General features: G+C 37.2%; 1 pseudogene; it reads left to right on the forward strand.

The window, feature by feature from the left end:
• The first annotated feature begins 46,049 nt into the window (after positions 1 to 46,049).
• LOC134367751 (DDB1- and CUL4-associated factor 5-like) lies at positions 46,050 to 48,827 on the forward strand (annotated as a pseudogene).
• Positions 48,828 to 144,179: the final 95,352 nt, after the last annotated feature.

Here is a 144,179-nt window from a genome sequence, read left to right on the forward strand (position 1 = left end):
GGGAGGATGGAAGATCACATCAGTCCCATACTGCAGTAAGGTCTGTGCATTATTGTCATTGGTGTATACATGTAAACTGCATAGTAAATGCCATAATTCATTTTATACTAATTTGTTTGCTTAACTAATTCTGAACAAAATATAGTTAACCAATGACTGAAGCCACTCCCCCGAGTGGGTGTATGACATTGACAGAATGTTCACAGAGTAGAAGCTTTTGAGATGGGCCACCCTTCAAATCCTATTATATGTGCCCTCACAGTTAAAGCCCTACCCAAAGCTCACAGAAACTGGCAATAGCTGACTTTTGTTTATGAGTCTATAATCGGAGTTCTTGTATCACTCAAAAGGTTTTGAAAATGCTGTTTGACATAAACACAAATGTGCTGGAAAACTATCAGAGTTTTCTCAGCAATGAGTATTCTCCCAGATATAGGGAAAAAAATGGCATAGCTTCTTTATTTATGAATCTTAAACTGCTTTTCTCTACCTGAGCAGCAATTCTGAAAAGTGAAATAAAGAGTTGGTGAACATTTAATTTATCTGGAGCTCTGAGTTTTCCAATTTGGTCATGTACCATGAGCAAAGAAAAACTAACAGTAGTGTGCTATGTTGGCAAGACAGCCTCAGCGTCCCAGATTTTACTCCCAGTGTAAGATGTACACTGCTCAGTAGCCACTGCAATGCACCTCTTTTTGCATTTCTGTTTAAACAAGTGTTTGGATAAATGGTCTGATGTCACTGCTGAAAATAAAGACTGCCACAAGACTGAATGCAAGGATTTGTTTAACATTCTGTGCACATACCCTTGTACAGTCAGCACGTTTCCAGAGTTATTTCATAGCATAAACCTTTCATCACAAAAGAATACTGAGGTCCCCCACAAAAACTGGCTGTCTCTGGAGCATTTATCCATGCAATTTATCATGTTACAGAGTTAGATCCCTATACATGTCTTTACTTCCTAAGTTAATCTGCTCATCTGTTCTAAGGATGTCTGCTTTTCTAGTAATCAGTGTTTTTGTTTTGTGAGAGAATATCCTTACCTTCTACCAATAAATCTTTAAGCAAAGATAGAGATTAGCTTTTCATTAATCTACACTTACTCACACACTGCAATGCACAGTTATAAAAATAGCTATTCTTTTTGGGCTCGTAGTCTATGTTAGGAACAAGAGCTGTTGACATAATTCATGGGGCCCAGTGCACAATGAAAATAGGGGACCTGTTCACAATTATTAAAAAATTCACGATGGTGACAGTGAGCATTAAATCAAATACCTGACCCTTCTAAATGTAGGGTCCTATGTATTTGCACAGATAGCATGCACCCATAAACTAGTCCTGCTAAGATCTAATTTATTTTTTTAATTGCCCCTTGAAGAAATAATAATTATTTCTATTTTCAAGAAAGGAAACCAAAGCTCAGTGAAGTAAAGTAACACATCAAAAATTACACAGCTAGGAAACAGTAGTATCAGGTCAATTTTGGCCAAAAAAATATTTTTCCATACCCTAGAGGTTAGCAAACTATGACTTTCAAGGCAAATCTGACCCACAAGCCAAAAATGGTTTTTACATTATTAATTGGTTGAAAAAAACATAAAAGAATAATATTTCATTAAACTTGAAAACTAAAATTGAAAGTTCAAATTTCAATGTCTATAAATAAAGTTTTATTGGTACATGGCCATGCCTATTCATTGCTTATTGCCTATGACTACTTTTGCACTACAGTAGCAGAGTTGAGTAGTTGTGACTGAGACCGGGTGGCCAAGAAAGCTTAACATATTTACCTTTCACAGGAAGTTTTCCAATGCCATTCAGCCAGTAAGTATAGACTCATTTGAAAGAAAAATAAAATGTACATACATGTATTTAATCAGACATTCCCCTATCTTTAGTGTACTAGGTTGCTAAAGTTGCCATAACAAAGTACCACAAACTGGGTGACTTAAAACAGCAGAAATGTATTGTTTCACAGTTTTGGAGGCTAGAAGTCTGAAAATCAGAGTGTTGGCAGGGTTGGTTTCTTCTGAGAACTCTGAGGAAGAATCAGTTCCATGCCTCTCTCCTAGCTTTTGGTAGTTTGCTGGCAATCTTTGGCATTCCTTGGCTTGTGGAATCATCACCCTGATCTGTGCCTACATGTTCACATGGTGTTCTCCTTGTGTGTGTGTCTGTCTCTGGGTCCAAATTCCCCCTTTTATAAGGACACTAATCAATTGGATTAGGGCCCACCTTAATGACCTTAACTTAACTAGATCATCTGCAAAAATCTTATTTTCAAATGAGGTCACATTCCAGGTACTGGGGGTTAGGAATTCAACATACGTTTTGTTGGTTTTTCTTTTTGGAAGGGGGTGTTACACAATTCTACCCATAACACTTAGTAACATCCATAAATAGTAAAGAAAGCAAGTAAACAAATGAGCAAATAAAGTACAGTCTTATATGATTCCTCAATCCATTTTTTCCATCACTGGCCAGACTGCAAATCATACAGAAAACATTTATAGCACTTCTGCGAATCAGTGATCTTAGCCTTTCAACCTTCATCCTACTTCCTCACATTCTGGGAACATTGTTGATGTCTAATGAACACTACCTCCAAACTCCTTTATTCTAGTATTTCTAACTCAAGACCAAGCAATGCAGTAGACGATTTTTGCCTCACCCACATTTTGAACATTGGGATGTACAGCATGATGGAGTTTCTTACTTAATTAATTTTGTCCACTTAAATCCTGTTTTTATCCTGATATTGTGTTTTTGCATTTTTCTGTTAGATGCCATATACTTGATTATAGAATGATACTTTATCGGAAATTCATGGCTATCAAGCAGTTCATTGTGTCACTTGAATTTTCAAGTTTTAAATCTAAAGCATTATGGTGCGCCTTCAATTTCTGGCACATTACTGCGGACCGCATATTCCCCGTAACTGTGGATACTTACCTAGCATTTATCTAGCATTTTAACACTCAGCAATTACTTTCATCTTCAAAGAACTGCCTCCCGATTTAATTAGTCTTTCTAATCTTCTATGAAGTAAGTGTGCTATCCTTCTTCTTACTTTCTATTAAGAGAAAGTGATGCAACAAGAGGAAGTCATTTATAAAGAATTGCACATATTCCTTGATGAGTCAGGAGCTGATTAAGGTGGCCTGAGTTTTGAGAAAGCAAGTAGAGTCTTGGTCTGAGGGGCATAGTATTCCTAATTATTCTTACATGGAGCCTCTATTCATCCCATACCACTACCCAGCACAGTAGCTGCTTAATAAATATCAAGTGAATTAATTAAAGAAGGAAACAAACCACATTTTAACATCTAGGATGCATCAAGCACTGTCACGTATATACTCAGGTTGTTTTCCTTTTTTCAGCTTTATTGAGGTACAATTAACAAATAATAATTGCATATAGTACGTATATGTATAATATATAAATGTTCGTATATATTAACAGTTTGTTTTTGTGTGTTTTGTTCTATTGAGATGACAGGACACCTGTGCTAGGAATTTGCAAAATGACTTCTCTATACGACCCACTTCTTCTTTGCTGTTTCACTACCTCAGTCTCTGGCACAACCATGTTATAGAGAGATTTTGATCATTGTGTGTCTTGTATAAAGTGCTTTCAAAGCTTTAGGATATAAGAGAAACCACCCAATCCAATTTTTTCTGAAGGTATAATCCCGGGTAGTCATAATCACTTTATCCCTGCTCTATTATTCTTTATGCCTTCTCTGGCTACAGTTAATCAAAACAGAGGTAGGTACATGACCAAAGGGTAAATTATGATGTGTCCTGACACACAGAAAAAAATGACTACCCAAACAGGAATAGGCTGAGCCAATCTGCTCCTTGTTCTTAGTAATTTGAACTGAAAACAATGCAAGAAATGAGACCATCAATATGAGCTAAATCTGAAAGTCTATACAAAGAACCCATGAATAGGTGAGAGTAATGAGAGCTATGAGAAAGCAAAGTGTAAATATGTGGGACCAGAAGTTCCCCCCTTATTCATTTAATTTTTAGATTTTTGGCACCTGACTCCCTATGTTGCTCTCCAGACATATGCTTGTCATCTATTTGTCAATTTCAAAATCTACACAGATGATGCTTTTATACCCTGGCCTCTTACTTACTTGACTTTCTCACTTCCAATGGTCTTGGACTCTGTATTAGTCTGTTTTGTGTTACTTATAACAAAATACATGGAACTGGGTAATTATAAGAAAAACAACATTTATTGCTTACAGTTTCTAAGGCTGAGAAGTCCAAAGTCCATCTGGTGGTGGTGACAGCAACCCAGGGGTCTCATATTACAAGATGGTGGAAGAAGAGAGAGCAGAGAGGGAGCAAGACAGACTCTCATCTTCTTTTAAAGCCCTCAGAACCACACCCCTGACCACGATTTTTAATCCATTCACTACTGCGTGGTCCTATAATCCAATCACCTCTTCAGGGCTCCACCTTTCAATTACCATAATATGATTTCCCACCCTCTTAACAGTCACAGTGGGAGCTAAGTTTCTAATACATAATGCTTGGGGGACATAATTCAAGCTTCAGTGAATTTGGGGGTACATAATTCAATCTACTACAGACTCCATTCCAACTTAGGCACAGATTTCACAGTACTACCCTTAAAGTGCTCAGCCCTATTAGTGCTTGACTCCAAAAACTGAACTAACACAAATAAAGTGCCCAGTGTGGATTATTATAATAGTTAAGGCAAAATATGAGGGTGGCTCCAGCTAGTGTACTAACAGTAGAAATGGTTGTAAGAGTGATAAATTTAAGTCTGCAGTCTTGGGAAACTTAATATAATTTGGAATATAATTTTATGGTAGAGCCAACAGGATTTGCTGATGCTCTGAATGGGGGTATGATGAAGAGAATAATGAAGGATGGCAACATATTTGTCCTGAGAAACTGGATACCATTTACTGAGATGATGAAGTAGTTCTAGGGGAAAAGTCTCAAAGTCCAGTTTCGAATGAGAAAATGTCAAGTATGGTAGGAAGCTGCACATATGATGGGTATGGACTTCAAAAGAGACATCAACTTTGGATGGCAGTAGAATATGAAGTATAGCTAAATCTGTGAATCTTGAAATCATGTAGGTTGCAAGTGTAGAGAGCAAAGAGAAGAGAAAAAAACACTAAGTTCTGAGGCATTCAAATCTTGAACATTTGGGAAAAGAAGGAAGAACCAGGTAGAAATATTAAGTGTCTAATGAATTAAGAAGGTCATAAAGTGTGAGCCAAAGGATAATGTAAGAAAAATACAAGCAATTAAAGGAAAATAGTGTTAGTGTGAAAAAGTGAGTCATTCTATGTTTTCTGGCTGGAAAGTTATAGGGGTCAGCTCACCAATGAGTATATTAATCAGTATGTATTGGTATATTAATAACATCAACATAATTGGATAATTGAATGGGTTGGGGTCAACAGTGGTTACAAAAACAAATAAAAAATACACACACACCAAACAACTACAGCAACAATACACACTTGTCATCTTTGGTTTAATAAAGATAATATTTAGTAGTAAACTAAGTTTAACAGTAATATAATTCATATCTTCAGTTTGATTTCACATTTCTTATTTTCAGCCTTTACCAAAAGAGAGATTATTTATAACTAGATGATTGTAAAGAAAATATTAAATTTATAATATCTACTTTAATTTTTTTTTTTAGAAACCACTCCCCTTTCTGTTCAAATCAAGATCCAGTATTTTTCCTCTATGCTGTTACTGTATGTGTTTATCAAGGCATTAGAAATTTCGTTACAATTATCCACTTATGTGTCTCTCTCTTCCATCATAATGTAAACTTTTCACGAATATGTATTAACTATGCTATATACATCTCCGTACTCACAGCTCTTAGTCCAGTGCCTAGAGCAGTGCATTCATTTATCACATAAAGATGTATTGAGCACTTGCTAACCCCATCTTTAGAAAACTCCTTTGTTCACAGATTTTTCTTCATAAAATGCTCAGGGGAAAAAAAAAAGTAAATTATTTCTTCACTGACATTCTGTACTAGTTTTTCTAGTTAAAAAGAAATCAAATTTAAAAGACATGGAAAAAGGGTCAGGAGTCTTGGCTTTTGTTTCTTCATGTCTTTAAAAGTTGTTATGACCCAGGGCTAAATAATTCTCTAAATTGAAGAGTTTAGACTCAAATGCTATGATTATTTTAGCAACCTACTTATTCTGCATGATAATTGTGACTTCCAATACTTCATGCCTCTATTTAAAAAAAAATGCATAAGAGTTTTTATTCGACACTAGCATTAAATCTGAGAAAATCAACTGGCGTACAAATATATGCAGGATGCATACCCAGGCGTTGCGTTTTCCTTTGGCAGACTATAGGAGGCAAAGTGTTCCACAGCAGTCCTCCGATGTTACAACTCTTCACTTATGGGCTAGTTTTTCAGGGAATCAGTCTCTTTCATCTTCAGTTCTCCAGCTGCAATTTTTTCTATTGCTATAGTAAGATAAAAAGCAGAAGCAGCAAGCCATTAATGTTAAGGGAACCTCTTTGATATTTCCTTCATATGTGTTTAAAAGGAAATTTTGTGTGTCAGCTTTCTTCCATATGTTCTGCTTTATTTAAATAGTTAGTTAGATTAAAATATTGCATTATGAGACACATATCAGTAAATGATACTACAAATAGTCTTAATTTTTACCAAAGAAATTCTTATATATAAGAGCAATTAGATTATCTTGCAGAGATGTTATTTTTTTCTTTAAATGAGGTAGAAAATAGCTAAAATCCACATACTGTACCTGATTTTAGCCAATCATTTAGCTAGTCAAATATTTTAATCTCTTCTTCTGTCAATACTAATAAAACTATCAGTACCGACTGCTTTGAATTTTACTCTCTTTCTTGTAGAAAGGGGGATGAGAAAATGGTGATGGAGAATTTTTAGTGTAGTATTGCTAATTCTGAAAACACTACAAAGAAAAAAGAAGGGCTAGGTGGGGACCATGACTCCATCATTAAAAAAAAAATTCAAAACCAGCATGAAAAGAATTATTCACTCCTCGGTCCTTTTTGCTATAGAGTACTTCACTGATATTACAATGAGAACCAAAGATAAAATCCTATTTGTTTCACATATACTTATTTTAAAAGCATATTTCTCAATATGTAGATACTCCACAACAAATAGGTTAACCATAGGTACTATATGTCTTACACCAGTTCTCAGGGCCAAATAGGTTTCTTTCTACTGTGTCCATACATCAGTACTCAGTTAAATCATTTAAAAAATATTTTTGCATATGAGATTCTGCAAATTTTAAGCCCTGTAGTAAAAGTGAAAAGGAGGCGTGTAATACATTATCTGGATAAACAATTTATGATTAATTTCTACTTGCATTTATTCACCTACTCGAACTTCTAACAACTATGTAGTACTGAATCTTCTGAAGTTACACATGGCTAGTTGTTATGCTACTTGTTTGCCAAGTAAATGCATGAATTACATATGCACTAAGTTCTTCTGAGTTTGTTCTTAATTGAGTTCTTGTAAGAGTCACCTTAAATTTATAATGATGGCTGACCTCCAGGGAATGCAACTGTCAAGACACAAAGAAGGCTATCCCGCAACTGAAAGAAAGACAAACCTTAATTTTGTGAATATTGTGTATTCCAGATACGGATGTTCAGTTATTCCTTTATTGCTCTAAAAATACATAAATATTCTAATTGCAGCTTTTATACAGAAGACATCCAAGAGCTTGATTCCTGGCTGCTAAAAAGACGCTGAAGAATACTAAGTAGACAGATACATGAGAAGAATAATACATATTTTTTAAAAACCGCTGCATTAGGCAAGGGTTTTCCAGACTTCTGTCCTCTCCCTCAGTGTTCTAGCAAGGTTCTTAGTGTAGTGTTTAAGACCAAGAAAGCTTAGAATATTATCTGAGAACTTCAGGAAACTCAGAGCCTGAGCCCACATTCCTGTTTTTTCTAACAGGGTCTTTTAGACCTTTGTGAAGAAGGCAACCTATTCCAAATCCCCAAAGCAGATGCGGGTCGTTTGTACCAGTCTTAGACCTGTTTGGAATTGGAAACATTCCTGAGGAACCACTTTGACTTTACCAAAATTCTTGAGGTCATACTAGAATGGAATTCACATTCAGCTGTAATGGTGAGGTACAAGGAAATCTACCGCAAACTAAAATAACACATAATGGTGGCAAAAAATAAAATAAAATAAAATAAAATAGGGAACTGGGGAAGAATGAAAGTGGGTGGGAAGAGTTATAGTTCCCCCACTATACCCCCACCTCCAACTGATTACTATACCATCTGTAGAAGCCAGACTGGGTTTGAAATCCCAGCCTCAACATTTACTACTTTGAGTAAGTTACTAAACTTCTTTGAGCCCCAGATTTTATCTAAAAAAATACTGTCCACCTGTGGTATATAAAATCATGCCCCCTACTGTATACCAGAGTACTTCACAAAGTATGTGGGAAAATGGAATTAATAGATTGCATGAATCTTTCCATGAATTTTTTGAAAATTCTTCGTATGTCTATGCCTTAGTCCCCAAAGCCCTTGCATATGTTATTTTACGTGGCAGAAAGGACATTGCAGATGTGATTAAATTAAGGACTTTAAGAGATGGAGAGATTATCCTGGATTATCCGAGTGGGCCTCTCATAATTCCATAGGTCCTTAAAAGTGCAATATCTTTCCTGGCTGTGGTCAAAGAGAGAACAAGAAAGATGGTATCATGAGAAAGACTTGGCCCACCAACACTGGCTTTGAGGACAGAAGGCACCCACAAGCCAAGGAATGTGGGCAGTCTCTAGAACCTGGAAAAGGCAAAATAAAAATAAGCAAAAATCCACATTTTTCCCTAAAGCCTCCAGTAAGGAACATAGTCCTCACACCTTGATTTAAATCTAATGAGATCCATTTCAGACATCTGACTTTCAGAATTGTAAGCTAATAAATCGGTGTTGTTTTATTTTGTCGTAATTTAGTTTGTGACTTTTTTGTTACAGCTGCAATAAGAACCTTCAAGAGGGTTCTTGTGAGGATTAATTTAGTAATTATATGTAAAATGCTTAGAATGGTATCTGGCACATAGTATGTATCTTTTAAGAGTTAATTATCATTACTATTATTATCCTGAGAAGAGTAAGACATTAATTTATGGAGAAGTAGGGGAAATGGATATGACCACAACTAATGACAACAGATCAAACAAGATTAAGAGTTGTATTAAAGTGCTGTTGAAGATCAGAGGTATTAATGGCTAACTCACAAATACAACACTGGAAGAAAACCTAAGACAAAGAGTGGAACTTGATCAGAGAAAGAGGAAAGAGCTCAGGCAGTGTGAGCAACAGTATCCAACACACATGAAATTAGAACAGCCAGGAAACTGGTATGGCTTCCCTTTCATGCCCCATGACTTCTTTGTACCTCATCCTGTCCAGAACCATATGAAACAGACAATATACTACATAGGCAATATCATACAGTTGAAATTTGGTAATATTTGAGGGGATACTTGGAAGCTTGTGCCTGGTTTCTCCTGAACTTTGTCCTAGGCATGATCCTCACTCTCAACTAGCCACCATCACTTGTTGGAATTATTATTTGTGACTACTAGTCAGCTAGTACCTAGTTGTGATCACCAGTTGCATCCACTAAGTACTTGTGATTGCTAGTTATAATGACTAAGCAGCAATGCCAAATAGTTATGACTATTAACTAGTTATGGTTACTAGTTGTGAATACTGGTTGGGATTGCTAACTACCAGTGCTGAGTAGTTATGGCCACAAACTATCTGTGATTACTAGTTATGGCAAATAACTAGTTGTGTTAGCTGGTTATAACTTTTGATTGACCTGTGGGTACTGGTTGTGTAAGCTAATGACTCATAAGAACTAGTTATAGCTACTAACTACTTGTGGCTACTAGCTGTGGGTATTAACTATGACTATTAAACTAGTCATGAATACTGGCTGTGGCTGCTGGTCATGAGTACTAACTAGTCATGCTGACCAGCCACAACTACTGACTGGTGTACCTATAAGTTATGGTTGCTAACTAGTTGCTTTTAATTTTGGTTGACAACTAGTTGTAGTTACTAGTTATCACTACTTGATACTGTGGTCACTAGCTATGATTAGTTATAGATATGGTTGTGGTTGGTAGTGATTCTTATCTAGTGTGGTTACTATTTATGGCTGCTAACCAGTTGTAATTACTTGTGACTATGAAATGGCTTTTATTATTACTTACTGCTAGTTATAGTCATAGTTAGCTATAAATTTGATTAATTATAGTTGACTATGGGTGCATTTATTCACAGATGTATTAAATTATATAGGTAGCTATATATACAGTTACTTATAGGCCAACCATTTGTGCAATATTCATTCCTGGAAAGAGCACGTGCCCAGAATCTCTGGTCTTTGTCCGATCCCAAGGAGAACTGAGCTGGAAAATCTGCATGGAGACCTGATTATGTCATTTCCAGTCTCTCTTCAGCCAGCCCTTCCTCAGCTCCCAGTCCAGTGCTTTCTCAGTGAAAGATGTTTCCATTGCACTCAAATTTACAGGTGCCTTTATTCTAACCCAGAGAGCAAGCCAGGTACGTAGGGAGGCAGATCACATTGTTCACCACCCTTTCAAGTTCTTACTTGTTTATCAAGTCCAAATCTCCAAGTTAAAATTCTATCTTCTCCAACAAGCCTCTCCAGATACTTAGTTCAGAATCATCTCTTCTTGTCCCCCAAGGTTTTGTTTGTAGATATAGTGTGGCAATGAATACATTCTAGCTAATATTGGTCTTAGTGTCAATGTATTTCTTTGTTTCCCTCAGAGGATATAGTCACATGCTTAATTCATTTCTCTGTGCACTAGAGCAGGGAAGAGGTTCTAAAATTTGGTAGTGTGTCATACTTGTGAAATCAGTCGTGATTAACATTACTGATAGTAGGATATCAAAGTTTAAGATGGCTTATTTTGCTTTGATACACACACACACACACAAGTGCCTTTACATATACATATGTACTTATATATACATATTCATTCCAGATTATACCAAAAGCAATGTCATCCTTGGTTCTATTCTGATATGCCTTCATTCAGTCATTCATCAAATATTTATTCAGCACCTCCTTTGAACCACACACTATTTTGAAAGACATGTGAAACATACCAGTGAACAAAACAGACAAAGATCCATGTCCTCATTTGGCTTACTTTCTAGCAGCATGAGACAGACTATAGACTACAGATACAATAAATAAGTTAACTATATAGTAGATTAGAAAGTGATAAGTGTTACATAATAAAGAAAACAGAGTAAGGTATGACAAACTGAATGTGCCTTGGGGTGAGGGAGGGACAGTTTGCAATTTTAAAAAGGGTGGCCAATGTAGGCCTCAATGCAAAGGTGGCATTTGACTTGAAAGGTAGAAGAGGATCAGCCATATGAATCTGTAGGGGAAAGATATCCTAGGACAAAGGAACAGCCAGTGCAAGGGCCTTAATAAGGGAATGAGCCTAGCACGATCCAGGGACAGCAAGGAGGCCAGGGTGGCTGAAGTGGAATGAAGTGAGTACATCCTGGCCCCCGTTGTTCATGCACCAGACACATCCTGTACCCCAGTGCACTGCTACCCTCCCTCTATGCTCCCCACTCCTACGTTGGCCATGTTATCTCCTCACACACTCTGGCACTTCTCACTCACAGGAGCTGGACAACTAACTTCCCCTTCTCGAGACAGATCATGTCTCTCCTTCCACACTTGTTTCTCTGGACTCTAGCTAATTCAAGTCCTTCATTTCAGTGCATGTGTAAGGTCATTCTTCCATGCAGAGGCCACCCAGAACTGCTGCATGGTCACCTGACTAGCTGTGAAACAAGAAGGAGGGCCTCAACCTGGGCCCAGGAAGGAAGCTAGGGAGGTGTTCATGACTCCTGGAGACGAAGAAACAAAGACTTGGGAACTCCTGGATGCAGCCCTTTGCTGAGGCACAAGGCTACAAGAGCAACAGTAGGCCCCTGTCACTGGGAGCCCAACGATCGTGCCTGCCGGCCACTACATCAGGCAACTTAGCCCATTTTACCTACCTGAGAGATAAGGGTGAAGGATCTCTGGGGACTTTCCCAGGCTTAAACAGCTTGTGAGGCTTGGAACTGGTATTTGTATGTGGCTTCTGGGTCCATGCTCTTAACTGCTGTGCTGTGCTCACTCAAGCCCCAAGTCATCTGTAGGTAGAATAAGACAATGGAAGTAGATATTCTTTAACCTCCCATCTACCTCTGAAGGGTCACTAATCTAGTTAAAAGACAAAGTCTACAGGAAGAGCTGCTCTGCTACTCTTTTCTAGCTTGCTTTTTTGACAGCTCAGGTTACTTTCAGGAACTATAAAGTAGAAATGGTAACTTTTCTTGGCATGTGAGGTTTCAAGTCTGCCATCCAAAGTGCAGACAGACATCAAGTATGCTTATTTGTGAATCTACTAACTCAATACATTCACCCCTCTCTACATAAGACCTCCTAGTAATACGTTGAACTCTTTTTCAAACACAAATGCTTACATTTTCCCAAGGCTGCTTACTGTCATTTGCTGTCATTCATCCTTCTTAGGCAGTGTATGCTGTACCCAGCAGTGAGAAGACCAACACCCAAAAAGAAGTCTGAAGTTAGTTTCTTTGTAATTTATTTCCCTGATCTTCAACCTTTACAGCAGCAGCCCCTACTGAAGAACATAATTGGAATACTCCTTCCAAGTTAATAAATCTATCTACCACCCAAGGAAGAGTGAGTCCTTGTTAAAATAACAAGCACTGGCTGTCAAGCATCCTCTCCAAGCTTCATACATTACCAGACACTTCAAATGAAAAACTCAGCATCAGCCAGAAGCCTGGGGTTGGCTACTTTGTTCTTGGATTATCCTGTAAACAGCACACATAACAGCTTCTTCACACTAAGTACACATTTGAAAGAGCTCAATCCAATGCCTGTAATACTTTCTTCATAGGATATTTCAATAGAGAATATTCCATCAACTGCTTTTCCATCAGACATGTGCTCATCCCTCTGCCCCACCCCTGCCAAATTATCCTGCGGATGTTAGTTTTCTTCCTCTATCTCCTATACCTGTACATATGATTCAGCTAAGGGCCTATTTTTCAACTTTCTTTTGGTCCTGACTTAGTCAATCACCCTCTCCACAATTCCTGTTACTAGGCAGTTGGAAGTCACTTTTCCAAGTGAATAAGTGAGTGACTTTATGATACCTACTATGACCATAGTTTACGTAGCCTTCAGGGAAGTCTCAAAGGAGGTGCCCAAACCCAGGAGCTAAGGTTCAGGGGGAAGGGCTTAGTCTCCTCTCATTCTCACCTTGCCTTCCAGTGGCTCCAGTCAGCCTTTACCTCTAAGACTGAGACTGCTCACTTTGAAAATGTATCTGAGACTAGAAGAATTCATGATATGTCACTCCTTAATGAGATGTTAACCCCACTTAACAATACATCCCATATGGAATTTCTATCCCCCCCTTTTCTCTATCTTCCCATTGAATACTTAGGCCAGTGCTTCCCAAACATTAAGTAACGATCATAATCTAATCCCTCAAAAAACATTAGCTATTGTCATTATTATGAAGTCATGCATTGAATTCAATAACTTAACCCTCACTGAATATAATATAAAGTAGGTAGATACTTTAAAGATTTTTGTTTAATGAGTTCTAGTGAAGATAAGTAAACTTCTCATGGGTATTCCTTCTGCAGAGCTAAAATTTTAACCCACCTCTGAGTGACTACAAAATTGTGTTCCCTACCACTACACTATTCTCTCCCTGTAAACGTCTGAACACAGAGCCAATGATCAAATCTCACCCTGAGATGTAATCACATGCTTATAAGATTACACAGCAAGTCAGCATAAGAAAACATTGGATATGTATCCTATATATACTACTAAATTTGAAATGGCCATTTTTAGATGGAGACATTCACTATATTACCAAACACATTATAGGAAAAAAAATCCCAGTATGCCTCAGTCATGAAACTAAAAAAAATAAACACTTGTACACAAACTAGAAGTCATAGGTGTGATGTGGGGCTAGATATTGTCTCACTTGCCTCCAGAAACTTTACCTTTGAAAAATGAAGGAAAATAACTCCTGAAGCAACTCTCCTCTGATGTAGGAACTACTTTAATTATTGGAAAAAAATTCTCCAAGAGAATAATCAAGAACTGATGTGTCTTGAAGTTTTACCAGCCACAAGGGGAGATGGGAAGCTGAGATGGAAGTAGATCAATGTCAACCAATCCTCTAGGCTCATTAATCTTCCAGTGCACTCCATCAGATTAAAAATTTGTAGTCTACTTCCACTAGACTTCCTGAGAAATATACTTCTTTTTCTCTTTATGGCCCTTATCACTGTCTTTTATGTGTGTCCGTTACATAATGAGGACTCACTAAAAGTCTGACAAAAGGACAAATACATGAGGAACACAAGAATAAATGTATTTTGGTAAATAGAAGAAAACATATTTTTAATCTAAAAAAGGTAAAACAGCCAGGAAAATGTATGGCTAGGTAGAAAGAATTCAGGACTGATGAGTGTCTTGTAAACTTAATTGAAATAAAAATATTTCCACTGAAAAGAACTCCTAACATAGACAATTTTCTACCTACTCAGTCAAAAATCTTTTTATGTTTAGTATTAAGGTAGAGAAGCCAAGGAATCAAACATTTTGGTTCAATTGTTTTTGAGACATCACATTACATTTCATCTAGAGATAATTTGCCCAGGGTCCTACAGTTAGTAAGCAGCCATCTCTGGACACAGGTCCAACTCCTGTGATTTGAAAGACTGTAGGCTTTGCAAAGCCTACTCTCATTCTACTATACTCTGCAAGAAGAAAACTGGCAGATACTTTATAAACACATGAGAGGAAGAGTCTTATTTTGCCTGAAGAGGTTAGGGTAATCTTCAGGGAGAAGTTACCATCTGAGTTGACTTTTAAAGAATGAAAAGTCATTTTCTAAGAGGTCAGGGCAGGAAAAGATATTTAAAATTCATGTATTTGAAATACGCATCCATGTGTAAAGGCAAGAGGAGTGATAATCAGGTGTGTGCATTTAAGGATCTGCAAATAACTGGCATGGCTGACGTCCATGTCACACATGAGAGATCAGTGTCACGTGGGGATCCAGAGGTTGTGCTATAGTCTTAATGTTTGTGTTTCTCCAAATTTATATGAGACTTTTCGGAGGTGATTATGTCATGAGGGTGAAGGCCTCATGAATGAGATTAGTGCCCTTATAAAAGAGGTCCCAGAGAGCTCTCTCAACCTTTCCAGCATGTGAAGACAGAGTTAGAAGATGCTGTTTGTGAACCAGGTAGCAAGCTCTCACCAAGCACCAAATCTGCTGGCACCATGATCTAGCACTTCCCAGTTTCCAGAACTATAAGAAGTAAATTTTTATTGTTTATTAGTTATCAAGTATATGGTATTTTGTTACAGCAGCCAGAACAGACTAAGACAGGTTGACAGGGGACAGACCACAAAGGGTCTTATGTGCCAGGCTAATGAGTTTAAATTTCCTTTGTAATAGGGGTCCATTGAAGAGTTTTGATCAGAAAAGTGAAAAAATAAGATTTATAGTTTGGAGATATCTGGCTTCAGTGGGAATGAAAAGGTGGAGGAAGGTAAGATCACCTCCAAGGCTATTGGAACAGTCCAAACAGGAGCACAGAATTGATTAAACTCAGCAGCAGAAGAAATGGAAGCAATGGAGAGAAGCAAATAGAACAGAGATTTGGAAAATCTCAGTACAATTAGTATCTGGTGACTGCTTACATTTGGAGGATGAGATGTAGGAGGGAGAGGGAATTGAGAGTGAGTAAAGTTTAGACTGCCTTGGTTGTCAGGCTGAATGTTGGCATCATTTGTCAAGAGAGAAAATATGTAAATGGTAGCAGGTTCAGAGGTGTGAGAGTGCAATTTTGAGAGCAGAATGGAATCAGAGTGGGGACCCAACTGGGTTGGGTTTGAATCCCAGTTTTGACACTTAACAAATTAGGCAAGTTATTTAACCACCTTGAGCCTCAGCTTTTCATTTGTTTATCATCTGTAACATGTATAATTAGAGCAATAACTTCAGAGAATTGATGGAAGGTTAAAGTGAGAAAATGTCTATCATGTTTTACACAAAAACTAGTTCATTTAGTTGAAGCTAAAAAACAAATACGTTGGACTTATTGAGAGTTTGGGATTCTGGTAACCCACGCACACGGAGAAGTCTTTGAAGGTTGAAATCACTCTGCTCCACGCATGTGCATCCTTCCTCGGGATGCTGGAACAACATAAAGATCAAGACTCTTTGATTTGTTCCTAAATGTTTTTTCTTTCTTTAATGTAACATATTTTTCCTCACTACAAATACAAAATACAAAAATACAAAATATTCACCAAAATATTGACAACCGAGAAAAGTACAAAAAATTGATTGAAATTACACAAATCCTCACCATATACATGCATTGCTAACATCATCATACCAAAGAAAGACCTGCACTCCCATGTTCATCGCAGCTCTGTTTACAATAGCCCAGACATGGAACCAACCTAAATGTCCATTGATGGGTGATATGGAATACTACTCTGCCATAAAAAAGAATGAGATTCTCCCATTTGCAACAATACGGATGAACTTGGAAAAACTTATGTTGAGTAAAATAAGCAAAGCACAGAGGGATAAAGACCACATGTATTTACTCATAAGTGGGAGCTAAGAGAGAAAGAAGGAAGGAAAGAAAGACCACAGTGGTGCACTGGACTTGCAGAGGAAGAGAACATACCTTGGGCTACAAAGTGGAGTGGGGGGGGTATAAGGGGGAGGGGGAGGGAGGTTGGCGATAATTGGGTGGGGGACACAGGGTACAAACGCAATTTGTGGTAATGGGCATGCTGCCAGTACGAATCTGGCCTCCACATCTTGGGCACGAGGGTTGATAATCAGCTCTGTATCTCATGAATATTCATAACTAATAATAAAAAAAAGATTGGAGCTTGGATTTATTTTCAGTTATTTCATAGGTTTCCTGTTGTTTGGGATCTGGTATTGGAGAATTATTGTATTCCTTTGGGGGTTCATAGTTTCTTCATTTTTGTGTGTGTTTCGAGTACCCTCTGTTGTTGTCTGAGCATCTAGTTGAGTAGTTGCTTCTAATACTCAGGAATGTGTCTTATATTGACCACTGGGTGGGGTGTTTTAGTTTTGGTTCCGAGTAGATGCAGTAGTGTAGTTTCATTGTGGCTACCTTGAGTGTATTCATTGGTCAAGTTGTCTGTGGGTGCCTCCATGTCTAAGCACTGGGGCACTCAGTAGTTCCTTGCTGAAGTGAGTGACATTGGGTTGGGTTGTTGAGGCTGTGGGCAAGATCTCACGCTCTTGGGCAAAGCCCCTGTATGCCCTATTGTTCCTTCTCTGAGGTGGGTGGCCAGGAGCATACTCACTGGCACCCTGGCTAGTGTCCCATGACCCTGATAAGTGCTCTGGGGGTGATCTGAAGGTCTTCAGCTTAAATGGACGACCCTGGGAGGAATTTCTCAGGGTCAGAATTAGGACCTTAGGCTTTTTTAGGGGGATAATGGAGTGCTCAGAAGCCCTTCAGCTAGAGTTGGTGACTCAATGATGTCACTGGGGCTCCAGGCAGATTTCTATACCACTAGGGGAGGTGTTGGGGTATGCTGTAACTTCACTGTTGAAGTGGGTGGTACTGAGTGGAGTCACTGGATTAGTGTGTAGGGCCCTGTTCTGTCAGGAGGAACACTGGGATGGTCTGCAGCACCACTGTTGAAATGGGGCACTCTGGGAGAAGTGTTAGTAGTTTTAGGTAGGACCCTTTGCTCCCAAGAGGGATGTTGGGGCCCTCTATAGCTGTTCAATTGGAACGACCACTCTGGGTGAGGCTGTTGAGGTTGTGGACAGGCCCTTGTGACCCAAGTAGTGCTGCTGGGATACTCTGGATCTCCTCAGCTGGGGTGAGCTGCCCTGACCAGGGTTTCTGGGGCTGTGGATGTGCTTCTCTGCCCTCAGGGAGATGTCTGATCCCTCTGAAGCTCCCTTGCTGGGGTGGGCAGCCCTGGGCATGCTCACTGGTGCTGCAGGTGTGTGTCTGTGCCTGAAAGAGGCATACAAGTCCTCCACCACCTCTTTGTGGCTGCACAAATTGCAGGGTGTCTCACCAAAGGAGGTGGGGTTACCAGCTGTGGCTAGAAGCCCCAATTAGGCAGCTTTCTGACTCTGTAAAGGGTGCCTATCAACCCCCTCTATCCTGAGGGTGGCACCCTCACTGCACTGGACTACCTGTTTCAGGTCACAGGGTGTCACAAGGACACAGGTATCGGCAACACAGCGCAATGATGTGGCCTCTTGGGAGTGGAACCACTGCCAGGACCAGAGCGAAATGTTCTTGGGTGTTGGGGCTGATCTCAAATCTGCAATGTCTGCAATAGCCTGGGGCCCAGTAGGTGGGAGCAGTTTTGTGTGTGTTCCTCCCAGGGTCAATTAAGTCATGTGCAGCCCCAGGAGTTCCCAGCACCTGGTATTTCCAGAGGCCACCTCTGAGAGAGACATATGGGTTCTACTGCCCCTTCTCATGGCTATAATTATTGTAAGGGCATCCTGCCAATGAGGCAGGGTCACTGGTCATGTGAATAGGACCTGAATAGGCGGCTTTCTGGGTCTGGAGGGCGTGTGCACTGAATCCTTCCATCCTGAAGGTGGCACCCTTACTGTACTGGAGCATATGTTCCCAGGGCACAGGGATGAAGCCAGATCAAGGGTGTTTGGACCAATCCTAGTTCCAAGCTTGATGCAGCTGTCTGGGACCCAAGGGTGGGGGAGGATCTGCATGTGTCCCTCCCCAGGCCAACACAGCCCGCTGAATCCTTGCCACTCCAGGTTGGAAGATAGGGTGGGGGAATGCCAGGACTTTTCTTTCATTCTCTTTGTGACTATCCTGAGTTTCTGTACTTACCAACATCTCCGCTGTTGCTCAGTGTTTTCCAGCTCTCTCCTTTTGTTTGTCTCATCCAAGCGTAGCTGTACATTTGACGTTATTCTCCATCTTTGTGGGAGAGATGAGCAAGGTATCCTTTTAGTTAGCCATCTTGCTCCACCTCTCTTCAGAATGATTAATTTTTAAAATACCTTATCCTGGTTTTATAAAAAGTTCAATGTCCTTTAATATTTGTCAGTATGGTCATATTTTTATTCATTGTCCTATTTATGGATCATATTATATAAATTAGTTTCTAATATTAAATCAACTTTATATTCTCAGGTTATATAGTTATATTCATGGCTATAATTATGTTAATACGCTGCTAAATTTTATGTGCTTATAATTTAATTAGCATTTTAATGCAATATTTGAACTAGTTTTTTTAAAGTCATGGTTATTAACGTGAACCCTGGGCACGTTATTCCATCTCTCAAAGCCTCAGTTTCAGCATCTGTCAAATGGGAAAAATAATAGCTCCTAAGAGAGTTGCTATAACAATCAGATGAGGTGACACAATAATGTTTTTAACAAACACTTATGTGTGCTTACTATGGGCCAGACACAGCTATAATCTTTTTGTGTACATTAACCTCATTGTATCACTTTAGCTCTTAGCCACATTCTTAACACAGCGGCTAGTAAATTATTTCAGCTCAATAAAAAGAGTTATTATTATCATCAACATCACATGGGAAAAAAGTGACAATTTGGGTACTAGGCTTACTGTCTACTAGAGTAGGCAAGTATTGATCTAATAATCATATACACATATATGCACCACCTCCCACCCCCAAACACAAATGGCAAATTACAATTGCCCCTATTGCTATATTGTCAGGGGGGCCTAATATGCAGTGGAATGGTCAGAGATACTATTCCCGAAGAAATAATGCAGAAGCCGAGAGCTGAAGGATGAATTTGTGAAGGGGTATAGTGAGAGAATTTCAGAGAGAAGGAAGATTAAGTGCGAAGTGCTGTTGAAAGAGGAAATACTGGAATTATGGATGAATGAAAGAAGGTTAAAGTGACTAAAAAACAGAGAGAGTAAGGGGAAGGGGAGAGGTGATGTGAAAAGACTCTGGGGAAGTGTTCATAGTCCAAATCACCAAAGACCTCTAGGACCATGCTTGGGACTGTGTGATTGTGGGCAAATCACTTACATCCCTGAGTCTTTGTTTCTTTAACTGTCAAATGGATATAATAATAACTGGGCCAGATAATCTTACCTATTCCTATCACTTGTACTACTCTTGCTAATTTCCAATATTTATGAACCTGTTAGAATGAAATTCTCCAGTGTTGGGACTCAGGAAACACCACCTCCAAATATGATTATAGAAGACCAGAATATGTCTTTTCAAAACATACTTCGTTGACATATTTCAAACTGATTATTCTGAGAAAATGCAGACACAGGAATAGCTCTGAAAAGTGACCCTTTTGTAAAGAGATTTACATCTATAAAATAAATCTACATTAGTAAAAGTATCTGTATGAGGAAGAAGGCTGCTCTGAGACTTTTATTACCTGAAAGAATTTATCTGCATAACAAGACAACCTATATTTACCATAGAGTTCCTCCCCTCACCCTCCACTTGTTTCTACCACCTCCCAGAAGTCCCAAGCCCCTGTTTCTTTCTGTAGTTTAGGATGATATATAAGCTTCAATTATCTGGCCCTTCTTCGAGGTTCATGTTTTGTGGGACTTCCATGTACATACACATAATTAAATATTTTTTTCTCCTGTTAATCTGTCTTATGTGAATTTAACTTGTAGCTCAGCCAAAACACTTAGAAGGGTAGAGGTTAGCCATTTTTCTCTCCTCTACATCAGAAACTAAGCATATGAAGGGGTGGTGGTGTATGTGGATGTTGTTTCTATTTATAGAGACTAAACATAGGAAGGGTGGTGTGTGTGTGTATGTGGGAAGGGTTGTTGCTATTTGTAGGGGCCAAGGAAAGAATTTCACTTTTTGCCCCCTGAAGGTTCACTGAAAAGGAATTGATGAGTCAGATTAATAGGAGAAAAAGATACAAATTTTATGTTAACATGCTAGGAGGGGACAATGCACACGGGAATCACAGAATGATTTCCCAATAACCCAATGGGGTACAGATGCTTATATACCCATTTTCATAGGGAAAGGAGAGATGAGGAGTGTAAGAGTAAATGGTTATTAGGGGGTTCCAATGGCCTTGGAGAACATACAATGATCTGGGGCAAAGCCTGTTGGGTCTCCAGAGCAGACAATAGCTGGGAAATGATTCTCTTCAAAATAATGCATGGTACTAAAATAGAAGACAAGTGTGTCCAGGTGTCTTGACAGACTTCAGTCTTTCTTCCTGTGATATAAGTTAATGAAGACCCAGGGAAGGGATACGAAGTGATTGTCATTTAGCAGGTCTGGATTTTAGGCAGATGAGGGAACAGCTTTATCTTGTTCTTTAGAGAGTCAAAGAGGATTGGGAAACAGGAGGGTGCAGGGGAGGTCAGTGAGAACTCAAAGCTGCTTCTTCATTCCAGTGTGTTAAAGCACCATATTTGGGGATAATAGTTTCTGAGCCCCAACATATTACGAAGGTACTTCAAAAAGTTCATGGAAAAGTTTATACTACCTTTCAAGTCTATTTTTCTATGAGTTTTTTGAAGTATCCACATATTTATAGAGCAATGAGAACATGCCAGGTGCTAGTCTAAGTGCTGAAAGAGTTCAGAAAATGCCACCTCAAAATATGCTGCTTTGGACTTCAAATTGAGGTCACTTGTGGAACAGTAAACGGGGGGCTTTCTCTGAGCTCCCTTTATCTGCCTAAACACAAATCCTACAACAGGAACTATATTATGATGAATCCCCTCCCTGGGAAACTCACCAATCAGGGAAGATTAACCTGTATCACAGGAGAGAAAACTGGAAGTCAACAACATGCCCAGATAGACTTTGTCACAGGCTACTATCTATTCTTCTGAGCACCCATTCATTTTTCCTCAGAATCATTTACTCTTCCTTATGAAGAGTATATGCAAGCTTCTAGATCTCACTGGATTTTGGGGTATTCACTTTTCTTTCCTGTGATGCCCCGGTGTACATAATAAATTTGTATATTTTTTCTTCTGTTATTTTGACTACTGTCAGCTATTTCATACACTTAATATTATCAAAGTTTCAAAGGGTAGAGAAATTTTCTTTTTCCATCCATACAGTGCTTACCATATAATAACTCATTTATTCTTTAAAACATCTCTACATTCCCATTTCGCAAATGAGAAAACTGAAGTAAGGTGAAGTTAAATGACTTGTCCAAGGTCACAAAGCTATTAAATGACAGAGGCATGATTTGAACCCAGAAGTCTCACTCTTAACCTCAATGTTAACTATGTTGCTTTCCCCCAAATCTCAAATATTAATGTTTCAAAATAAAGAAATATATATAACAATATTTCTGAACATGAAATAAGTATTTGGAAAATATTATTTAAAGTGAATATTTTTCTAATATACGATGCTAAAGGAGTAGTGACTTCAACTTACTACAAGTTTAGCACAGTCAATCAAGTGGTTTAAGTATTCTTAGGGATCCAAGTGATATTTAAAGTGGTTTTATCTTGTGATTATAAAATGAGATAGAATCATCAAAACATTAATGATGTCTCTTGCTTATGTTCATAAACCCACTTTAAATTCACATGCTGTCATATGCAGAATTACACTGGCTATTATAAGAGGCCTGTGAAATATATACTAGGCATATTTTTTGTGAATTTCAGTACACATACCTATTCAACATTTATGGAGAATATTCTAAGTGCCATGCAATAGGCAAGGCACAATATTCTGGTATTTTAAAGATATAATCTAGCAATAATTATTATTAGTATATTTTAAAGGATGTTATATTTTAAGGATAGTTGGTTACCTGTAACTCAGAAATGAAAAATACATAACCTTAATCACACACACATGCACATATCTAACTGTAATAGACATCACTAATCAATCATGGCTATCTTTTCCAGTGAGCCTTGACAAAGTCTCAGAATCTTTCTCGATCCTGTGCACTTGGCAGCTACTATCAATTGAAGTTAGCAGAATAGATGAAACTTATTTGCCATTCTTAATACTACTAAAAATGATCCTCTATACCTATTTTTAAAATATCAAGTTTTTGTGGACCAGAACGAAAGGAGTCATACAATTAAAAACTAGCATATTCAAAACTAAAAGCTAACATTAAAAAGTTCAATTAACATGTTAAATGTTAATTAACATATAAAAATGCTAATTAAAAATTAAAAACTAACATAAAAAAGTTATGTAATGAATCTTGCCAATGTTTAAGTAGGCAAGATTCATTACATAACATTTTAAAGCCATAAAGCAAAATAAATGGAATCCAAGATAATAAGGTCACTTTTATCATGTAAATTCTGTATGCTTTTCAAAAACTCAGTGAAAAATGATATGCAGTGATCAGTGGCTACTAAAGTTCAAGCAGTAATGGAAGTCTATGTAGATACTCCAAATAGTCTATAACTAGGAAGGGCAAGCGACTGTTTTCACCAATTCCTTGAAATTAGGACGGAGTTCTGATAGGAGGTTTAAAAATCTTAAAGACTTGTGAGTGAGTGGCCAAAGCAAACAAGGATATCAGATCTCTTTAGAAATATACCAATACATGGAAAAACAGGAGAGGAAAAAATGATCAATCAGAGCATAAGTAATGGGTCTCTTCAGTCACCTTTTAAATATGGAGATGTCTAGGAACCTACTGCAAGAAGAGCCCATAGGCAAGGACACAGGTCTAATAATTACAAAGAAAGGGTTCACTTAATTTATAATAAAGAAATTCAAATGAAAACAGCAATATGAAATCATTGTTAGTAATAAAAATAGCAAGGATTATTTTGAGGATGATAGTAAGCCCAATTAACATACAGGCTTGCATAACAGGTGAGACTATAAATTAGTAAAATGTTTATGGGAAGCAATATGACACTGTATATCAAGAAAATTGAAAATATTTTTACCATTTAATGTAGTTTGGCCCCTTCTAGGAATCTTTTCAAGAGAAATAATTATACATGAAGAGAAAAACTTATAGGCAAATTTGGATATTATAACATTATGTATGGAAAAAATAATCAGGCAACAACAGCATACTAAACATAAGAAAGTGGTTACTATATTAAACTACATCATACAGTAGAATGTTATTCAGCGTTAACATAGGATTTCCAAAAATAGGGTAATGATAAAAAAAATTTATGTTGCTATATTGTCTAAAAAATACAAGATACAATGGTATGCACAGCATGATCTTGACTATGATAAAATGTTTAAAACTATGAAAATATATTACTAGGATATTCACAGCAGTTACCTCTGGGTAGTGAATTTGTGCATTTATGCTTTTCTTCTTGTTTATAACTTTTATCACATAAAAAATAATTCAGACTTTTTTCAAGATGGCAGAATTCAGAGTAAGTAGAACATCAAAAGAAATCAGCTTCAAAGAAACATCACTCAGACTGATAGAAGGCTTCTCATTAGCAAAAATAATCGTGAGAAGACATAATGCCTTCAAATTCTTGACAGGAAATATCGCACAAAATAGAATTCTATATTCAGGTAAACAGTCATTCAACAGTAAAGGATTAACAAAGAAAATTTCAGCTGACATACAAAGACTGATAGGTTCTCACTGGAAAAAAGTACAAAATAAAAACAAAAACAAACCAAAAGTAACACTTTTACTCCAACATCAGAAAAATGCACTCCTAAAGGAGAAATGAGATATAAGAAACACAGGCGAGGAAAGAAATCATAAACACAACAAAATAAAAACACACAAGAAATTTAAAAAATTTGATAAAAGTGATAAAAGTAAAACAACTAAAATAGTATAGATATTCTCTTTTAGTTATTCAACTCCTTGGTTTAATGGATATTTCTCATGACCCCCGTAGATTGATGCCCATTAACACATATCTGTTTTAGTTCCCTACTTTCATCTGCATGCTGCCAATAGTAGTTATGCTTGATCTTAAACCTATTTGAGTTGCTCTTATTGTAATTACATAAATCAATGGATTACTATATTAGCTTCATGAAAACAAAGGGACTGTTTCTACGGAAACAATAGAATGTTTTGGAAACACTTTATAGAAGCAAGTTATTTTAGAAAAAAAAATACTATCAAATTAGATATGGTTTAGATGAGTGTAAAATTTTGGTAAAAATAGTGTTAACACCAGAAGGATTGACATTGTTTTACTTAAATTCTTGCTTCAATTAAAAGGAACACACACTAAAACTCATGAGATGCACTATTGTTGTGGTTTATACAGAGAAGAGAAGGTGGGCCACACTCAAAGGAACCATACAATGGAGATATTGGACTTTGTCAAGTTTTTCCCCCCCTACATGTACTGAGCTTTTTCCCTTTAGTTTGTTAATATGGTGAGTTACAATGATTGACTTTCAGATATTAAACCAACCTTGTATTCCTGGAGTAAACTCTACTTGATGGTGATTTATTGTTCTTTTCATATATATTCTGATTTGATTTGCTACAATTATGATAATAATCGCATTGGTATGTAGTTTCCTTTTCTTATAATATCTTTGACTGGTTTGATATATTAGCCTCACAAGTCTCAATGAGAGAGCTGTGAAGTGTTTATATTTATGTTGCAATATTACTTCTTTTTTAGTGTTTGATAGACTTTCCCACTGATAATGTCTGCATCTGGAATTTTTTTTGGAAGGTTTTTAACCATAAATGTCATTTATTTAATAGATACAGGGTTATGTGATTTATCTGTTTCTTCTGAAGTAAGTTTTGGTAGTTTGTGTCTTTGATGAAATTTGCCCATCTAAGTTGTCAAATTTATGGTCATAAAGGTCTTCTTAATTCCTTTATTATCCTTTTAATATCTATTGAATCTATAGTTATATAATTTTTCTCATTCCTGACATTGGTAATTTGTGTCTTCTTTTTTTTCCCCAAGCTCTCTATTGGTTTGTCAATTTTATTGACCTTTAAGATTCAGTTTTTGGTATTATTCATTTTATCAACTGTTTTACTGTTTTCTATTTCATTGATTTTTTTCCTCTGATCATTACTATTTCCTTTCTGCTGCTTAATTTATTTACTTATTTATTTATTTTTTACTGGAAATTTCTTTTTTTATCTTAATAACTTTTATTTGTTTATTTTTTATTGGAACATAGTTGATTGTACATATCTGTGGGGTACAGCATTGAATATCAATACCTGTGTGCAATATGTGATGTTCAAATCAGGATAATTAGCATATTCAACATTATACAGTATAATCAATTTTCATGGACCTTCATTTCTCTTCTTTTTGTAGATTATTAAAGTGGAAGCATAGGTGATTTATTTGAGACCCTTCTAACATAGGCATTTAGTGTTATGCATTTCCCTCTATATACTTTATCTTAATATAGACAATAAAGCTTTCTATTGATATCACAAGCTGTGTATATATGTTCCATCTTTTTATTTTTAACCTATTAGTGTCTTTATATTTAAAGTGCGCTTTTTATAGGTAGCATAGAATGAGGTCCTGTTTTTTCATCCAATCTGATAATTTCTGCTTCTTTTTTTAAAAACAAATTATTTATTATTAGCATATTCATTTTTACAAATCATGGTATTTCTTTATGCCCTTTGCCAGACCTTTCACTTCCCAAACCCCCTCCCTCCCAACTCCCATCTCTAGTATCCTTACGTTTGTTCTCTACTTCTGAAAGTCCAATGTATTGTTGTGGTCTTTTCTTTCTTTCCTTCATTGCTTCCTTCTTCCCTCCTTCCCTCACCCATCCCTCTATCCCTCCTTCCCTTTCTTCCTTCCTAGAAGCCAGTTATGAGTGAGAACATGTGGTATTTCTGTTTCTTTGTCTGGCTTATTTCACTTAACATAATTTTCCCCAGACTCATCCATGTTGCTGCAAATGGCAGAATTTCATTCTTTTTTATGGCTGAGTAGTATTCCATTGTGGATATATACCACATTTTCTTTATCCAGTCATCCATCAATGCACACTTAGGCTGGTTCCATATTTTGGCTATTGTAAATAGAGCTACAACGAAAATGGGAGTGCAGGTATCCCTTTGACATGATGATTTCCATTCCTTTGGATATATAGTCAGTAGTGGGATTACTGGATCGTATGGTAGCTCTATGGGTAGTTGTTTGAGAAACCTCCTTACTGTTTTCCATAATGGTTGTGCTAATTTACAGTGCCACCCACAGTGTAGAAGAGTTCCCCTTTCCACAAATGCTTAACAACATTCTTTATTTTCGGTCTTTTTAATATTGGCCAGTATAACTGAGGTGAGATGATATCTCATTGTGGTTTTGATTTGCATTTCTCTGATGACTAGTGATGTTGAGCATCTTTTCATATACCTGTTGGACATTTGTATGCCCTCCTTTGAAAAATATCTCTGCATCTCCTTTGCCCATTTTTTAATTGGATTATTTGTTTTTTTATTGTACAGTTGTTTGGGTTCTTTGTGTATTCTGGATGTTAATCCCTTGTCAGATGTGTAGCTTGTGAATATTTTCTCCCATTCTGTAGGTTGTCTTTTCACTGTGTTGATTGTTTCCTTTCCTGTGCAGAAGCATTTTAGTTTGATATAATCCCATTTATTTATTTTTCTTTTTCTGTTTGTGTTTTTGGGGTCTTATTCATAAGGCTTTGCCCAGTCCTATTAACTAGAGTGTTTGCCCTATATTTTCCTTTAGTAATTTTATGGTTTCAGGTCTTATATTTAAGTCTTTAATCCATTTTGGGTTGATTTTGGTATATGGTGAGAGGTACAGGTTCGGATTCATTTTTCTGCATAAGTATGTCCAATTTTCCCAGCATGATTTATTGAAGAGTCAGTCTTTTCCCCAGTGTATGTTCTTGTTGCCTTTGTCAAAGGTCAGTTGGCTATAAATATGTGAGTTGATTCCTGCATTTTCTATTCTATTGCATTCATCCAAGTGTCTGTTTTTATGCCAGTACCATGCTGTTTTGGTTACAATAGCTTTTTAATATAATTTGAAGTTGGGTAATGTTATGCCTCTGAGTTTATTTTTTAATCAGGCAGGAGAAAGAAATAAAGGGCATCACTAATTTGACAAACATTCTATCTGAATTTTTCTCACCAGTGTCTGATTGGATATACTCCAGTCATAAAATGTACATGACTCCAGACCCTGAAGGAAACTTCTCTCCTTAAAGAATTTTGAGTCAGATGGCTGCTTTGAAATCTTAGCTTACTATTGTGTTTGAAACTGAACATCAATTTAAAGTCAGCTTGCTTATACTCTGGTTTCTCTTCAGATACTAAAGTCAGCTTGCTGCTTTTTCATTGTAAGTTCTGGAGTGATGCTCTTTCCAGCTCTCTATGTCTCATAAAAGAATCTGGAAATCCTTTGGTATATATCTTACCTGACACAAACTACTCTGAAGTAATATTATACTAGTCCAAATATAGTTTAAGAACCATATGATAGTATACTATCATTCCTTCTCTCTTATTCTTGTGCTTTTGCTATATTTACTTCTAAGTATGAATATGTTATATACTTCACACAACATTGCATTAGAGTTTGATACATTCTATGGTGGGGAAATTTAAGCACCTATGGAAGTAAACATAAGGGGCATCTCCCCCAGATATGGGAGAGGAATATCACAAAAGCATCCTCATGAAGAGATATCCAGGCTGAGAAGTGAAAGATGAGTAAGAGTTATCTGGATAAAGCAGAATGGAGAGGATGGAGGTAATGCTAGGGCAAGAAGACAGTGGCTTGCTGGGGAGGTAGGCGAGAGTCAGAATGTGCTGTACTGGGTAGGTCATAGTAAGAAGTTTAAACTTTATTCTAAGCACAGTAGAAATCTATAGAAAGATTTTAAGTGGAGAAGTCACATGACACAATTTTTATTTTTCATAGATTACTCTAGCTGCTGGGTGGACAACAGGTTATTGGATTGGTGAGGAAGGGGTCAAATTAGGAAAAGGCAGCTATATGAAAGACAGGAGTGGGAACAGCCTAGTATGAAGGGATAGAAAGAACAAAGGCCCCATATAGTAATGAGCTTGGTGGAAGAAGAGAAAGGGGCCATTATGACTCAAGTGAGGAACCAGATTATATGGGGTCCAGTAGAACAAGTTTAGATTTTTTTGTTTTTATTTTAAAGCAATGGGAAATGGCTGAAAAGTATTAATCCAATGGTCATAATCTGACTTTAACTTTTATATTTTACATACATTTTTAACTTATTATTTTTTTAAATAAACGAGTTGCAAAATAGAACAAAGAGTTCTTGCACACCCTTCACCCAGCTTCCTCTAAAGTTAGCATCACACATAATTATAGTAAAGCTAAAAAACAAGAAATTAACCTTGATAGCAATACTATTAACTATAATACAGACGTTATTTGAATTTCACCAATTGCACTACTAAAGTCTTTCTTCTTCTGGTGTAAGATCTCACCCTGCATTTTGTTTGCATGTCCACTTTAATCTTTTGCATTCTGTGAGAGTCCCTCAGTGTTTTTTGTTTTGTGTGAGCTTGACACCTTTAAAAAGTACTGGCCAATTATTTTGTAGATTATTTTTCATTTCGCATTTGTCTGATGTTTTGTCATGATTACACTGAGGTTAAAATTTTTAAAAAGAATACTACAAACTACTGTTGTGTCCATCTGAGTACATCAAATCAGCAGGTGCATGATGTCTATCCGTTTTACCACAGATGATGCTAACCTTGATTACTTGGTTAAGGTGGTGTCTGCTAGGTTTTTCCATTGTAAAGTTACTATTTTTCTTTTTATAATTTGATTTATGTTTTAAAAAAGAGTAATCTGGATTTTGCCTAGAGAATGGACTGGTGAAGAGCAAAATAGGAGTTCGGCAGAATAAAAAAGCAACTATGACATTAGACCATATACGAGATAATGTGACTCAAACCAGGTGGATAGTGGTAAAAAAGGAAAAAATGTAATAGATTTGCTATACATTTTGGAGCAAAAATGAATAAGACTTGGTGACGAATTGAATAGGAATGGGCAAGGAAACATGGGATATAAAGAGAAACTCCAAGTTTTCTGCTTTGTACAACTGGTTGAATATTAGTGACATACCTTGAGATAGAAAACATTGGATGAGTTGTGTCTGCTATTTCAAGATGAAATACAGATAATGAGCTGGAGAAATAAAAGAGTGGAAGGAAAGAGATTAGTTAGAAAGCTATTGCATTGGTCCGGATGAACAATGATGGTTTCTCTGATTGGGAGAGATGATGAAGATGGAAAATAAAAAGTATCCTGACTTATGAGATACTTTAGGAATTACAATCGGTAGGTATTATGTCTTAATTGATTATGTGAAATTGGTGAGAAAGAGAGGTGACAAGGATATCTCCTAGATTTCTTGCTTGTATAACTGGATGAATTATTGTTCCATTTATTGAGAAAGAAAGCAGTGTTGGGAAACTAGGTTTAGGATAATAACTTACATTCCCCTTCACCATTAATACTGCAGGGGTGAAAGGGAGAGTGGGGGGTTGGATTTTTCCTGACAGAGCCAAATTAGACATGTTGTCTTACAATGTGACTTTCTAGCAGTATATTGTAGAGTCTGACAGGAGAACATTTTCCATCTGCTTTTAAAAGCAAGGGTCAAGAGATCTGGCCAAGAGATACTCTTTCTGCTCAGATATGTCACTCATTCTTTTATCCTCCAGTAAGATTTGTCATGCTGCTTTGACTAGCAACACTGAATCCCTGTGTCCTCTCTCTTCTTCAGCATGAGGTGCTCTCAAACGAAAGCCAAAACCCCATATAGCAAAATTTTAAAAATCAATCAATAAAACAAGCATTGTGCCATCTGCACATTATCTGGAGGTAAAATCAGGCAAGGAAATACTCCTTGTTGGACAGAACACCTTGTGCAACTACGTGAAAACTTCAACACCACCAGGAATAGAATGCAAAGGCAACAGTGAGGGGAAAGACTTGAATATACTTATCACTAGAAGTAGAGCAATATTGTCTACCATTTTCTGAGTATTCAGTGATTAACACAATTTGTGCCTTTTTAAGAATGGAAGAATGGTATTCATTTCCAGAGGATGAAACCAGAGAGAAAGGATTCAGAGCTCAGAGGAATACAAGCTATGGAAGGCATCAAACCATATTAAGAACAAGCTCATATATCCTTTTGTTTCTTGGTCACAAATGATACTAATCATTTGTTTTTTCTCTTTCCCTTTATTTCATTAATTCAGCAAATATACAGAGAATTCATAATGTGTGTTCTTTGTTTTCACTATTTATGTCTTGACAGATGGTAAGTTGCATGATTTGTCTATCTAAAATTATAACATATGAATCAGTGGAAATATCTAGGACTTTTTGCTATCAATGTGAAATAGTGTAGAACACATTGGTAAATAAGAATAGAGGGAGTCCAGGAATGCACATTTTAGTCAGCCAATTTAGAAATTATTTAGGGTATGAAGTCTATCATGTATTAAATCATTATGACAAAATGAAATAAAGCACTAATTATTAGTGGAATATCATAGAATTCCAAGCAGGGAAACATTTCATTTCTATCCAAACATACAAAGAGCTCAAAATCTTTTAGAAATCATAGACTCTTCACTTAAAGCTACTTGAAGCCAATAGACTACTCAATTTAATAAGATTTACCATCACTGCCCAACCCTTCCATCAAATATTTGATAAAATGGACTGTATTTTTATTCACAATAGTTGACCTTTTAGCATTCATTGGAATGTAGATATTGAATGGAAGCTTAAAATACAATTCAAACTAAGCAATCATTTTTGTTTCAAAGGCCTGGATATAGTAAGTGAGTATGGCCTGAATTATCTAGAATAGTACGTCTATAACTTCTCAAATTTCTCATATGTAGACACAAATTATTTTACTGTTCCAAATAGTCTTTAATAAATATTCTCTAATAATATCTACAATTAGGTGAATTGATAGGTATCTATATTACCAAATTGAAAATAAATCAGATAATTTTTTTAATAAATTTAAATAATAAAGTCTTAAGTTTTCTATTCCTTTTATTTTTTTATTTTTCAGGAGTCTTAAATTTTGCTGAGATAAAATACGGCTGCTTCCCAGAAAGTCAAATCTCTACCTGCAACAAAGACTATTAAATATGCAAGAGAAGAATGTCTCATAAATGACAAGTGAAGTGGGTTTCTGCCTACCTGTTGTGCTAACAAACCCCAGATAATCAAGATTATTTCCCCAGGCAGAGTCACTTGGTCTTTGGTAGCCATTAAAAGAAGATTGACAAAGTAGCTGATTAACTATTGAACTCTCAACCTTCATGCATACTAGTCTTATAGCAGACTAATTCTTAAATAAGACATTTGTAGAACCTAAGCTAATCCCTGTGAAATTCCACAGGATCTAGAAAAATGATCAATATAAAATACATGTACATTGGAGAATAATTTTTAAATATAATATGCTGAGTTAGGAAATATGTTAAACGTTTGCTTGCTTATATTTCCTGTTTCTGGTTCACTGAGAAATACAGTTAAAAATGATCAATATTCGCCCATAGAAATAGTGTACTTTCCTCATTTCTCTTTTAACAGCTAATCTGCTTGTTCATTTTTCTTCTCTTTTCCACATGAGACCAGTTGCAGAAAAATTACTCTAGGCTGTGTCTGTTTTTAAGTGATCTGCTTTCCAATATGTGATGCTCTCAGTGCATTTGAACTACTCAAAAAGAAAAGAGAGGGATGTCCCTTTCTTAAACATCTCTTAAGAAGCAGAAGAGTCACTAGCAGACCTAAGTGTGCCAAGAGACTGAGAAGGCGAGTATGCATAGCCTCAGAGTCAGCACAACTGTGAAGAAGGCCTGATTCCTGATTAAGAGTCTGGGGAATTGGGTACTGGAAGCCCCGCCTCTATTGTTTTTCTCTGTGAATTTTAATTTTAGTTTGGTGGAATTCCAAGAAAGGATAATGGTGAGAGTTTTTGCTCCTTTGATTGCGAGTAAGTATAGTTGTACTTGGACAAGAAATGTAGAAGTAGGAATGGAAACTAAGAGAAAATTCACAGAACAAGAAATGCAAATTATTATGGATTAAAAAATGTTCAGTCCTCAGTAATAATCAAGGAATTTAAGTTGAAATTCCAATAATATATCACTTTTCATTTATCAAATTTGCAAAAAATTAAAAATACCGGCACTCTTTTCTGGCAAGAGAGAGATGAGAAGGGCACGTTTTTATATTGCTTCTGGGAATGTCAACCAATGCATAGTTTCTGGGAAAAAAATGACAAAATGTATCAAGAGCCTTTTAAATCCTCATATTTTTTGATTTTGGCATTTAGGATTAATACAATTTTGGGGGAAAAGGATGATTATTAGTTATGCTATTCACCTTACACAGGGCCCATTCCCAGCTGGCCCACATGGTTAAGCCACTGCTCTATTGGGGCATCTGGATCACATTGCTGCTGGGTGTTTGAAAGAGTTCAATGCTACTGTGATTGCATTTGGATCTTAAGGCATTTTTAGCTTTGAAATATTATTTTAAAATTTAAAAATAGAATAGATAAAACAATGCACAGATGAAGAGTTTTTTAAGTCGACGTCCATTGAAAATGCTTACATCTGCTATTTTATCTCATGGAAAGCAATTCAATTAATTGAAGTAAAATCTCTAAAGACCAGATCAGTGAAGGGTGCTTGATTACAAGTCAGAAAGAAACTGTTTTCCCTACAAATAGCATAGGACATATTAGAATAAATTGAGTTCATTTTAATCAAGAAAGCAGCCTTGAGAAAATGGATTCTTGTAGGCAGTCGTAAAAATGTCAATAATGTAAATGCTTAGCAAGAAATGCATCCACACATTTTCCTGCCTGGCATCTGCGGTTGTTGTGAATGCTCTTCAGCTTGCTTCACTGCACACCCACAATTGAATTACACTTTTGAGTCCTGTATGAGTTATCATTTGGCTTCCTATAGGTGCTGGATTTAAAAGGATAGTCTCTAAACATAGCTAGAATGATGCTAGAAATGATAATAACCTTTTAAAAATACATAAAATGTATCATAGGTCTTAAGAGCAATGAATCACATTTGTGTAATTGATTGAAAAAACTGCAAAGCAACAATGTAAAAACTCTTGAACATAGTTCTGCATCCTTACTTCTGATTGAATACTAAACAATGGCTTTGGAAGAATAACATGAGGATAAAAAATGTCATGATGCATTGCTACAGGAAAGGATCAAGTAGCCTTGGTAATTAAGAGTCTGTCATTTTGACATGAAGAAAAAAATCACAGGCGGTAGCAGATATCTGGGAAGGACATGTGCTTGTCATTTCAATACAAAGGCAAAAAAAATCCAGTTTGATTTAGAACAAGGCACGTTGGAAAATAAGGGCACTATGTGTTTTTTGAATGATTAGACTTCTGCAAACATTTTTTTTTAAGAAGAAAAGTAAAAGCTACCCATTAACAGATCGTGTAGGAGTATTTAGACAGCAAACAGTCTTTAATAAGAGCTGTAGCTTAGGCCAATCCATGAATTTGTGGTATTGGGCCGTGTCTTAACTCTATTATACCTGACTGAAGCAATATCTGACTTTTGACTTAAATGTAATGTGTCTCCTAAAAGATGTGGTTATTTTGATGTAAGACTGTCAGATATGGAGACTTTCTAAGATAAGGGGACCACAGCAATTCATCCTGTCTGAGAGTTATATGATCACCTTATCCTGCATTTCCTTTAAAGTTTTTAAAAAGGATTTTGTCCAGGTAATTTAAATACATTGTCCAACTCAATAGTTTCCATTTTATGGATATAAAAACTGTCAGAGAGGTCAAGTAAATTTCCCAAGGTCACACAGCACATAATAGGGGAATAGGAATTTTTTCCTGAGGTTTGTTGGACATTTACAAAGCCTATGTCATTTCCTCTATGGAGTACCATGACTCTTTAAGAATACTGGTGTTAAGACAAGAGTCTAGGCCTACAGTTTGGTATCAGCTCTGTCATTGATTCAACATAAAATCTTAGGAAAACCGACTCTTGAATGTTTGCTTGTTCCCCTGTCTACCTATCATTTTACAGGGCACTTCATTTTCACCACAGCCCATGATCTTCATTGGTTTGCATTTCGCTCAATTCACCAGAATGATCTTTTAATAAACACTTTTGGAACCAATGAATAAGAGCTTGAATTAACTTCCACAGGCTTCTAGGATAATTACACAAAGAAATTCCATCACAGAGTTATATGAGGCAGGGCAAAAGGAAAAGATCAGAATTCACTGTCACCAGTCCCTCCTTCTTATGGACATTGGTTTGATTCTCTGAGTCGGTCATCATTAGTTAAGTCTCTGGAACTTAGGCAGTAGAACAGAAGTACAAAAAGCCCTAAACAGAGTACTTCATTAATTGTGTTATCTCTGCCAATGGTCTCTTGCATTAGCTAGGAATACTTGAGAGTTGACTGAAATAAAAATGAAGTTACTGATGAAAACTGGTGTGATCAATCTCACAAAGCAGATTAGGCAAGTTATCAAAGACAGCAAGTCACTTTCATCCATTTCTTCTTGTGGAAAAGGACAAAGAATTCAGGCTATCTTGCAGAATACTGAGAAATAATTTATCTCAAAGAAGGATTTGAGTAATATTCAAAATGTTGCTTAATCTCTAATAACATTCATGTAACTAGGTGACATTACCAACCACTATCAATAGTAGTAATGATGGAAAATCTAAGGTACATTCTTAAGAGGGTAGTGGATAGTATTAAATGTGAGGCAGTGCAGAAACCTAAATCTTTCAAGCATTCTCAGAAGCCAGATGTACCTCCACAAAGTTCTTCACATACTTTATCTCATTTTAATTCAGAAAACAAAGCTGCACTGTGGGTATTTTTTTTCTTTGTTTTGGGAATGAAATAACTGAAGAGCATAGAGGCTAGCAACTTCCCCAGGATCCCATGGCTAATCATGACAGAGCTGTCATGACTTAGAATCCTTTGCTCTTTCCACTACACAGTGCTAAAGTTTCTGGGCTCTCTTGGCTAGTCCTCCTTAGCCTTTGCGATTGAAGAAACATTTAACAGATGGGAAAGAGTGCAGTTTTTGGCTTTATAACTGATTGCAGTATTCCCCTATGTGCAGACAACTTGTCTTGTCCCTTATTACCACTAGGATCCAACAAACTAAAAAAATAAACCCAGATTTAGAATCAGAGAAAATGAAAGTGCTGCCTAGACACTGGCACAAGCTGGTTCAACATCTAATTAACTTCCTTACAGCCTTTTATAAAAGGGAAGGGTTACATTATCAGCTTCTTGACAGAGGAGGAAACTGAGCCAAGGAAAGTTGAAATAACTTGTCTAACATCTCTGAGAAAGTACTTACGGAGCTTCGAAGAGACCCATGGCCCTTGGACCCTTCTTTCAGCTTATTGACAAGAACATTCTACCCCCCAAAATAAGCACTGTGATATAGAGCACTAGCCACGTAGGTCAATTATTCCATGAAAGTAAGATATTAAAGAAAATATTTTTCACAAAATGGAAAATGATGGCTTACTCTTTATGGCAGCCATCCAGGTTTTAACTGATGAATTATACTTCTACAAATGATTTTATCAAGATGTTCCCAACTGTCATTCTGCAGTTGGGGAGGGGTATGTCTAGAGTAAATATTCTGTGTCTGTCAGGGTCCCAGATTTTAATAATAACTAAAGTACCATTGTAGGACCACAAGCATCAGGCCAAATTCCATCTTCTCTATGCAATTCATAACAAGAATTTCAAAACAGACCACAACTCTTATTTTATGCAACCCAGTTTTATCCCCTCACCCATTAATTAGCTGAATTTTTTTTATTCTTCATACACACAGTCAGAAAAAATTCCAATGCTGAACATTTAGAGCGCACTCAAAAACCCATAATTGACTCACAGAAGGAAGGATGGTTTTGATTTGGGATATAGTAATAACAATATTGCAACTACTGTTATAAGCTCTTATGTGTTGGGCACATGATAAATTATGCTTGATATACAATGCTTCCTTTAATCCTCAAAGGAAATTTCAGATAGGTGCTATTATTTATTATTATACGTATTTTACAGATTCGGAAATTGAGGCACAGCACGTTGGCATATTTCATGCAGTTAAATGAGTGACAGCAGGTGTTTAAACTCAAGACTCTGATTCCATTGCCTGAGCTCTTAACTAATGTTTAATGAATCCTTCTGCCAAGAAGAGGATACAGAGACACAGATCCAATGCGTCTGCTGAATAAAGCTATCCCAATTCCCAAGTGAAGATCAGACTGGGCTGTTAGCCAGTATGCCGTATCATCACTCACACTCTGCAATAAAAATTGAGAGTCATTGACTATCAGTCAACAGGCATTTATGCAGTATACACTGTGTGCAGAGTTCTACACTAGGGACTGCAAGGATAACACAGAAGACTGGAAAAGAGGGGGGAAAAATAACAAACTCCCAAAGTTCTACAATTTGACTTGCAGAAAAGAAGAATTGACAACAGTTAAGTATTCCTAAAGTGAAACTGAGACTATGTCTATACAAGGGTATTCTGGAAAATATAAACTCAGGCATTCATGTGTTCTGAAGACAGTAGTTGAATTAAAAAAAAAAAAAAAGAAAGAAAGTGTTTAGCAGTAGTTTATGATAAAAACTGTTTGCTTGACCAAATTCATCATTTTACCCCCAAATCAATATGCCTGTCTGTATGCATGTGTATGTGTGTTTGGATATACATTATCAAAACTACACAGGCTGGTTGGTAATTAATTAGCATTTATTTCTGTTGTTTACTGAGTGTTATATGTTATAATTGAATGTATCTATGCATTTGGATTAAAAATGAGTATAAAATTCTTTGAGAGATGAAATACGGTATATTAGAAGCTTCTTCTTTAGTGTTCTTGTATTTACCAGGGCACACAGAAAAATGAAATATTGTTGAAAGTAGCATATAAAATATTATTTATACAGTTGATATCATCTATAAAGAGTGATTTTTTTAATTTAATACTTCCACATTCAATTAACACTAACATAACATTACTTTGGCAAATAGAGCTTGATTCTACAGTACTAAAAGACTGAATAAATAAGTAGGTGCAATTAAGAAAAGAATTCCATTTGCAATAGCATTAAAGGAAATAAAACACCTAGGAGTAAAATTAACCAAAGAGGTGAAATATCCATACACTGAAAACTATAAAACATTGATGAAAAAATTTGAAGATGACACAAGTAAATAAAAAGACATCCCATTGTATTAGTTTTTTCTATCACTGAGAATACCTGAAACTGGGTAATTTATAAGAAAATAAAGTTAATATATTACAGTTTTGGAGGCTGGGAAGTCCAAAGTTGAGGGGCACATCTATTGAAGGCCTTTTTCTTGGTGTGAACTCTCTGCAGAGTCCCATAGCAACAAAGGGCATCACATAGTAAGAGTGGCAAGAGAGATGTTATGTGCTCACTTGCTCTCCTTATAAAGCCACCAGTCCACACCCATGATAACCCATTAAACAATTATTCCATAAATGAATTAATCCATTCATGAGAACATAGTCCTCACAAACCAGTTATACCTTAAAGGCCTCATCTTTCTACAATGCCACATTGAAAATCAAGCTCCTACATGAGCTTTGGAAAGGAAATTCAACCCATATCACCTGTGTTCATGGATTAGAAGAATTAATATTGTTAAGATGTCCGTACTCTCAAAAGTAATCTAAAGATTCAATGCAACTCCTATGAATTTCCACTATCATTCTTCAAAGAAATAGAAAAAATAAATCTAAAATTTCTATGAAATCAGAAAAGATGCCAAATAGGAATCTTGAGCAAAAAGAACAAAGTTGGAGGCATCACAGTCCCTGATTTCAAAATATATTACAAAGCTATTGTAATCAAAACAGCACAATACTGGAATAAAAAAGACACATCAACCAATGGAACAGTATAGAAAACCCAGAAATAAACCCAAGTATTTATGGCCAATTGATTTTTGACATAAGTGCACAATGGGGATAGAGGTAGTCTCTTTAATAAATGGTGTTAAGAAAATGGAATATACACATGCAGAAGAATAAAATTGGACCCTTATCTTAGACTATATACAAAAAGACAAGTGTAATACCTGAAATTGTAAAGCTACTGATGGAAACATAGAGGAAGAGCTTCAAGACATTAGTATGGGCAATGATTTCTTGGTCAGGACTCCAAAAGCACAGGCAACAAAAACAAAAATAGACAAATAAGTTTGCATCAAACTAAAAAGCTTCTGCACAGCAAAGGGAACAATTAACAGAGTGAAGAGGCAGCCCATTTGCACACCCTATTTCTGGTAAGGGCTAATACCCAAAATATATAAGGAACTTAAACAACTCAACAGCAAGAACAAAACACTCAATTAAAATAATAAAAATTGCTATTTTAACAGAAACGGTATGCAAAGGATCTGAACAGGCATTTTTCTAAAAAAGAGATATGAATGGTCAACAGATACATAAAAGATGCTCAACATCTCTAATCATCAGGGAAATGCAAATTAAAACCAAAATGAGATATCATCTCACCTCTGTTTTAATGGCTATTATCAAAAAGACAAATGATAAGTGTCAGGGAAGATGTGGAGAAAAGAAAGCCCTTGTACACTGTTGGTCGAGATTTAAATTTTGCAGCCATTTTATAAAACAGTATGGAGGTTCCTCAAAAAAATAAAATAAAATAGAATTGCCACATGATCCAGCAATTCCACCTCTGGATATATATTTAAAGGAATTGAAATTGCTATGTCAAAGAGATATCGGCTCCCCCATTATCAATCCAGCATTATTCACAATAGCCAAGATATGGAAGCAACCTAAGTACACATCAGTGGATGAATGAATAAAGAAAATATGGTATATATACACAATGGAATGCTATTCAGTCATGTTGTCATTTGTGACAACATGCTGAAACTGGAAGACACTATGCAAAGTGAAATAAACCACGGAAAGACAGACAAATACTGTGTGATCTTATTGATCTTATTTATATATAAAGTTTTAAAAAGTTGATCTCATAGAAACAGAGAAAAGAAAGGTCATTACCAGAGCCTGGGGGTGGAGGGGAGGAGAGACGGAGAAAGGAAAAATGTTGATCAAACGGTACAAAGTTTCAGTTAGACTGGAGGAATAAGTTTTGGTGATCTATTGTACTGTATGTTGACCACAGTTAGTAATAGTGTATTTTATATTTTAAAATTAATTTAAAAAGTAGATTTTTAATGTCCTCACGACAGAAAATGATAAGGTGGTGAGGTTGTTACTGATCCCAAGTCTGGCTTCCCACCACCTAAACAAACAAAAGACTCAAAAGTCAAATGCTGGTGATGAGGGAAGCCATGACGATGATAGATTAACCCATCTCAAAGCTCACTTTTACTGAGACGTTTTTAAAGAGGGGATTGAGGGAATTGAATGTGGTAAGTGAAAAGCAGGAGAGAAGGGGATGTGAGTTATGGGGGCTCCACGCAAGGAGACAGGTGCAAAATCTTGCCAAGGCTCTGTCTGGTGTCTGTTCTCACCCTTGACATTATCTTAAGGTCCTTAGGATTTTGATTTGCTTTGGGGTGGAGTCAGCTTCTTTGCAAAGTCTCCATGTAGTTCTGCAGGGCTCTGGCTGCCTTTTCTGGTGTCTAGGGTGAGTTTTGAGTTCATACCCCTATTTCTACAAGCAATATCTTTGTCTTTCAAAATATTTATTTTCTTAAAATGTAAATGATTATAGAAAAGCCACTTTATTCCTTTATTTTTTCCACTTTTCAGATGAGAGAAAAAATAAACAAGGTTTCTGCTGATATATTATGTATTATGAAAACATTATATGCTGTAAAATAATTAGCACTTAAAATTCTTTAGCTGGCACTAAAGAGTTATTGTGTAATGCAAATTAGCCTATGAAAACCTCCACCATCTCTTGTTTACATAACTTCATAACTTCATGAATGCTTACATGTGCCAGACACTGGAAGAGTGAGAGACACAGTAATAAAATTTCTGCCCCCACGGTTCTCACATTATAGTTGGGGGGTGTAAAAAACAAACAGATAAAAATATAATAATACTTCAGATGATGGTAAGTGCTATGGAGGAAATAAATTGAAGTAAACTATTAGAAAATGGAGGATTGGAGGCAATACTAGATAAAGTTTGGGGAAAAGTCACTATAGGGAAGTGACATTTGAGCTAAGAAAAATTAAATGATAATGAGTAGACAAAGCAGAGATCTGGGGAAAGGATTCTTTAGCAGAGGGAGCAGTCAGGACAAAAGCCATGAGGCAAGAACTCTAGTTCAACATGTTTGAGGAATAGAAACAAGGCCGATATGAGGCTTATAAGTAAAGAGCAAGGAGGAGAGTTATAGGAATGAGGTTGGAGAGAAGAATAAGCCAGATCATTTAGTATACTTACAGGTCATGTGTATCTATCAGGAATTACCATGTAACAAAACACCCCAAATTCAGAGGTTTATCACAACACTCATTTCCTATTGCTCACTTCTGTATGATTGAGTTTGGTCTCAGTGAGATAGATCTGCTTCTCAACAGCAGGCCTGAGGGTTGGCTAGGGAAGCTTTGCTTCAGGCTGTGGAATATATGTCATTCCACTTCACAAGGTTCTCATTCTCCACTTGAGGCCTGCAGGAGATCTAGGCATATGCTCTTGGAGATGGCAGAGGAGCAGAATGGTGAGCATAAGGAGATAAGGACTATTAAAACTGAGTGTTTAGACTGGCACACAAGCACTTCTACCCACATGGCACTGGATGAAGCAAGTCACAAGACCAAGCTTAAGAAAACAGAGATGGAGAAATAAACTCCTTCCACAATAAGACCATGACAAGGATGTGGAAGCAGAGAGAGGTGAAGAACAAATTCAATCTACCACAATATTGTAAAGAATTGGGATATCCTGGTTGTAATGGTATTAGAAGGTTTTACCAGTGAAGTGCCATTTATTAAGACAGGAGACAGCTGTGGGAGAAGCAAGTTTCAAGAGGCTGTGTTAAACATGACTTCAGCTTTGGACATGTTAAATTTGAAATGCTCATTAGACATTCAAGTGGAAATACCAAGTAGGCAGCGGAATATAGAGTATGGACTATAGCAGGGAAGTGTGGGCCAGAAGTATATATTTGGGAGTATATAAATTAGAGTGATTTCTGCTGCAACTAACAGAAGAGTCAACTGAAACTATTTCCAAAGATCAGTAAAAGTTGTTCTACCACACAGCAAGGAGTTCAGAGATGAGCAATTTCAGATTTAATTAATTTAATAAAATAAGCAACTCAGTTGCATCATCAAAGCCAAGGTTAATTTTTTTTCCTGCTATACCATATTCAATGTGGGGAATAATAGTGTCATGAATAAAAGGTGGCTACTGTAGTTCTAATTATCACATGCAGATAAACATATCAAAGGCAGAGGAAGAGAATGTTTCAGGGAGGAAGAATGGATAAACTGCACTAAATATTATTCATTATTCAAGCAAGATGCAATCTGAGGACTATTAAAATTAAACTATTGACATAGAAGTTATTGGTGGCCATGAAAACAATAATTTCAGCGGATTATGAGGAAAACCATCTAATGATAGTGGGTTTAAGAAAGTAGTGGTGGGGAGGCAGAAGACAACCCTTCTGAGTAATTCCGGGTAAAACAGTCTGAAATTCAGAGGAAATGGTTGGGCAGGACACATGAGTAAACCACTGGAAGTCAGCTATCATAAAAGCCTTGAGAGTGGATATGAGAGTGAATGCCTTGGAAATCACACAGAATATCAGACCAAAAAGGGAACTCTGTATCCTCATCTGGGAAAGAAAAAGACTTTATGAATTAATCTCTAAGCCCCTCTTCAGTACTACTATTGATAAATCCTATATTCTTGTACAAATGGCCGTGTAAGCATTTGGAGTTCCTCGAACCACATCCTGCTATGGCAGTTCTCAATAGGGCATCAGGAACTTAGTGGAGGAAGTAGAGCAGAATACCAGAAGACTATCAGCCTTTTAAATTTACTTTTAAATTTCAAATTAATATATTCTTAACTTGTCAAATTAAACTATTTGCAGATGCATAAAGAAAAAAAACCAATTTCATTCTTTATCATTATAAATACTTTCTTTATGATTGCATAAAGATATAGATAGATAGCAATATAGCTGTCCATCTGTCCATCTGCATGTCTATCTGTGTGAATGTGTGTGTGTACAGTATAATCCTTTCTTTTCTTTTACACAGGGTTCGCACTCTTAATTATATTTTAAGGAGGTGGCTGCTACTGGAACTGGTGTCTGGGCTGGTGATGTGGTTAATTCCCTTTCATAAGACTCTTACATGCATCCACCCAGCCTTGCCATCACCCTGCCATACTGCACACCAACCGCCTTCTCCTCCTCCTCGTCCTCCTCAGAAACACAGCCTGGAGAGCCCTGCCCACTGCCAGAATGGGAGCCCAGGTGAGTGCCAGTTCCACACACCCCTGCCACTGCTGTTGGCCCATGCCCAAACCCCAGAGAGACCCACCCACCACCCAAGCAGGAGCCAAGGTGAGTGTCGGTCCTGTGCACTGCTGCCACTGCTACCACCAGCCCACACCTGAGCCCCAGAGAGGCCTGCCCACCACTCAAGCAAGAGGCCAGATGAACGCCATCCTGCACACTGCCACCACTGCCGCTGGCCCACACTTGAGCCCCAGAAAGGCCCACCCACCATCTGAGCAAGAGCCCAGGTGAGCACCAATCTTGCACTCTTTTGTCGCCGCTGCTGCCAGCCCACTACTGAACCCCAGAAAGGCCTACACACTGAACAAGCAGGAGCTGAGGCAGCCCACCGTAAACTCAACTGCATTCATACAAGGAAAGTCACCAGCAAAGTCTACAAATAGATGAGAAAGTGTTTTCCCCGTAGCCCACTCCAGAATAATAGGAGGAACAAATATCTTACCAGATGACCAAAGATCAATAATAAAAAAAAAATACTAGAACTACAAATAAACAAGAAGATATGACACCACCAAAAGAATATGGTAATTCTCAAGTATCACATCCCACAAGTTAGGAAACGCATGAAACGTCTGAAAAGGAAATCTGAGCAATGATCTTAAGAAAACTCAAAGAGATAAAAGAGGAATCAATTAGAAAACACAGTGAAACAAGAATAAATATCCAGGATATGAAAGAGGAAATTTACAAAGGGATTAATAACTTAAAAAGTAATGTAGCAGAACTCCTAGAACTGAAGGATTCACTCAGTGAAATGAAAAACAGAATAGAAAGCTTGAGCAGCAGGCTAGAGCAAGCAGAAGAAAGAATTTCAGACCCGAAAGATAGCCTTTTTGAAATAACTCAGGCACAAAAAAAAGAAAAAAAGAATTTAAAAAAATGAAGAAAATCTAAGAGAGTTAGCAGACAACCACAAGCACACAAACACCTGAATCATGGGTATTCCAGAAGGGGAGGAGAAAGGAAAAGGCATTGAAAATCTATTCAAGGAAAACATAACAGAAAACTTCCCAGGTGTAAACCAGGTACAAACCAATAGCTGAAAGCATTTCCCTTAAGAACAGGAAAAAGGCAAGGATGACCAACAGTTACATGAAAAAATGTTCAGCACCACTAGTCATCAGAGAAATGCAAATCAAAACATATTGAGATATCATCTGACCCCAGTTAGACTGGTTATTATTAAAAAGACTGAGAATAACAAATGTTAGTGAGGATACAGGGAAAAGGGAACTCTTCTACACTTTTGGTGGGACTCTAAATTAGCATAGCCATCATGCAAAACAGTATGGAGATTAGTCAAATAACTACAGGTAGAACTACCATATAATCTAGCAATCCCATTACTGGGTATATATCCAAAGGAATGGAAATCATCATGTTGAAGGGATACCTGCACTTCCATGTTCATTGCAGCTCTATTTACAATAACCAAAACATGGAACTAACCTAAGTGTCCATAGACGGATGACTGGACAAAGAAAATGTGGTATACATACACAATGAAATACTACTCAGCCATAAAAAAGAATGAAATTCTGCCATTTGCAGCAACGTGGATGAGTCTGGAGAAAATTATGTTAAGTGAGATAAACCAGAAAAGGAAAGAGAAATACCACATGTTCTCACTCACAACTGGGTGCTAAGAATAAAGTAAGGAAGGAAGGAAGGAAAGAAGGCAAGAGAGAGAGAGAGAGAGAGAGAGAGAGAGAATGAAAGAAAGAAAGAATGAAAGAATGAAAGAAAGAAAGAGAAAGAAAGAAAGAAAGAAAGAAAGAAAGAAAGAAAGAAAGAAAGAAAGAAAGAAAGAAAGAAAGAAAGAAAGAAAGAAAGAGCCACAACAATACATTGAGTTTTCAGAAGGAGAGAACAAACCTAAGAATACTAGAGATGGGTGAAGGGAGGGAGGGGGTTTGGGGAGTGATAGGGTGATTAAAGGACATTAAAAAATCACAATTTTTAATAATGAATATGGTAATGATAAAGAATAAAAATTTAAAAATAAATTAAAATTCTTCTACTTAAAAAAGAAATTATAGTGTAAGGAAATTCCTTCCAGTTGATAGCTATAGATCTAACTCACTTTTTTAATGCCTGCATAATAGCACATCATATTTCCCTAATTTTAAGTTGGTAAGTTTTTTGAAAGATCTCTACAAAGAGAACTACAAATCACTGCTGAAAGAAATTAAAGAATGGGGAGGGTTAGGTGGGTGGAGAGTAGCAGCTGCACATGAGGACAAGGGAAGTGTGGCATGTCAGTTCCATCGTGAAGAGGAGAGCTGGCCGTGGAGGCAAAATGAGGTCAGTGGTGAGCTTCTTGTCCCAGCGGGGCTTGCGTGTGGACTCTTTGTTCACTCAGTATTTTCAGAGGAGACACCTGCGGGGTTGCAGAACTTCTACAAGAAGGAGCTCCTCGGCCACTTAGACTGTGTCAATGCCATTGAATTCTCCAACAATAGAGGCCAGTGTCTGGCCTCAGGAGGAGATGACCACTGGGTTCTACTACAGGACATGGAGGAAGCCATCCACTCCAGGTTCAAGCCCCCACAGCTGAAAGGAGAGCACCATTCTGACATTTTTTGCCTGGTTTTCAACAGTGGGAACACCAAAATGCTCTCTGGAGGAAGTGATAAGCAAATTATGATCCATGATGCTGAAAGCGGTGAGACATTGGATGTGTTTGCTTGTGAATATGCAGTATATAGCTTGTAGGTGAGCCCAGTGAATGACAGCATTTTTTCCAGTCTTTCAGATGATGGTTGGGTTCTCATTTGGGACATCTGAGAGTCTCCCTATGGAGAGCCCTTCTGCCTGGCAAACTATCCATCAGCTTTTCAGTGTCATGTTTAACCCTGTGGAGCCCAGATTATTGGCCACAGCTAATTGAAAGGAAGGAGTGGGACTCCAGGATATTCAAAAACCTCAGAGTTCTCTCTGTGCTATGGTGGCAAACTATCCCTCCAAAGTGGCATGAGTGTGGAATTCAACAGCAAAGGGACCACCTCCTGGCCCTGCAATGTCACCCGTCACCTGTTCTCTGTGACATGCACTCTCACCTGCCTGTGTTCCAGTTTGACAATCAGGGTTACTTCAACTTATGTACCATGAAAAGCTGCTGTTTTGCAGGAAATTGTGACCAGTATATTCTTTCAGGCTCTGATGAATTCAAACTGTACATGTGGAGAATTCCTGCATATCCAGAAGCATGAGGCGTTGATATGGTGGTTGAGGGAGCCTTCATGGTACTGAAAGGGCATCGGTCTATTGTTAACCAGGTTTGATTTAATTCCCACACCTACATGATCTGCTCTTCTCAAGTAAAAAAGATGATCAAGTTCTGGAGCCCATACAAGCAGCCAGGATGTACTGGGAGACCTTGAGGGTTGGATTGAGGATGATTCCCGCTGCCTCTTTACCCACAAAGAGTATATCAGCCTTGTGCTAAACATTAGGAGTGGCCTGTTACATGACTATGCCAACCAGTCAGTCCAGGAAGACCCCTGGATGATGGCCTTCTTTGACTCCCCAGTCCACCCAGAGATCAAGGTCTGGAGCTCTGACTCAGACAGTGACCTCTGAGAGTACTATCTTCCACCTGCATGCTGGGGTCAATAAGTGCTCACGCGATACTGACTCAGAATCCTTGGCTTCCATGCCTTGCTCCCCATCTACCACAGTAGACAAGTCTGCTGACAATGCCTTCCATCTGGGGCCCCGGCGGGTCACCACAACAAGCATGGTGGCATCGGCTCCACCAACACTCACATGTGAGAATGCAGCCTCTCACCAGCAGCGCTCTGATATGCTACCAGGACAAATGTCTCCTAGCTGTTTCCAACGAGTTTGATTCTGAAGAGAATACCTTGGCCATGGTCGATCACCTAACCCTGAGGACAAATCCAGCAGTTCTGGCAGCTCCAGCAGCCCCAGAATCTCAGAGAATGAGGAGTTGAATAAACACTGAGCCTCCACTTGGCAGCAGAATGTCATGCAGTGCAGACAGAAGACACCTTGAGAAGAGAGGCCCAGTGCCTCAATCAAGCCCACCAACACCTACATTGGAGAAGACAACTATGATTACCCCTACATAAAAGTGGACAAACTCTCCTCCTCCCCCACCTCCTCTCCTGAGCGGAGCACCTGCACTCTGGAGATTCAGCCAAATTGAGCATCACCAATTTCTGACATAGAATCAGTTGAGTGAAAGATTTATAAAGCTTACAAGTGGCTCTGCTACTCCTATTTCTCTCACTGAAATAACAAAGATGGAAAGACCTCTCTAGTGACAAGGGATGCAGATAAAGGGAGAGTAGGAACCAGCCACAAAAAAACCCTAGCCCCTTCAAGCCTGTCTAAACACAGCCATGGCCCAGAGGAACTAGGACCTGACTCTTGAAGGCTGCAGCAAGGATGCTTTTAAAGAAGGGGCCTCTCCTAGAAATCCTAGCAATGGCCTAAGCTATGAGCACAGTGGCCACTCTTGGGCAGAGGCACCAGAGGGCACTTATCAAGACACTAACAATGGTGGCTCTATGGAACACTGAAATCAAGCAGCTCAGTGGAAAGGTACTGAGCAAGGTCTTGAGCAGCTGAATGGAGGAGCAACCCTCTCATCCTGTCCCCAAGGCATCTGACTCCACTCTCAACAATGGGTCTGCTAACTGTCCCAGGACCCAGTCTGAAGACAGTGAAAAGAGGAGCCATCTGTGCCAATAGCAATAACGGACACTTACATCCCTGTCTTCCTCATACCTACAACAATGGGAAGAACTTTTGGGAGCTAGAGGTGGTGGCCTACTCTTCCCCAGGACATTCAGACACTGACCATGATAACTTGTCCCTGACAGGGACACCCCTATGCACATATTGTTGTTGATCTGAAATGGCCTGTGAGACTCCCAATGCTGGAACAAGAGAGGGTCTCACTGACCCCCCATCCACAGACAACAGCAAGGCTGTTCATGGTCACAGTGGCCTCAAAAGGCACTGGGTTGAATTGGAAGACAAAGATTCAGAAAATTCCTTCTCAGAGAAGAAATTAAAAACATGATAAATACAAAAGGAAAACAAAAATCTACAAAAAGCCTTATCAAAAAAAAAAAAATCCTGTTTACTGAACACAGAGGAAAGGAAAAACAAGTATTAAAGGCACATAAAACCAGGGCCTGAATTTTTGTGTTTGATGCTGCTCCCTTCTATTCAACATGCAGCTGTGGATCTGAATGTCTAGCTGGCCATTGGCTTGTGCTGTGTTAAGAAAGGGAAAAATGTTCAAGTTGACTCCTTTCTAGTGAGACTTGAGCATAATGTCTCTGTGCAAGGTTCTGTGAAAGTAAATCACTGCTGAGATGTTAAAAAAAAAAAGAAATTAAAGAGGACACAAAAAGATGGGAAAAATATTCCATGCTCTTGGATTAGAAGAATTTACATTGTGAAAATGTCCATACTACCCAAAGTGATCTACGGATTCAATGCAATCCCCATCAAAATACCAATGGCATTCTTCACAGACATAGAACACACAATTATAAAATTCATATGGAACAACAAAGACCCCAAATAGCCAAAGCAATCTTGAGCAAAAAACAAAACAAACAAAAAAAACCAGCTGGAGGCATAACACTCTCTGACTTCAAACTATACTACAAAGCTATAGTAACATAACAGCACAGTATTGGCATAAAAACAGACACACGGACCAGTGGACTAGAATAGAGAACCCAGAAATCAACCCACATACTTACAGCCAAATGCTGTAACAAATGCTGGCGAGGATGCAGAGAAAGGGAACCCTCGTACACTGTTGGTGGGACTGAAATTTAGTGCAGCCATTATGGAAAACAGTATGGAAGTATCTCAAGCAGCCACAGATAGAACTACCATACAATCCAGCAATCGTACTGTTGGGCATATACCCAAAGTAATGGATATGGGATTACCCTGCACTCCCAGATCCATTCACAATAATCAAGAGTTGGAACTAACCTAAATGTCTGTCATCAGATGACTGGATAAGGACAATGTGGTATATTTACATAATGGAATAGTAGTCTGCCATAAAAAATAATGAAATTCTGTTATTCACAGCAACCTGGATGAATTTAGAGAAAACCGTATTAAGTGAAATAAGCCAGGCACAGAAAAAGAAATATTGCATGACCTCACTCACAATTGGGAGCTAAAAAGAAAAATAAACAAACAAACAAAAGAAATAATAATACGCTGAACTTTCAAAAGGGGAAAGCAGAACTGAGATTACCAGAGGTGGGCAAGAGAGGGAGATGGGAGGTTAGTGAGAGATTTGTAAAGGGACACAAAAATGTCTACATTGTGTAATGTTGAATATACTAATTATTCTGATTTGAGCATTACATATTGCACACAGGTATTGATATTCAAGAAGGTACCCCACAGATATGTACAATCAATTATGTGTCAATAATTTTTTTTAAAAAGCATATGTATGTACCATTTTCTTTATGTACATGTGATTAATATCCAACAGTGGAAATGCTGTCAAAAATTATGAGCATTTTTACATTTTAATATATCCTGTCAGGTTCCTTCTATACAAATATTTGTGACAATTTACATTATCTTTAGCAATGTTAAAGGGGGCCTGTTTCCATGGTATTTTCTGGTAAGTACACCACCACCACTTCCATTCTAATATGTAACATGTTGGGGAAATGTGATCTTTATTGCTTCCCCAGCATTTTCATTACAAACCATTGTCCTAGTGAGCCATCTTTAATAGCAGTTGTGCACCAAGCCTCTAGACTGAACTGGATCTTTCTAAGGCTGGAGAATTATTGCTTTATTAGTTCCTCTGTCTTCACAGAGGCCCAGGCCCCAAGTACTGGTCAATGAACAGGTTTAGGCCAGGTCTGTGTGTCCAAATTTAACAAGTGTCTGAAATTTATACCTGGAGGATTAAATTTAATTATTTGAAGAGAGCTAGGGATCCACATAATAATACTACAACCAAGTGAAAATTCGACAAACAGAGCCAAATTAGGGACTTCCATCTTTAGAAACTAACATCTAAGAGAAAAGATATGGTGAAATTGTACTTACTGAGCAATTTAAGGAAAATACATTTACTTTCACTTCTGTAGGCAGTCTTGCATAGAACTTGAAACTTTCCCCAGATTGCCTGCATCTTGAAGTTATTCATTAAACCATAAATTTATATCTTCTCTCCCACATGTTTTGTCAATACTGTAATAACAACGTTGCCAATGACACATATTAAAGGAAAGCTTATAGATAGAAAATGACAATGTCCATTGAGATGATATTTCCATTATTTATATGTCTCACAAAGAGAAACTTAAATGCAAAGGGAAATCAATAAAATAAAAAGAAATCAATGCTCAGTTTATTATTAAGGCTACCAGACTAAAGAACAATTTCAGAAGTATAGATGTGCAATATGATTAGAAGAGTTAAGTCTGAATGTCTTGTATTCACACACTCACTGTAAACACAAAATTGATTTTTTTAAAGGTTTAATGTGTGTGTGTGTGTGATCCACATTATAAAAATTGAAAATAATGTTCCTTACATCCCATGTTTGACTTCTTTAGGTTTAAGTCAGACACAGCTGCTCTATTGGTAGACATCTTCTGGAAAGACAATTTTATAAGAAAAATTAGTTATGGGGTGAAAATTAATTGCTTCTCTCCCACTAACCTACCCCTCAAAGGTAGGGACCAGTCAGAAAATTAAAATCTTTCAGTAGCAAAAAATCCGTCAGGTGAATTTAAAGCCATTCCCTATATGTGGCTTTGTACATGCACTCAAATTCCAAGGCCCTGCCCTCCTGAATTACTCTATCCACAGCATTGTACATGGTCCTCGATATCAAACTTTCAAAGTGACTTGAAAGAAGTTTCCAGACTATGTGGATAGAAACCTTAGCTCGATTTTCCCAGGTGTGATATCTTCAGTACATACCATCACATCACACGCAGAAGCTTAGGGGCTGAAGGATTACAGTGACAAAGCAAGGGACTGTGAATTGGAATTACTCTGGTGGTTTTACATTCACTTTCTTCCCTATTGTGAATTTCCTGTGGGATTCTATTTTTGGTTATTAATGCTTCATTCTTTATTTATTTGATTGTTTTTAGATGAACTATAAAAAAAGTAGAAAAAGTTTAAGCCTCATAGGCACACAGGTAGCCTTGGGTTGAATCCTGGACTTATTTTCTAGTTGCAAAATCTTGAATAAGTTCATAATTTCTTCATGTGTAAAATATAAATACTAATAGAGCCTATCTCACAGTTATGAGGAGTAACAGAGATAACGCATGTAGCAGTGTCTGATACAATAGACAATCACACGTTAACTATTGCTACTACTGCTACTACTACTGAAAGAAAATTTGGTGAGTTGGGAGAGAAGAATTGTTTCTATTCCTTGAACTATAAAAAGATCCTTACCAACTGGAGGAAACAGTGTTTTTTTTTTTTTTTTTTTTTTTTTTTACCATAGGCAGACTCAATGAAATATGTATCAAGTATGATATTACCTTTCAAATTATTATGCTTCTAGTCAAACTAATTTTTCAATCAACATGTTTGGCTTCAGAGACAAAACAATTGGTTAGCTAACACAATTATTCTGCTAGTTGTTTTAATATAGACCAAGTCACTTGGTCAGATAGAATTCTTTATTTTTCCAGCAAGAGAGGAAAAATTTGCCAAATCATATATGTGATGCAATTGCAAAGCTCTTACTATCCTATGGTCCTTGCAAAGGGCTTCTGGGCTCTTTTGTGTAGCTGCATTGAAGAAATTCTTGTTTCTTGGAAATTACTAACATAGGTGCTTAAGAAAAACAATTTGTGATAACAGTAAAGCCCCTTACATATGGGATAAGATTTCAGTGTAGTGGCCTTTTTATTTATCTTTGATGAGAGGTTTGAAAAATGTAGGAAAAGCATAGTGAGAGAACTGAATTAGTAGACTTCCATTCTGTTTATTATCCTGTATTACAACTGGATAAACAAACATACAAAGACAAAGGTGAAGAAAGTTAGCAAGGGTTAAAGAGTCATTGGTGGAGCCAAAATACAAGCCCAGTTTCCTGATTAATTTCAACATTTTAATATTTATTTAACAGTACTTAGTTAAGTAAGCTAAACACTACTTCCCTTGTTTTATAAGGGTTTGTAATTTTTTGACAGAGAGAGAGAGAGAGAGAGAACCATTCTATTTATTAGCTTATCACTAGAAATATATACTTTAATATATTTAATAAAAATGTAAAATAAGCTTAGATGACATAGAATGCTTATAGTCTATTAAACTATTATTTACTCAAAAATATAGTATTTGGATCTGTGAAAACAATATATATTTTTTTCTTCAAAAAGTGTTCTCGGTTAAGAGAAGCACTTCCATAATCAGAGTAAAAACCTCTGGATAATCTATTTATCTAAAAAAGCAGAGTGGACACTTGCAAAAATATTTAAAATCAAAATTGGAAAATGGCCACAAAAATGATTACAGTGCATAATAATAAATATAGTAATTATCCTAAAAAACCCCTCTAGAAATTAACAAAAAGCTTTCAAAAACCCAAAGAATATTTATTCAAGAGAAATGGCTAAATCTCTGTAGAAGAGCTAGTTTTGTGATGTTTATACTTGACTTTTTCCAGATTTCCTCTCACCAGCTTTGCACTAGTCCTGAAGACCAATAACCTCAAAACTATGGTAGTTCTGAAAACAAATAGCCCAGAAGACACTGAAGGAGGCAGAGTTTGGAGCTGACCATAACTCCCCATATCCACAGAACTGTCATTATTTTACTTGTCTGCCAGCTGTTGGGAAAGCACCACTTAAAGAACTTGTCTGTTTTAGACCTGACTCAGAACATGACAAGTGCAAGTTGTCTTATTCTTAGGGCATTTGTTAAAAACAATCAGTCACACTTGTTTAACATTTTAGCAGCTTGAGTTAGTAATATGAGTAGGGGAAATAAGAATGATCGAAAAACATAAAAGAAAAAGCTAGGGAAGGAGATACTCATAGAAACCTTTGAAAAGTTCCAACATATTCCTGGGAATATAGAAAGCACGTGTAAGGCTATGTTCATACCCAATAAATTCATGGAAAACCACTCCTTAATATCACATTTCAAGCTGAACTTGAGGCTCTGCAAAAGCATGAAGTGAAGGCTAGCACAGAATTATAAATTTAGGGTCAGGACATAGAAGGTGTGCCAGAACATATACACACAATTCCTTAAGCAAAGGCTGGGAGACTCATTGTTGTCAACTTAAAATGGCCTGTTGTAAGTATAAGATGTTTTATGTAAGCCTCAGAGTAACCACAAAGCAAAAACTTATAATAGATACACATAAGATAAAAAGGATAGATCCAAAGCATACCACAACAGAAAGTCATCAAACCACAAAGGAAGAAAGCAAGAGAGGAAGAAATAAACAAATGATCTACAATGCAACCAGAAAACAATAAACAAAATGGAACTAATAATTCCTCACTTATCAATATTTACTTTGAATTTAAATGTATTAAATTCTCTAATCAAAAGGCATAGAGTGGCTGAGTGAATAAAAACATAAAAGAAGATGTAACTTTATGCTGCCCACAAGAGATTCACCTCACCTTAAAAGAACAGTCCCTTCCTAAGGGACTGTTAAAAAAAGAAAAGAAAGAAAGAAAGAAAGAAAACTCCTAATTTAGTTGAACTTTTGCATCCATTAGAAACCAAAAGTACCTTAGATTAGTAATTTATAGCGGCAGGATGTAGAGGATTCATAAAGCATATGTACTTCACAGGGCCTGGTGTTCCAAAGCCTTGCAGTTTCAAATATTGACCTTGCAAAGGACAGGAAATTTTCCCCAGGCTATTGAGTCTCTGTTGCAAGATAAGAATTGTAACATAGCAAGTTTGCTGGCTCAAAGACAGACAAGTTACTGATTGATATGTAAAGATCCTGGGAAATTGTGGTAAGAAGAGAATGTTTGCTAAAAGCAAGCCTTTGTTGCAAATTGCATTACAGAAGGTCACCTTGCTTGACTTACTAAATGTTACCAGCTTCTATTGTTAAATTTGTTAAACTGTACTTAGCAAAACCCCACCTATGTCTCTTCCTGGGACTTCTTGGTCTGGAGAATAAATGCAGGAAGAGAACCCCAATTCATGGTTAATTTCCCAAATGGAAGAAATGCTTCATGGTTGAGGGATATTAATCCCTTTCTCGGGCTTCTCACTGCTCAGGAGAGATGGGCTTTGAGTAATCTTTAGCAGCTCCATCACCAAGGGGAAAGGGGGTGACAAATCTGTGGGAGGCAAAGCAACAGCAGGAGGCAGGCAGAAATGCAGACAGACTATAAGTGCATTAAAAAAATTCTGGGGGTGATGGGAATATCTCAAATTCAGATAGTGCTGATGCTTGTAGAAATCTGTTAATATAGTAAAACCTATGGAATTTCACTCTTTAAAATGGTGAATTTAATGGTAAATGAATAATATCTCAAAGCTGTTATTTTCTAAAAAGTGTTTAAGATTGCATGGTGTTTTTCATGGGTGGCATTGATTAAAATTAGCTACTTCTCCTTATTTGTCTCATTATAGATTTTTTAAAAATTTTATTTCACAGCTATCAAGTATGTTAGATTCAGTATGACTTATTGGAAAAAACACAGGATTTGTATATATAGATATCTGATTCAAAAACCAATGTGCCTTCATGTAAGAAAATCTAAGCTTTAGTTTCTCCATTTGTGAAATACAGACATAATACATTTTATCAGGTTTGTCTGAGGTAGAAGCACCTAACACAACGTTTGGCATATAAAAGGAAGAATTCAGTAAATACTGGTTCATTTCAAATAATGGCATTTACTAAATATTTATTTAGGCTGTGCTCCCTACAGCAAGGTTCAACAAACTATGGCCAGGATCCAGCTGCCAGTTTTTGCAAATAAAGTTTTATTGCAAGAAAGGCCATATGGTATGCAAGCATAAATATTTCCTTTTTGACTATTGAAGAAAAGATTTGCTGCCACCTATCTTATGAGATGAGGATGAGGTAGGGTGGGGTAGAATGTGGCAGAATATGTAAAACAGGTTAATTTTTACTACTATTCACACATCTCTCTAAAGCAAACTAACCACGAAGGTAGAAGTCAGGGACAAAAGGACTTATATGGTCATTTTCACAGTAAATTTAATATCAGTATTTGAGTACTAATGTATAACTCAACACACAGAGATAATAGGTAATTGATATCTCATTTTGCTACCCAGAATAAACATCAGCATGTTTAAAGAAAGTGGGGTAAAGTGGCACAATGACAATGGACACTTGGAATTGGAAGAAACAAAGAGAAACAAACATGGTTGTGAAGGTTAATTCTAGGTGTCAGCTTGACTACTTGACTACATTAAGGAATGCTGAGAAACCTGGTAAAGCTGTCTTTTTAAATGTGTCCATGAGGGTGTTTCCAGAACAGATTAACGTGGGAGCCTGAGTGGACTGTGTGGGAAAGACCTGCCCTTATTGTGGGCAGGGACCAACCAATCCACTGCGGGCCCAGAGAGAACAAAAGACATAGCAAAAAGGTGAATCTCTCTCTCTCTCTATCCGCTGGAGCTGGGATACACCCTTTACTCCTGTCTGTGGACATCAGCTCGAGGCTCTTCGACTTTGGGTTCCAAGACTTACACCACGGACACCACCGGCTGTCCTGGTTTTGATGCCTTCAGACTTGGACTAAGCCATGCTATTGGCATCTAGTTTGCAGATGGCCTATCGTGGAACTTTTCTTCACAATCCTGTGAGCTAATTCCTCTAATAAATCCCATCTCATATATTTATAACATATCCTATTGATTCTGTCTCTCTGGAGAACCCTGAGTAATACAGTGGTAATTACAGATTGCAAGTGCTGTGAAAGAAGTAAACAGGTGATGAGATCACAAATAGTGGGAGAGAGAACACTTGAGTTTAGACAGTCAGAGAAAACCCTTGAAAAGTAGCATTTGATCTGAAACTGAAATTTAAAAGCTTGAGATGTTTAAAGAATGGATCAGCCAAAGTGACTAGAATGTATTGAAAGAAGAGCATAATTTTCCAAAGTGCAGTCAGTGAGGTAAGAAAGGAAGATAGCAAATTGAATCCAGCACCATAAAAACTCCCTCATGCCGAACCTTTGCAGTCTAGCCCTTCTCTACCCATTATCTCTGCAGATCTTCTTTGTTCCCTATTGTTTTCCCTGTTTCAAAATAGAATATAAATGGTATCATACAGTATTTATCCTTTTAAGGCTGGCTTCTTTCACTTAGCATAATGTTTTTAAGGTTTATCCAAGTCGTTTTATGTATCAATAACCTGTTCTCCTCTATTGCTGAGTCGTTAATCGGTCCACTAATGGATGTACTACTTTCTTGATTCATTCAAGACTGGATGGGCACGTGAGTTTTACTTTTTTTTTTTTACAGTTTTACAGTTATGAATAGAGCTGCTATATACATTTGTGCACAGGTTTTTGTGTGAACACAAGTTTTCATATTTTTAGAATGTCTATTCTCCTTACTTGTCTTTACCTTTTTATTGAATGGCCTAGATAGCAAGAAAAAGAGGTAAATGGAATAATGATAGAAAAGGAATAATTAACATTGTCTTTATTCAGTTGACATGATTGCACAAACAGAACATGTAAGGTTATCTACAAACTAAATGCTGGAATGCTAAAGTGGACTTTTATGTGCTCACTTGATACCAGGTCAATTTTAAAATATTGCTCACATACTGTATGTAAATACTGATAGTCAACTCTGTACCCCATAAATATGTATAAATAAAAAAAATAAAAAGTTTCTTTTGTATAAATTTGCAACAAAGTATTAGAAAATGCAATTTTAAAAAATACATTAAACAATCTCAAAACATAAAGTAACTAGAAATAAAATTAACAAAAATGTAACAGAACTCTACACATAAGATTAAAAAAATGTTACTTGAAGAAATTAGAGAAATATAAACTGTTCATGAATTGGAAGACAATCGTTTTAAGATGTCGATTCTCCCCAAATTAATCTATAGATTGATGTAATCCCTATCAAAACTCAAGCAGGCTAAAAAATAGAAATTGACAAGCTCACTCTAATATTCATGTGGAAATTCAAGGTCCCAAACAGCCAAAAGAATTTTGACAAAAGAAAGGACAAAGTTGGAAGATTAATCTACCTGTATTCAATATACATTATAAAGGTAATTAATCTAGACAGTGTAGTATTGATACAAGATAAATAGATTAAAGAACAGAATAGACAATCTAGAAAAAGACCCACACGTACATTCCATTGATTTCCACAAAAGGTGCTAATGAAATTCAAGAAGAAGAAAGTTTTTTCAACAAATACTGGAATGACTGGATAGCCACACTAAAATAAATAAATAATCAATGTTACATATCTTACACCTTACATTAAAAAATAATTTCAGATAGATCACAGACCTAAATGTAGAAGCTGAAATAAAAATGTCTCTGGAAGAAAATATCTCTTTGATCTTAATAATAATATAAAAATATAAAAAATAATAATATAAAAAAGATGAATGGTACATAAAAACTCTGCTAATAGAAGAACACTAAAAAAAATAAAATGGCAAATCATAGACTTGGAAAAAATATTTGCAATTCATATATCGGACAAAGCATATGTATCTGAATGTTTAAAAAACTTACTAATCAATAACAACAACTAAACAAAAACGAGAAAAAAAATTTGTACACTTTACAAAAGAAGATACAGGATTAACCAATAAGTTTATGAACAAATGCTTAAGATTATTATCATTTAGGAAAATGTAAATTGAGCCACAATGAAATACCACTATATAAATATTGGAATGGCAAACATTAAAATTAGTGAAGATACAAGGACATGAAACAACTGAAATTTCCATACAGTTGGTGGGACTGTAAAATGGTGTGTCCACTTTGGAAAAAAAGGTTAGCAATTTCAAATAAACTTAAATCTATATCTGTCACTATGACACAGCAGTTCTGGTTCCAGGAGAAATAAATATCTCCATAGATCAAAAGACTTTTACAAAAATTTCCATGGCAGTATTTTTCGTAACGGCTCCAAACTGAGAACTACTCAAATGTCCATCTGGTGCACTCATGCAATGAGATACTACTCAGCAATAAAATAACAAAGTAATGATACCTGGATGAGTCACAAAAGCTTATTCTAAGCAAAAGAAACTGGGAATAATAGAGTGCATACTCTATGATTTTATTAATATCAAGTTTAATAATAGGTGTAACTAATTTATGGTAATAAAGATAATAGCAGCATACTTTGGGTTCAAGGGTTGACTGGAAACAGACACGAAGAACTTTCTGGAGCATCAGAAAGGTTCTATATCTTGATGTTGGTCATGATTAAATATATAAATTACCAAAATTCATCCAACAGTACACTTAATATCTGTGCATTTGAATGCATGTAAATTACACCTCGATTAAAAAAACCTTGCTTTGTCATTTAATTGTTTAATAGTTATGTAAACTATTTGTATCAAAAATTTACAGCAACCAAGCACATGCTGAATCAAGAAAAAAGGCAACTTTAAAACTGTAGGAAATATTTGGCACTTTAATTTGCCCTTGTCTTACTCCTATCTCTAGCTCAGTGATGGACTTGAAGCCAGCAGCCCACATTCCCAGTATGGGACTCTTGTCTCTGGGCCAGTACAGAAAAGCAGACCTTATTTTCAAAGAATTGTGTCTGTTCTAACCCATCAGGAGGTACCTGAAGGACTGACACAAGGTGCTTGTCTTTGTTTCACAAATTATGAACTCTTCAAGGCAGAAAACTAGTGAGCATTCCTCAAAAATACTGTAAGGTGAACAAACAACCTGCAGCTGCCTGGGGCAAAAATTATGGTTGAGCACAAAAAGCCTGGGAGGGAAGTCTAGGAAGAGAGTTTCCTTGGGATATTGAGGCATTGAAAAAACACGTAGATTAGGGAATTTATAAAGCCATGCCCATGACCAGGACAGAATGCATGCTTAGAATAGATCTGAGAAGACACTATGCTTTCACCAGTGGCTGATCTCTAGGCTCAATCTAAATAGGAAGTGAAGGCAATGGCACAGTTGTAAATGTTCTGAAGGAGTTCCCCTTTTAGTTCTTTTTGAAATTGTCTCTTTCTCTCCCCCGACCCTTGTAGCATTCAATGAAATCTCTGTCAAAACACTAGTTAAACATAAGAAAAAGGGATGAAGACTTCAGAGACCATAAATAAAAAAAGAATGCAAACTTTATGAAGGTAGTTTAGAAAAGTCCCTGAACAAGCAGCTACAGCCTATAACAAGCAAAAAAGAAAAAAAAAATCTATGAGAGGAAAGAATCTGATTTCCACACATACAACATTGTAATACTCAAAATGTCCACTTTTTAACAAAAATTTATGAAGCATCCTAAAGTACAAGAAAGTGTGGCTCATTTATAGAAGAAATTAACAGAAACTATCATTGAGGAAGAACACACATTTGACTTACTTGATAAAGATTTTAAATCAGCTGGCTTAAATATGCTCAATGAGCTGAAAGAAAGCCATAGACAAAAAGCTAAAGAAAACCACTAGAAGAATGATTTGTGAACAAATAGAGAATATCAATAATGAGATAGACATTATAAAAAGGGAACTGAGCCAATATTTTGGAGCTGATAAGTACCATAACTGAGGTTAAAAACTCACTAGAAGGTTTCAGCAACAGATTTAATCAGGCAAAGTAATCAGTGAACTTGATGATTAGACAATTTGATTTGTTTAGCCTGAAGAGCACAAAGAAAATAAATGAAAAAAACTAAATACAGGCTGACAGAACTGTGGGACACCATCAAGCACACCATTATATGCAAAATGGGAATCCAATAAGAAAAGGAGAGACAAAAAGGGAAAGAAAGAATATTTGAAAATATAATGGCTCGAAACTTGCAAGTTTTGATAAAAGGCATGAATCTATACACTAAAGAAACTTAATGAACTCTGAGAAGAATAAACACAAAGAGATCTACACCAAATTACATTGTAATCAAATTTTCAGAGCCATGGACAATAAAAGAGAATTTTCACATCTGCAGAAGGAAGCAACTTATGACAAAGTATCTTTGATAACATTAATAGCAGCTTTCTCATCAGAAACAATGGAGGCCAGAAGGCAGTAGGAGTGCATTTTTAAAGTGCTGAAAGAAAAAAGAAACACACTGTAAACCAAGAATTCTGTAGTCAGCAAAATTATCCTTTAAAAATAAAAGAGAAACTATGACATTCCCATATAAACAAAAGCTGAGAGAGATAATTGTTAGTAGACACGTGCCCTACAAGAATTGCTAAAGGTAGTTTTTTTTTGTTTTTTTTTTAGGTTGAAATTAAAGGACACCAGATAGGAATTTGAAGCCATATGAAGAAATAAAAAACTGTGGCAAAAAGTAACTAACAGGTAAATATGAAAGCCAGTATTATAATTTTGGTTTGTAACTCTTCTTTTTTTCCTATGTGATTTAAAAAACAATGCATAAAGCAATAATTATAAATCTATATTAATGTGTACACAATATATAGATTTAATTTGTGAGCCACAGTATAAAGGGGGAAGAAAAATAGGGCTATATAGGAGCAGTGATAGTGTAGCTATTGAAGTTAAGATGATACCAATGCAAACTATATTATTATAAATTTAGAATGTTAGTACTAATTCTCAATGTAACCACAAATAAAACATCTAAAAATATGCTCAAAGAAATGAGAAGGGAATCAATATGGCACACTGCAAAAAATGGATTAAATACAAAATAAGGCAGTAATGAAGAAAATGGGAGAAAAAGGTATGACATACAGAAAACAAGTAGAAAAATGTTAGACATAATCACATCCTTTCCAGTACCTGCTGTCTCTGTTCCCCCTCTCTCTCTTTGATGGTATCTACTGTTTCCTTAGTCAATATAATCTCTGTTCTGCCCAATTTGGGTTCTGATTCCAGAAGTTTCTCCTCAGTGTGGAACTTTTTGTTATTGTTGTTGTTGAACATTTTGCCTGCTTACTTTTTGAGATTTCATAGAGCCCAGGTAACTCTAGCACCATAAGATCTTCCTGTGGTCCCCTTGTACACTCATCTATAAGTCAGAGCCTGCATAGCTTCTGGTGAGTATCAGCTGCTGATCTTAAAGTAATCTGTTGAGCATTATAATTACTACTCATTGGTGATTGGAGCCATTATTCTGCTTACTCCCACACAATTGCTTTAATAACACAGTTTTTCGTCAAATAATTCTCCAAACCTACTCTCGAACTTTGGGTTTCATGTTAAGCCCTGTCACATAATTTTATAATAGATTTTGTTTATGGGTTTCAAGTACTTCTGTCCATGTTACTCTACCTTGTGAGAGGATTTGTTGAAAACACACACACACACACACACACACACACACACACACACACACACACACACACTCCATTATGGCTGCCATCTTCCTAGAATCCTCTCTTCCTTCAAATTTCTTTGGACTTTGTCCATCTGGGTTTCTAGCTAAAGAAGGATCTAGATTAGTCAACCAACTGAAGTACAACTTCAGTGGCTGGGGGAAATAGTTTTAGAAGAAAAACAATTCATCATTCATGTGAAGCCGCTAGAAACTAAGGGGTCTTGAAACTGTTAACTAGATTTTTCAGAACTGAACATGCATCTCTCAAACAGTCACTTCCACTTTTCCATTCCTTAGTTTGGTGCAGATTTGCATGAAGGGCTTTTTAACTGTTGGCTAAATTTGGGAATAACACTGAAGTCTCAGTTAGGCATGCATCTGCAGCTCACTGAGATTTCCCATTGGTAGCTTAATTCATGCCCCAGTAGTTTATTTAACATTTTTTTTTTTGTTCTTGGAACAGTGTCACCTGTTTGAAACTATTGTTTTAGTTGTTCAGTGAGTTCTTGCCTGAATAATTTGACATATTCAGCAGCTCTGTTTAAAGAAAGGACTCTGTTTAAGGTCTTTTCTTCTTCAGAGGCATAATGTGTATCAGAGGGGAATTAGGAAGGCATTACCATTGTTTAATGAATACTAAAGTAAAAAAGGATTAAACAGCTCTACAAATAGCCAGATCTCATGGGCCTCTTGACTTTAAAGATTGTGGAAGGTAATTATATAGTGTAATTAAATTATTTTAATTCAATTTCAAACTTTGTTTCATGAATAGAAATTTTTCCCTGTTATGAATAGAGAATACCTTTCTTTCAGCCAAATCCTCCTTTGGAATAGAAGGGAATTTGTCCTTTAAATGTGAGCAACAGGGACAAAGTAAATTTCATAAAAACAAAAAACAAAGACATTCTGTGTTTTGATCTCTTCCATTCTGTAAATTTTTGGATTGAATTTGGCATTTGTAAGTCATGTTATTGGAATGAAACTGAATTAAGCCTTTTAAAACTTGGCTCAGTATTAACATTCAATTATTGTAGACTGAAGAATACAGAGTTACCGCTTTGTGGTTTTCTTACCAGTTACCATGAAACACTTTCATATCAGTCTTAGATATAAAATTACTATACCAGTTTCTTATTGTCATTTGAATTGTCAGTAGAGCACAGAAAATCATTGGGATATAGTAGAATGATTGAAGAAATGTGTGACTGAATCCTGAACTCATTAGCTATACACTCAGGGTAAATATGACTTACCTCTCCGAATCTCAGTTCCCTCTTTTGCAAAATGAGTGGCAGGGCTAAATGATTTCTAAGGTCCTTATCAGATCTAACATTCCATAGGCCACTGATAACACAATTATGAAAGTAATAAGGCAGGTATTCTAACTGTATTCTACACATGAGAAAATTGCCACTCAATTTTAAGTGACTTGCTCACGATGACACATGTAGGAAATAGAAAAACTAAGATTCTGACTTGCTCACAATGACTTGCTCATAATGACACATCTCGGAAATAGAAGAACCAAGATTCTGACCCAGAAGCCTGTGAAGCTCAGTACATTATTCTTTGGGCTTTATTATGCTATTCACTTCTGTGATTAACATTCTACAGCTAAGTATAGAAAAAATATAATTAATTACTGCTCTTTTCTGTGACTGACTTTCTGCTGTAGCTTTCTGTGTGCAAGTGAAAAGCCAATGACAGAGAAGAGAGCATGGTGAGCACTTGCAATAAGACTAATAACACTGAAAGCAGTGCAGGGGCAACAAAGAGCCCTTCAGTGAATAAACGTAGAGTCTATAAACCCAGTTTGTGAACAGGTCAAAACAAAATAAATAGGGGATGAAGTCATGAGTGCAGGAAGACTACTACCTTTCTGAAAGATCCTCAAGGGTTAATATGCCACCCCTCTATACTGGACAGCCTCTTCACTGAGAACAGAAACCTCTTTGAAACATTGATTTGTTTACATGTCTGTCTTTCTCCACTAGAAATAATCCCCTCGTGAAGTGTAACTATATCCATTTATTTCTGTATCTCTAGCACCTAGCCCAGTAACTAGCACTTGGTAGGCTGAATGAATAAATGTACGTTATTTAGAAATGGTGTGGTGGCAGACAATTCATTTTTTAACAGCAGTAGTAACTATTAATTACTTAATTGATATTCATCAAATATCTACTATGTGCCAGGCATTCTAGGTGATACAATGAACAAAACAGACACAAATATCTGCCCTCACGGAGGTTACACTCTAATAGAGACAAGACAATGGACAAAGAAGAAATGGAACAGACTGTGCTCAGATGTGATACATGCAATGGAAAAAAATAAAGCTGAGAGGAGGGCAGGGACTGCCAGAATATGGGAAAGCTCTCACTGAAAAAGTCACATTTAAACCGATTAGACACATTTCCCAGCACAGTGCTAAAAGCTTAATGAGCATGTATTAGTTTGCTAGGTTTGCTGGAACAAACTACCACAAACTGGGTGGCTTAAACAACAGAAATTTGCCTTACAGTATGGAGGCTAGAATTCTGAGATCAAGGTGCCAATGGTGTTGGTTCTTTCTGAGGATTGTGAGGGAAGGATCTGTTCCAGGTGTCTATCTTTGGCTTTTATTTTTTATTTTATTTTATTTTTTTTAAAAGAGGGACCAGTAAGGGGATCTTAACCCTTGACTTGGTGTTGTCAGCACCATGCTCTCCCAAGTGAGCCATGGGCTGGCCCTTCTCTTTGGCTTTTAGATAGCCATCTTCTACCTGTTTCTTTTCACATCATCTTTCCTCTGTGCATATCTTTGTTTCCGAATCTCCCATTTAATAAGGGAACCAATTATGTTGTATTAGGGCCTCATTTTAACTTGATTTCCTAGGTAAAGACCCCTTCTCTATGTAAGGTCATATTCTGAGGTACTGGGGGTTAGGACTTCAACATATTAATTTGTAGGGGAGCACAATTCAACCCATAATGGTGTGTTACGCCACTTAATCCTCATAATTTTGTTAAGTTAGTATTGCTATTCTCATTTTATATAAAGTACATCAAAAAGTTTGCAGAAAAATAGAATTAAAAGATAATACAAACCTTTTCATAAATTTTTTGAAGTATCCTCATATATAAGAATGCTAAAAATTAAAATATTTAAGAGCATAGGAGTAGTAACCTCATAGAGTTTAGACTAAAATTCAGGTATGTTTGACACCAGAAGCTTTGCTCTGTGTCAAAATACTATACTTTTCTCACTTTTACTTACTTCTGAGTGATCTTTCTAAAGCAAAATGAGGGAATTGACACGGATATTCACATTATAATGTCTGGAAAGTCACTTCTTTTCTATGGGACTTTAATTTACACAAACTATTGCATTCAGAATGGAGTTGTTTAATACCAAGACTCTCGACTAAATTTTTCTACACTTCTGTGAAAATTCCAGATGTAGGGATCATTCACCAAGATATTATAAGGTTTAGGGAGAAAATAATCCGTTTCTGGACTAGATGCCAGACTTGAAGCTACTTACCAGAGGCACAATGCTATTCATTATTTCTTCTCAGGTATCTGGAAATAATATAGTCTTACTCTAAATTAATGTAAGCCAAGGGAGGTAATCATCTCAGTTGCAATGAGTTCTTGTTAACAATAACCAGGAATAAATATGTTACAGGTGAAAGTAAAGGAATTACCACTTGCTCAGGGGAGATTAGGGTGATGGGTCTTTCTTATTTTGTCTTGCCTTTCATTTGATACACATTTATTTTCTAGGTCATATTTTCAAGGTCATCTTTGGATATTCTAACATATTTTATTTACTTATACATCACATGTTTCTTAAACACCAGAATGCAGTGCTAGGCATGCTGGATACAAGGATGAATGATACTTCATTCTTTTCATTCACCCACGAATGACAAAAAATAAACAAATATACAAGTAGAAAGAAACACATGAAGGAATACCTAATCACTACCTAGGTAAAATCAGAAGTGCTATTGAAAACTAACTGAAAGAGGATATATCTTATCTTAGCCTTGAGAAGCAGGAAAATTTAGTGATGTAAAGTTTGGAGGGGTAGCAATGGGAAGGAAGGGAACTATTTAAGTTAAGGGAGCTATTCATGGAAATGCTAGGAGGAGACACAGAGTGTGGAGTACTCTGGCAGCCACGGGTATAAATAAAACAATTTTTGCTGGGTATGTTAAATATTACCATTTATGTGAAAATATTTTGATCCATTGTATTATGACAAGATGATTTCCAACTTGCCTTTACATTTTGCAATTGTGACTACATTCAAGAAGGACCATGGGGAGGGACACAACCTGCCAGCTTAATTAAGTTTCTGAAATGCTTCTGAGCAAAATTAATATATGTAGATACAGCCCAAATAATTCGAACTGAAAAGAATTCAGCTTAAACACAAAACTCCAAGAAATGCAGGAATGTTAAAAGTTTTGAATATAGCAATATTGATAATGGTGGTTAGAGAACTGTTTATTCTTCCCCTGGTTACTTTCCCTCACTGGTCATTTCAAAGTCAATGTGATTATCCGAACCTTTGAGAGAAAAAATTTAAACCTCAAGGCTGAGTGGCCATTTGGCAAAGCCTCCTATGTAAATCCTAGTAAACCCAAGTGGATAGAAACAAAATAAACTTTCTTCCACTGTAAAGTTTGCTTACCCTTTGAAGAAGGTGATGTTAAATATTAGTACTGAGTAAACTCAAATTCTCTTGCTGATCATCTTAGATGTGGGCCAAGTGGCAAAACTAAGACTGAACTTCTCATATTTGTGTTGCCAGGATGCATTTTATCAATAAAGTAAATAAATGACGAGGCCCCACATGTACACAGTTCTTTATGATTTGCAAAGCCTTTTCACATCTGTCATTTCAAATGGCTTCTACATCTACTCTGTGAGAATGGCAGAATAGAGATTATGGTCCTCATTTTGCAGAAGGCAAAAACTGAAGATTTGGGAGTTGATTTGTTTAATGATAAAATCAGTGCCGGGGCCAGGACTAGCACTACAAAATATGCACCATTATTGCAGTGTTTGAGCATATTAAAGAATGTACAAGTGTTACAATGCTCGTTTAGCAACTCTACCCTAACACTCTGATTTTCTAAGAAGTCTCAGACCTGAGATTCTATGCAATCCTGCAGGGATGAAATTTAATAGCGTTATGTCTCACGGGCACAACTGTCAAACATACAGCATTAGATTTATAAAACTGCACTCTCAAACTGCATTCTCAGGGGCCTTAGTATTTGCTATAAGATAGTGTGTGTGTGTATGTATTTGTGTTTATTCCGGTGGTTATCTATTAAAATAAATAAAGTAAATAAGTAAGCTATGTAAATCCACTCCTTATCACCTGCATGATCACCTTATACCTAGGTACTGCCATATGATTTCAGGGTCCCTGTATCGGTTTGTGGTCATGATGCCATTGGCACCAACTTTGACATGGGCTAAATGGAAAAGCAGAGGCACAAAGTAAAATCGATGCTTTGTTGATGTGTTACTGACAAATGAAGGCCAAATGACACCATTATATGTCATCTGAACAAAGGTTTCACAGTAGTTTGAATACGGAAATTGGTGGGAGAATTGCCATTCCACACACCTGAACTTAAGCACACAAAACTCCCAGGAGTCTGTACTATAGCAATCGGCACCATATTTACATGGTGAGCTACAATTTAGTTTAGTAAGATGTCATCCATCATATTCAATTATGTTGCTACTTTAAATATCATTGGTTTTACAGTTTTGCTTTGTTTTAAATTTTCCAATTTTTTTTTATGTTTTAGCCACGTAAGAATATTAAACAACAAGTTTATGAAAATAAAACAACAAGTTTATGTCTACTGTTATGTTGGCATATATTTAAGGAACATACATTAAAATAAACATTGTTTTGATCAATAATAGAGAATAGAAATACCACAACAAAATACCATAGACTGATAGTTTATAAGCAAAATAAATTTATTTCTCACAGTTCTGTAGGCTGGGAAGTCCAAAATCCAGGTATCAGCAGGTTCAGTGTCTGGCAAAGGCTGTTTACTGCATCCAATATGGTGCCTCTTTCTGTGTCTTCACGTGGTGAAAGGAGAAAGGGGAAAAGGGATTAGGGTATTCCCTCCAACCTCTTTTTTAAGAATACTAGTCCATTCTTAATCACTTCTCAAAGGGCCCTGACTCTTAATATCAGTAATTTAAGGTTTCAGTTCCAACATATAAATTTTGGATGGGACACATACATTCAAACCATAGCACAGATGATTGTTTTTCTCTTTGTAAAGGCTCTATTTGGAGAAATACTGAATTGTGTGGCTTCACACAGTTTAGCTTTCTAAAAGTTGAAAGAAGTGTGTTCTGCCTATTCTTGTTTTATGACTATGAGAGTTTACAGAGTAATCAATGACTCAGTCCAGCACACGTCTCTTAGCTGCTACTATGTGCTTCACCATGGTTGTGTGCTAAGAAGAGTACATAGAGATAAAACAAACACAGTGTTAGTTCTCAAGAAGTTAATTGTCTAAAGAACAATTAGCTTGAGTCTACCACTGCCTGGCTCTGCTTGGGTTGACTGTCATTCTCAGCTGTAGAGCCCACAAGGACTTTGGGCATGGAAGAGAAACAACTCATTGGGGCTCTACTTTATGAAAAGTGGGATATAGCATTCACTGAGGCCTCCCTCTCTGTGGTGCTCTGAAAGAGCTAAGGCTTCAGCGTGGTCTGTTTGGGACCTTTTTCTAGGAGGAACACAACTTTAGGAATGAGTAACCTTTATAGAAAGTTTGAGAGTACTCATAGAAATATCAAAGCCAAGGTAACAATAGCAAGTCAGTAGAGATGTTCCTGAGTTGTCCTTGAATTCATATAACAAGAATAATGCAGGGTAGGATAGCAGGAGAGGGGTGCCAGACAGTCCCAGCCTACTCCAGGTATCAGGTGGTTGGAGTTGGGTTTACACTGGCACAAATTTTTTTCGGCTTTTTTTTTCTTTTTTCTTTCTTTTTGCTTTCACTGATTTCAATTAGGTGATATGATAATTGAAATTAGGATACAAGGATGTGATTGGCCTAAAAATCAGCCCCCTGGAGAGCTTCAAGTCTCAAAAGGTAGTATATCAGTAATGATAGTGACATTACTTCCAGAGACATGGAAGGGGCACCTCCTAACCTCCTCCAGGTATGTTCACTGCCTCCTCCAGCCTGTGGGAAGTACAGTACATAGGGAATGAGTATGGTCATATCAGTGCCTGATCACCAGGACCATGCCAGTAACCTCTTTAACTGCTTCTATTTTTTTCTCCTGCCTCCAGCTCCATACAATTTATTCTCTATATAGCAGGCAGAATGAACTTATGCTGATAAAATGACAGGGAGGGTTTGGGATAAAATTAAATAGGAGGCAAAAAATGAACATATGATGACCTTTTGATAAAAGGGAGATGATTAAAATATGGTCAGATATTCTTTATTCTTGTTAAGAATAGGATAAGGAAGAATGTTTTTACGTTTCAGTGAAAAGGGGCATATAAGTAAAAATAAATATTATTAACTCTAGCCACCATGTTGTACAATAAATATCTTAAACTTTCTCCTCCTAAAAAAAAGGTGCAATTAGTTCATAGCACTCCCATGTCTAACCCCTCACCCTCAAGAGGCTTCTGGTTATATTTAGAATAAATCACAAAGATGTGAAGGTGGACTATAAAATGCTGAGATTCATTCTGTTGTTACATACCCAATCTCATCCTTCACCCCTCTCTAACTTGCTCACTCTGCTCCAGCCACACTGGTCTAATCGCTCTTTCTGAAAAACACCATGTTTATTCTCCTTCTAGGACATGGGTACAAGTGCTTGTATCTCTGCCTGGAAGGTTCTTCCCTCAGAAATCCATTGAGTGACTCCTAGTCATTTAGTTCTTAGCTGAAAGTCACCTCCTTTCCTGACTGACTAAAGTGACGCAGTCAACTTAGCCCCTCTCTAGAGTCTTTGCTGGGAGGAAATGGGCACTGGTACAGAGAATATCCCAAACTGCTGAAAATTAGTAAAAGTCCAGAACATTTGCAATATATTTTTCTCATGTCTTCACCTACCTCACATACAAAGCATAATTTCATTTCTACTCTTGAAATGGATTCCTGCACTTCCTGATTTTCTTTCCTCTCATCTTTCTGTATTTATTCCAAAGAGTCTTGAGAACTGCTGAAAATGAACAATAGCAGCAATCACCATAACGATCATAATATTATAAATGGACTATTTATTTGTTGCTACAAACCATTCTAAGTACTTCATGTGCCTTAATCCACTTAACCCTCACAATAACCTTACAAGGCATCTACTTTTATTTGTCCTATTTTACAAACAAGGAAGGTGAAGAACTAGGATTTTAACAATCTACCAAACCCAGGACAATCCTTGGGCCTACAGTCTAGTTGTTGTCTTAGATTACAACGTCTGTGTTTAAATTTCAATGCCAATTTATTTCAGAGTAGCTAGATGATAGCTGTAACAACAACAAAAATGGCAGTCCCATTTAACCCTTTCTCTGTTCCATGCACTGTCCTTGATGCTTTGCTTCTATTGCATCTTATCATAATCAGAGCCTTGGGACATTTGTTTTAATTATATCCAATTTACAGAAAGGAAACTGAGGATAATCTTGCAGGAGATTACACAATTCTCAGTAATGGTAACAGGAGCATAAGTGTCTTCCTCTCAGGATGCATAAAGTTCTGCTTGGATCTAGCAGGTCTGCATCTGCCTGCTGGATCCAAGCAGAACTTTCTTTTTAATTTAACACACATCCTCTGTGTCATATTGTCTCAAGTCAGTAATCCCAAGTCTTCATTCTTAAATATTATGTTTCTGCAAAAACTCAGTAGTCAATATAGTTATCCCACAGACTGTATCTCATACCCTCACCTACCAGGTGGCTGAGTGCATCTTTTCTTCCAAAATGGCCGGCCAAGCCCAGCAACGACCACCAAGCCACTTCAATAAATGCCCCGGGCTCTCCAGAGCCAGGGTGGTGGGGGGCCTCAGGCTTTGGCCACACCCCCTGTCACCCACAACCAGCCCAGCAGTGACCACTGAACTGCCGCAGGAAGCACCCTGGGCTCTCCTGACCCAGGGAGGTGGGGGTGCTAAGGGCCTTGGCCATGCCCCTCTGAAATGCACAGCCTACCCAGTGCAGCAAGAAGGGCCCCATCAAACTGCAGCAAGAAGGGCCCTGAGTTCCCGAGCTGTGGTAGGGGGGTGAGGGCTTTTGCTACACCCCCTTGACATCTGCACTCACCCTGGCAATGACCAAGCCACTGCTGGAAGATCCCTGGTCCCTCCTGTAGGAATGAGGGGGGTGCCACAGGCCTCAATCCCACCCCTCCTCCTACCCCCTTTTTCCATCCCATTTCCTTTTCCCCTCTCCCTCTCAACTGCTCTTCAACAACATCCTAGAATATATAAACTAATATTAATAAAAATACATTTTCTTTGGAAAAAAAGGGCCAGCCAGAGCCTAAGTGCTGCCCTCCTCCTCTGCTGCAGGCTTTGGGATGGATTTCTTTGATGCTGTGGTGAGATTTAATTAGTCTTGGCTCTTCCTGTGCAACAATTATGCCCACTGATTAGAGAAAGGAAAAGGTTGAACTAACATGGATTTTATAATTCATCTTGGTTACCAACTTACAGCCTATTCCATTTATCAGGTAAATATTTCTGTTTATGCTGTTAAAGAGATGTACTGATTAGACAGTTTTCTTCTATTGTAGATTACTCATTTTCAATTCATTTGCATTTTTTGAGAACTTATTAACAATATTTAATTTTGAAAAGCTTAAAGTATACAGAAACTATAAAAACTAATATAAAAATTATTCACAAAAATACACTAGAGATACTAAGAGCACAGAGTTTGGAACTACATTATATGGGTTTCGATCCCAGCTACACAAATTCCTAGACTATGTAACTTTGAACATGTTATTAATTTATTTTCAGTTGTTTTATTTACCAAAAGGTAATGATATTACTACCTATCTCAAAGAAACATAAAGCATCTAGAACGGTGAGTGGCACCTAGTAATTGTTCAATAAATATTCACCATTTGACTATTTTTATTCATAATCAAAGTATTTTTTAATAAATATAAAACATCAGCTCACATATCTACCTTTTGTTACTTCATAGGAGCAGATATGCATTCAATGCTCTAGATACCCCACTCAAAGTTCATAGTGTACTTAAAAATCCAGAATTTCTATATGACCAATGAATGTTATGTAGTGCCAGTACTTAGTCCTTTTGATATAGAAACAAAGAGAGACCAGAAAGACTAGTACATAGAAAGGCATAGTATGAAACAATGGTAGTGTCTAAATGTCTGACAAGTGAATCCATGTGTTTTGGAATTTCAAATGAAGAATAAATCAACAACAGCTTGGGAATTAGGAAGTGTGAATTAGTAAATGTTTCATGTAAAGGAAAAGTGTGTGTCATTTCTGTTAATCCTTGAACAACCAGTAGAGTTTTAAGAGGTTAATATGGGAATGGAGTACCATCAGGGAAAATAAAACAACTTGCAAAAAGGCAAGGAGACAGGTCATTACAAATTATTAGCCATTACAAAGACAGGCCATTTTCAAAGTCATGAATAGCGAATGCTCTAGTCTGGCAAAACTCTGAGACACATTAAGAGTCACAGTGAAAGAAAATGTTGAGAGCATCAGTTGGGGCCTTGTTGTTAAGGGCCTTACATGCCTGGGGGAACATTTGTGCTTAGTTCAGTGAGCAACGCAATGGCCACAGCAGGGTTTTGGACAAAACCCTCAAGTGGAAAGTAAGCTCCCTGAAAGCACAGATTTTGTTCAGCTTACCATTGTTTCTCAGTACCTACAATAGTTTCCGCCCCATAGTAGGCCAATGTTTGCTCAGTGGTGTGGCTAATATCTGCCTTCTTTTCTTCATATGGTTTCTATTTGGTTAAATTGGTACTAGTAAATATCTTTATATTTTTAAAATTTACTCTTATTATTATTAATATTTATTTTCATTTTAACTTATCAATATAAAATGTAGTTGGTTTTCGTGTCTTTACCAGTTTCTCTTCCCACCCCACCCCCCCATCGACATCATATCCGTTCACTTTCCTTAACAAGTTCAAGGAATTGTTGTGATTGTTGTGTTTTCTTCACTGCAACCCCAATGTTTGTTTGTTTGTATATTTATTTATTTATTTTTAGCTCCCACAAATAAATGAGAAAATGTGATGCTTCTCTTTCTGTGCCTTACTTGTTTCACTTAATATATTTTTCTCTAAGTCCATCCATGTTGCTGCAAATAGTAGTATTACACTCTTTTCTATAACTGAGTAGTATTCCATTGTGTAGATATACCACATTCTCCTTATTCACTCATCTGATGATGGGCATTTGGACTGGATCCAATTCTTGGCCATTGTAAATAGTGCTGGAAGTACAGGTATCCCTTCAACATGATGATTTCCATTCCTCTGGGTATATATCCAGCAGTGAAATGGCTGGGTCATATGGTAGATCTATCTATAATTGTTTGAGGAACCTCCATATCATTTTCCATAAAGGCTGCACCTTTTTTAAGTCCCACCAACAGTATATGAGATTTCCTTTTTTTCCACAACCTTGTCAGCACTTACCATTATCATTTTGTATATTAGCCATCCTAACTAGAGTGAGATGGTATCTCAAAGTGGCTTTGATTTGCATTTCCCAAATGCTGAGTGATGTTGAGAATTTTTTCATGTGTCTGTTGGCCATTCATACATCTTCCTTTAAGAAATGCCTATTCAGCTCCTTTGTGCATTTTTTAATTGGGTTATTTGTTTTCGTGCTGCAAAGTTGTTTGAGTTCCCTGTGTATTCTGGATATTAATCCTTTGTCAGATGTATATTTTGCAAATATTTTCTCCCACTGTATTCATCGTCTTTTCAGTCTGTTAACTGTTCCTTTGCAGTGCAGAAGATTTTTAGTTTGATATAATCCCATCTGTTTATTTTTCCTTTGGATATCTGTGCTTTTGGTGCAGGATTCATGAAGTCTGTACCCACTCCTACTTCCTGAAGTGTTTCCCCTATGCTTTCTTTATGGAGTTTTATTGTTTCAGGATGTATATTTAATTCTTTAATCCATTTTGAGTTGATTTTGATGTATGGTTAGAGGAATGGGTCTAGTTTCATTCCCCGACATGTGAATATCCAGTTTCCTCAGCACCATTTGCTGAAGATGCAGTCTCTTCCCCAGTGTGTAGACTTGGTGCCTTTGTCAGAGATCTGATGGCTGTAGGTGTATGGTATGATTTCTGTATTCTCTGTTCTATTCCATTGATCTGTCTGTTTTTATGCCAGTACCATGCTGTTTTGGTTATTATAGCTTTGTAGCATAGTTTACAGTCAGGTAGTGTTATGCGTCTAGCTTTATTTTTTTTTCTCAAGATTGCTTTGGCTATTTATGGTCTTTTGTTATTGTATATAAATGTCAGTATAGTTTTTTTCCATTTCTGAGAGAGATGGCATTGGAATTTTGATGGGGATGGAATTAAATCTGTAGATCACTTTGAGTAGTATGGACATTTTTGCAATGTTAATTCTTCCATCCCAAGAGCCTGGGATATCTTTCCATCTTCTTGTGTCCTTTTTAATTTCTCTCAACAGTGGTTTGTAATTCTCATTGTAGAGATTTTTCACATCCTTGGTTAACTTTATTCCTAAGTATTTTATTTTTTTGGTGGCTATTGTAAATGGGTGGCTATTCAACATTTAGTTTTTATCATGAATGAATGCTGAATTTTGTCAAAAGCTTTTTCAGCACTAGAGACGATCATATGGTTTTTGTCTTTGATGTTATTGATATGGTATATCACATGTATTGATTTGCATATGTCAAACCAACCTTGCATCCCTGGGATGAATCCAACTTGACCATGTTGTATAATTTTTTGTGTGTGTTGCTGTATTCTTTTAGCTAGCATTTTATTGAGGATTTTTGCATCTATATTCATCAAGGATATTGGCCTGTATTTTTCTTTTTTTGTTGTATCTTTGTCTGGTTTTGGTATCAGGGTGATGTTTGCCTCATAGAGTGAGTTTGGGTAAATGGCCTTTGTTTCAATATTTTGGAATAGTTTGTAAAGAATTGTTATCAATTCCTCTTTGAAGGTTTGGTAGAATTCTTGAGTAACCAACCCATCCAGTCCTGGGCTTTTCTTTGTTGGGAGCTTTCTGATAAAAAGCTTCAATCTCTTCTTGTTATTGGACTGTTCGGATTTTGTATATGTTCTTTGCTCAGTTTTGGTAGTTTGCTAGTGTCCAGAAATTTATCCATTTCTTCCACATTTTCAAATTTGTTGGCATATAGCTGTTTATAATAGTGTCTAATGATTCCTTGTATTTCTGAGGTATCAGCTTTAATATCACTATTTTCATTGCTAATTTTTGTTATTTTGGTCTTCTTTCTTCCTTTTTTTAGTTAGCTTTGCTAATGGTTTGTCAATTTTATTTATCTTTTCAAAAAGCCAACTTTTTGATTCATTAATCTTTTGAATCATTTTTGGGTTTCTATTTCATTTAGTTCTGCTCTGATCTTAAACATTTCTTTCCATCTACAACTTTGAGTTTGCATTGTTCTTGTTTTTATAGTTCTTTAAGGTGAAGTGTTAGGTTGTTTACTTGCCATCATTCCATTCTTCTGAAGTAACCATTTATTGTGATAAATTTTCCTCTTAATACTGCTTTTGCAGTATTCTACATGTTTTGGTATGATGTGTCATTATTTTCATTAGTTTCAAGAAATTTTTTGATATCCTATTTAATTTCTTCTTGGTCCCATATATCATTAAGTAGAATGATGTTTAATTTCCATTTGTTTCTATAGTTTCCAGTGTCTCATTTGTTATTGATTTCTAATTTTAATCCATTGTGGTCTGGAATAATACATGGAATAATTTCAATTATTTTGAATTTGTTGAGACTTGATTTGTGACCTACCATATGGTCTATCCTGGAAAATGTTCCATGTGCTGATGAGAAGAATGTACATTCTAAATTACTGGATGGAATGTTCTGTAGATATCTGCCAAGTCCAACTGGTCCAAAGTGTTGTTTAGATCTTGTTTTTCTCTGCTGATATTTTGCCTAAATGATCTGTCCAATGTTGAGTGTGGGGTGTTCAGGTCCCCTGCTATTATGGTATTAGTGTCTATCTCATTCTTTAGGTCTAACAGTGTTTGCTTTATAAATCTGGCTGTTCCAATGTTGGGTGTGGATATGTGTATGATTGCTATGTCCTCTTGATGGGTAGATCTTTTCATAACTATATAGTGGCCTTCCTTATTGCTTTTTATGGTTTTTGGTTTAAGGTCTATTTTATCTGATATAAGGATGGGTACTCCAGTTTTTCATTTCTATTTGAATGGTATATCTTTTTCCATACTTTCACTCTTACTCTATGTGTGTCTTTACAGGTCAGGTGTGTCTCTTGAAGGCAGCATATTGCTGTGTCCATCTTTTTATTCTTGTCAGTCTGTCTTTTGAGTGGGAAATTAATCTTTTTACACTTAGAGTTATTATTGAAAAGTGTTCATTTACTCCTCACATTTTGCTGATTTTTGTTTGGATGTCTTAAGTATCTTGTTCCTTTTATTTTTATATTCTGTTTGTCTTCTGTGTCTGTTGCTTTCTTGTGGTGGTAGATAAACTATTTTTTTCTCTTTCTTGTTAGTATTTTTATTTTACTGGTGGGTTTTGTTCTTTATTGAGAATTTGTCACAGTGATGGTTGTTTTTCAGGTATCTAACCCAGTACTCCCTTGAGAATTTCTTGTAAGTCTGGTTATGTGGTATTGACTTCCTGCAGTTTTTGTTTCTCTGAGAAACATTCTATTTATTCTTCATTTCAGAAGGATAGCCTTGCTGGGTAAAGTATTCTTGGCTGGCAATTTTTGTCTTTTAGTATTTTGAATATATCATCTCATTATTTTCTGGCTTTTAGAGTTTCCGATGAAATGGCCAATTTTACTCTTATTGGTGTTCCCTTATAGGTAACTTGACGCTTCTTTCTAACAGCTTTTAGGATTCTCTCTTTGTCTTTGAGTTTTTCCAATTTGTCTATAACATGTCTTAGAGAGGACCTATTTGGGTTGAATATGTTTGGGAATGTTTGTGCCTCTTGAATCTGAAGAGCTGTATCTTTCCCTATACCTGGGATATTTTCTGCTATTATTTTGTTGAATATGTTTTCAATGCCATTTCCTTCTTTCTCCCCTTCTGGAATACCAAGAGTGCTTAAGGTTTTCTGTGATCTCTCTGAGATTTTCTTCAATTGTCTTCATTCTTTTTTCTTTTTCTTTTTTTTTTTTCACCTCTGTTATTCTGAACAGCCTGTTTTCAAGGTCAGAAATTCCCTCTTCTGCTTGTTCTAGCCTAAATTCTCTGCTGTGTTTTTTTATATCATTGAGTGAATTCTTCAGCTCTGCAAGCTCTGCTACATTCTTTTTCAGGGCATTGATTTCTTTGTACATTTCTTCTTTCATGTTTTGTATATTTTTTCTCATTTCATTGTGTTATCTGAGTTTTCTTGTATCTCATTTAGTTTCCTTAGAACTGTTGCTCAAAATTCCTTGTCAGTCATTACAAGGACTTCCTGTTCTATAGGATCTAGAGCTTGAGAGTTATTATTTTCCTTTGGTGGTGTTGTACTTTTATAATTTTTCATATTTCTGGTATCTCTCTTTTGGTGTTTAGTCATCGTGGCAGGTAGTATCACAGTCCACTCATTCCACCCTGGTGTCTGGCCTGGATCCTGCAGGGACTGCCAATTCTGAGTGGTGGGGACTGGGTTGGCCTGAGGGTTCTGTGGCATAGCCCCTGTCTGTTCCAGTATGGTTGGCTTGGGGCATGTGGGCCGGGTGGCTCTTGGGCCTCTCTGGGTGGTGGGACTGGCCTTGGCTGGGGGGTCCTGCAGCAAGTGGCTCCTCCCTTAGTAGTAAATATCTTTTATTAACCTTGGTTCATGGGCAAATATGTGTGACTGAAATTTCATCTGAAGGGAGAGATTATAATACATATCTACAAATAATGTTTCCCTGATGCCATTAACTATCTTTAGTATCAGTCAGTCTTCTACTGTTTAAAGACAAAAACTTAGAATAAATTAAGAACAGTATAAACCACAGTCAGTTATCAGCAGTATATCTTCATAATATTTAACCACTTCACCACTTATTGGTTTGCTATTCATTCGTTCATTCATTCATTTATTAAATATTTACTGAGAAACCTTTAGTTAGTCATGACAGACAGAAATCCTGTGTTTGTTTCTTTTTTTGTCTTCACATCTAAGTTTATTTATTTATTAATACTATTTTTTACATTCTAAGATGTTGTCGCAGAGCAGTTGGGAAGGGGAGAGGGAAAAGGGGAAGGAAATAGGGTGGGAGAAGGAGGAGGGGCATGGTTAAGGCCTGTGGCATCCCCCTCATTCTTGTAGGGGAGACCAGGGGGCTTCCAGCCATGGCTTGGCATTGCTGGGCTGGGTGCAGATATCAGGAGGTGTGGCTGAAGCCCTCAGCCCCCTAACCACCCCAGTTTGGGAACCTGGGATGCTTCCTATGGAGGCTTAGTAGTCATTGCTGGACTTGTTGTGGGTGGCAGGGGGCATGGCAGCAGTCCCCAGCCCTCCCCACTTCCTGGCTTGGGAGCACAGGGGGCTTCTGGTCTTTCTAGGTTTTATAGGTGTTCTTTGGTGATGTGAGAACTCTACTAGTTAATATCAAACTTTGTCTCTGATCTGTGGGGTTTTTGTCTTCAGTTCTGTGTTGAATTATTTGCTGTTTCTGCCACTTAAACTCTGCACTGGAACTAATTTGTTGTCCTTTGCTTAATTCTAAAACTGGGGAACTTCCTAAGGGAACTAGTACTTGAGCCCTGTAGTTGAGCTAAATTGTTGCTTTGCTGTTGATTCCCTGGGGAAGGCTTTTTGTGCAACTCAGGTTTTAATGGTTGACTTTATAGGTACTTCCAGATCTCATGAGATCCAGTGCACCTGGGTTGTGTAGAAACTCTGGTCTGGACCTGAGTCTTTTCAAGCAAACTGCACAGCCTGCAGTTCTATATTCCTGACCAGTCTCCACTGAGTGGGCCTGTGTTGATTGGAGGGCAGATCAGCTGTCCTTGCTGTGCCCCAGTGTTTCCCCAGGGGGCCTGTCTCCCCCACCGCCCATACTCCAAACACTTCCCATGGGATGGGCCATGTGCTGGTCCCTTGCAATGACTCGCCAGCCTCTGAGTGGCTCCTTTGTTCAGTTGTTGTGGCTCCTCGCTTTTATGTGGTTCCACAGGAACCCTGTTAGTGGTCTTGTTGTCCTGGGGGCCACCAAGTTCCTCTTCTTCCCTGCTGCCTTCCAGCAACTTCATACGAAGGGCACAGCTGCAGCTTTTGCCAGCTCTCACTCCATATACTCACCAGGTCCAGGCTTGAAGTGGCCAAGATTCGAAGTGGTAGGAGTAATCCTTTCTTTCTCTCATTGTGGCTTCTCCTGCCTTCATGAACTCTGTAGGTCTCTCTTCCTCTTCCCCTGAGCTGTAGTGGCCCCAGCTTGGCTGTCATTGCTTCTTAATAGTTGTAAATTGGTTGATTTGTGGGAGAGAGTGATGCTGCCATCTTGACTGAAAGCCCTCTTGTTTGTTTTTATTTCTTGAAATTTCACTAAAATGATGGTACACAAGAACAAAAATGGTATAAGCTCACAAAGACAAAGAGAATAGAAGAGGAGACAACAGATAAAGATGTCACCACATTTTTCAAAGATGGATAACAAAGTGGTAAGTGATTTAACAGAGATCAGCGAGTTGAAATTGATATGTCTTCAAACAAGAGAAGCAGTAAGAAGTAAATCAATTTTGCTCTGCAGAACCCCAAAAAGCACAGATTTGGAGGCACCAGCTACAGCAAAAGGTAATATAATATAAAAGGCTAAAAGTAGGAGAACTGTCTGAAATTCTGTATACAAGGTAGTCAAACTTCCATTCACACATGCTGCTCCACTCTTCAATGCCACACAGTGTCACTTGGGCAGTGTCACTATAGATATTGATATAAACAGGAAGATTTTCACATAATCACCCCAGAATAAAATACACGATTTGAGAAAGCTTGTCCATGCCCACAGAGCTTTCAAGTCATGTTTAAATAATTATTTTTAAATATAAAAATAAATGACATCTTCTCACTTGAAAGAAACAAAAAAGAAAAAACATGAAAACTTTAAAACAGAAAAACATTTCAAAGTTAAAACAAAACAGTCTATTATTGCTATCCTCAAAGAATTAGAAGATGTATAACTCATTCATGAAACTAGAACAGGATGGTATATAAAATCAGACAGCAAGACATAATTCTTAGTTATAGTTTGTGTGTGTATTTTTGTGTGTATTTGTGCTTGTGTGCATATGCATGTATATCTAAATTGAAAATTTATAGGAAGACAGTAACATTTAAATTTATTGCCAAAATAGTACACTAAAAAGATGAACATCAATAACAGGAGTGAAAAGATAAGAAAATTAAGAGATCAATTTAGGAGGCACTATATCTTACTGATAAGATTCCAGAGATGACAGAAAAGAGAGAAAATTACCAAATAAATAATTAGGAGTATTTCCTAAAACTGAAGAACCTGTGTTTTCACATTGAAAATACCTAACACAATGAATGCAAAATGCTTACAGGAAGGCACTCATTTGGAAATTTCAGCTCACCAATGTATTACTTTCCTATTTCAGTTGTAACAAATAATCACAACTTTGATGACTTAAAACAACATAACTTATTTTCTTATAGTTCTGAGGGCCAGAATTAAAATCAGTTTTGCTAGGCTAAATTCAAGATTCTGGCAGGACTTGCTCCTTCTGGATTCTCTAGGAGATGATCCATTTCTTTGCCCTTTCTAGCTTTTGGAAGCTGCCTGCAATCATTTGCTCATGACCCCTTCCTTTTGTCACTCTAAACTCTTGCTGCTGTAGTCACATTTCCTATTTCTTTAGTGAAAGTTCCCCTTCTCTCTTATAAAGACCCTGGTGATTACATTGGACCCTCCTAGATAACCCACAATAATCTTCTGATATTGATATTCTTTCTTTCTTTATTTTTTTCCCATGGTTTTATTTTTAATTTAATCACATCTGCAAGTCCCTTTTACCACGTAAGGTAACAGTTACATGATTCAAGGATTAGAATGTATACATCTTTTGGGGAGCATTATTCAGTATACCATACCACCATAATGAAAAATGTTTTTTAAAAGTTTCCAGGGATGAGAAGGATGGTCAGGCAATGTAACGAGAACCGGGAATCAGAATATCATCAGAGCTCACAACTGCAATACCAAAAGCTAGAAGAGGGAGAAAAAAAAATTCTGATCTAGAATTCCATGCCCAGTCAATTTATAAATTAAAAGATTTTTAGACACACAGAATCTCTAGAAATTCACCTACCCCACCTCCACTGAGTATATGGCTTCACTGAAACAAGAGAGTAAGCAAAAAAAAAGGAGCACACCAGATGTAAGAAAAAGGAGATGCAACCTAAGAGTAAAATGAGGGAAACCACAGGTGGTGGTGAAGGGAAGTCTCAGAATGACAGTTCCATAGTAGGTGTAGAAAGCAAGAAGTACAGATTGAAGCCCAAGGGACAGTGATCTTGAGGTGTGAGGAAGGATTCCTAAAAATAGAAAGAACTTATAGACTGACTGAAACCATAATCAAGAATTTGGGGAAAACATTGAGAAGAATGTTACAGAAATGCTTCAGATTTTGGAAAGTTAGTTAAAGGTATGTGGGAAACTAAGCTAGTAAAAAAAAATCAGGCATATCTCATGTCAGGCAACACAAAATGCTACACGGAAGGGAACAGAATAATTGTATTATACATAGTTCAGCAAGAAGTAAAATTTGCATAGTAATAGTATAATCATTAACTACCAATTTAACCACAAATTGTGATATAGTATACTGAGAAGATAAGGGTAAGGAGTAGAAGTTGTGATGTATAGAGAATTGTACTGATTATGTCAATAATTAAGCCTTTGTATACCTTTGGTGGAAATGTAAATTAGTACATCCATTATGGAAACTGTTTGGAAGTTCTTCAAAAAAGAAAGGGGAGAGAGAGGGAGGGAGGGAGAGAGACAGAGAGAGAGAGAAAGAAGGAATTACCATGTGATCCATCAATTCCACATTTGTATATTTACCCAAAATATTTGAAATCAGTTTGTTGAAGAGATATTTGCACTCCTATCTTCGTTACAACATTGTTCACTGTAACCAAGACAAGGAATCAACTTAAGTGTCCATCAATAGATGAATGAATGAGGGAATTGTGGAATATATACTCAATGAAATACTAACGAGCCCCTAAAAAGGAGGAAATTTTGTCACTTGTGACAACGAGGATGGAATAGAACATTATGCTAAGTGAAATAAACCGGATATTGAAAGACAAATACCACATGTTCTCATTTAAATGTGGAATCTAAAACAATAAAATTCATAGAAGCAGAGTAGAATCGTGGTTACAGAGGCTAGGGGTTGAGAGGAATGGGTAGATGACGGTTAAAGGGTACAAAATCTCTATAGGAGGAATAAGAGATTTTTTGAGATCTATTGCACAGTGTGGTGAATATGGTTAGTAGCGTATCACTTATTTGTGGGAGATAAAATAAAAAAATAAATAAACAAACAGACAAACAAACAGGGTCGGGGGGAGAGGACACAATAATCACAACAATTCCTTGAACTTTTTAAGACAAGTGAACAGATATGATGTGGGGCGGGAGGGGAGAGTGGCGGGGAAAAGGAACAGGTCATGAAAATCGACTGCAATGTATAATGAGACGTTAAAATTTTTTTAAAAATGCCAAGAGAATGAATTTCAAATGTTCTCACCACAAAAAATGATAAGTATTTGAGGTGATGAATATGTCAATTAGCTTGATTTAATTATTCCATATTGTATTAATAAATCATAACACCGCTTTCTGCCCAGTGAATACAAGGATTTCACAAAGTTTGTGAAAAAATAGAATTAAAAGATAATAAGAATCCATGAACTTCTTGAAGCACCCTCATATATACAATTGTAATTTATCAATTTACAATAAAATAAAAAATAATAATTAATCATTCAAAAAGTAGCAATACAAAGCTTATTCATTAGATAAATTGGCCTATATACCTGAAGAAAGAGTTAAACATTTTTAAAGCAGATGTTTATGATGTGTGAGACTTAGATTGGGGAGGCATGTGACAAGAGACTGCTCTATTTTGTTGTCTTTTAGTACTATTTTATTGTTTGTAATGATGTGCTTGGAATTCTTTAGAAGATAAATGTAAAACACTTCCACAAACAAACATTAATGAGTCAGTCACCATGTTAGGGTCTGGGGACACTGTCACCATGGTAGTTCCCTGACCACATGGAGCTTTACATTCCATTGTGTGGTCCTGTCTTCAATGATTCAGAAGTTCCTAGCACCAAAGATCTCACAGTTTCATAAGATAGCATCTGAACAAAATTTTGATCACCTAATAATTAATAAGAGCCAGAAATCTGAATATCATTAGAGCTTGCAACTGCAATAGTAAATGCTAGAAGAAGAGGGAAAAAGACTCTGAACTAGAATTCCATGCCCAGCCAATATTTTACAGGTACTTCTAACTTCAAAAACTAGCATACAATTTACATTATGGAAATTCACAAGATTGAATAAAAAAAATAAAATCCCCAAATAATCTACAAATTGTAATGAAAGCAAAGCATTGCTTCTATTCTCTGTACTAAGGCACATTAACCAGAGCTTTTGAGAATCAATAGGCTTAAATTGTTTCACATTTATAATATTTTATTGTACCTTAAAACAGTTTGGATCACTACACTAATTCTGGAAGTAATTTTGCATCCTCTAGTTACACTGTTCTGAGATTCTTCTAACTGCTAGGCTTATGTTATTAATAATAACAGCTACCAATTATTGAGCATTTACTTCAGGCCAGGGAGCGTGCTAAGAGATATATATGCCTTATTTCAGTTGAACTTCACACAGTCCAGTAAGGTAATGACTATCACATTCCCATTCTAAAGACGAATCTGAGGTTCAGATGAATTAAACAATTTGCAGAGTCACAAAGCTGGTGAAAGAGTCAGGATTTGTACCCAGGCTGCATGACGCAGGAGCAGACACTGATCTACACTTATTATTCTGCTTTCAAAACATTTCAGTGACTCTCTACTGCCTGCCACCTCAAATTTGGACTCTCCATCTCCCAAGTATTTTGGTCTTGGCTAAATGCATATTCATCTTCTGTCCAATAAACCCTCTTTATTTATTTTCCCCTTATACCATGTTGATATTCATCTGCATATCATTCATAGTTTCTCAAAATTCATCTCAATAAAAAAGCAATTTTTCTGTCTACTTAGGTATTACCCTTGTCACAAATGTCACCTATTGTCTCATAACTTACTGGGCTATTTCAATCCATTGTGATGTTTTCACTTTTTCAAACATCTGTGGAAGCACTCAGCTACTTATATGATATTTTGGAGGGCATATGTGTCCAATATTAACTAACATGCAGACTCACAAAGGTAGAGTTTATATTGTGTATGATCCCTACAGAATTCAGGGGAAAATAAAGCACAAAGTATATGCTCAATAAGCATTCATGCAGTTGAACTGGTCAAATGGTTAAATAACTGACTTAGAAAAGCAGTTGAATTCCATGTAATTACTAAGGTGATTAGGTCTGAAATCAATTGACAGAGTATCTTATGCGTTTTTTTTTCATTTTGGTCAAGGTATTACATGGCCAGGATATTTTATGTGTTTTCCTCATTTTGGTCAAGATATTACACACACACACACACACACACACACACACACACACACACACACACACACACACACACACACACACACACACACACACACACACACACACACACACACACACACACACACACACACACACACACACACACACACACACACAATTTTTTAGGTAAAAGACGGTGATCTGATTAAGTTTTCTTCATCATAGTAATGCCCTCAAGTTATTATAAACAACATATTTTAAAATTTAGATCTGCCAAGAGTTCATTTCTCCAACCAGGTTTCAAATATCTAGAACTTACTAACATTCTAAAAATAAAAAACCCAGACATGAAAGCTGAAAGAGGCCTCAGAGTTTACATAGCTCACCTTCCTACCCTGTGCTGAATTCCATTTTTAACACCCTGACTTGAGTAACAAGATCATTTCTAGTGGTCTGTTCCATTGTCACATGGTTCTAACTGCTGGCTTTAAGTATTAGAAAATGGTCACCACACTTCGGTATAAGTGACCCTGATGCCATCGCTTTTGCATAGAATCTTTCTTAAAAGTCAAGTGCTCCTCCACTCTCACCCCACTTCCTGCAAAGAATTGGCACTTCTTGCTGCATGGTGATTTTGCAGGGCACACTGCACATTACTGGTATTTATTTTGCTTTTTGGTTGACATATTTATTTTAGGAAATTCTTCAGCTGATATGACAAAGGTCCCAGACAGAAGGTCTGACGGCTTTCATTATTGGAAAACAAAGCATATGTGAGGTTAAAACAGCGCTAGGGATTTCTCTGCAACTTTACTAATGAGAAATGACAAAGGCTGAAAGAAACTGGCTCAAAATCTGATTAAACAGAGTATTTGCTTTTCTTTTGGACATATAGTTCTAGGCTAAAGATAAAATATAGTAATTTCATGTAGTTATAGAAAGTCATCTGGCTAATTTCATTTCAAGCATAAAATAGCAGGAAGAATATTTAACCTTCATTTGTTGATAATCAGGTTGCTTCATAATATTGTTGAAAGAGTAGCCTTATCAACCAGTAGCTGTTGCACTCTCTTTGTCACCTCTCTTCCCCTGGGTGACGGAGATGCAAAGGATTACTCAAAACCCATTTCTTCTGAGCAGTGAAAAACCCCAAAGGGGTTAATTTCCTGGAACCCTCAAGAGAGAGGCATTCATCCTCGGGAAATTAACACTGGACTGGGGTTCTTTCTCAGTATTTATTCTCCGGACCAGAAAGCTACAGAAAAAGAACATAGGTGGAGTTATGGCTAAGTATAGTTTAATAATAGAAGCTGGTAACATCAGTGAAATAAAGTGACACTCCATAACGCAATTTGCAAACGTTTAAGTTGATCCGCCATCAAAAGCTTGTTCTTAGCAAATACTTTCTTTCCCCTATAGCAATTTCCTTAGCATATTTACATAACAGTCAAGTAACTTTAGGTTAACCTGCTCCACGGGCATCTGTCCTTGAGCCAACAATTTTGCTGCATTACAATTCTTTATCTACAACAGAGACATTAGCCTTGGGAAAATTTTCTGTTTTTTGCAAGCTTAACATTTACATATGTAATTTTAAAAAGTTAGGTTATACCTGAAACTACAGGGCTTTGGAAACTAGTCCCTGTGAAATACATATGCTTTATAAATGTTAGTATACTCCACAAGTAGAAGTCCTGAAAAAAAAAAGTGTGCCTAAAATGTCTTGGTATATTTGCCCTTCATCTCTTTTATGTCTCAATGTATACTTTTATGTTAATGAACAGGTCATGTTATGACAATTAGCAGTCACATTTATTTAAAGCATATTTAATACCGTATAAGATTTATACAACTTTCAATAAGTGCAGCAATGAACATTTTAATTGTGCTTTAAATACCACATGGAGCAATAGATTGCTGAAATGATCAGTTTTGTCTTTCAGCTGGAATTTGCACAATGCTACAAAGTCTAAAATCTAAAACTGGCATCATAATTGCTACAGAGTTCTTTAGTCACCTTAATTATACCCACCATGCAACGGGCAATCTATATAATTACTACTATTTGGGAGATTGTTTTGCCAAATAGTCTGTTTAAAAGGTTACTTCCTTTTCTATCATATTTTATCTCAAAGTTTGTCTGTGGCTTCACTGTGAATGTGAAGGATTCAAAACAACTGGCTTGAGAATGTAAAGATGAGAAACTAGAGTCTTTTAGAACATACAGGAGAATCTATTCATACTGTTTTGTGTTGCAGGTGAGCTGCATGGTATCCAATGAACTGCTACAGTTCTTATCCGGTAAGACAGCATGTGACACATAGCTTATCAGAATTCATCTAAGCACAAATTGTGTCACATCAGCTGTCCACTACATCATGCCACTGTTTCAAAAAAATTTGTTAATGGATACAAAGAATTATTACATTTTATAATGATGAATGTGCTAATTATCCTGATTTAATCATCAAATACTGTACATAAGTATTGATAGTCAACTCTGTATGCCACAAATATGTATAATCAATTATTTTTCAATAAAGAAGTAAAATTTTAAAAAATGATAGTCTAGTACTATTCTCCAATAAAAGGAATTAAGGCTCTTTGGAAAACAGCTGATTTTAGGACTGGGCAAGGAAAGATAAAAGATAACCCTGGAGGATCTTGCATCTTGTAGTACTAGACAATAAGGATGAACTAAACAAAACAAAACAAAACAACAAAAACAATGAAGGAGGTATGTCACAGAGACAGGAGTCAACTGAAAGAGGTCTCAATGGCCAAAGCTGAAACAATTTGAGCAAAAAAATAAAGTAGTATTGGCTTATAACTCAAAATGTAAATTAAATATCCATGAGTCCATATTGATATAAATAAACTATTGAATAAATAAATGAAGAAGAAAAGACAGATGTGCTTTGTATAATTCTAAACGATTTATGTAGCTACTCCACCCTCAAGAAAGGGGAGCATAATTTATCACTCCTTATTGTGGGCTGTCCATAGTGACTCCCTTCCAAAGAGTATAATACAGAAAGGGGAATAAAAGAGTAACGTTACATTAGAGAAGCCTGCCAAACACTACCTCAGGTAAGTGGTGAAGGTTAACATCAACAGTGATAAGTCAGATTGATAGTGTAACCTTGATATGATGTAATGGAAGTGGCACTTTATCTCTGTAGTTTTCCTCCCATAAAATCATAACCCCAGTTTAATCACGTAGAAAACATCAAACAAATCCGAATTCAGGAACATTCTAGAAAATACCTGACCAGTAATTTTCAAAATTGTCAAGGTCACCAAAAACAAAGAATGTCTCAGAAACTGTCACAAGCAAGAGGAGCCTAAGGAAACAAGATGACTAAAGGCAATGTGATTTACTTGATTAAATTCTGAAACATAAAAAGGGTATTATGTAAAAACTAAGGAAATATGAATAAATAATTGATTTGAGCATATTAATAAATATACAGAATTAGATATTCACTAATCTGGCAAAATTTTAGAGAGGAAATATTACTTCTGCCTATGAAAATTAAAACCAACCTAAAACTCTTTGGAGATGTAAACTCCATGTTCTTCCTCTCAGGACTGATAATAAATATGGTCTGGGTTGGAATTTTAAGCTCTTATTTGCTATAAGGATCTTGATTAATAAAGTCAATTACAATTCAAAGAAATTATATTGAGTGTTGTGATAGGCACCAAGGATTCAAAGCAGAATAAGACAATCCTGACCTTAAAAGTTCTTGTAGTCTGGGGCCAACCCTGTGGCTCACTCGGGAGCGTGCTGGGCTGGCAGCGCCGCAGCCGTGGGTTCGGATCCTATATAGGGACGGCCGGTGACACCAAGCCAAAGGTTACGATCCCCTTCTGGTTACTAAATAAATAAATAAAGTTCTTGTAGTCTGGCATGAGTGGCATATAGATAACTATATATAAAATATTTGCTTTAATTAGAACACACTCAAATTTATATATGTGAAAAAATAAGAGAAGAAATTCTCCTAGTTTTAATGGTAGAGAAGTCTTTACTTTGAAAATGACGTTTGAATTGTGCCTTTAAAAACGAGTATAAGTTTTCCAGGGAGATAACTAATATTGTGCACAAATCTATTTGTTGCTCATAATCAGGGAGGAAAAAGAGGAGACTGGAGGTTTGAGACAGAAAAAGACGTAAAGCAGATAGACGAATAGGATCTCATAGATGCTTTGATGATGCAGACTTGAAAAAGAGAAGATATGAATTTCTGGTTATCAGGTGATAAAGAGACTGAAATGTATGTGGTATGATGGTATACTTGGCTAAGTGTTATCAGGCATGATATTAGCGTAGGAGGATGGACTAGAACAATCTTTCTGAGGGCATGTGAAAATCCATCCCCGGCTTTGCAAGTGCACAAATACTATATACAAAATGTCTTTTGTATCTCAAGCATGTAAGTTATTCTTGCGTCCTGAAACACAGACCAGGAAATGAAAAGCAATACATTTGAAGGTTCTATTTGAAAGGATACTTAGCCTAGATTATGCCAAAATATCTGTGAGGTCGGTACTGGAAGGAAAACCGAACCAGCTGGGGAAAAGTCCTTTAAAAAACGTCCACCTAAAATGTCTTTATATATTTTGTCCATCATCTGCTTTATGTTGCAGCTTATACCACACAAATTAAGAACCAAAGTATCTTAGGGCCGGCCCCTGGCTCACTTGGGAGAGCCTGGTGCTGACAACACCAAGTCAAGGGTTAAGATCCCCTTACCCGTCATCTTTAAAAACCAAACCAAAACAAAACAAAAAACACAAAGTATTTTAGGTGAATGGTCTGGTCTAACCAGATCCTCTGTATAGCCCTGACCTCCACAGTCTTTTTTTACTCACGGTGAGTAAACATATGTTGTAATATGCACATTTTATCCTAAATGACATGTCTAGAACTTCATTGGCAAAAACAACTTATGCCGAAGTTGTCAGGTATAGAATATAAATCCTGGTAACAGTGCAAGCTTCTAAAAAAAATGGAGAAATGAGACATCTAAAGAAGGCTCTTGATCAACCAGGTATTTGGGTCCTAAAAACACTTGGTTCAGTGGTTCATTCCATGAGGTAGGTAGTCAGACAATAGGGCAGAAAGAAAGACACAGTCCCATAAGGCCAAGAAAACTAGTAAGTTGAATAGTTTTTGCTGTCTCTCAACATTTAAGGGTGCTGTTCTTTTGTATGGCACTATAGATTCACAAAAATTTCTCCACATGTATCTCACTGATCTTCACAACAACCCCAAGAAACACATAGGACAGGGATTCCTCCCCTCCCCATTTTACATATAAGTAAACTGAGACTCAGCTAAGGCAATTTGCTTTAGATTACAGAGCTGGTAAGTAACAGAGCCAGAGTCAGTTCATAAACCCCTTTACACTGCATCATGCAACCTTATTTTATATATATATAAATATGTATATATGTATTTGTATATATGCACATATATACACACAAACATACACACACAGTCCCTGACTTATGATGGTTCGATTTACAATTTTTTGACTTTACAATGCTGCGAAAGTGATACATGTTCTGTAGAAGCCATACTTTTAGTATCCATACAACTGTCGCTTTTCACTTTCAGTACAGTATGCAATAAAATACATTGTATTCAACACTTTACTATAAAATAAGCTTTGTGTTATATGATTTTGCCCACCTGTGTACTAATGTAAGTGTTCTGAGCATGTTTAAGGTAGGCTAGGCTAAGCTATGATGTTTGTTAAGAAAGGTATATTAAATGCACTGTCAGCTTACGATATTTTCAACTTACAATGGGTTTGCCAGTCAAGGAGCATCTGTGTATGGCCGTGAAAAGATGAACTTTATTTTTTGAGAGTTATATTCATTATTAACTTTCCCAAAATCAGAGAATTGAGTCCTGCCAGTTTTGCTTTCAGTCCGCTCAGCAAGTGATGTTGGTTTGTTCCTTTCATGGCTCATTTTTTGTAGCTGATATGCTACAAAAGGCAAACTCATTGCCTTGCTCTTAGCTCTTGGCTCAGCCTGTTCTTTTGTGTCATTTAATACTACCATGACACTTCTCTCTGCTGATAATCACAATCTAGCTGAAGTAGTTATTTTTCTTCTCAATATCAAATATTTCAAGCCTATAAATAAGAACAAGAGATATAACAGATACCCACATTATCTACCATCCATATTTAATGCACATTAACATTTTGCCATAACTTCTTCAGATGCTTTTAATGAAGTACACCACTACAGACACATCTATCCCCACATCTCCTAAGGGACAGACATCATCTTAAAGTTAATATGCACCTATTTCTTTATATTATGTCTCCACAAACAATGTAGTTTTCAATAATTTACACGAAATGAAATCGTTGTGCAGATACTTTTTTGCAACTTTCCTTTTCTACCCCCAATTAGTTATATTTAGGTATATTCATATTGATATGGTAATTAATGTTTATTGATTCATATATTATTTATTTGGACTGCAATGTGTGATATCATCTAATGAAACAGAGTGAAAATTTTGGTCTGTAGAATATACTTAATTTTTCACAATGTGCTAAATTCCTCCTAAAAATGGTTTTCCAAGTTACATCTTCCTGGCAGTGGATGAGTCACATTTCCCCACGTACTTTCTGTCATAGTATTTGTTCACCAACTACTTGTCTCTGCCTTCTAAACACATGGTGACATTGTACTCTGACATACCCTTTAAGGTTAGGGATAGCCATACAATTTGTTTGGGGCAGTGAAATATGAGCAGAGCCTTATGAACAAGTGAACAATTCACTTCATTCTCTCATTGCCTCTGCCTCAGTTAACTTCAATAGTCTATATGGTGACATCTTCATCACACCAAGTCTCAATGAGGATAACATGAAATAGAACATCCAGTTGACTTGCAATAAACATTAGGAACGAGCAATAAATAAATTATCAATGTTTTATATCAGGAGTTGTCAAACTATGGTCTATTGGTCAAATCTGATCCATTGCCAGTTTTTGTAGTTTTTTTGTTTGTTTGTTTTATTTTATTTATTTTATTTTATTCAAAATATTTTAACATTTACTTGTACATATCTATAGGGTACAGTGTGTTGTTTCAATACACGCATATACTGCACAATGATTCGCTTAGGGTAGATAGCATAGTTTTGTACCCATTAGTCCAGAACATTTTTTGTAATGTTTTATAGGAACACAACCATGCCCATTTTTGTATGCATTGTCTAGGCACAATATTTGAGTGGTTAAGACAGAGACCATGTGGCCTACAAAGCTGATAATATTTATATTTGGCCCTTTGCAGGAAAAGTTTGCTGATCCCTGTTTTAAACCACTAGACTCTGGGGATGAGTGCTACTGTAGTATAACATAGCCCATCCTGACTGACATACTCAACACCATGTGGTACGATCTTACTGTAAACTTGTTGCCAATCTAACGGGTGTTTTAAAGTATTCCTTCTCAGCTAAGTAAAGTTTTATTTTTTGAAAGCCACAGATACATCTCACTGACCCTCAGGGATTTCTTTATTATTAATAATAAACTTTATTTTTTAGAGATGTTTTGGGTTTACTTAAAAATTGAGTAAAAAGTAAAGAGATTGCCCATTTATCCCCTCCCTCCTCTCATCTTGCTGTAATTTAGGTTTATTTTATTAGGTAGCATGCTGTCATAATGAAGAAGTGAACTAGAATTTTTTAGAGCATGTAACCCACTTCTATTAAAATATTATCAAACAAAACTATTTAAAATGTTGCTCTAATCAAGACATTTAACACACATTTTGACAGTCCAATTCTTTGGTGGGTAATTCTACCTAACAAGTCTTACTGTTCAGATATTACTTATTCTTCATTAATTTTAGCACCTATGCACTTATCATAATCATTACAAAATAAATTATTGGAAAGCCATATATATTGTGTAATATAAAACTGAAGAATACACTGCAGTTTCTAGGGCAGCTATTAAAGTATTATTAATAAGAAGAAGAAGAAGAAGGGAAAATAGCAAACCTTCAAGTATGGCAAAGGGAATTCAAACAGATCAATTGGATTTTATGAAAATGGATCTCTCACTCAGGGCTTGGGACTACACACGAAGTAAGAATTATTTGACTTGGTAATTTCTGACTGTAGCATGTTGCATATGATTCAGGGCGGTTTTTACTACCTGAAGCAGCAAGACACAGTGGAAACACCTGGGACAGAGAGTCAAGCATCCTGATCTAAAAGCCTGGTTGTAAGGACCCATCATATCCCTCACCTTGTCCCTGAGTCTTCCATTTTTTTTAACTGTCAAGGAAAGAAGTTAGAATCGCTCAGTGATTCCAATAATTTTTTGCGGGATAACTCTTTTCTTTTTCCTCATAAATTCTATATACAGCCCTCCCAACATTAAAAAAAAAAATGCAGGTAAGAATTTATTTGAATTATTTTTTTTATAAGTTGAAATTTACAGGGTGGTGGGGAGCCGACGGCCTCAGCCATGCCCCATGCAAAGTCCACATCCAGCCAAGCCAAGATCGAGCTGCTGCTGGAAGTCCCATGGGCTCCCCTGCCTGAATGAGGGGGCATGCCATGGGCATCAACCGTGCCCCTCACTAACTCTTCCTCCTACCCTCTCCCCCTGTCCCTTCCCCTCTCCCCTCCCCACGACTGCTCCACAACAACATTTTAGAATGTAAATAACAACAACAACAACAACAATAATAATAATAAATAAATTTTTTTAAAAATAAAATTAAAAAATGAATTTGTTATTTATAGATCATAACAAGTATCAAAGAAAATAGTGATGATCTTTTCATCATAGAAACATTTGAAATCATAAGTTACAATTATACTGATAAACCTAAGTATACAGAAAATTGTAATCAAAATTACACGTCCATGGAACCTACGATTGTGTGGGGCACAGTTTAGGAACTTTGGACTAGATGTACCCCTTGAAATGCTCTTCTGGTTTTAACATTCAATTGGTGATGACTACAGCTACAGGAATAGGATCATGCAGCAGTTGAGATCATGGACTCTGGAGGTAGCTTCTCTGGATTGAAACCCTACTTCAGCTACTTCCCAGTTTTATGACTTCAGAAAAGTCACTTATTATCTTTGTCCCTCAGTTTCCTTGCCTGTAATATAAAGATGATGAAACATCTGCCTAGTAGGGATGTTGTAAATATTAAATGAGATAATGCATATAAAATGCCTGGCATATAGAAGCCCCATCTAAATGTCAGTTGATGATACCAGTAGCCTAAAAAATTTCTTTTGCTCCCAATGTCCTAAACACCTTTAGTCACTTTCTTTGTACATCTGAGGACCATCTGAATACAAGTCCCAAATCACTACTTTTGGCAGTTTTCCACTGAGACTGAGCAGACCTAATTCCACTCAGTATTGCAGATGTTGTCAAGAGCCTACTGCTAACAAAGTTCTCTGTCAGGTAGAATGAGAAATACAAAGGCAAACCTGAGTTGATTTTGGCATTTTGATCCACATGTGATCATGGCCTGGTGTAGGTACAAAGTGCTATGAAAGCACACAAAGTCCAGGACCTTGGAACACTTTGTAGAGATCATAAAGTTAGGGGTCAGTTTTAAAAGGCAAATATCATATGCATAGATATAAATAGTTATTGTCATGTTTTCACTAAAATTATTCTGATAATAAACAGCACTCAAAAAAGATTTAAAAAGTTGCAGTGTTTGTTTATTTATTTATTTATTTATTTTAATTTTTATTGAATCGAAATTGATTATACATATTTTGGGGGTTCAACACTGAGATATGTTGATCAAATCAATATTACTAGTATATATATTGTTACAAATTGTAATTATTCTTTATGCCCTTGTCCAATCTCCCCTATCCCCCTCTCCCTCCCCCTCCCCCTCTAAGTACCCTGAATTTATTTGTTCCTTCTGAAAGAATAATGGTTACTCTGTTGATTTGTTGCCTAGATGAGAGGTGTGATCAGTTCCCCCAATATTATCATAGAGCAGATGCTTCTTCTGTCACTCTGAAATGGGCTTTGTGGAGAAAGATATCCTCTTCTTTTCTTTATCTCCGCTGGTGACTCTCCTTGTGTCAATGCACTCCAATGGCTGGTGGACCATCTGTGTGGTGGTCGTGGCATCTAGCCACTTTCATGGCAGCCATATTTATTGTGGTGGCTGTGGTGGGCCACCCACATGGAGGTGATGTTTTTGGCATGCTCTTTGGTGCTGGCAGTGTGCCTGGTTGTGGGGAATGTCTAATTTCTGGCTCCATGCCTTTGGTCCCCTTGGCACTGGTGCATTGTGCCTGGTTGTGGGAGGGGGGTCCGGTCCCCTTCTCCATGCCTTGGGTACCTGAGTGGGTCCTGAGGTGCTGGTGTGGTGTGCCTGGTTGTGGGAGGGATGTCTCATCCTCTTCTCCATGCCTTGGGTCCCCAGTCAGGCCCTGAAGTGCTGGCACGGTGTGCCTGGTTGTGGGTAGTGGCTCTGGTCCTTGGCTGCTTGCCCTGGACCCCTGGTTGGGCCCTGAGGCACTGGTAGTGTGCCTGGATGTGGGAGTGGGATCCAGTCCCTGGCTCTAAGCCTTATGTTCCCAGGCGGGCCCCAACGCATTGGTGGTATGAGTGGTTGTGGGCAGGGGCCCTGTCTCTAGCTCCATGCCTCATGTCCTCTGGCAGGCCCCAAGGCACTGGTAGTGTGCCTGGGCCAGAACTAATTTTTTTGTCCTTTGCTTACTTCTAACATGGGCAAACTTCCCATGGGAACCAATACTTGACCTGCATTGTTGAGCTAAATTGCTGCTTTGCTGCTGTTTCCCTAGGGAAGGCTTTTTGTGCAGCTCAGGGTTTAATGGTTGACATTGTAGGTACTTCCGGCTCTCCAGAGACTTGGTGCACCTGGGTTGTGTAGAACTCTGATCTGGGCCTGAGTCTTTCATCAAACTGCACCCCATGCAATTCTGCATTCCCGACCAGTCTCCTTTGAGTGGTCCTGTGCTGATTGATTAGCAGATCGGCTGTCCTTGCAGGATCCCAGTGTTCTCCCAGTGGACCTGTCTCCCCTACCACTCATGCTCCAAATACTTCGCATGGGATGGGCCCTGTGCCGGTCCCTTGTATTGACTCACTGGCCTCTGAATGGCTCCCCTTTTTCAGCTGTTCTCACTCATTGCTCCTACATGGGTCCACAGGAACCCTATTAGTGGTCTTGCTGTCTTCAGGGCCACCAAGACCCTTTTCTCCCCTTCTTACTCCAAGAAACTCCATCTGGAGGGCACAGCTGTGGCTTCTGCCAGCTCCCGCTCCATACACTCAGCAGCTCCAGCATTAAAGTGGCCGTTCCCTGAAATACTCTGAGCAGTTTTTTCTTTCTCTCATCGTGGTTTCTCCCACCTTCATGAACTCCATAGGTCTCTCCTCTTCTTCCCCTGAGCTCCAGCGGCCCCAGCTTGGCTGATGTTAGATTTTTATAGTTGTAAATTTGTTGATTTGTGGAAGAAAGTGATGCCAGGGACCGTCTCTTCTGCCATCTTGACAGGAACCTCAAGTTGCAGAGTTTACACAGCTAGTCATTAGCAGAGCTGAGTTTGGGAACATAGGTGGTCAGTTTTACAATTAACAGTCTGATGAACTGCATGTTTTTTTCTAATATTTGCTTCCTCGCTGTGTGATGATCATGCTATACTCCCCACTGTTTGACTAAGCCATGTGACATGTTTAGGCCAATAAAAAAAGATGAGTGCAGATAACACATGCCATTTTCAAAAAAAAAAACTTTACTTATTTTTTTGAAACATAATTGAATACATATATATGGGGTACACAATTGACTATCAGTATTTGTGTACAGTATGTGATGATCAAATCAATATTATTAGCATGTTCATCATTAAAAATTGCGATTATTCTTTGTGTCCTTTACTGAACTACTCCCTAACCACTCTTTTCCCTCCCCATTTCCCACCTCTAGTAACAATAAATCTGTTTTCTCCTTCTGAAAGTTCAACATATTAGTCTCTCTCTCTCTCTCCTCCCTCCCTCCCTCCCTTCCTGTCTCTCTCTCTCTTTTTCTTTCTTTCCTCCCACTTATGAGTGAGGACATGTGATATTTCTGTTTCTGTGCCTGGCTTATTTAACGTAACATAATTTTCTCCAAGTTTATACATGTTGCTCCTTTTTTACAGCTAAGTAGTATTCCATTGTGTATATATACCACATTTGCCTTATCCAGTCAACCAACAATGAACATTTAGACTAGTTCCATGTCTTGGTTATTGTAAATAGAGCTGCTGTAAACATGGGAGTAGAGGTATCCCTTTGACATGATGACTTCCATTCCTCTGAGTATATACCCAGCAGTCGGATTGATGGATCATATGGTAGTTCTATGTGTACCAATCTGAGAAACCTTCATACTGTTTTCCATAATGGCTGTGTTAATTTACAGTCCCACCAACAGTGCAGAAAAGTTCCCCTTTCCCTGCATCCTTGCAAGCACTTGTTATTCTCTTTCTTAGAATAGCCAATCTAGCTGGTGTGAGATGATATTACAAGGTGGTTTTGATTTGCATTTCTTTGATGATTAGTCATGTTGAGCATTTTTTTCATGTACCCGTTTGCCATTTGTACGTCTTTCTTTGAAAAATGTCTATTCAGCTACTTTGCCATTTTTTAATTGGATTATTTGTTTTTTTACTCTGAAGCTGTCAAAGAAAAACTTTAATAGCCACCATATGGTTCTATCATCACTCTTCTGCCTTCTCACATGATACCAGAATGTCCCAGATAAGGGCTTTTTCCTTAGTCTGGGTTCCAAAAGCAAAAAAAGACACAGAGCTAAAGCAAAGCCAATCCATGGAAGACATGTACTACTAATGGGAAATGGCCTTTTGCTATTGTAAGTCAGTAAGATTTTGGAGTTGTTTGTTACAGCATTATAAAATACTAGTAAAAAACTAACTTATATAACTATAATGCAGTTCAATATGGCAATGTCATTATTCTGAACTGTTAAGCCAGCTTCTAAAATTAAATTATTGTATGCCTTGGTTTAAAATTCTTTGAGGTTTATTTTGTTGTTATTTGTTTGTTTTCATCATCAATGCAATGTGGTAAGAAATTCTAAGCTTCTTATCCATATATTCAAGGCCTTCTATAACCTGGCCTCAGAATTTTCCTCTTTTGAACTTTACCTCCTTTTAATTTTTCCCATTTTATCCTCTTTTTATCACCCTCCAATATGCACACACTGAACACTATAGTCACCCAGCACCACTGACCATTTCCAGGTCTGTCTAAGCCCTCTCACATTACTACAAATTCGTAAATGCCTTTCCAAATTCCTGGCAATCCCTGCATCTCCTTTCACTCTTCTTCTCAAATTTCTTTTGATGCTCTAAAGCCCAGTTCCAGTCCCATCCTCCAGGCAGATGTAATCGTTCCCTCTTCTCTGGTTTCAGGAAGCCACATGGAGAAGTTTAACAAGGCAATGTGCACACAGAAAATAAATGTGTATATCTCCCTCTGCACTGTGAGCTCCATGAGGACAGGTACTGTGTCCTTATCCATCCCTATAATCTGAAGACCTCACTGAGCTTGAAATTAATAGAAGGGATGACAGATATGCTTGTAGCCATGTAAGTTTGTGAAATAAATAATGTTAAAAACATAAACTGCTTTCACTCAAAATTAATAAATTAGTTTGTTTTAGACACAAATGTCTTTTAGCATTTATCGGTTAGCAGTGCTACCGAAAGAGGAATGCAGATACCAGTGACATCAATAACTACACAATGACCCAAATGTCAGCAACATGATGAAATAAGATTTTCCAGCACTCATCCCTGCACCCCCCTCAAAACATCAATTTGAACAACTATCCATGCACAAAAATAACTTGACAAGAGCCAAGGGAACCAGGTGAGAGATTACAGTACCTGGGTGTAGCACAGAAATAAGAAAAGATGCATTGAAAAAGATAAAAAGGACAATTCACATTATACACATCACATTTCCTGCATCCCCAGGCAGCACAGCATGGACAGATACCCTTGGTTTAGGGTAAGGAAAGAGAAGTGAGCACCAGACTCTGCCTCAAACCCCAACACTGGACTCATTCCAGCATAATCCAATGCTCGGCAGATACCTAGAGCCTCAGACCCCAGACCGGTACCTGTGAACTGAGCCTTCAGACCCATTTCAGAGCCAGGCTAGCCCCCACAGACTCAGGTCCCAGGCCTGCACCTGCGCCAGACCAGCCGTAGCAGCCTTATGCTCTGGATCACTTCCATTATCAGGCTGGCTCCCACAGACCCAGGCTTTAGGCCCACTACAGCGCCAAGCTAGCCCTACAGCCCTAATCATCAGGCCAGCACCAATGACCCAGCCTCCAGGCCAGCCCCAAAGGATATCAGTTGCAGTTCTTCCCCGGGTTCCAGACCAACCCAGATCCAATTTTGCACATACAGTCCCAAGCTTCAGGCATTCCCTAGCCTAGGTCAGCACAGATGACCTCAGGTACCACGCCACCACCTGTGGACACAGGCTCCAGTCCTACCAGGTACTAAGCTGGTCCCTGTTTCTAGGCCAGCCTCTGTGGCTGCACACTCCAGCAAACACAGGATCCAAGTCCACTCAAACAGACCCAGGGTCCAGGTCCATTCCAGTAGACCCCAGTGTTGGGCCAGACACACAGACTCAGGCTCCTGGACTGCCTTTGTGGACCCAGATTTCAGGTCCATCCCCATGGCCCCAGGACCCAGGTACCAGACCAGCCCTTATAGACCTAACGTCTAAGCCAGCACCCACACATTCAACCTCCAGGCAGGCCCCACAGACCCAAGCTTCAAGATGGCCACCATGTGTGCAGGCTTTAGGACAGCCCCCATGTCTCCATTCACCAGGTGAGCACCCAAGATCTCAAGCTTTAAGCTAGCCATAATGGACCCAGTCTCTATACCTGCCCCAATACCAGGCCAGCCCCAGGCTCCAGGCCAGTCTCAGTAGTCCCAGGTTCCAGTGAACCTAAGGTCCAGGACAGCTCCAGGCCCATCTCATTAGACCCCAGTGCCAATCTAGCTCCCATGGACTGAGATTCCAGAACTAACCCTGCAGACCCAAGCTCAGGCCAGCCCTTACAGACCCAGGCTGCAGGCCCTGCCTACTGGACCCAGGCACTATGTCCATTCCAGTGCCTGGTTTGCCCTGCAGACCCAGTCTGAATTACCACCCCAGCACCAAGTCAGCCTCTGTGGACTCACACTTCAGCTTGAACTCCACAAGTATAGGCTCTGGGCTTACCCCCATAGACCCAGTCAACTTGTCCACTCCAGAGGATCCAGAATCCTGGCCCAACAAGGCATACTTAGGTGCCAGGCCCACCCACCTGCTGATCCAGGCACCAGGCCTCTTGCTGCCCAAGGACTCTAGCAGAAAGCCTGCCCTTGGACCATGCCAGACAGCCTGCCAAGAATCTCTGGATAGGCTGGCTGGTGAAGGGCTTTCTCATGCAAAGATAGTATGCAAAGGCTGGAATAAGTCCTTCAAATGTGCAGACATCAACATAATATAACAAGAAACATGAAATTCCAAGGAGACATAACACCACCAAAAGAACACAATAATCTCCCAGTAGCTAACACCAAAGAAACAGAGATATATAAACTACCTAACAAAGAATTAAAAATAATTGTTTTTAAGGAAGCTTAGCAAAATTTAAGAAAATACAGAGAACCAGTTCAATAAAATCAATGAAGCAATAATTGACCAACACAAAAAAATTTAGCAGAGAAATTTAACATAAAAAAATTAAACAACCTGAGACAAGCCCCTTCCCCTCCCCCCCAAAAGGGAAGAACAATGAAACAGAAATTCTGAAGTTAAAAAATACAATCAATGAAATAAAAATACTGTAGAGAGTATGGACATGAGAATTGATCACACAGAAGAAACAATCTGTGAACTCAAAGACAGGTTATTTGAAAACATAAAGTCAAAGGAGAAAAAATAAAAAAGAAAGTATGAAAAAACTGTGAAAGCTCACAGGATTTATGGGATAGCAACAAAAGAGCAAATGTTTGAGTAACAAGGATTAATGAAGAAGAGAAAAACAAAGAGGTAGAAAGCTTATTTAAAGAAGTAATAGGACAAAAATATACAAATGCAGTGAAAGATATACATATTCAGGTACAGGAAGGTCAAAAGTCTCTAACAAGATTAAATTCAAACAAGATTATGCCAAGACATATTATAATCAAAATTTCAAAATTCAAGAACAAAAAGAATTCTGAAAGCAGCAAAAGAAAAGAAGCAAATAACAGATAAAAGAGTTTCAATAAATCTAGTACCAGATTTATCACTAGAGACCTTACTAGCCAGGATAGAGTGTGATGATATATCCAAAACGATGAAAGAAAAAAATTGCCAACCAAGAGTACTGTATCTGGCAAAGCTGTTTCTCAGAAATGGAGAGATAAGGACTTTTGGAGACAAACAAAAGCTGAGGGAGTTCATCACCACTGGACCTTTCTAATGAGAAACGTTAAAGGGAATTCTTCAAGCTGGCAGAAAATGATACTAATTAGTAACATGAAAATATAAGAAAGTATAAAACTCAAATTTTGAATACTCTAATACTATGTTGGTGGTGTGTAAATTACTTAATATCACTATAGTGAAGGTTAAAGCACAAAACTATTAAAAACAATAGTAGCTACAATAATTTAAGAGACTCAAAAAATTAAAAGATGTAAATTGTGATATCAAAAACATAAAACATTGGGGAGGTGTTGAGAAACAATGCTGAATTTTTTTATGTTATCAAAATTCAGATGTTATTAGCTTATAATAGCCTTTTGGTAACTAAAGAGTAAAAACCTATAGTACATGTACAAAATACAAAAAGTAAGAAATCAAAGCATACTACTAAGAGAAATCATTTAAGCACAAAGGAAGACTGCAAGAGAGGAAGAATGAAATGAACAATCTATAAAATAACCAGAAAACAATGAACAAAATGGCTGTGGTAAGTCCTTACCTATCAATAATTATGTTGAATATAAATGGATTAAATTTTCCAATAAAATTATATAGAGTGGCTGACTGGATAAAAAACAAGACCCAACTCTATACTGCCAATAGGAGATTCACTTCACCTTTAAGGACACACACAGACTGGAAGTGAAGTGATGGAAAAAGATATCCTGTGCAAAAGGAAAGACCTGTACACTAAAAATTAGAAAGCATTGATAACAAAAATTTAAAGAAAACACAGATAAATGGAAATTTATGTCATGTTCATGGATTGGAAGAATTAATCTTGTTAAAATGTCCATACCATTCAAAGCGATTTATGGATTCCATGGAATTTTTATCAAAATTCTAATGACATTTTGTCACAGAAATTTTAAAAAATCTAAGAATTATATGGAGCCCAAAAAACCTGGAATAGACAATGCAATCTTGAGCAGAAAGAACAAAGCTGAAGACATCACAATATCTGACTTCAAATAATACTATGAAGTTATAGCAATGAAAATTATATGGTACTGACATTAAAAAAAAACAAAAACAAAAATAAGGAACTGAAACAACTCAATAGCAAGACAACAAATAACCTGATTAAAAAATGCACCAAGGGCCTGAACTGACATTTATCAAAAGAAGACATAGAAATGGCAACATGTATATGAGAAAATGCTCAATATCACTAATAATCAGAGAAATGTAAATTAAAACCACAATGGGATATCACCTCACACCTTTTAGAATGGTTATTAATAAAATGACAAAAGATATGAGTTGGTGAGCATGAGAAAAAAAGGTAACTCTTAAACACTATTAATGGGAATGTATATTAGTACAGCTATTATGGAAAACAGTATGAAGATTTCCAGAAAAATTAAAAAAAAACAGAAGTACCATATAACACAGCAATCCCACTTTTGGGTATACTTGTATATCCAAAGAAAACGAAATCAGTGTGTCGAAGAGATATTTACCCTCCCATGTTTATTGCAGCATTATTCACAATAGGCAAGATATGGAATCAACCTAAGTCTATGAACAGATGAATGAAGAAAATATGGTATATATACACAAAGAAATATTATTCATCCTTAAAAAAGAAGGAAATTCTGTTATTTGCAACAATATAGGTGACCCTGGAAAGCATTATATTAAGTGAGATAAATCAGACAAAAAAGACAAATACCATATTGTGTTGGATTGAATTATGTCCCCCCAAAACTCTCTGAAGCTCAAATTGAGTTTTATGTATTAGAAACTTAGCCCTCACTGTGACTGTTAAGAGGGTGGGAAATCCTATTATGGTAACTGAAAGGTGGAGCCTTGCAGAGGTGATTGGATTGTAGGACTGTGCAGTAGTGAATGGATTAAAAATGATGGTCAGGGGCGCGGTTTTGAGGGATTTAAAAGAACAGCAAGGAGAGTTTGTCTCTCTCTCTGCTCTCTCTGCTTCCACCATCTTGCAATGTGAGATCCCTGGGTCACTGTCGCCACCACCGGATGGACTCTGGATATCCTGGCCTCAGAAACTGTAAGCCAAATAAACCTCTGTTCTTTATAAATTACCCAGTCTCAGGTATTCTATTACAGCAACATAAAACGGACTAATACACATATGATCTCACATATATTTGTAATCTAAAAGAGTCAAACTCACAGAAGCAGAGAGTAAAATGGTGGTTACCAGGGCCTGGGACTGAGGGTTGGGGAGATATTGGTCAAAGATACCAAATTTCAGTTAAATAACAGGAATAAGTTAAGGAGATCTCTTATACCATGCAGTGACTACACTTAATAACGATGTATTATTGTATTCTTGAAAATTGCTGAGTGTAAATTTTAAGTATTCTCACCACACAAAATGATAAGTATGTGAGGTATTGGATATATTAATCAGCTCTATTTAGCTATACTACAATGTATACATACTTTAAAACATAATGCTGTATAAGATAACTATAAACAATTTTTATTTGTCAGTTAAAGAGTAAATAAATAACTAGAGCAGATTTCATGCATATATTTGTAAAAGTGAGAAAAAAGAAACTTAATATGCACTTATTTAGTATGTATATACCCCAATCTGCCAAGAGCACTGAGAACATTGAAAGTTATATGTGTCCTCTCATCTCCGTCAAGCAATGACAAAGGACTCCTAGCTGTAGGTTTTAAGGGGCATGTATGGACAGGGATTAGTCTGGGACAATGGTTGCCCAAATATAAATGAAATCAGGCTGGAGATCACCCTCAAGAGCCAGTGAGGTTTTTATAGATCTTGGGACCACCCTGATTCCAAATGTTTTACACCCTCCTTCACCTGAGCAAAGGGAAGTGGGTGAAAGAAAAGAGGTGTTTGTTTTCATTTTCCCCTTTACCAGAGATTGGCAAAACTTCTTGTAAAGGTTCAGGTAACAAATACTTTTGGCTTTATAGGCCGTAAGGTATTTTCACTACAACTCAACTCTGCCATTTTAGCTTGAAATCCACCATAGGGAATATGTAATAGAATGGGATGGCTGTGTTCCAATAAAACTTTACTCAGGGACAATGACATTTAAATTTTATATGATTTCGAAATGCTGCAAAATAGTATTCTTTTGATTTTTTTTCAACCATTTAAAATGTAAAAATCATCTTTTGCTTGCTGCCCAGACAAAAACAAGTAGTGAGCCCTAAGGCAAACACACATTCTGTAGTGTTAAGTGGAAATTAACTTCACTACTTATGTATTTGACTGGAGTGCTTCTCTTGAAAGACCACAACACTTCTCATCTCTTGTAATCGCAAAAAAAAATTGTAGAAGCTTTACCCACCTTCAGCTTTCTCAAAAATCTTGAAATTTCGTAAAACCTTTGTGTTGAATTAGAGTCCTTCTAGAATTTCTCAGGGACATTTTATGGAACTTAAATGAGACTTTCTTTTTCCTTTCCCTAAGAATGTGCAATAGTGATAAAGGTATATAAGAAATTCTTTTTTATATCTTGGGTGTTACTACGGGAGGTCATGAAATCCACTTCTTCTTGACATCTTTTAAAACAAAATGGATTTGCTTGTGTCAGGAATAATTTCTAGTTTGTCCTGCAGGAGGCGGGAGATGGACTCATTGAGTTTCCTAATCCTATGATTACATAACAGCAGAATGAATTTAGTATCATTTCAGTAAAATCAATCCAACTAGATGGTTACTTTCTAAATGTTTCAAATTGGTGCATTCTAGAGGAAAGAACACTGGACATGCAGTCAGTAGACCTGAATTCTGGGTGCAGTTCGATCGCTGACTAACTTGGGCCAATACTCCCAAATTCCCTCATCTGCAATATTTAAATGATAAATGGGCAACGCCTCATAGGAATGCCATGAGCTCAAAGTGCTTAGAATAGTACCTGCTTCATTATAAGCACTCAAGAACATTTGATTCTAGTCTTGTATTGTTCTCACCTTAAAGAAGGGTGGTGATCACCCATGACTGTAAGTGAGAAAGTAATCTATCAACTATGACCGACATGTCATATATTATCAAAAGGACATCATGCGAAGACTGCAAAAACTTAAGTTGTTCTCCCCATTATTTCTACATTTTCATTCCCATTTTTTGGCTCTATTCTCCACCCTATTTATCTTAGCGTTTGATGAGCATTCAATTAGAGATTTGTCTTTTCACCTTTCAAAACTCTTTTGGGTAATAGCAATCTAGGATATCACCAATCGTTTCTAGAGTTTTCCTTGTTTTATCAGAAAATATGATCTAGATCAGGAGTTCTTTACTCTAAGACAAGGGAAGTTGAATACTGAAAAATGAATCCTCCTGGATGTCTCCTCTGCCCCCACACCACCCACAACACCAGAGTTTTTCAAGACCTCAGTGGGTGATATGCACTTTCACTTTTGGAGGTTTTACCTTACATTGTATGAAATGTATTAAAGACACTCACATTTTGCATTAAATCTATTTTGCTATGTGTTGCTTTTAAAATTATTTTAATAAAAATGTCATTAATTTAAAACTGGCAATGATAGTTGTACACTCATGGTCTGTAATCAGGATTTCTTGTGAAGTCACTGTAACAGCTTTAAAAGCTGTTTTCCAATGATAAGAATTTAATGTACTAGCAGGCAACATTTATTGAGCAAACACAACGTGTCATCCACACTTCTAATCACTTTATGTAACATACTTCATTGTCACAACAACGTTTTGAGCTATGTACTGCTTTATCTCCATTTTACAGATGAAGAAAACTAGCTCTTAGTAGCAAAGAATCTATACTCATAAGGTTACATTCTGTAGATGTTAGTTTTGATTTTTCAGTAGGCATTTTATATTTTAGCAATTTTTTTAATGATTAAGATCTCAAACATTTTCATAGGCCCTTGCAAAGCTTTTGATGCCAAGGCATCGTTTCTGCAGTGCCTACTGAAAAACATTGTCCTTGATAGCGCCATGGACTCCTGCCTAACACATAAGGAGAGAGAAGCTTCAGACAAAAGCCTAAGATGGTGTTTTAGCAAAGGTTTTAGGTACATAAACATCAAAGTAGCCTTGCTTGAAACCTCACATTTGGTAGTTTGCATTAGTTTGGGAAGAGGGACAGCTTCTGCATTTCCCAACTGGGAAGCATGCCTCCAATGCAGTAGAAACTGCAGGTATTCAGCAGTGCTTGATTCCATCTGAGACAGGAGGTGCTCGGTTTCCAAGGGTTCGGGTTTCACGATGCTCCTCTTTCAGGCCACTCCCATGAGTTTCAGGCCACTCCTACAGGACTCTAGAGTCCTAAACTAGGGTGGCCATAGGACTCATTTTCTGCACTAGCACATGGAGATTGAGACTACAGGGGGCAGATTTGTGTAATCTCAGTGTCCAAGCATGCTCAGTAAAAAGGAGTTTAGTCCCATGAATGACCTTCCACTTGAGGTGCTAAAGAGCACCAAATGTTCTTGAATGTATTTGATGCATGTGGTGGCATGTGACCAATGAGCACGCTCTAAAAGGGGCCAACTGAGCATGTGCAGGACTAGGTTACATAACTGGGAACCACCCTCTTCACTGAATATTCATTAGATAGTATGAATATGTATTAGATAGAAAAACTATAAAAGTGGAATCCTGGTAGAAGGCAGAGCTGCTGCTCTCTCTCTCTAGAGCCAGCCCGCACTTCATGCGAGGTATGTATTCCTATTTTTTGTATCAAACTTGCTTTTAGAAAGCAACTGCTCACTCTCAAGCCAGCCTGCACTTTGTGAATGTGTATTTCATACTTTTGTATTAAACTTGGCGTGAGCCCTGCTCAGTCTCTAGAGGTAGGCTGCAATGTCTCTGTGAAGTCTGCATCTCTTATTTGTTACATTAAACCTGTTTTCACTTTCTGCTGTGATTCTGCTCTTGAATTATTTCCTGTGGCAGGGTCAAGAATTGGTAAGAGGAGGGGGTGGGTTGAGGCCTGCTATAGGTATCGCATCCAGAGTTAGGAAATTTGGAAGCATTTGGGGATTTCCCTAGATATAAATAATCACATTCTCATGGAGGTGCCAGGAGCAGAGGCAAGGGTGAGGTACTGCTCTCAAATGGCCTTTTGAATATCTGATATCAATAAGAGAAACTTGATGGGAAGATCTTGAGAGGATCATCTATGAGAACACTAAAGGTATCTTTGGAAAACTCTAAGGTACACCTTGGAACGACTTGGAAGGAAGTCCCTGCATTATTCAGACAAGAACATGAGTCATTTAATGTTGTGTAGTTCTTGTGAATGTGAATTCTTTCATATTCAAATAGTGGTAAGACATGGAGAAAATTATCTGGTGAGTAGAGGGGGAAATCTTGAGAAATTTGTCCAAAGTTGCTCACAATTCAGTAAGTTATTTTACTTTATAGTAAGGTTTTCTATAAAACCTCCTGTAAATAATAAGTATTCTTTGTGCATTTGCCTCTTATATAAAGCAAACTACACCTATATTTGCATCCAACCAAGATAGCAGGCAGACAAATTACTGCCTTTAGCAATGTCATATCTGCAGACTTTCTGGCTAAGGAGAGCTGCTAGCATCCATCATAAAGAACAGCATACTTAGAAAGAAAAAGGGTTTTTTTCCTCCAAATATTCACTGGTGTTGAGATTTGACAACTCTTTCCTTTGGATCATTTGTAAAACACAATTTGCTTCTAATAGTAGTTGTTAAAAAAGGTTTATTTAGGGCCGAGCCCGTGGCGCACTTGGTAGAGTGCTGCGCTGGCAGCGCGGCGACGCTCCCGCCGCGGGTTCGGATCCTATATAGGACTGGCCGGTGCACTCACTGGCTGAGTGCCGGTCACGAAAAAGACAAAAAAAAAAAAAAAAAAAAAAAGGTTTATTTAATGAATGGGTTTGCTCTTTAAGCGTTATCAGTAGTCTTTAAGCGTTATCAATAGTCTTTAAGCACAGGTCCACGTGAATCTTGGCAATTCATTCAATAAATATGTATAACACCTCTCCAAAATGCAGGGCATTAGAAAAATACAAAGATCAGTGCTGGATCTTAAAGAGCTTACAGTCTAGCGTAGTGATTTTCAAAAGTGAAGGGAACTTACATTAGCTCCCTCTGCCCCTCCACCCTCAAACGCTTCCAGGGATACATATCACAGACCTTTGGGAGTTCGCTTTTCTCAACTGAAACCTTCTACAAAGATAATTAGCTTAAATTCACTTCTGTAGAGAGTCACTTATCAATCAGAGTTACATATACCTTGGGTAAGTTGGGACGGGATAAACTGTTGCAGATTCCATGAAGTCTTTCCTCTTCCCTCTGGCTGAATGGGAGTGATAAAATGTGTGTACTGCATAAAATCCATTTCAAATAGTGAGCTGGAATATACACACTCGTGCACACATGCACACACTTGAACCAAACATTTCATGGAACAATATTTGCCTCATGCGTGATGTACTCTGATATTAGCTATTCTATTTCAACTTAAAAACAATATAGGCTACATTCCACAAAACTGATCTCATAAACTACTAATGAGTTGCCACTCAGAGTTTGAAAAACACTTGTCCAGGATTTGGTAATGCTTTGGAAGACAGAGTTGAGAAAGAGAGGGTTATTGAATGTTTTCCCAAATTATCATAAAATAAAAAATGAACGTACCTGGTTGTTACCATGTCGCAGTCAATTATAAGTACTTTTATGTATTAAGTTATTTGATACTTACTGAAATCCTATTAGATATACACAGTTATTACAGCTATTTACAGATGAGAGAGTGGATGAACAGAGAGGTTAAGTGATCTGACCCAAGTTACCCAGAATTTAACACCAGGCTGCCTGACTCTGAGCCCATGCTCTTTTTTTTTTTTTTTTTTTTGAGCCCATGCTCTTAAGCCCCCTCTAGCTAGTTCCTAGCCAATCATCTTACACAGCATGCCCTAGATAACCCTGAGCTAAGGAAGACGAGAAGAATAAGTCTACTCCACAACTAGTAAAAAATGAATAAATGGAGAAAATGCTTCATGAGCAGGAATGAACAATGCCTTTTTGGTTATCAGAAGGCAACAATAAAAGTCAAAACCAGACTCCTGGAGCAACTATATACAGGGAATCTAAAAGGGTAGAATTGACATAGCAGTGAACCAAACATGGCTAGGGTCAAACATTTATTCCCCTATGCTTCTTTTTTTAAAAAATTTATTTAGAATATTCATGAGATACAAAGCTAATTGCCATCCCTCGTGCCCATGATGTGAGCGCCATATTCATCCTGAAGCATACCCATTACCAGAAATTACTTTTGTACCCCATGTTCACACCTAACTATCCCCCAACCTCCCTCTCCCTCCTCCTCCCCACCCCCACTCCGCTTTGTAGCCCTAGGAATGTTCCCTCTCTCTCTGTCAGACCACTGCACGACTGTGGTTTTTCTTTCCTTCCTTCTTTCTCTCTTAGCTCCCACATATGAGTGAGCACATGCGGTATTTATCCCTCTGTGCTTTACTTATTTCACTCAACATGTTTCTCCAGGTTCATCCATGTTGTTGCAAATGGGAGTATTTCATTCTTTTTTATGACAGAGAGTATTCCATGGTGTACATATACCACAGTGCCCTTATCCAGTCATCCATCGATGGACATTTAGGTTTGTTCCGTATCTTGGCTATCCTAAACAGAGCTGTGATGAGCATGGGAATGCAGGTATCCCTTCAAGATGATGATTTCCATTCCTCTGGGTGTATACCCAGAAGTGAGATTGCTGGATCATACAGAAGATCTATCTTTAGTTGTTTGAGAAACCTCCATACTGTTTTCCATAGTGGTTGTACTAATTTACAGTCCTACCAATAGTGTAAGAGTGTTCCCTTCTCTCCAAACCCTTGCCAGCATTTGTCATTCACCGTCTTTTTTATTATTGCCAGTCTAACTTGGGGTGAGGTGGTATCTCAATGTAGTTTTAATTTGCATTTCCCTGATGACTAGTGATGTTGAGCATTTTTTCATGCATCTGTTGGCCATTTGTATGTCTTCCTTTGAAAAATGCTATTCAGCTCCTTTGCCCATTTTTTAATTGGGTCATTTGTTTATTTACTGTGTAATTGCTTGAATTCCTTGTATATTATGGGTACTAGTCCCTTGATGGATGCATAGTTAGCAAAAATTTTTTCCTGCTCTGTAAGTTTTTGTTTCACTCTGTTGATTATTTCCTTGGCTGTGCAGCAACTTTTTAGTTTGATAAAGTGTCATTTGCTTATTTTTACTTTTGCTGCTTGTGCTTTTGGGCTCACGTTCATAAATCCTGTGCCCAAACCTAATAGCTGAAGTGTTTCACCTATAGTTTCCCTTAGTAATTTTATGTTTTCAGATGTTATACTTAAGCCTTTAATACAGTTTGAGTTGATTTTAGTATGCAGTGAGAGATGCATATCTAGTTTCATTCTTCTGCATATGGATATCCAGTTTCCCATCACCACTTGTTGAAGAGTTGATCTTTTCCCCAATGTAGATTTTTGTTGACTTTATCCAATATCAGATGGCTATAAGGCTGAGGGGTGATTTCTGGGTTCTCAATTCTACTCCACTAGTCTGAATGTCTGTTTTTATACCAGTACCATGCTGTTTTGTTATCTGTAGTCTTTCCATTATTTTGATATTTGTTTATTGCAATAAATTTGCCTCTTTAGTACTCCTTTTGCTGTATCCCACAGGTTTTGATATGATGTATCTTTACTTTCATTAGTTTCTAGAAATTTTTAGATTTCCTGTTTAATTTCTTCTTGGACCCATAGGTCATTCACAAGCCTATTATTTAGTTTCCATGTATTTGTATAGCTTCCAGCATTTTGCTTTTTGTTTATTTCCAATTATAGTCCATTGTGTTCTGAAAAGATAGTTGGAATGATTTTGGTGTTTTTAAATTTGCTGAGACTAGATTTGTGACCTAATATGTGATCTATCCTGGAGAATGTACCATAAGCTGATGAGAAGAAAGTGTATTCTTTAGTTGTTGGGTGAAATGTTCTGTATATATCTGCCAAGTCAAGTTGGTCTAAGGTGTAGATTAAATCCTGTGTCTCTTTGTTGACTTGTTGCCTGGAGGATCTGTCTCATACTGAGAGAGGGGTGTTCTGTTCACCCACTATTAATGTATTAAGTCCTATTTCTTTCTTTAGGACTAAGAGTGTTTGCTTTATATATCTGGTGCTCGGGTATTGGGTGCATAAGTGTTTATGACTGTTATGTCTTCTAGCTGGATAGATCCTTTTATCATTATATAGTTGCCTTCTCTGTCCTTTTTCATGTTTTTTGGTTTAAAGTCTATTTGGTCTGACATAAGAATAGCCTCTCCTGCTCATTTTTGGTTTCCATTTTCATGGTATATCTTTTTCCATTCCTTCACTTTTAGTCTATGTGTGTCTCTACAGTTGAGGTGGGTCTCTTGAAGACAACATATACTTGGTTCTTGCTTTTTAATCCAATCAGTCAGTCTGTGTCTTTTGAATGGAGAGTTTAGTCCATTCACATTTAGAGTAGTTATTGACAAGTGTTGCCTAATGCCTGTCATTTAATTGCTTCTTGTTTAGATGGTTTAAATATCTTTTGATCATTATTTCCCCTTTTATTTCTCTTTTTCAGTGCTAGCTTGGACTTTAAGGTGGGATGATTTATCTTCTTTCTCTTTCTTGCTGGCATTTTTGTTTTAACAATGGGTTTTGCCTTTTCTTGTGAATTTGTGATAGTGATCACCATTATTCAGAATCGACTACTCTCTTGAGAATTTCTTGCAGGGCTGGTCATGTGGTGGCGAACTCCCACAACTTTTGTTTGTCTGGGAAATACACTATTTCACCCTCATTTCTGAAGGAGAGTCTTGCTGGGTAAAGAATTCTTGGCTGGCAATTTTTTAATTTTTTTATTTTGAATATATCATTCCACTTTCTTCTGGCCTGTCGGGTTTTGGTTGAGAAGTCTGCTGTTAATTTGTTGGGGGTTCCCCTATAAGTGACCTGACACTTTTCTCTTGCTGCTTGTAGAATTCTCTCTTTGTCTTTGAGCTTTGCAAATTTAACTATAATGTATCTTGGGGAGTATCTTTTTGGGTTGAATCTGTTTGGGGACCTTTGAGCTTCCTGGGTCTGAAGGTCTGTATCTTGCCCTAAACCTGGGAAATTATCTGTTCCTGTTTACTTGAGTAAGTTTTCAATACCTTTTCCTTTCTCCTCCCATTCAGGAATACCCACAATTCGGTTGTTAGAGCACTTGAAGTTGTCTGCTGTCTCTCTTAGATTTTCCTCATTATTTTAAATTCTTTTTTCCTTTTTTTTGACTGCCTGAGTTATTTCAAAAAAAATCTTCAAGCTCTGAAATTCTTTCTTCTGCTTGCTCTACCCTGCTTGCTCAAATTCTCAGTTGTGTTTTTTATTTCATTGAGTGAATCTTTCATTTCTAGAAGTTCTGCTACACTCTTTTTTAAGGTATTAATCTCTCTGTAGATTTCCTCCTTCTTCTTCTGGATTTTTTTTTCTTGTTTCATTGTGTTCTCTAATTGAGTCTTCCTTTATTTCTTCAAGTTTTCTTAAGATCATTGTTCAAAATTCTCTTTTCAGACATTTCAAGGATTCCCTGTTCCATGGAGTCTGACTTTGGAACATTACTGTATGCTTTTGGTTGTGTCATTCCTTCTTGATTATTTGCAGTTCTAGTATTTTTTTGTTGATGTTTGGTTATTTGGTAGAGGGTTTGCTTCTTCTATTACACTGAGGTTGGCTGTGGAGTGGCCCTGGTTGCTACTGTGGAGGTGAATTTTCTTTGCTTGACAGTAGGTGTGGTGGTAGTTATGTTAATCCACCTTGGTTCCAGTTCCAGTATCTGTGGTCATAGAACGAGCCTCTAGCACCATGCAGTTCTGCTGAAGTTGGGCACACCTCAGTGGTTCAGACTCTGTGGGCTAGTGCTCCCCCCTGGGTCCTGGGAGGGAGGAGGGGTAGGGTAGGGGTCACTTCTAGGCATGCAGTTCTGCCACTGCTGCTGCTGGGCTCACCTCGGTGCAGGTTTGGGGTGTGGGGATGGGCTGGCACTAACCCCTCTGGGTCCAGGGAGGGGGGAGGGGCTGCCTCTAGCCACACAGTTCCATTGCTGCTCCTGCTGGGGCTCACCTCAGTGTGGGTTCGGGGCCCAGTTTCTGTTTTCTGATTCTCCTCATTTTAGGTTCTAAGAAAGAGTCATGGCTTGAAAAATAGAAATTATAATGAAACACATTTTAGACCCACTAATAATTAAGGCATAGCATTTGCTTAACATCTGTAAATGGTGTTTGGAAATGCCTCTTTTTTTCTGTCCTTCATCTTTTTTTATTATTTAATTTTATTTTCATTGATCTTAGTTTAGATTACCTCTTGCTCATAAGCCAGGTAAATATGCAGCCTTTAACAAATCACACTATTAAACATAGCCATTGCCCTGTGTTCTCCTGTGCATCCATCCCTAATGAGCAGATTTAATGGTGTGTGGCAAAATAACACCAATTACCTAGTACTTTAAAAGATGTACAGCATACAGAAACAAAGAAAGAAGCAAATCACTAAATATGTTTAGTAGAATAAATCTGGCATGGTTCTGAATATGTTATCTTCACCTATTCAGAAATCTTTATGAATACTTGTGTTCTGAAATAGATTTTGAAAACTTGTGTTCATGATGATAGTCTTATTGATATCTGGGTAAACATTATCTACATAAATTTCAAAAATTTAACATTGAATAGCCTTATATTCATTACAGCCAATATCTTATTTCATTCAATATGTAAATGTGACACAGGAACCGATTCCATATCTAATCTTGTACTGTCATGCAGTTTCAAGAAAGCTTATTATATCGAGTGATCCTTCTCTATCAAGACTACAATACACATAAAGTAAGATACTTATTCATAGGTGTATTCAGGTAACTGAAAACTGATTACGATAGAGGATATAAAGGATTGTTTGGCAACACAAAGTAAACTATTTTAAAATAGAATTTAAGATGAAATCTTTCTCCGTAACCTACAGGCATTGACTGCTGGTACTCTCTTTAGTTGCCATAACTTTTGAGGAAAAGCAATTACCTGTCAGTGTGTATTTACTGAATATCTACTATTTGTTCCATACTATGGAGATTATAAAAATATGAGACTCACTCAAATATAATATACAATATGATGTGCTGTGACAATCTAGATAAAGCTTCCTGTTTAGAGATAGTAGTGCCTATAAGAGAATAGCTCAATAGATTTAAACCCCAGAAGATTGAAGTCCATTCCAAATCATTAGAATTTATTAGTTCTGACTTTAAATAACAAGAATAAGCAACTCCATTCCAAGGGGGAATCTTTACACTTCCTAATCAAAGCAAAATTATTATTGTATTGAATACATTCTAGTTGATTAGCTAGTCAGTGTATTCTGTTTATTAAAGGCTTCAATAAGTTTCCTGGCTTTTAGTTATGAAAAAGTCATAAAAGCTGCATAATGGAAACTATGCAGCAATTGAAAACTACATTTTCAAAACCCCTTATACGCCATCATATTTGTACACAGGTTATGTAATATAAAATATGAGCTTTATAAAATGTAGCAAATTGAGAAAGTATAAGGTACCATGAACCTAAAAAACATGCATATGTTGATGCAGCCCAAAACTATGAAGATAACTTAGGTATACTAGATGTGCATTTCTTACCTTTTGAAGTTGATTTGTTATAGCAATGGATAGCAACTCTGGCTAAACATTAGATTCATCTGGAGAAACTTTAAAAAATGCCTGTGCTGTGCCCCAATCCCAGACCAATTGAATTAGCATCTGTGGGATTTGGTCCCTAGATATTAGTGTTTCTCCAAGTTTGTTGATTGATTTTAGAATAGCTAGAGTTAAGATCCCACAAAGAAAGAGAAGGCAGAGCTAATGTCTTTTAGTACCACTGTCAGAAGCAGAATAAAGAGATTCACAGTCCAAGTCGGTTGCCTCCTGTTCCTTTGCTTAAGGAAAATCCTAGGAAGCAAGATTCTGGGATTTACATAGCTAACTATACTCTTTTTTAGTGTGCTGACACCCCATTTGGATATATATATATATATAAATTTTAATGGTTCTCAGACCATCTTGGGAATTCTATCCCTGGGTGTAGAGATAATCAAGTCTTAGGAAATGGAACCAATGTCTTTCATTCTCTGGTCCCCCAACAATGATGTTATTCACCAGGAATGTACGTGAGGAGTAGAACAGAGTAGTGATTACAATTATGGGTTCTTTAGTCTGGCTTTCTAACTTCTTGTCCCTGCTTTTCAATTTGCTAACTATATGGCCTTAATTTAGTACTTATGGTACTTATTTTCTGTGGGTCACAATTTCTTCATCTGTAAAAACCTTATATTAGATGGTTACTTGTTTTAATGCAGGTAAGGTGTTTTGAACAACTCCTGCAACATAGTAAGTGCTCAATAAATGTTAGCCTTGTTAGCATGCAATATTAAGGCAGCAGATGTCTGTTACCTGCCAACATAAAATAATTGTGTTAGGTCTGCTATAGAATGTGAATACCTATTACTCATTAAACCCGGAAAAGGAGAAAAACAAGAGTTTTGGAGAAATTACATTTTTAAAAAACTCAAGAAATAAACAATCTTTGGATTAAACCTTGTGTAAGAAGTACTAAGAATCAGTGTGTTGTTACAACACACACGAAACACACACTTAACATTTTATTAAAAGTATTCTAAGTAGGTATAGAATATTGTTTGGATCAGTAGTTCTCAACCCTGGCTACGTAATAAAAGACATGAAGTTTCTAAAAAATACCAGTGCTGGGGTCTCAGACCCAGATATTGTCATTCATATGATTTGGCATGGGATCTGAACATGAGAACTTTTAAAAACTACCAAGTTTATTCTAATGTGCAATCAGAGTTATGAACTACTAATTTGGGTCATTCAACTAGTTTGGATATTGCGTGTTTAACCGAACAGTTGAAGCATATATGAACACAAACTATACAAGACTCTTTTAAACTTTACCCCAAAATGAATGTTCATTGATACCCTAGACTTTTGATCTAGAATTTATACAGCATGAAAACATGGCTTATGAAAGTATTGGGGGTGACATGAGTTTGCTTATAGAAAATATCTTTCATTTCAACATTCCAAGCAATATAGAGTACTTGAAACGAATTAATAGTATTATATTTCTGCATCTTGACGGATTCATACTGATTCCATAGCTATCATCCTACATGCTGCATGGCTTTTACAATGAATGCAAAAGACCTTATTGTTCTCCTCAGAACACCATATTCTCTTTATCTTCAGAGGCAGTAACTTTAGCAGACATAACCTCAGGAGTCATTAGTGATGAGAACTCTTCCTCTCTTGCTGATTTTGTTAAAAATTGTGATTACACACTAAAATAAAGGTTAAAGAAATGTCAAAGTAAAGCAATAAATTTAGTATGCACATTAAATTTCACATTATGAACAAAAAGGGGAAATGAAACAGTGAACAGATTATGATCATTCAATGGCCAAAAATTCAACTTATTGAATAGGTTTTGCAAGCAAAAAAATATTAGTTCAGGGATTTTAGTTAAACAAACCTAACTTTAAAGGCTGTCCATGATAATTACCACCTTTGTGACCTTGGACAGTTATTTAACTTTTCTGAGTTTTATTGTGCTGTGTATAAAGGGCATGATAACAGTACTGATGACATAGAGTTGTTATGAGACTTAAATGGGATTATATATGCAGTGATCTCATCACAGTGTCTGACACATAATGTAACACTCAAAAATACTATTGTTAATATTTCATAATCATTACCATTATTTGGTTATATAGAAAAGTATGAGATATGGTTCCTGTTCTCAGAGAATTTTGAAACTACCTTGGAAGAAAACTACATTAAAGTAAAAATAATAGTTTTAGTTTGCATTTTAAATAAAGAATAGTGAAATTGAGGCAGTACTGTTAATTGTCACACAAATTATATGGAAAATCATTGCATTAGCAGGTCAGAATGAGATGGCTTGGAATAGTTAAGACAATACCCCTCTGCAAAACTTTTTATCCTTTCTTTTGCATCTGTTACTAATTATCTGTTTCTTTAAGCAAATGACACTGCTTTTCCAGACCTCACTTTTCCCACCTATAAAGTAAAATTATTGGACTTTTTTAGAAATAACATTCTAGGAGTGTTTGTTAGAGAAAGATTCAGATTTGAGTAATCAGTCATCAGACCACAAAGTTAGAAAAAAAATTATTAAAGATGGAAAGTACCAGATGGATCAAAGCAAGAGCGAGTAAGTCTAGCTGGCTGGAACACACTGTTCAAGTGGGGAAATAGTGGGAGCAAAAACAGATTGAATTCAATTTCTGGAAGAATTTGAATGCCTTGCTGAGAAATTTGGACCTTATTCTTTATGCTGTGGACAGAATTTTAGGGAGATTAATCTGTACTTATAAATAAGAAGAATTTGAGTTATGGAATAGGCAGAGAAAACAGTTATGAAGCTGTTATCATAGTCTAAACCTAAGCTGGAGTTAGGGGAGTAACAGGGAATTATAAAGACAGATGAACAAGATATCATGAAGTAATTTGCACTTGATTAGAGATTGGAGAAGATAGGCAAAGAAGAATTGGCAGCAGATGATTAAATATTGGAGGGCAGGAAACTGCTTTTGAGTTAGGAAGGATAGCTAGCTTGGAGAAAGGGGAACACAATGAGGAAGTAAGCCTTAGAAATGTTTGATTTGTGTGATCAAAAACATAATTCTGGTAGATATACCCAAAGGACAACTGGAGAGTGGAAAAAAGTGGAAGTTATGATGTAACTATAAATTTGGAAATTATCCACATAGAGGTGATAGGTTAAACAAAATTAATAGGTTAAATCTCCAAAAAGAGATTAGCAAATGGTTATGCACAAACTGTGGCATCAGTTTTATTATTTTTTAAATCATTCAAATAAAGGGAGCATTGTTTATCTAACCCTGGTGAATGCAATAAAATGGATATACTTGACTTTAGGGATCTAGTATAAGAATTTCCCCTGGGTATTTTCTTCCTTATTTTATTGACTAAAGTCAGTATCTTAATTCGGGATTCTCCAAAAGTTGTATTTGAGGCAAGGATTTGACTGTAAGTTTTTTATTTGGATGGTCATCGTGGGAAGTACTGGAGGCAATGAGGAAGTAAGACAGGGAAAAGAGTCAATAAAAGGTGTATCGATGAGGTGTTTAGCACTGTGGGTAATTGAAACTCAATCCTGTTTGTAGAGGATTCATAAAGCAAATGTACTTCACAGGGCCTGGTTTTCCAAAGCCTTGCAGTTTCAAATATTGACATTGCAAAGGACAGGAAATTTTCCCCAGGCTATCAAGTCTTTGTGGTAAGATAAAGAATGGTAACACAACAAGGTTGCTGGCTCAAAGACAGACTAGTTACTGATTGATATGTAAAGACACTGGAAAATTGCTGTAAGAAAGGAATGTTTCCTAAGATCAAGCTTTTGTTGGTAGATCACTTAAATTGTCTTATGGAATGTCATCTGACTTGTTTCACTGAAAGTTACCAGCCTATATTGTTAAACTATAACCCCACCTATGTCTCTTCCTGTAACTTCCTGGGCTGGAGAATAAATGCAGAAAGAGAACCCCAATTCACGGTTAATTTCCCAAATGGAAGGAATGCCTCTCTCTTGAGGGTTCTGGGGGAGATTAACCAGTTTGAGGCTTCTCACTGCTCAAAAGAGTTGGGCTTTGAGTAATCCTTTGCAGCTCTGTCACCCAGGGGAAGAGGGGTGACAAATCTGTGGGGGGCAAAGCAACACCTGTTGGTGTTCCTCTGTGAGAATGTGTGGGTTATGTCTCAGAATTATATTAACAAGGAGTGAGAAGGCTGGAACTTTATTCAACAACTCATTTGTTGAAGGCGGCTCCTGGGATGTTAATATCGCAGCAGTTCCAGGCTGCTCCTCCCTGACACCAGTGTTCAGAGAACATTCAAGGTAAAAGAAGTAGGAATCCATTTCCAAGTATTGGAACTGTCTGCAAGAGACCCCAATGGAAGACAAGGTGATGTGGATGAAGTGCAAACAACATCTGCTAAAGATAATTATTATGGTTTGTTTGTATGTCCAGCCTACAATGAACTGGTAATATAATGAGATGGTAATGGAATTTTTTAAGCAACAAGAAACCTCATGGTTAGGTTACATTCACAAAAGCCAATGTCATTGTGGCTTTTTAGGTTTCTAATGGACTTGTATGTGATACTCATGAAAGCAATCAAATAACTACATTTACATTTTTGAAACAAAAACATGGGCAGAACCTCATATTTTTTCTTTGAAAATAAATAAAAGTGTGTGTGTATGTGCACATGCATAAAAGCATCACAGTATTATGTAGCCACATGTTCATACTTTTTATGGAAAATAACTTTCTATTAATATCAAAAGAGGCTGTACTTCACAGGATACGTAAGGGTGTAAATAATAACCCTGTTTTGATGTGACCTTATTGGATGTGTGAATGCAGAACAATTTTCCCAGCCAAAAGAATATAACGGTTTCTTTCTTGGCATCTGGTCATGATATTCTGATTTGTAGCATGCAAATAAATATTAGTCACAAGGCATAAAATGACTCAGAGAATATGATTCTGACAAATCATCTATTTCTATTAGTGTGGCCACAGACATAAATCAATAACCTACAATTTCTTCAGTTGATAGTTTAGCAATCTGCTAGTCATTCCTGACAAAGTAAAAACAGTTTTCCACAAAGTGTGCGTAAAATGCCTTCATGTGACAATGCACCTTCGACAATATAATCATTGTACATAAAAGTGTGATATCACTTAGTTGAGAATGGCTCATTAATGTGGACAAGCTGGCAAGATAACCTGCCAGGCCCCTTAGAAGACTGGATATTGAAATAATTCTTTACCAAGGTATAAAGTGACGAGATTGCTATGGTGATGAATTGGCACATAGGGAGCTGATAGATGATGCATTGCAATAAGTCATGTTCTACAAAGAGGTGTGTTATATCTACATAATTTGATGTATTAATTATTTGACATTTTGGTTGATCTACATATATATATTTTGAAGAACTCAATTCAAGACAAATAAGGTAAAAAAAATAGTCAACGTCACGTATAATGCAATCCAAAAGTATTCCTGAAATAGTATGTGGAATTACACTGTTCTGAGTGTTCAGAATGTTATTTCTTTATGAGACAATGATGACCACTAATCTACCAAATTATCATTGAGAAATGGTCATAGAAGGCAGATGAAAACAGACTTCATGGGGCTGTGCTATAAGATTCTAAAGCCTTTTCAATAAATCTTACTGCTACCATGGATATTTATGAACAGGCTGCTGTCAAAAAGCTACATTTTCAGAAGCCAAAATCAACATTCATAAGTAAAAACACACACATAGCAGAGTAAGCTTTTCTTACAGTAAAAATTATCAGTAGATAAAAGCAAGGTATGCTGAAAAACATGCATAGTGGGGTCACCAATAAGCTCCTTTTTCATTTATGAAACCTCTGTGATTAGCACTACTGGGTGAAATCACGATATTTATCTTGATGGTAATCACACAGGTGTTTGAGTACTTTAATTTAATTAAAACCAGCCCACCCATTCATCTTTTTTAGATCATCTGTAAGCGTGTGGCTGCCAAACAGGGGATGGCCTGGTCTTTTTTTTAAAATTTAATTTTGTTTATTTAATTTTTAAATTTTATTTTACTGATTATGCATATCCATAGGGTACAAAGCTGACCTCCACCTGTGCCCAGGATGTGATTGTCAGATCAATAGTATCTGGATGCCTATTACTACAATTGCAATTATTCCCCATGTCCCCCACCCAGTTAATCCCTGACCTCCCTTGCCCTCCCCCTACCCCCTGCATGCAACCTTACATATGCTTTCTCCCTCTGCAAGTCCAACGCACCGCTGTGGTCTTTCTTTCCTTCCTTCTTTCTCTCTTAGCCAGGTTTGGTCTTCTAATTACAAGAAAGTCACTGCTTCTTTAATCTCTGGCAGTCAAACAACCCTAATTATTATTGACTAGGAAAAAAGAAGATCTCTTGAAAGGAGATTTTTAATGCTTAGATTGTTTAGAAGGTATTGCAAAGAAACTAGATAGCTGAACAATTTAATTTAATTTCTCCAATTCTGGCTCATGTTTTCTAAATAGGAGTCATAGTTCATAGGAAACTGAAACATCTTAAATATTGATTAAATTTCTTCTAAGCAGAATGGGTACAAGAGACAATTTTTTATATTTAAGCAGTACAGTAACCAAAAACATTAAAAAACAGGATGCATTTGTAGAAAAATTGGTTTGTAATATTTTTTGATGAAATTGTCAGAACACCAGTCCTTCCTCCTCTCAGCTATTAAAGTTTCATCTCAATTTTATTACCCCAAAGTGTGGCCACAGAGATAATATGTACCAGTTTTTAAATACATTTTTGGAAGAAATTTTACATGCTTCCATTGCTACGCAAAAAAAATAAATAAATAAATAAGAGGACATGGTATAGGGGGAAGTCCACGAAGAATAAAATAAATATATAAAAAAGCTAAAATAAAGATAAAAATTGTAAGAAAAGGAGTTCAAGAAGGTTTATAATTAAAGAAGGAAGAGGGCAAAAGAGAAAGAGAGAGAAGATGATTTAGTAAAGCATTGATGGATAACAGCAGCATGAAGCCCTGCAAAGCCCACTGCACTGGAAGACAGTAGAATTGGGTTCTAATTCAGACTCTGTGTATCTAAGCAAATAAACAGTCATGCCACCCCTCTGGCCTTGGTTTCTCCATCAGTAAAATGAGAAATTACATAGAGTTAGATTTCTGTTTCAACTAAAATGCGACTAGACCTGCCCTTCTCACCATATACCAAGATCAACTCAAAATGGATTAAAGGCTTAAGTATAAGACCTGAAACTATGAAACTATTAGTGGAAAACATAAGAGAAATACTTCAGGAAGTAGGACTGGGCAAAGACTTTATGAATAAAACCCCAAAAGCACAAGCAGCAAAATAAAAAATAAATAAATGGGATTATATCAAACTAAAAAACTTCCACACAGCAAAGGAAACAATCAGCAGACTGAAACAAACCTACAGAATGGGAGAAAATATTTGTAAACTATCCATCTGACAAGGGATTAATATCCAGAATATACAAGGAACTCAAACAACTATACAGTAAGAAAACAAACAACCCAATTAAAAATGAGCAAATGAGCTGAATAGACATGTTTTGAAGGAAGATGTACAAATGGCCAACAGGTACTAAAAATGCCCTACACCACTAATCAGGGAAATACAAATTAAAACCACATTGAGATATCATCTCATCCCAGTTATACTGGCCATAATCAAAAAGACAGAATAAAATGATTTTTTTTAATTAAAGAGAAAGCCTGCTATGTGCCCTGTAGAGGCAAGCCTTTAAGCAGCAGATATCATAGCCCCAAGACCCGTATCACTATCACGCAGGGCTAAGGCCTCCTGTCCTACCCTGTTTCAACTCACAGATGAAGAAAGTACACAAAACAAAACTTCCGCTCACTCCAGTGACTTTCATTAGCCTTTTTAAATGCATATCCCATCTTTATCTTATGTAAAATATATGCTCCAATAAATTTTTCTTTATCTTTCATATTGGCAAACTGAACAAATTTTGATTCAATTGTTCTGTATTTCCTGTTTTTTGTTTGTTTGTTTTTCTCTTCTTTGTTGATGTCTGAGTCAAAGGCCCTACCATTAAGGCTGCAGATACAGAAGGAAATATAAAGTATCATAAAATATAAGTGACACAAAAATATAAATGACTGTATAATTAATATGCAACTGCAAAACATTTTCAAGTATAAGCCAAATAGAATTTTTCGGTTAGAGGAAATGGTTTAAAGGTTTATTTAAAAAAAATAAATACTCAAGATTAGCCAAGGAAAGTGTAACATAGAAGGATAGTAAAGGATAGACGAATGACTAATTTAATTAAAGTGGCTTGCCCTACTTGATATTTATCTGGAAAAACACATCCTTATATTAAGTTGTTTCCCCCAATGAATTCCAGTTTACTAATGATTTCTTAGAAGAAAGTCTAAGAGACTATATGTACAATCTAAGGGAAGATGATATCTTAATAATACTACAAACTCAGAGATAACAATCAAATGATAAGGACCGAAAACTTTGTGGAAAAGAATAATAGAAGAGTATTATAATAATACAGTTATTATAACAAGAGATTTCCTTTGAACAGGAACTTATTGCCACTATTATGTGAAGATGCCAATGTATATTTTTACATGATTTAAGTTATCTATGTATTATTACTATTTGTTTTTTATTTATCAATTTATATTCAGTAGGATGAATTCTAATTTTTTGTGTATATTTAAGGTTTATAAGATATTTTAATATACATATACATAGTGAAATGGTTACAATAGTTAAGTAAATCAACATATTCAGCATTTCACATAGTTTCTCATTTGGGGGATAAGAGTACCTAAAATCTACTCTTTTAGGAAATAAAATGCCAAATACAATACAATAAAATTAACAATAATCCTCAGGATGTACATTAGATCTCTAGACTTTTTCATCCTACATATCTGCTAATTTATATCCTTTGACTTATGTTTCCCCATTTTCTCCCCCCACCCACACTCCTGATAACCACCCATTTATTTTCTATTTAAATTTTTTTTTGATTTCCCATATAAGTGAGATCATGCATTATTTATCCGTCTGTCTGACTTATTTCACTTAGCAAAATGTCCTTCAGGTTTAGACATGTGACAAACGGAAGGTCCTCTTTCTTTGTTAAGACTGAGTAACATTTCATTGTGTGTGTGTGTGATACCCATCTGTATGTACATATTTATATACACACACATATATATATGAGGCTATTCTCACTCCAGTTAGGCTGGCTATAATCAAAAAGACGGTGAATAGCAAATGCTGGCGAGGGTGTGGAGAGAAGGGGAAACTCCTACTCTGTTGGTGGGACAGTAAATTAGTACAACCACTATGGAAAAGAGTATGGCATTTTCTCAAACAACTACAGATAGATCTTCCATATGATCCAGCAATCCCACTTCTGGATATATACCCAGAGGAATGGAAATTATCATGTGAAAGGGATACCTGCACTCCCATGTTCTTCACAGCTCTGTGTACAATAGCCAAGACATAGAACCAACCTAAATGTCCATTAATGGATGATTGGATAAGGAAAATGTGATATATATACACTATAGAATACTACTCTGCCATAAAAAAGAATGAAATACTCCCATTTGTAACAACATGGATGAACCTGGAGAAACTTATGTTGAGTGAAATAAGCAAAGCACAGAGGGATAAATATTGCATGTGCTCACTCATATGTTGGATCTAAGAGAGAAGGAAGGAAGGAATGAGAGATCACAGTGGTGCCATGATCCAACAGAGGGAGGGAACATTCCTAGGGGTACAAATTGGAGTTGAGGGGAGAGGGGGCAGGAGAGGGAGGTTGGGGGATGATTGGGTCGGGACATGGGGTACAAAAGTAATTTCTGGTAATGGGTATGCCTCAGGATGAATCTGGCCCTCACATCATGTGCATGGAGGCTGGAAATTAGCTTTGTATCTCACAAATATTCTTAATTTAAAAAAAAGTTAAACTTTAACTTACCAGAAAAAAAAACGAAAATGGAATTAAGACATAATACGAATCTTTCCATGAACTTTTTGAAGACCTCTCGTATACATCAGTTTCTTTATCCATTTATCCATCCACAGACAGTACTGTTGTTTCCATATTTGTCTATTGTGAATGCTGCTGCAATGAACATGGGAGCCCAGATATCTTTACGAGATGGTGATTTTATTTTGGGGGGAGGTGTATACCCAGAAGTAAAATTGCTGGGTCATATGATAGTTCTATTTTTAATTTTTTAGGAACCTCTACACCGTTTCCTACATATCTGTACCAATCTACACTCCCACCAACAGTGTACAAGAGTTCCCTTTTCTCTATAACCTTGCCAATGTTTGTTATTTCTTGTCTTTTTGACAATAGTTATCCTAAAAGGTGTGAAGTGATATATCATTGTGGTTTTGAGTTGCATTTCCCTGGTGATTAGTAATATTGAGCTCCTTTTCATTTATCTGTTGGCCATTAGTATGTCATCTTTAAATAAATGTCTATTCAGGCCCTTTGACCATTTTTAAAATCAGGTTATTTGATTTTCTTATTGAGTTGTGTGAGTTATTTATATATTTTGAGTTTTACCCTTTTATCAGAAATATGGTTTGCAATTTTTTTCTCCCACTTTGTAGGCTACTTTTTCATTTTGTTGATTGTTTCTTTGATGTAGCTTTTTAGTTTGACATAGTTCCATTAATTTATTTTTGTTTTTGTAGCCTAAGCTTTTGGTGTGATATCCAAAATGCTGGTAGTGCCAATTCCAATGTCAAAGAGCTTTGGTTCTATGGTTTCTTCTAGAAGTCTTATGGTTTCAGGTGTTGAATATAGGTTATTAATCCATTCAAAGTTAAATTTTGTGTATGGTATAAATAAGGATCCAGTTTTATTCCTTTACATGTGGAAACTCAGTTTTCCCAGACCCATTTGCTGAAGAAACTATTCTTTCCCCATTGTAACTTCTTGGTGTCTTTGTCAAAAATTAGTTGACAGGAAATGTTTGGGTTTATCTCTGGGCTATGTAATCTGTTCCATTGGTGTTTGTGTTTATTTTCATTTTAGTACCAAACTCTTTTGATTATTATAGCTCTGTAATCGAATTTCCAGTTTTGACTATTATGAATAATATTGCTCTAAACATTCATGTATAATAAGTTTTTGTGTGGATGTGGTTATTATTTCTCTTGAGTATATACCTAGAAGTGGAATTGCTGGACGATATAGTAATAATATTAACTTTTGGAGGAACTGACAAACTCTTTTCCAAAATAGCTGCATCATTTTACATTCTCACCAACAACTATGAGAGTTCCCATTTCTCAACATCCTTGACAATATTTCTTATCTACCTTTTCTGGATAATAGCCATCTTAGTAACTATAAAGTATTAAGTAATATCTCATTGAAGTTTTGAATTAGATTTCCATAACAGCTAATTTTGTCAAACATCTTATCAAATAATTATTGTCCATTTGCACATTTTTTTGAAAAAATGTTGATTTAAATCCTTTCCCCATTTTTTAATTTTGCTTTTTATTTGTGAGTTGTAAGCGTTCTTTATATCTTCTGGGACTAGTCCCTTATCAGATACACAATTTGCAGATATTTATCATAGCCCATGAACTGTCTTTACATTTTAATGACAGTGTCATTTGAAGCATAAAAGTTTTAAACTTGGATGAAGTAAAGTTTATGAATTTATAAATATTTTGCTTGTGCTTTTTGTGTCATATTTAAAGAAAAAAAACCTGTTACTTAATACCAGGCCACAAAGATTTACACATATCCTTTTCTCAAAAACTTTTACAGAGTTTTAAAAACTTTTAAAGAGTTTTAGCTCATTATAGGTCTTTGATCCACTTTGGGGCAATATTTGTATACAGTGTGTGGCAGGTATACAATTTCATTTTTTATGGCATATTAGTCATTAAAAGTAACTTTTGTTTAATCTTTATTATAGTAATATATGCACCTGTTAGCTAAAAATTTCAAATAATACAAAGAACAAACTGCCTCATCCCTCCCTATCCCATTCTCATTTTCCAGAGAAAATAAAATATAATTCTTAAGTTTTGGATTTTGATTATTCTGGCATCATCTCAATTTGTTTAAAAGTATGATTATACTACTATTTTTTGATTTATAAGTTTTAAAGATTATTTGTGTTCTTATTCTGACAGAAAAAGACTTATACTTAAACTACTATATCATCTCTCCTTCACAAATAATTGTCTCTTTTTAATTCCTTTATTCATTAACTTTGCAATTATAAATAATAAACAAATATTTTATTCATTGTATGCAACATCTCTTAATTCCCTACACTGTAAGAATGTGACATTACCACACCTATTCTTCCCTTCAGCTTTCCTCACAGTATTTACTTTCTAATTTCTGTCATCTATACTTTTACTTTTATATAGTTGATAACATTTTCTTTCTTTTCTAGAATGGTAATGAAGTCTTCTGTCCTTTGTTGATAGATTCTAAAAGATAAATGCCAGTAAATAGTGCGTGCACTGTTGTAATTATGTTAATATTATTTATGCAGCAGTCAAACATATAAACATATTTACTTTCCTGTTTGGATTTTTGTTTTTCCTAGGTTTTTTTTTAAATTTTTTTTTTATTTTTCTAAATCATTTCACCCAGTTAGACTGGCCATTATCAAAAAGATAGAGAATAACAAATGCTGGTGAGGATACAGAGAAAGGGGAAATCTTCTACTCTGTTGGTGGGACTGTAAATTGGTGCAGCCTTTATGGAAAATGGTATGGAGTTTCCTCAAACGACTTCAGATATAACTGCCACACAATCCAGCAATTCAACTGCTGGGTATATACTCAAAGGAATGGAAATCATCATGTTGAAGGGATACCTGCAAGGAGCTGCATGTTTATCACAGGTCCATGTATAATAGCCAAGAATTTGAACCAACTAAGTGTCCATTGATGGACGACTAGATAAGGAAAATGTGGCATACATACACAATGGAATATTACTCTGCCATAAAAATAAATGAAATTCTTTCATTTTCAGCAGAAAGTGAACTTGGATGAACTTAGAGAAAATTACGTTAAGTGAAATAAGTCAGGCACAGAAAGAAAAATACCGTATGTCCTCAGTCATAAGTGGAAGCTAAAAAATAAACAAACAAAGAAAGAAAGAAAAATGCAACAATCACAATAATTTGTTGAGCTTTCAAGAGATGAGAACTAAACTGAGGCCACCAGAGGTGGGAAAGGGGGAGGGGGAGGGGAGGTAGTAAGAAATTGGTGAAGGCCACAAAATTGTTGAATATGCTAATTATCCTGATATCAGTATCACATGTTGCACACATGTATTGACATTCAACTCTGTACCCCACAGATACGTACAATCAACTATGTTTACATAAAAAAGAAAGAAAAACAAACTTGATGAGGGTTAGTCAAAGAGACACTGGAGCCAACTAAAAGAACTCCCAATGGCTAAATTAGAAAAATTTAAGCAACAAAATACTTAAAAAAATAAAAAGTATTGGAATATATCCCAAAATATAAAATAAATACCCATGAGTCCACACTAATAAAAATAAAACATTAAATGAAAAAAGAAATGGAAAATAGAAAAATCTCCTGTGTGTAAGAATCTTAAATAATTTATATACATACTTCTTCCCTTAAGCATAACTCCCCTCTTCCTAAATATGGAATACACATAGTTAGTTCTTCCCAAATAGTAAAGTATGGAAAAGGGGAAAAAGAGTACAGTAACTCTTCAATGGAGAAACCTAACAAGCACTCCATTTAGCCAGGTAGTCAAGATTACAATCAACCTTTGATGCAATGTAACGAGAATGGCAATTCATCTCTCTAGATCTCCTCCCCCAAACAGATTACCCTCAGTTTAATCATGAAAAAAAAATCAGAAAAATATCAACTGAGAGTCATTCTATAAAATATGCAATGTATTCTCAAAAACTTTCAAGTTCACAAAACCAAAATAAGTCTGAGAAACTGTCATAGCCCAGTGGAACTTGAGACATGACATCTAAATGGACTGTGGTGTCGCGTATGATCTGGATATTTGTGAACAGAAAAAGATGTTAGGTAAAAACTAAGAAAATCTGATTAAATTATTGATACTAGTTAATAGCAAAGCATCAATACTGATTTATTAATTATCACAAATATACCACACTAACAAAAAGTTTAATGATATAGGACACTGGGTATGTATATATGGGAACTCTCTGTACTGTCTTCAGAAATTTTCTGTAAAATTCTGTAAATTATTTCCTGTAATTTAAAATGGTTCTAAAACCATTTAAAAATAAAAACTTTATGTATAAATAGTAAATAATTGAAAGAGAATTAGGGGAAGGAACCAGAATTCAAAGTAATATTAATATGGTGGTGAGATTTCTGTGCTATGTTTCCTCCTGTGTCTTCCAGCCTGGATTCAGAGACAGTGAAAATTCAAGAATTGCAAATGAGATGTCCACAGAAAGTATTCTAAGGAAAGACTTCTCTTTCTTTTCCAAGGATTAGGATAGGAGATATCTACAAGACACAAAGAGTGGGAGAAATTATTTTTTTAATGCAGGTTCTTCCCCCAGGCAAGCCTCATTCCTGAAATTGTAATCCTCCAGTGAGAACACCAGCAACAACTGGTCAGGAACTTAAACTCTGAGTTATGGGCATTCCTCTATCTGACAAGAGAACTTTGATCCCAAAAGTGTAGGAGAAAACTACCCTATTATTTTTTTTCTGTATATCCTCTCTCAACTTAGCCAGGGAGGCAGACCCATTCAGGGGAAGTGAGCAGCAACTAAAATTACTAAAGGTCTGCTTTCTAGGGAGAGAACCAGAACGGGATCCAGAAAGTGTGGAGGAGTATCTTAGTCAATTTGGGTTGTTATAACGAAAGTGCCATATATTGGGGATTAGGCTACAACATAAAAATTTGGGGAGGGCACAAACATTCAGTTCATAGTGGAGAAATCAGTGAAAGGAAAGAATGTGAGAAAGAGACTGCATTAATTATGACTTAAGTCTTAGGCTCAACCCAACCTGGTCATTCAGGAATCTTAACATAAAAAAGGTACCAAAACCTTGGAAAACTAAAGCAGGAGTAAACCATCACTGATCTCAAATTAGTTTCTTAAACCTAGCAATACGCTTTCTAGGTTCTTCCATATCTTTTCATGGCTTGATAGTTTCTGTATTTTTATGGCTGAATATTATTCCATTGGAGGGATGTACCACATACTGTTTATTGATTCACATATACAAAGATATCTTGGTTGTGTGGACCAATATTTAGGCTGTTGAGGAAAAATAATGTTAAAAAAAGTATATGGGAAGCCAAATGTGAGGATCGACCTGGAAAACACTAGCAGACCAAGTTGGAAAGTGTTCTGGGAGTCTGTTACAAGCAACAAAAGTTTATAGGTACAGAGAAGAGGGAAGGGGACCACCTTACAGTGAAATTATTCCATTCTGATGGTGGACCAAATACAGAAGTTACAGTCATTGAGTACAAGCTACATCAGAAAGTTAAAAATGTCTATGTGCAGTTTTAAGCAAAAAATCTCCATGCTTCTATGTGCAGTCCTACATAAAAGATCTTCATACTTCAGCTATTTAAAACAATTGTGTGACTGCTTTCAGTCATCAAATTATACATTAATCAGTGTGTTCCAGCTCTAGCCACATTCTATCCTCACCTTAAGAACAGGATGTCAACACAGAAATCATAAGGCTCAACCAAAGGCAGAGATTGTTTGGGAATCTGCTTCAATGCCTTCATCAGTTGCTTCCAAGGTTTGGAAATTACAAATAAATCTGCTGTAAACATTCATGTGCAGGATTTTCTGTGGGCATAATTTTGAAAATCATTTGGGTAAATAGAAGGTGTGTAATGGCTAGAACAAATGGTAGGAGCATGTTTAGTTCAGTAACAAACTATTGACCAAAGTGGATGCACCATTTTGCACTTCCATCAGCAATGCAAAAAAGTTCTTGTTACTCCACATCTTGGTTGGCATTTGATGTTTTCAGTGTTTTGTATTTCAGCCACTTTAATAGGTGTTGAGCAACTTTAGAGGTGTACACCAGAGCTACAAACTTGAAGAAAATATTTTCAAAGCATATGTCTAACAAAGGACTTGTATCTAGAATACATAAAGGGCTCTCAAAATTCAAAGATCAGAGAACAAACAACTCAATTTAATAAATGGGCAAAACATGTCAATAGACACTTCATTAAAGTTGACATAAAGATATTTAAAAAGCACAAAAAAGTCTCCTACATCATTAGCCATTACAGAAATGCAAATTAAAAGTACTGTAAGATGCAGCATACATTTGAGAACTGATAAAAAAAAATACTGATATTGTTAAGTGATAGAAAGATAAGGAACAATGTCAACTCTCCTGCATTGCTGGTGTGAATGTAAAATTCATAACTATGTGGGAAGTGACTTGCTAATTTCTCATAAATGTACACTTACCATGTGACTCGACTATCCCATTGCTGGGAGAAATAAAACTTTAGTTCAGAGTAAAAAAATCTATACATGAATGTTTAAAACACCTCTTTTCTTATTTGCCAAAAGCTGGAAACAATCTTAGTGAGTTCAGGTTATTATAACAAAAATCTCACAAACAGGGTGGCCAAAACTACAGAAATTTATTTTTCTTAGTTCTGAAACTGGGAAGTCCGAGATCAAGGTGCCAGCTGATTTGGTTTCTGGTGAGGGCCCTCTTTCTGGTTTGCAAATGGACACCTTCTTCACATCATAGAGAGACAGACAGACAGACAGACAGACAGATAGATAGATAGATAGAGAAAGAGAGAGACAGAGACAGAGAGAGAGAGAGATCATTTCTGTCTCTTCTTATAAGGACACTAATCCCCTCAGGAGGGTTCCACCCTTATGAACGAATTACCTCTGAAAGATTCCATTTCCAAGGACCATCACATTGGGTATTAGGGGTTTAACATATGAATTTGGGGGGAACACAAACATGAAGTTCATAACACAATCTATATGTCCCTGCAGGGGTACAGGGATAAAAAAGTGAAGTGTAGCCATATAGAAAAATGCCATTCAGAACCTAAAAAGTATAAACTATTGCTATACACAGCAATTTGCATATATCTCATGGGCTTGCTGAGTAAAAGAAGCTAGTCTCAACAAGTTACATACCCTATTATTTCAGTTATATGACATTCTTAGAAATGTAAAACTACGATGATGGAAAACAGATGAGTGGTTGTCAGTGTTAGGTGCAGAAGGAAGGTATGACTATAAATAGCAGATGAGAATTTGGGGGAGATTGTGGAGCTGTTCAATATTCTGATTGTGGTGATGGTTACAAAAATCTCTACAAAAGCATCAGAGAACTGAACACACACACAAATGTTTTACTCTTTGATAATTTTAAAAATAAAACAAAACTGAAAAAGATATATCGTTGGAGCGATAATCATCCTAGTAACAGAAATAATTTACTTCATAAGAAAGAAAATTAACATGGATGAATAAAGGATATTACATAATGGAACAGAGTCAATTTATCAAGAAGTCATAGCAATCCTAACTGTGAAGGCACCTAAAAGCAGAGCTTCAAAATACATTAAATAAAAAACAAGAGAACAGGAAAGTAGAAATAATCAAAGCTACAATTATATTTGAAGTCGACAACACTACTCTCTGAATAAATAATCAAAAAAAAAAAAAAAGAAAATTTGCAAGAATATGAAAGGACCTAAAAAAATACTATCAACCAAATTGGTTCATTGGAATTTATAGAGCACTCCAACAGCAGAACATACACTATTTTCAAGGGCACACAGTACCTTCCCAAAGACAGACTACAAAATGACACAAAAATTTAAAAGAATTGAAATTATATAAAGTATATTCTCTACGAATAACAGAGTTAAATTAAAAAATATATATAAAATAACAAAAGAGATATCTGGAAAGTTCCCAGAAATTTGAAAACTAAACAATACATTTTTACTAATCCATGTTTCAAAGAAATTATTGAGGAAAATAAAATATCTTCACCTGAATTAGAATAAGAATAAAAATGCAACACATCAGAATTTGTGGGATTCACCTAAACCTGTATTTACAGGGAAATATATATCACTAAATGTTTATCTCATGAACAAACCAAAGCAATAATCTAAGCTTCTATGTAAGAAAGTATAAAAATAAAATCAAATTGAGCCCAAGGTAAGGAGAAGGATGAGAAAAATAAGGATAAGAGCAGAAATCAATGAAATTGAAATTTGAAAAAAAAAAATTACTATCAATAAAAAAAAATACTAGTTCTTTGAAAAGATCAGAAAAACTGAAATATCCAATGTCAGTCTGAGAAATTAAAAAAATATATATAGTTGAGTAGCAATGTCATGGGACACATCTTAAAGTATACGGAATTGTATATATATAGAGAGAGAGGGATATATAATACAAGACTTTTCAGAAAGTATAAAAATGACAGACACGTAACATAATCAAGTTCTTCCCAGTGCTGGAAATCCAGGCAGGAAGATCGGGATTCAACGCATTAGGGATAACAGGGTCCACAAAGATAGATGCCTGTGTGGGAGGAGTCCACGTCTGAAGTAGGGTCTTCCAGAAGCTGTGTCAGGGAAGCCTAGAGTTCTGTGGTTGGACGTCAGGGCTCACTGCCCTGAGGGTGGCAGGAAGCAAAGGCGCTGAGTGGGCAGGACTCAGGGTTCACAGTCCTCACGTCAATAGACTGCTCAGCATTCCTTCTTCAAGGATTGGGTTTCTTTCCACGGCTTCAACTGGAGTACAACATTCACGTCTAAAATTTTGACAACCACTGTAAACCAGTTAGGTATAGGATGTATCCTGGAGATCTGGCCTCCAAGAACCTGGGCCCAAGATGGCCTCCAGCTCCTTGCTCTGCTTTCTATGAGGAATTTGAGATACTGCAGAGCTGCCAGCTGCCTAAAACATACACTCTAGGTTAGAGAAGTGAGTTTCTGGGTATTGGTGCCCATAAACTCAATCTTGGACAAAGGATGCCAAGAGTAGAGACTTAAAAGTAACCCGAGATAGCAGATGTGCGATTGAAAACTCATAATATATCACTCACTGTATATATAATATAAGCCAGAAATGCACAGGCATGGGCAACAATGTGCGTGTGTGTGTAAGTTTAAGAAAACACAAGAAAACGCTCTATGAATTGTGGATTTCTGCATGAGTACTTACTCTCTTTAAAGTGTTACTTGGATGTATTATGCTTTATGTGAATTTGGTTGCCAACTATATTTGTATGAGACGACATTCTGCATCATGTACACCATTTTCTATACAACACTCTATTGATGCACTTGATGAACACTCTATAGCTTAATCTTCAGCCCAGGCCCCTTTCCTGGTAGTTGAACTCGTGGATCCTACTGCCCACTGAGCAGCTTCACATGGACAGCCCATGTAACTTCACCATCTACATGGCCGACACTGACCTCGGCCACATCCACCACGCCCTTCCTCATCTCTACCCAAACTCACGTCTGCACCAACACTTCCACCTTTATCCTCAATGTCAGCTAAAGGTAATGGCTTCTATCTAATCAGCAACCTTCAGAACTCAGTCATTTTACACTCCTCCACCACTTCACAGTTCCTAATTTCTAAAATTCTCTAAAATTCTCGACTTCTCACCTATTCCACCCACAGCTTCAGTGGTGTTTTGTCATTTTTCTGTTTGTTTGTTTAGTTTCCTTGGTGTTTTTCATCAGTATATGTTCAATAAATATCTCCTGAATGAAAGGATGAATGAGTGAATAAATGAATGTATTCAATCAGCAGAAGGACACGTGTTGTTTCAAATGTAAAGTCTAAGCCCTACCTGGGCCTCCCACCTCCATGGAAGAAAATCCAAAATGAATACATGTGCTCTTGGTTCAAGAATTCACAAGGGAAACTATCAATGAGAGTGTCATTATGCATGTCTCCTCCCCAGGTCCAAACACCATCCTGGTTATGGAGCTGCTCTCAATGGGTAGGTACATGATCCTTTTTGAATTGAACCCACACATCCCCATTAGTTTAGCGAATAAGCGTGACACTTCCACGAGTGTTTTATCCACCCTGCAAATGTCTGCTCCATGAGCCAATCCTTTATCACAGACAGTATCTGGGGGCAACATAGGCCACCAGTCATAGCCACAGGTGCCAATAGCTCTGAATCCAAGGGAGACAGTTCGAGCTTGAGGATACCATCTGGATCATGTTTGAAGGCATGTCCACACCCAGCACTTTATCTGCAGAATCATTAAGTTAATTAATTAGTCCCGGGGCACCCACTCTAATTACCCCTCTTCGAAGCTGCACACACCCTTCCACTGCTCACAGGTGGTCCTGCCTGTCTCATTTGCCAGTCATCAGTCACCAACCCCACTCACTCACACAGTTCCAGCCTCTATGGAGGGGTCCACTATGGAGGGGGAAATGTACCAGCCTCCAACAGGCATTGAGATGACTCCAGTCCTGGGATACCGGCCATGGTGTACCAGAGAGGACAAGAGAGTAGACAAGAGAGGTTGTTCAACCAGAATGATACTGGGAAGACAGCCATGTTCTTCTTGAGAGGAGATGGGGAGGATGCCTGGCATGCTGCTGATCCACTCTTGCAGTAGATCAAACCACATCAAAACTTCCAGCTAGTAATGGTGATTTGGAGACTTCCCAAGCTTATTTATATAATGTGTCCTATCATATCATTATGCCTCCACCCAACAACTAGATTCCCAACCAACTCTAAAAGAAAAAAAATGCAGCTGCTCAAGACCCCAAACTGCTTTGGATCAAGGCATTTATACATGGCTGCCGGAGACCAGCTCCGCAGGATTCACTGGACCTGAATAGGTGGTGTGGATAGGATGAGGAAAAAAGAAAAAGGTGACCCACAATTGTCTAGTGCAAGTGTGGACAACAACCACAAAACTCTTGCTTTATTTATATTTTTTTACTTAATCTTTTACATAATGATTCATCTTTTAATCAAAACATTTCTTATTTTGTTTCTATTGAGAAAGAAAGGTCAAAACGTTCCAAGGCACTCATGCTGTGACAAAAACATCTACTCATGCATCAATAGTTCACCCCAAAGCCTGTGGCTTGTGGCCAGGAAACTATACAATAGCAGCATGCTTGGCTTTAAAGAGCGTCAGACTTTTGGTTTAAACTATAATTCTTAACCTTCTTAACTTACAATTTAACCCTTTTTAAATCTTACTTATACTTACTATACTTGATTTTAACAACGTTGATTAGTTATGGTTAACAATTTAATATTGCTTATACTCTATATTGATCATTTTAATTTATAATCAAAATCACAATGTTTATACCTTATATTTCCCTGCCAATAGACTCTGGGAACAGCACAGGGGGCACAGTGAAAAGTCAAATGATCCTACTCAAACTAACAAAAACACACTATATCATTCTTATTATTACGAGGGAAACAACATGCTCTTGGTAAGTCAAGTGAAACTGTGCAAATAGGGAAAACAAAGAAATCTGTAACTGGTTAACGATCAAATAATTGTAAACACCACTGCACTCGGACCCACCACCTTCCTGGGGGAGGTAGATAGAAATCCAGCATAATAACTTCATTCCACACGTACAAAAGCGTGGCCACAGCCACAATGGGTCCATGCACACATCACTAACAAGAAAGATCAATAACAAAATTAAATCGAGCCAACCCATACCGGGAATATGCATCAAAAACACCTTTAGTACTGACAATGCCCTTTAAAAAAACCAGTTAATTTTGATGTATTTTAACATATCCTTTGAGAAACTCCAGGGAATTTCCCAAAGCCATACTAAGCCAAAAGTGAAGAAACCAAAGGTGAACAAACAAGAAATTCCATGGAGCCGGGCCACACACATGGGACCCCCTGCAGAACAAGGGGCATCACTCCTCAGCCTCCCATGCCGTTCCCTATAGCAGGATGGCCCATGGCACATGGCTGTTCCCATCTGGAGTCCCACTTCCTCATTCCTTTTTATTTCTATTTTAGGTCTTAGAGGACAACTCACCTTCTTCCTCATTGCTGCTCCTGGACTCTATGACTGTATGGGTAGAGATGTGTCTTGCTTATCCTAGGAAACCACTACTAACACAGGACCTTAAAGAGCAAAAGCTCAATTTCTGTTTAGAAACTAAAGGATTCAGTGAGCATGGCTTTTATTTACTACAATTTATTAAAATTTCTCCTAACTTTCTCAAGTAAGCCAGGCAAATCCATGTTTAAACCTTTAATTTTCCAGAACAACAATCTGAGAGAGAAAGTGACACTGAGAATAAACATTCCTTTATGTTTTCTTTATTCCTCTCTTTCACTGAACCCCTATATTTTGCTTGCTGGGATCTTTTACACTTCTAAAAAGAATCTATTCTGATGCCGTGTTGCTTTGTAGCAGAATACAAAATAGGATACAAGGTTTTTCAATTTGTTTTGCAAAATATCAAAATCCTTCCTCTAACATCTGAAAAAATAGCAATAAATGTGTGAGCAATGCCATTCATAAGCTTAGATTCTAAAGCTAATAAATCTTCTGTCAAAAGTAACAGCATTTGACAAATGCCAAAAAGATAGAAAGAAGATAAAGCTCCGTGTCACTCATATACAACAGGAACATGAGTTGTCGTGCTGTGTCCTCCCCAGCCTGACCACGACCCTCCCCTGCTTAGCACCATGACTACCCTCTTTAAACGGAGTGGAGAGTCTGCCTCATTCCTCACTTGGGGCAGGAGAAGCTGCTGACCCATGCCATGACATGGACACTGCAGTGGTGCTATCCATGGGACCCATTCTGGCCCAGGCTCTCTCTTCCTCATCTCTCAAAGCCTCCTCATACCAGGCTGAGAAAAAAGTGGGGTTGGTCTCTTTGACCTCGGCTGAAAATTCACAGGGCCCCTGTCCTTCTGCTCGGCCTGTTTTCTAAGAATTGTTCCAGAATGTGACGTAGCCCTCTAGGCTGTAACCAGCCAACAAAGCCTAGGATTCCAGGGTTGACTATATGACCGGTGAGGTCACGTGCAGTGGAGTCACCTCTGTTCTGGGTTGGGTGGGGGCCTTGACGCACATTCAGGGTGCACTCCTCACCTTGACCTCTGGCCTCCTCTACTCTGTGACCTGAGGATGCTTCCTCAGACCAAGGCACGCATGCCCAATTTCTAACGCTCCTGTCAGAGGGCACCTCCGGCTGCAGATTGCTGGCATAGTGTTGTGGAATTGGAGGTACAATCAGGCTAGATCCCCATTTCCCTGAAATACCAAAAGGAAATGAAGAAGCGTTTGATTCTTCCTGAAGCCTCCGAAGGCCAGTGAGGGCTGGATTCTGTGATGTCCCCTCTGTCTGGAATGAGCAATGCCTTCCATCTTCCTCATGCTCAACTATTCCATGCCTTGCTGGACCTGGGACTCCTTCCACTGATCTGACTTGGTTTCCTCAACTTACCTGACTTTGCTTCCTAACATCAAAGCCTTTACTATGTTGCCTGTCCCCAAGACTGACATCACAGGGCAGAGCTGCATTCTTTGGGACTACCTTTGTTCTGTGGTAGAGGACACCCTGTTCTCTCTCAAGGTCTTAATATTGATACCTGGCAGAGGCTCGAATGCCACACTTTCTACTGGTGTAATGTAGCCCCTGAAAACCAAAGCCTTGTCTCCCTGAGATAGCGCAGACTACTCTGTGGCAGAAGTGAGACCACACCACATCTGTTCATGCTGGGTCCACACATGCCTGACAGCAGGGGCAGAGGAGTATTTTGGTAAGGTCTCCATCCTGGAGCAGGATGTCCCCTCAGCCCTCCTCAAGGCCACCATATGTACTCCTGACACAGCCTGCACCACCTGCCTTCTGTTGTCCTCAGCCTGCACCCTTCATGCCAAGGCCACCATGTCCCTGAGAGGCCAGAGAACCAAGTCAGGGGACGGATGAGGTGTCCTCTTCCTGACATCCTTGCCTGAGGCCTCTCAGGGCTGACACTGGGGCGGGTTTCTATAAGAATCCCTCTGTTTGTGGTGAGCAGTCCCCTCTCTTCTTCCTTTATGTCCTCACTTCGTAGTCTGGCAGAGCCTGCGATTCCTCTCTGTGCAGTCCTCAAGACGGACCCCTCAGGAAAAGTCCACACAACCCTCAGACTCTCAAGATGGGAGTTGCCTGGGGCTACTCAGGGCTAACTTCCTAGGCAGAGCATGGTCAGGACCCACTTTATCTGTAGTTGGAAGCCCTCTTGGTCCTTCCTGGAGTTCTCACCTTGATGATCAGTCAGGCCTGGGACTCATCCCTTAGCCATCGAAGCGGTACCACACAAAGAAAGCTCTATCTCCTTCAGGCTTCCAGGATGGAAGCCAGGAAAGACTATATCCTGGGACCCACCCTCGAGTCTCCAAGACGGCCTGTCAGGTTGGGGCAGGAAGAACACTTCAAGCTAATCCTGCTGGGGGCCTACCAGAGCTGACAGTAGAGGTGAAGAAATGGTGCTAGGACAGAACTTCAACTGGATCCTCACCATGATGATTAGCCCAACCTGATACTGCACTCACTGATGACACAAAGACTTGCCCCTTAGAAGAAGCCTCCCTTCCCTCAGACATCTAAGATGGGAGTCAGGAAACACCCCAGCCCAGGGCTACCCAAGGCTAATGGCAGGGTTGTGGCCTACTGTATGTACAGTGGAAGGACCCGTCACTTCTTCCATCCACTGCTGACCTGAAAACACATCCTTTAGAAGATGACTCATCTCCTTTAGACTGTCAAGATGGAATCTGGGTTACGCCACATGCTGTCACCTCTACACAGGTACACCAAAGCTGACAGTAGGGAGGGGATAGATTCTGTGGGCCCCCATGTGTTCTAAGGCAATATGTACCCTCAGTCCTCTGAAAGGTTTTCATAGTATCTCTAGGTTTGTCCTGACCAACTCCCTCTCCTTATCTGAAGATGCCTCCATCAGGTCGAAGTCCCTATTTCCCCGAGACTCCTGAAGAGGAAGTGAAGGGGGCTAGTTCCTCTGCCTGTCATCCCTGTGTGGGGCTTCCCAGGACTAATGAAGGGGCAGTTTTTTGTGGGTCCCTTTGTATCTGGGGTTGGATGCCCCGCCAGTCTTTTGTGTCCTCCTGGTGATGCCTGGAAGGATCTGAGTCCCTTTCTTCCTCCTGATTAGGGGTGGGACGCATCTGAGGAAGGCCTTCCCCTCTTTCTACCCCCTCAGCAGAAGTCAGGGGACACCACAGTGAGCCGCCTTACCCCAGGCCTCTCAGGGCTGACAGCATGTGGGGAGTTGCATTCTATTGAGCCTCCTCTATGCAAGGTGAGAGTCTCTACTGTTCTTCTCCAGAGTCCTCAATGTGATGATTGGCAGGTCCTGCGTCTCCATCTCCTGAGGATTACAACATGGCACAGGGAAAGAAGGCATAACTGCAGAAAACCCTGACAAACACTACTTCACCAAGGTGATCCATTTAGCATCATCAGTGATATGTCACATTGATACAACTCACTGTGGCTGTGGTATGATGAGAATGGCACTTCACACGTCTGCTCTTCCCCGCAAAACACATAACCCGTATCTAATCCAGGCAAAAAGAGCAGACAAATCCCAATTGAAGGCCATTATACAACATACCTGACTAGGCCTCCTCAAAACTGTCAACAACATCAAAATCAAAGAAAATCTCAGAACCTGGCACATCCAAATGTAAGCTAGAGAGACATGACCACTAAAGGTAATGGCGGATCCATGGAGGATCCTGGGACAGAAGATGGAATTTCATGAAAAGTAAGGAAATCTGTATAAACTATGGATGTTTGTTAATAGGTATGTATCAATGCTGGTTTATTAGTTTTAACAAACCGTACTAAGGCAAGATGTTATTAATAAAAGGAACTGTGTATGGAACACATAGGAACTGTCTTGACAACTATTATGATTTTCCTTTAAATCTAAAATATTCTAAAAAAAGTTTAGAAAAAGTGAACAAAATATTATCAAAGTAGATAGCGGATATGTATGAAAATCCTGTAGCAGACATCGTACCTTTTCAGAGAATGTTAAAAGCTTCTGCTTTGAATTTGGGTCCTAAGCTAGGGTTTCTGCTATCTGCATTTCTATTCCTTTTTCTAACAGAGGTAGTAGCAGGTACACTAATGCAAACAAATGAAGTAAAAGGGATAAGGATTAGGAATAAACAAAGCTCCTGTCACTGCTGGATGATTAGAATGTGCATTAAAAAAATTCAGAAGAACTAATGTAAACTATTAGTTTTAATAATAAAACTATTATTTTATAGAACAATCTATAAAATAATAGTAAGTTTGATAGGCATAAGATCGATATATAAAAAATGAACTTTGTTTTCTTGATACAACAAGGAGTATTAAAATGAAAGTAAACAAAAATAACTTGTATCTAAACATACAATAAATCAAGTACCTTAGAAAAATTAAACAAAAAAATTTAAAACTTTACATAAAACTATATACAAATGTCATTTCAATAAATTAAAAAGCACTACATAAACATAAAAAAATATATACATGGATGTGAAGATTCAATACGGGAAACATGTTAGTTCCCCCCAAAGAGACCCTACAGATTGACTGCGACCCCAGTTTAAAAAAAAAACAAAGGGCTTTGCACATAAACGCATGTGTACATGTGACAAGATGATTCTAAAATACAAAGACATGCAAATGGCTAAGTACAGCCAAAATACTCTTGAGAAAAATAGAAGGTAAGAACAATAACTCTAGCAGATTGTAAGAATTATGAAAAATCTATAGCAATGAAGTGTTTGAGGTTTCAGTGCAAGGGTTGACGAATAGACCAATGGAATTGACTGGCGAGTCCTGAAGAAAAGAAAATGTGTATGCATAGCCTTAATAAATGAAAATGGAGCAGCTGCAGAGCAGAGGGAAAATATTCTTTAAATAAATGGTAGTGGAACAACTGAGTATCCATGTAGAAAATCTAAAGCAACTGAAATCCTCCTTCACGTTATACACAGAAAACAATTACACAGAGATTAAAGATCTCACTAAAATATTTTTATTATGAAAGTATCCAAACATATGAAAAAGTATGAAATAATAAATGAACCTTTATATAGTCTATTGTTTAGCAAGTCAACGGAATGGATCAATTAGGGTGTTGACAGAGCTGGAGGGGAAAGGATCAAAAGACAATGGAGACATTGATCAAGTCACTAACAGACAGGATGGAGATAATATGAGTAGGGTTGCGGGGGTGAGAGGAAATGGCAGTTCATTCTGCCTCCTTGCCTCAGCCAAAAATTGCCTTGCTGCTTCGTGGGCCTTTGTGTTCAGGGAGTGAGACCTGGAACTCAACAGAAGCTGTGGAGACAGTCCCCTGCTGATCTCTGGAGCTCTGAGGATCCAATAAATATAACCTAAAGAGTACTACCCCAGAAAATCATGACAGGGTGATGTTGTGCTGACTACGGCCACCCTGAACAGGCCAAGGAAACCTTTACTGATTGACAAGGCAGTGCGAGATTGTCCACATGTGACGGGAGTAGAGGCCTAGCTCCTCCAAATGGACAAGAGCTCCACATACGAAAGGGTACTTCAAACTTTCATGCAAAAACAGAATTAAAAGTTCATACAAATCTTCCCATGAACTTTCTGAAGTACCCTTGTACTTCCTTTCAGCTGCCCTCACTCTTGACAGGGCCCTCAGCAGAATTCAGGAAACCTGAGATTCCAAAACATGATCACTTGTAGCTTTGGCAGAGATTTCCCTGAAGCTTGGAAAATCTCCATCCACTATGGCCAGGAACAACTCAGCTGTTCAGGCACTGACTACCTTCCTCAGCTCTAGCTCAGTGTCTCAGGTACAGTTAGCCTCTTCTCATAGTCAGAATAGGGTAAAAACAAACAAACAAACAAACAAACAAAAACAGCAGTGAAGGTAGAAAAACTTGGACAAGAAAGTTCTGCTCCCAGACCTGAAGACAGCTGGTGGCTGAGTTCCAGCTCTGGCCACCATGTCCTTGGGGATTATCCTCAAGGATTCTTTCCTCCAAGGTCCCAAGATGGGAAACTTCTCAGGGAAGGTGAAAACAAAAGGGTAACATATCCCTTTCCTTCCTGTACTGTAGTAGGCCCCCTGTCCGAGAGAGACATTAGTACTCCTATGTGTGAATCAGTAGGGCAGTATCAGGAGCCTTTTTAGAGTGAACACAACCATTCTCTGGAGGTTCCCTAAATAGCTCACTTTTAGTTCCCTTTTCCTCACTTTACATTCAGCCTTCCGTGAACATGACATTTCTGCCAGTGAAGGTTCACCATAGTCATAGGGTTGGGCACAGGGTTGGGGGAGGGGAGGGCATTTTCACATTTCAAGGAAGAGGAAACATTTGTGTGTGTGGTCAGACACATGAAGTCTGACCATGATTTATTAAAAATAATCATAGTTCAATGTGTTTATTTGCAAAAGGTGGCAAAAAAAAGGAGGCATAAAGCCCTGCTTTCTCTTGACCTGCATACAATCCATCAGTAGCCTTTGTAGCCTCAGCCTCTAAAATCCATTGCAAATCTGTGCACTTCGGCCAAGCTCTATTACTACTGCTGCAGGTGAAGCTACCATCATCTCTCACTTGGCCTA

This window comes from Cynocephalus volans, chromosome X (genome assembly GCF_027409185.1).
Source record: "Cynocephalus volans isolate mCynVol1 chromosome X, mCynVol1.pri, whole genome shotgun sequence".
In the NCBI taxonomy this organism is placed as follows: domain Eukaryota; kingdom Metazoa; phylum Chordata; class Mammalia; order Dermoptera; family Cynocephalidae; genus Cynocephalus; species Cynocephalus volans.